General features: G+C 41.9%; 1 protein-coding gene across 1 annotated transcript; it reads left to right on the forward strand.

Moving 5' to 3' along the window:
- Nucleotides 1-20,772: 20,772 nt before the first annotated feature.
- Nucleotides 20,773-97,105, forward strand: LOC140195719 (alpha-2,8-sialyltransferase 8F-like). The gene is made up of 7 exons (XM_072254427.1): nucleotides 20,773-20,828; nucleotides 42,349-42,438; nucleotides 53,270-53,356; nucleotides 57,980-58,121; nucleotides 69,762-69,874; nucleotides 72,332-72,421; nucleotides 96,622-97,105. Exons 1-7 carry the CDS (start codon nucleotides 20,773-20,775, stop codon nucleotides 97,103-97,105), a joined length of 1,062 nt encoding a protein of 353 aa, XP_072110528.1.
- The last annotated feature ends 33,456 nt before the right edge of the window (nucleotides 97,106-130,561 follow it).

A 130,561-nucleotide genomic window follows, 5' to 3' on the forward strand; every position in this document is an offset into this window, starting at 1 on the left:
TAAAGCCATGTCCTCCTGTATTGAGCAGTGGTGTCCTGGGGAAGAGGCACTGTCTATCCACCCTATCTAATCCTCTGATTATCTTGTACACCTCTATTATGTCTTCTCTCATCCTCCTTCCCTACAAAGAGTAAAGCCCTAGCTCCCTTAATCTCTGATCATAATGTATACTCTCTAAGCCAGGCAGCATCCTGGTAAATCTCCTCTGTACCCTTTCTAATGCTTCCACATCCTTCCTATAGTGAGGCAACTAGAACTGGACACAGTACTCCAAGTGTAGCCTAACCAGAGTTTTATAGAGCTGCATCATTACATCGCGACTCCTAAACTCTATCCCTCGACATATGAAAGCTAACACCTCATAAGCTTTCTTAATTACCCTATCCACCTGTGAGGCAACTTTCAGGGATCTGTGGACATATACTCGCAGAGCCCTCTGCTCCTCCACACTACCAAGAATCCTGCTATTTACTTTGTACTCTGCCTTGGAGTTTGTCCTTCCAAAGTGTACCACCTCACACTTCTCCGAGTTGAACTCCATCTGCCACTTCTCAGCCCATTTCTGCATACTATAAATGTCTCTCTGCAATCTTTGACAATCCTTTACACTATCTACAACACCACCAACCTTTGTGTCATCTGCAAACTTGCCAACCCACCCTTCTACCCCAACATCCAGGTTGTTAATAAAAATCATGAAAACTAGAGGTCCCAGAACAGATCCTTGTGGGACACCACTAGTCACAATCCTCCAATCCCTCCACCACCACCTTCTGCCTTCTGCAGGCAAGCCAATTCTGAACCCACCTGGCCAAATGTCCCTGGATCCCATGCCTTCTGACTTTCTGAATAAACCTACTGTGTGGAACCTTGTCAAATGCCTTACTAAAATCCATATAGATCACATCCACTACACTACCCTCATCTATATGCCTGGTCACCTCCTCAAAGAACTCTATCAGGCTTGTTAGACACGATCTGCCCTTCACAAAGCCATGCTGACTGTCCCTGATCCGACCATGATTCTCTAAATGCCCAGAGAGCCTATCTCTAAGAATCTTTTCCAACAGCTTTCCCACCACAGACGTAAGGCTCACTGGTCTATAATTACCCGGACTATCCCTACTACCTTTTTTGAACAAGGGGACAACATTCACCTGCCTCCAAACCTCCGGTACCATTTCCGTGGAGAATGAGGACATAAAGATCCTAGCCAGAGGCTCAGCAATCTCTTCCCTCACCTCGTGGAGCAGCCTGAGGAATATTCCGTCAGGTCCCGGAGACTTATCCGTCCTAATGTATTTTAACAACTCCAACACCTCCTCTCCCTTAATATCAACATGCTCCAGAACATCAACCTCACTCATGTTGTCCTCACCATCATCAAGTTCCCTCCCATTGGTGAATACCGAAGAGAAGTATTTATTGAGGACCTCGCTCACTTCCACGGCCTCCAGGCACATCTTCCCACCTTTATCTCTAATCGGTCCTACATTCACTCCTGTCATCCTTTTTTTCTTCACATAATTGAAGAATGCCTTGGGGTTTTCCTTTACCCTACTGACCAAGGCCTTCTCATGCCCCCTTCTTGTTCTTCTCAGTCCCTTCCTAAGCTCCTTACTTGCTTCCCTATATTCCTCAACAGACCCATCTGATCCCTGCTTCCTAAACCTCATGTATGCTGCCTTCTTCCACCTGACTAGATTTTCCACCTCACTTGTCACCCATGGTTCCTTCACCCTACCATTCTTTATCTTCCTCACCAGGACAAATTTATCCCTAACATCCTGCAAGAGATCTCTAAACATTTACCACATGTCCATAGTACATTTCCCTGCAGAAACATCATCCCAATTCAGACCTGCAAGTTCTAGCCTTATAGCCTTATAATTTGCCCTTCCCAATTAAAAATTTTCCTGTCTTCTCTGATTCTATCCTTTTCCATGATAATGTTAAAGGCCAGGGAGCGGTGGTCACTGTCCCCCAGATGCTCACCCACTGAGAGATCTGTGACCTGACCCGGTTCATTACCTAGTACTAGATCTAGTATGGCATTCCCCCTTGTCGGCCTGTCCACGTACTGTGACAGGAATCCGTCCTGGACACACTTAACAAACTCTGCCCCATCTAAACCCTTGGAACTAATCAGGTGCCAGTCAAGGTCCTAGGGAATACTCTGTCAAGACCCAGACACTTATCCACTTTTATATTCCTTAAAAAAGCCAGTACTTCCTCTTCTTTAATCATTAGCCAGTACTTCCTCTTCTTTAATTATCATAGTTTCCATAACTACCCTACTTGTTTCCCTTACCTTAGACAATTCAATATCCTTCTCCTTAGTGAATACCAAAGAAAACAAATTGTTTAAAATCTCCTCCATCTCTTTTGGCTCCGTACAGAGCTGTCCACTCTAATTCTCTAAGGGACCAATTTTATCCCTCACTCTTGCTTTGTTATTAATATAACTGTAGAAACCCTTTGGATTTATTTTCACCTTATTTGCCAAAGCAACCTCAAATCTTCTTTTAGCTTTTCTAATTTCTTAAGATTCTTTTTACATTCTTTATATTCCTCAAGATCCTCATTTACTCCATGCTGCCTATATTTATTGTAGATATCTCTCTTTTTCCGAACCAAGTTTCCAATATCCCTTGAAAACCATGGCTCTCTCTAACTTTTAACCTTTCCTTTCAACCTAACAGGAACATAAAGATTCTGTACCCTCAAAATTTCACCTTTAAATGACCTCCATTTCTCTATTACATCCTTCCCATAAAACAAGTTGTCCCAATCCACTCCTTCTAAATCCTTTTGCATCTCCTCAAAGTAAGCCTTTCTCCAATCAAAAATCTCAACCCTGGGTCCAGTCTTATCCTTCTCCATAATTATATTGAAATTAATGCCATTTTGATCACTGGAACGGAAGTGCTCCCCAACACATACCTCCGTCACCTGACCTATCTCATTCCCTACAGGAGATCCAACACTGTCCCTTCTTTAGTTGGTTCCTCTATGTATTGCTGAAAAAAACTATCCTGCACACATTTTACAAACTCAAAACCATCCAGCCCTTTTACAGAATGGGCTTCCCAGTCTGTGTGGAAAATTAAAATCTCCCACAATCACAACCTTGTGCTTACTACAAATATCTGCTCTCTCCTTACAAATTTGCTCCTCCAATTCTCGCTCCCCATTAGGTGGTCTATAATACACCCCTCTGAGCATTACTACACCTTTCCCATTCCTCAATTCCACCCATATAGCTTCCCTAGATGAGCGCTCTAATCTACCCTGCCAAAGCACCGCTGTAATATTTTCTCTGACAAGTGTCACGTACCCCGTGACAGGTTAAAGAACCAGCAGAGATGGAAAACACCTTGGAGTCCAGGATTGCTATTAACTAATGGTATTTATTAGTAACTACACAATACAGTAATATAAATGCAGATAAATCAAACAGGTTAGCAATGATTATATATAAGTAAGTATATCAGTAAGTGTGGAAATATATATATGAAAACCAAGCTTCTTCTAGTCTAGGGGTAAATAGATAGTCTTACAACAATGAGTAAAGTTCAGTTCAGTTCATAGTGTTGAACTGAGTAGTGAGAGAGAGAGAGGGAGAGATTTGAATCTTCAGTTGAGCTGATGCCAATCTTCCTGTTGTCCTCCAAAATCCTTTAAAAGTCACCGACTGTGACAATGACAAAGGGGACCGGTTTTCTGTGCTGGAATCATCAACCCAGGCAAAGGGTTGGACACATGGACAACTCCCCACCGGTCAATCCCTTTTCTCACTGCAAGAGCCACTGATCGATCCTCCAAAAAACCCACTTTTTCTGTGGGCACAACAAAGCTCATTCAGTGTCAAAAACATGTGTGTGAGGTCTATCATCTGACCTCCTATTTATCTCACTATACTGAGTACCAACTGTCTCTCAAAAAACTCCTTCCATCTCTGTCTGTGTAAAAATGCACTAGCAAGCAATGTCCTTGGAGAAAGTATAAACGACCTCCAGAGAAACCATAAACTCAATTGTCCATCAAATAACACCACCCTTGATCACCATAGCGACTTAGGAGCTGTTCGGTGCCCTCTCTCTCCAACTCAGCAGAAATCCAGAAGTTCCTTGTGCCTTAAAGTGACAGTCCACAGGAAATATAAACCTTAGGGGTTCATAACACCATCTCAAAGCAGTTTTCGTCTCTCTCTCTCTCGCTTCCTTTCTCTCACTCTTAAAAACAAGATGTTGGTGTTAAATAACTCACTCTCTCTCTCTTTTCAAAAGCACAGTTCATAAGGGTAATTTAGGACCCCGTCACACCCCCTTCCTTCAGCAAAAAAAAATTTGACGAAGGCGAAAAGTTTTTTTTAGTTTAAATGTAAATTACAGAGTTTGAAACAATACATGTATGATCATCAAATGACAGAGCAAAACCGTGTGCAATTTCCAACTTAACATCGGGATAAACAGTCAGCTATAATATTGCAAACAACAGGAATTCTGCAGATGCTGGAAATTCAAGCAACACACATCAAAGTTGCTGGTGAACACAGCATGCCAGGCAGCATCCCTAGGAAGAGGTGCAGTCAACGTTTCAGGCCGAGACCCTTCGTCAGGACTAACTGAAGGAAGAGTGAGTAAGGGATTTGAAAGTTGGAGGGGGAGGGGGAGATCCAAAATGATAGGAGAAGACAGGAGGGGGAGGGATGGAGCCAAGAGCTGGACAGGTGATTGGCAAATGGGGATACGAGAGGATCATGGGACAGGAGGTCCGGGAAGAAAGACGGGGGGGAGGACCCAGAGGATGGGCAAGAGGTATATTCAGAGGGACAGAGGGAGAAAAAGGAGAGTGAGAAAAAGAATGTGTGCATAAAAATAAGTAACAGATGGGGTACGAGGGGGAGGTGGGGCCTAGCGGAAGTTAGAGAAGTCGATGTTCATGCCATCAGGTTGGAGGCTACCCAGACATTAAGGTGTTGTTCCTCCAACCTGAGTGTGGCTTTATCTTTACAGTAGAGGAGGCCGTGGATAGACATGTCAGAATGGGAATGGGATATGGAATTAAAATATGTGGCCACTGGGAGATCCTGCTTTCTCTGGTGGACAGAGTGTAGATGTTCAGCAAAGCGGTCTCCCAGTCTGCGTCGGGTCTCGCCAATATATAAAAGACCACATCAGGAGCACCGGACGCAGTATATCGCCCCAGTCGACTCACAGGTGAAGTGTTGCCTCACCTGGAAGGACTGTTTGGGGCCCTGAATGGTGGTAAGGGAGGAAGTGTAAGGGCATGTGTAGCACTTGTTCCGCTTACACGGATAAGTGCCAGGAGGGAGATCAGTGGGGAGGGATGGGGGAGACGAATGGACAAGGGAGTTGTGTAGGGAGCGATCCCTGCAGAATGCAGGGGGTGGGGGAGGGAAAGATGTGCTTAGTGGTGGGATCCCGTTGGAGGTGGCGGAAGTTACGGAGAATAATATGTTGGACCCGGAGGCTGGTGGGGTGGTAGGTGAGGACCAGGGGAACCCTATTCCTAGTGGGGTGGTGGGAGGATGGAGTGAGAGCAGATGTACGTGAAATGGGGGAGATGCGTTTAACAGCAGAGTTGATAGTGGAGGAAGGGAAGCCCCTTTCTTTAAAAAATGAAGACATCTCCCTCGTCCTAGAATGAAAAGCCTCATCCTGAGAGCAGATGCGGCGGAGACGGAGGAATTGCGAGAAGGGGATGGCGTTTTTGCAAGAGACAGGGTGAGAAGAGGAATAGTCCAGATAGTTGTGAGAGTCAGTAGGCTTATAGTAGACATCAGTGGATAAGCTGTCTCCAGAGACAGAGACAGAGACAGAAAGATCTAGAAAGGGGAGGGAGGTGTCGGAAATGGACCAGGTAAACTTGAGGGCAGGGTGAAAGTTGGAGGCAATGTTAATAAAGTCAACGAGTTCTGCATGTGTGGAGGAAGTAGCGCCAATGCAGTCGTCAATGTAGCGAAGGAAAAGTGGGGGACAGATACCAGAATATGCACGGAACATAGATTGTTCCACAAACCCAACAAAAAGGCAGGCATAGCTAGGACCCATACGGGTGCCCATAGCTACACCTTTAGTTTGGAGGAAGTGGGAGGAGCCAAAGGAGAAATTATTAAGAGTAAGGACTAATTCCGCTAGATGGAGCAGAGTGGTGGTAGAGGGCAACTGATTAGGTCTGGAATCCAAAAAGAAGCGTAGAGCTTTGAGACCTTCCTGATGGGGGATGGAAGTATATAAGGACTGGACATCCATGGTGAAAATAAAGCGGTGAGGGCCAGGGAACTTAAAATCATCGAAAAGTTTAAGAGCGTGAGAAGTGTCACGAACATAGGTCGGAAGGGATTGAACAAGGGGTGATAAAACAGTGTCGAGGTATGCAGAAATGAACTCGGTGGGGCAGGAGCAAGCTGAGACAATAGGTCGGCCAGGACAGGCAGGTTTGTGGATCTTGGGTAGGAGGTAGAAACGGGAAGTGCGGGGTGTGGAAACTATAAGGTTGGTAGCAGTGGATGGGAGATCCCCTGAGCGGATAAAGTCGGTGATGGTGTGGGAGACAATGGCCTGGTGCTCCTTAGTGGGGTCACGATCGAGGGGTAAATAAGAGGAGGTATCCGTGAGTTGTCGCTGTGCCTCGGCAAGGTAGAGGTCAGTACACCAGACTACAACAGCACCCACCTTATCGGCGGGTTTAATAATAAGGTTAGGATTAGTGCGGTGGGAGTGGAGAGCAGAGCATTCGGAAGGAGTGAGGTTGGAATGGGGACAAGGTGCGGTGAAGTCGAGACGGTTGATGTCCCGTCGGCAACTAGCGATAAAGAGATCCAGAGCAGGCAGAAGACCAGAGCGGGGTGTCCATGAAGAAGAGGAGGGTTGAAGACGGGAGAAGGGGTCATCGGTGGGGGTGGAAGAGTCCTTGCCGAAGAAGTAGGCTCGGAGACGGAGACGGCGGAAGAAAAGTTCCGCATCGTGGCGAACACGGAACTCGCTGAGGTGTGGGCGAAGGGGGACAAAGGTGAGGCCCTTACTGAGAACAGAGCGTTCTGCCTCAGACAGTTGAAGGTCGGAGGGAATGGTAAAGACCCGGCACGGATGAGAGCTGGGATCAGAGGGGGGAGGGGGGAGGCTGGGGGTGTAATCTTTTAATCAAACATGGCATCGTGCGTGGAGACTGAAATTCTGCAGTTGTTTGTTGTTGTTCAACAGCTGATTCAGGTTTTCTCCCTGCACACATTACATTTTCTTTATATTAATGGTATGGAATAACTTTTACTGTTAAGTGGTGTGTCTGTACAACTATATATTAATTACATAAAAGCATGCACACGAGAGGTGAGATTACCTCATGTATTTACGTTGTACTGAGAGAGAGAGAGACAGGGAGAGAGATCAGATTAATGAATTTGTGTAGACAACAGTTCAATGCACATAGATAAGTTATCAGACTGTACATAGTGATATGGGAGTTATCACTCCAAAAGAAATAGATCCATCGATTGCACTTCCTCCCCCTTTAGACTAATGTACATAAAACTGTATATTTCCCTTCAACAAACCATATTAAAATAAACATGTTTTCACAATAACAGTCCATAGCTAACTTCACTGTACTAAAGATACAGTCTTTTGGGGGTGCTCTGTTTCTTTCAGAAAAGCACCTTTGGACCTGTGGAGTGTCATCAGGTTTGGCCCATGTCTTGTCAAAGGCAACTTTCTCTGTTGCAGGTGTCACATTGCTGTTAGTGACATGATCACCACTGAGAGGTAAGTCCTGTGACTGTAATGCACCCATCTTGTTGGATGCAGTCGACTCAGGTGTGTTCTTTGGCTGAGCATCCAATATCTGGTCCATGTGACATCTCCATGTATGATCTTCAATATCTACTGTGTACATCAGTGGTCCAATTCTTATTGCTATCAAACTGGATGTCCACTTGTCTTCTCAGTAATCATGTGCTAGGACTTCTTGTCCAACCTCAAAGCTCCTTGCTGATTTACTTGGCAATTAGCTGAACTGTTTATTCTGCATTTCCATCACAGAGGAAGGAGTGCATGTGGAGGGATGAGACCTCAGATTCCTGCTCGTAAACAGCACTGCAGGAGTTTGAACTGTCGTCGCATCAACAGAGCTCCGATACACAGAAAGGAAGTTGTCCACCTTGTGCTGTAGAGAAATAGCTTCCTTGTCCATTGCTTTAATGGACTTCTTGAAGGTTTGGACAAACCTTTCAGCTAACCCTTTTGTTGCTGGGTGGTGAGGAGATGACTTGAAATGCCTAATGCCATTTTTCTTCATGAATAGTCTGAACTCTTCTGATGTATCCATTGTCACTCACAATTTGTTCTGGTCAGCCATTTCTGGTGAAGGTAGTCCTCAGAGTGGAAATAGTCTTTTCTGAGGTGGTTGACTTCATTGGTATGACCTCCAGCCACTTTGAATGAGCATCCACAGCAATCAGAAACATGGAGTGCATGAACGACCCGGTGAAGTCAATATGTACCCTTTGCCATGGTGAAGGTGGCCACTTCCACAAGTGCAATGTTACTTGTGGGGGTCCATTTTGAACTCTGTGGCATCCTGAACAGCTTTTGGTCAAGTCTTTAATATGTCTATCTATTCCTGGCCACTACAAGTAGCTCTGGGCGAGACTCTACATCTTGACTGTACCTTGGTGTCCTTCATGCAGATTCTCTCACAGTCTGGTGTGCAGTTCAGAGGGAACTACAACATGAGATCTATCCGTCAGCGTTCTTTGGTATCGTCTCACTGAAAACTCTGGAAACATGGGATTGCCCTGAGCTGGCCATACCTGCATGGTGATGTCATAGACTTTTGACACTGTTGTATCATCTCTTGTTCCTCTGTATTTCAGAATACGTTAGTGGCAACTAGTCCACCAATGCTCCGTGAAGCACCTTTGCTCGGTCACAGAATGAAGACTTTTCTTCTTCAGTTGCCAACAGTGGAAGATATGACAAGCCACCATCAGCATTGCAATGTTGTTTGCTAACCTTGAACTCTATGTTCGAGGAAATATGCCCAACATTGCAACCAGGTAGCAGAAATCACTGGGATTCCCTTCTTGGAATTGAAAATGGACACAAAGGGCTGGTGATCTGTCACTAGTGTAAATTTTATCCGTAGAGGTAGTGGTGGGATTTCTTTATTCCCCATTCTAGACTAAGAGCCTCTTGGTCGTTCTGTGTGTGCTTGCATTTTGCGCTCTTCAGTGATCTTGAAGCAAATACGATTCAATGTCAGAGCCATTTTCCACAGAGTGTGACAAAACATAATGGAACACATCACATGCCAGTCTGATGGGCCAGGATAGATCTGTCATGGGGGGGGAACGCGCTGGGGGAGTGGACCCAAATGCAAGACACAGACACTGAAGTACTAGGAACGGGACTTGACTAGAGAGCTAGGACAAGAACACAGACTTGGGCTAGGACATTGGCTAGGCAAGCGGGACAAGGACAAGGAACTGGGAACTAGAAGCCTGGGCTTGGACTCTGAGCCGGAGACTGGACAAGGACCCAGAACCTGGGTCTTGACTCGGGCTCAGACTCCTGAACTAGGCGAGGTCATGATGTGGCTACAGTACTGCACATGGCTTGGGTTCTTTGAGGGGTGGACATGACGAGGTTTGGGTTCTTTGAGACAAGGACATGACGAGGCTTGGGTTCTTCGAGGTGAGGACATGACGAGGCTTGGGTTCTGACTCTGAGCTAGACACTGGACAAGGACCCAGAACCTGGGTCTTGACTCAAGCTCGGACTCCGGAACTAGGCGAAGACATGACGTGGTCTTGAGAGACAGGAACCTCAGAACACAAAGCCGAAAGCCTTGACTTGGTCTCGGGGAGGACAGGAACATAGAGCCTTGGTCTAGAGCATGGGAACACGGAGCTTGGACTTGAGATACAGGAACATGGAATACAGAGCCGGGAGCCCTCCTTGGGAACAGGACTTGGGACCGGGACTCATACACAGTAAACAGAGCCAGGACTCCTCCTTGGGAATGGGACTTGGGGCCAGGGCTCTACACAGAATGCCGAACACGATGAGACCGTTCCCAACACTAGGTAGCGGCAAATGGCCAGACCTACCTAGCGAAGGCGTGGACACAGAGACCGTTCAAAACAACAATTGACAGTTCCTTATCTAGACGCAGCAAAGCTGTGGTCTTGCTCCGGTGGTTGAACTTGACAAGGTTGCAGGACAAGGCTCCGGGCACAGGTTGGAGGGCAAGGCTTCAGGAGGAAGGGGAAGGGAAGGGAACAGTCCAGCCTCAGGGTAACAGCAAAGACGGCCTGGCTTACCCAATGGAGGCAAGGACAGGAAGGGACAGATCCAACTGCAGGGTAATGGCAAAGACGGCCTGACTTACCCCACAGAGGCAAGGATGAAATAATGACAAGATGAACCAGCACTCATACTCAAACCCAGGGCCAATTATATTCCCAGCCCCAAGATGAGCATCAGGTGCGTATGATGAAGCCCAACTGAAACAAGGGACAGCCAGAAGACCCGGAGTCCGGAGTCCACAGACCGGACCGTGACAAGATCATAATGGGTGAGCAGCTCATCTGATGTTATTAGCCTCTTTGTTTCCTTGAAAGATCTTTCACATCTTTCTGACCATTCCCACTGTACTCCTGTCTGCAACAGTGCTTTCAATGGATGCAACACATTAGCAATGTTTGGGAGAAACTGGTGGGAGTAGTTTGCAAGGCTCAAGTATGACCTGAGTTGTGACACATTTTCCAGATTGGCTGCCTGAAGCACAGCCTCTATCTTCTCTTTCTTTATTAATCTTTTTATTGATTTAAAAAAAACATAGATACAATCAAATTCAATCAAGAGGAGAATTAGTTCAAATATATATCAGTAACCAAAATTAAAATAGACACTGTCGAAATCATAGATATTGTTAAACTAGTATAAAATATATAATAAAAGCCTCGATCTTCTCTTGCGACGTATGTAAGCCATGCTTGTCTATTACATATTCATAATATAAGATTTCACTCTTGAAAAACTCACATTTCTCTCTCTTTGCACACAGTCCATACTCACTTAGCCTGGGTTCTCGAGGTTCTCTTCATCATTCTTGCTAGTCACAATGATGCCATCAAGGTAACATTATGCGGGAGGAGAAGATGGCGACGCGCCACGCGTGCGCAGCCCTCCAGTGAAAATAATATCTTATCTGTTAAATAGGGACCGTGGACAATTCTGATTTGATGGAGACGGACGTAAAAGCACAGAGGAACATCTGGAAAAATTTCTGAAACACTCGTTCACTGCTGTCGTTACTGCACGGTCGGGAATCTTTCTGAGGGAAGGCCTCAAAATCCCCGGGTTTGCCTGCTGTTGTCGACCGAGATGGAGGTTGAATCGTTCGGATAGAGATGGCACTCAGTACTCGGTGCCGGAGAGCTGATCAGAGCTCAAAGTTTTCGGATGACTCAGGGTCGGACCGTGGTCGGGTATGGCAGGGAGAGTTTTTCTTCCTTCTCCCATCATGCTTGAGATGTGGGACATTTGAGAGACTTTGAACTTTTACTGTGCTCATCGACTTCTTCATCAAGTTATGGTATTGTTGCACTGTTGTAACTATATGTTATAATTATGTGGTTTTGTTAGATTTTCCGTCTTGGTCTGTCCTGTGTTTTGTGATATCACACCGGAGGAAATATTGTATCATTTCTTAATGCATGCATTACTAAATGACAATAAAAGAGGTCTGCATGTCTTCATAATCTAATTACGCTCCTGTGATATCTTGGAGCACTTGGTTCATTGTTCTTTGCCAAATGGCTGGAGCTGATGTGTCGCCAAAGATGAGATGATTACACTGGAACAGTCCCTGGTGAGTGTTGATTGTGAGGAACTTCCTGAATGACTTCTATTTCTTCATTTGCTGATAGGCTTGTGGTAAGTCAATATTTGAAAACCTCTCCCCACCCGTCAAAGATGCAAAAATGTCCTCTACTCATTGCAGGGTATACTGCACAGTACACAGCACAGGACTGGTGCTCACTTTCACAATCCACATATGCAAACAATTATGGTCTTCCCTTTTATGATCACCGGGACAATGGGCATGGCTCAAATTATTGCACTCAGCCTTGGAGAGAATGCCAGGTGTCTCCAAGCTCTGAGATTCAGCATCCACTTTAGGACATAATGTGTAAAGCACTGGACGTACTTTATGAAATCTTGGCGTTGCTGCTTCATCCCGTTCAATTCTGACACTCATAGCTTTGAGTTTACCAACACCCTTCTCAAACACCTTCTCATTATCATTAAGCAGCTGTGACAAAATCTGGTTAGTGCTACCATTTGGGCCGCAGTTGTCTGTTAATGACACATTGAGAGCTTTGATTATGTGCCAGTCTAGTTGGATATTTCTCAACCTTTCTGCTACTTGCCTTTTATGAGTGCTTTGATAATGTATGATATATACAAGCCTGTTCCTTAATGCACCAGAAAGGCCATTTGTAAAGTCACAGTATTGGCTAAGTTTGCAGTTCTGCAATGTATTCAGAGCTGCTTTCATCATTTGACTAGTTCCTATTGCTAAATCTAAATCTCTCAGCTACTACTAGCGGTTTAGGGCTTAAGTGATTTTGTAAAATTGTAAAAAATCATCAAATGTCTTGCTTGCTGGTTTTTCAGGAGTTACTAAGTTGCGTAAGACTCCATATGTTTTAGCACCTATTAAGTTAAGAAACATGGATATTTTCTTTTCCTTATCCACATTACAGTACAGTTCAACCCTTTCAATAAACAATCCTCAGTCCTCATCAGTGCTATCAAATTTATCCACCTTCCTGACTAAGGCTTTGTCATGTTATTTTCGCTTCCATTTTGCTAATTGTGCATCTTTCACTGTGTATTATGCAGTTACTCACATGTCCATTTGTTATTTGTTTGTTCTGGCTCCATACTGTTTCACTCTTTTGTCTCTCTGTCTCTCTCCTTACATTTGAAGTCTGTTGTCCCATAACTGTCAGTGCAGTTGGTGATATTCATTGACATTCAGGTTCATACTCATCACCAATTTGTTGTGCCTGTACAACTGAAGTTATATAAAAGCACGCATACGGGACGTGAGGTTAACCCGTGTATTCACGTTGCAGAGAGAGAGAGAGCAGATCAATGTGCATGCGTAGACAACGGATCAACGCACGTAGGTAAGTTATCAGTCCGTACGTAGTGCTAAGGGGAGCCATTGCTCTAAAAGAAATGGATTCATACATCACATTAAGAATGCATGTTTGATGAGTAAGTGTAATGCAAAGTCTTCTTAATGGGAAAACATAACTTTACAGTTGGAGATGATGGCGATTCCAAGCTAAGAAGAAGAAGAATACCCTTCACTCCTGGTGGAGCCATTGGGGTGCTGTCATGAGAAGCTTTTTGCACCAATCTTTTTGGTGATTGTCATCATGTGGCGTTTCTGTAGCATTCTCCAGTTTTTTTTTACACAAGGTCGAGTTGCTTGCTCAACACTCAACCCAGCATGGATGGAAAGCATACAAGGGAGCCAGCTGGATTCGAACTCAGGACTATTCACTCCAGAATCCAGCGCTGATGCCATTATGCCACCAAGCTATCTCAGTATATATTCCACAATCAGAAAAAAGTCCGAAATCTGAAACACTTCTATCCCAGGGCATTTCGGATAAGGGGTACTCAGCTTGTACTAACCAACCTTGCCAAGTCAAAGGCAGCAGAAGAGAAATTATGTTGACTGTAAGGTAGAGAGCAAAGAATAGGGATAAGTTGTAACTTGCTTTGTGGGTGGAGGTTGCTGAAGTAAGTGGAGGAGTGGGAGGGCTGATGCTTTGTTGCTGCTTGTGCATGGGAGTGATGAGTACGGCGGGGCGCTTTGTGGTTCTAACGTTGTTACTGTCACTCATTCTTTGGGCCACTCTTCTGTTTTTGTGGATGTCTGTGAAGAAAAACAATTTTGGATTGTATATTGTGTACAGGCGTGTAAATAGGGCCCAAAAGATCATTGGGGACCCAAGTCACCCCAACCACAATCTGTTCCTGCTGCTACCATCCGGGAAATGCAGCATAAAAGCCAGCACAACAGGTTCCGGGGCAGCTTCTTCCACTAGGCCATCAGACCGATTAATTCATGCTGATACAATTGTATTTTTATGTTATATTGACTGTCCTCTTGTACATAATATTTATTATAAATTACTATAAATTGCACATTGCACATTTAGACAGAGATGTGACATTAATATTTTTACTCCTCATATATATGAAGGACCTAAGAATTAAAAACAACTTAATTCAATTCAATTCTCTGAAATTAATTGGAACTATGGAACTATTCCACATTTTCTTCATCCATATGTTAGTAATAAAATAAATCAAAGATCAATGTCCAAGGCAGATATATCTGGACCTGGGCTTCAGTGAACAACATGGATATCTTGAGAGCTCCTTGCTAATTTCTTCTCAGAAAAAATGTTATAATGTTGCATGGTCTGGTCTGCAACATTATCATATAATGGAGAAATTTTATCCACCATTCAAAGAAGATATCACTACTAAGAAAATGCTGCTTGTAAAGTGCCGAATTCCTTGGCAATACTATCTGGAGACTGGGGATCAGACATGATGATTGTAGAATGTGAACAAGATTATTTTGATTCTGAAATGGATAATGATTGTCCCATGAATGCAAGGAATAGTTGATCTTTCAGGTTTTCTATATTCTTGTTCAGGAATGTTTTTTTAAGTCTTGCAGCTCTTGCAAACATTACAACCTAATCATCATCAGGAAGGATCACAATAGGGCATTACTGATGATCATGAATGATTATTGTATCTAAATTTGAAGTGATTGATGATCGTTAGCATTGCTCTGTCCTGTTCTCAGCAATATCTGTGGTGTTGTAGTCTGGTGGACTCACCTCCACTGTGCAAAGGCCAGACATCAACTCTTGGCTATATTTTCTTACCAACCCCTGGAACACAAACACCAGGCTATCATCTCCTGCACTGTGACATGCTTCCCCTCTACAGCTTTTAACCTGGCAGTCCTTCAAACCCACACTTTCCACTTTTATCTCTTACCCAAGATCCACAAACAAGAGTGTCCCTGTCTGGTAGACACACTGCTCTTCTGCTCTTGCTTCACAAAGGTTATCTCCTCAGACCTCCAGTACTTTCACACCTATATTTAGGACACTGCACATGGCCTCCACCACTTGGACACCTTCTGATTCCCAGGGCCCCAACACCTCACCTTCACGATGGACATTCAGTCTTCGTACACCTCCACCCACTATCAGGAAGGACTAATAGCTCTGCGGTTCCTTTCCCAACAATGCTCCGACCAGTTCCTCTCCAACAACAATCTGGCTGAACTCAATCTTACCTTAAAACAAAACTTCTCCATTGTTTCATCTCATTTTCTACAAATCAGTGGTGCAGCCATGGGGACCTATATGGTTACAAACCTTCTCCAAAACCACTCTTCAGCTCTGTCACCATTACAATATTAATTACTTTGATCACTATAAAGCCCGAGTGAATCCACACTCAGAATATCCTGCTGCAGGAAGGATACAGATCTAATTAGGCAGCACAATGAAGGTTCACAGGGTAATTGCTGGGTAGGTGAGTTTTCTCATTCGAAGAGAAATTAAACAATCCATACCTATCTACTGGACAGGCAGGTAGGCAGAAGGGGTGGTGTGGCTCAAAAATGCAATCAATTCCTTAGAAAGAGGTGACATAGAATCAAAAGGTATAGAATTGCTGTGAAAAGAGCTAAGACACTGCAAAGGTAAAAAACATCCTGATGGGAGTTATATATCTATATAGACGTCTGAACAGCAGCAAAGATGCGGGCTAAAAATTACAACAGGAGGTAGAAAAGGTATGTCAAAAGTGCAAAGTTAGAATAACCGTGGGACTTTCAATATGCATGGAGATTGGGAAAATCAGGTTGGTGCTGAATCCCATGAGTGGAAATTTGGAGAATGCCTACAGGATAGCTTGCTAGAGCATCTCATGGTAGTTATTCAACCAATCTATTCTGGATAGGGTGTTGTGCAAAGAACTGGAATTGATTTGACAGCTTAAGGTAAAGGAACCCTGAGGAGGCAGTGATCATAAAAAGATAGAACTCACCTTGCAATCTGAGAAGGAGAAGCTAAAGTCAGATGTATCAGTATTACAGTGGAGCAAAATGAATTACATAAGCATGAGAAAGGAGCTGGCCAAAATTTATTGGAAGGGGACCCTAGCAGGGATGATGGCAAAGCAGCAATGGCTGGTTTCTGGGAGAAATTCTGAAGGTGCAAGATAAATACATTCTAATGAAGAAAAGTATTCTACAGCACGATGTTGCAACCATGGCTGACAAGGGAAGTCAAAGCCAACTCAAAAGCCAAAGAGATGGCATATAATAGAAAAAAACTGTGGGAAGTTAGAAGATTGGTAATCTTTCAAAAACCAAGAGAAGGCAACTAAAAAAGTCATAAGGAAGCAAAAGATGAAAAACAAAGATAAGCTAATCAATCATATTAAAGAGGATACAAAAAGTTTCCTCAGATATATAAAGAGTGAAAGAGAGGCAAGAGTAGATATTGAACCATTGAAAAATGATGCTGGAGAGTTAGTAATGGGGTACAAGAAAATGGCAGACAAACTGAATAAGTATTTTGCATCATTCATCATGCTGGAAGACACTAGCAGTATGTCAGAAGTTTGAGAACATCAGGGGGCAGAATTGACTGAAGTTGCTAATACTAGGGAGAAGGAGCTTGGGAAACCAAAAGGTCTGATGATAGATAATTCACCTGGACCAGATGGTCTACACGCCAGGTTTCTGAAAGATGTGGCTGAAGAGATTGTGGAGGCTTTAGTAATAATATTTCAAGAACCAATAGCTTCTGTCATGGTTCTGGAGGACCAGAAAGTTGCAAATGTCATTCCATTCTTCAAGAAGTGAGAGAGGCATAAGAAAGGAAATTATAGGCCAATTAGTCTGACCTCAATGGTTGGGAAGATGTTGGAGTCGATTGTTAAGGTTGTGGTTTCAGGGTACCTGGAGGCACATGATAAAATAGGCCAAAGTCAGTGTGGTTTCCTTAAGAGGAAATCTACCCTGAAAATCTTTTGAAATTCTTTGAAGAAATAACAAACAGGATAAACAAAGGAGAAATGGTGGACGTTGTATACTTGGATTTTCAGAAGGCCTTTGACCAGACATGAGGCTGCTTAACAAGTTAAGAGTCCATGGTATTACAAGAAGGATTCCAGCATGGTTAAAGCATTGGCTGATTGGCAGGAGGCAAAGATTGGGAATAGAAGGAGTCTTTTTTTGTAGGCTGTCAGTGGCTAGTGGTGTTACACAGTGGTCTGTGTTGAGACTGCTTTTTATATGTCATATGTCAATGATTTGGATGACAGAACTAATGGCTTTGTGGACAGGTTTGCAGATAATATGAAGGTAGTTGGAAGGGCAGATAGTGTTGAGGAAGCAGAGATGCTACAGAAGGGTTTAAACAGATTAGGAGAATTGGCAAAAAGAGGCAGATGGAACCGAGTGTTGGGAAGTGCATGGTCATGCAGTTTGGTAGAACTTTGTTAATTGTTCATCAGTGGATCTAGGTTAGGAAACTCACTACGTAACATGTAATTTATTGAAGCTCACACTTTATCGTCTCTGCACAAACAACAACGTATCTATTTTGAGGAACACACATCAAAGTTGCTGGTGAACAGGGTCTCGGCCTGAAACGTTGACTGTACCTCTTCCTAGAGATGCTGCCTGGCCTGCTGTGTTCACCAGCAACTTTGATGTGTGTTGCTTGAATTTCCAGCATCTGCAGAATTCCTGTTGTTTGCGTAACTATTTTAACACTGGGCCAACAACTTAGAACATGAATTCTACTCAACACACAGAAAATGCTGGAGGAACTCAGCAAGCCAGACGGCATCTATGGAAAAAAGTACAGATGACACTTTGGGCCAAAACCCTTCATCATGAATTCTACTGTGCCCTCCGTACCAATACTCACTCAGACCACTTTTCCAATTTATAACACTGAAATAGAGGACCACCGTTAGCCGTATGATCAATCCTTTCTTCTCCAAGCCCTGGTATGGGGGTGCTTCCTTGCAATGGTGGGTCTCTTGCAAGAGTTATCACGGATAACACAATCGAAATGTCCACCTTTATATTAATTCTTTATCAATTCAAATATTGCCATTTAGTTTCATTGGCTACATGTCACCTGATTGACCTTTAACACATTTTTATTGATTCTAATTCAGAAATGACTACTGGTACTTTACGGCTCTTTGTTCTCTGTGTAACCAGGCCGACACAAACCCCACATTCATGACCTGCATGTTTTATTATTTCAAAAACACCTTACAAATAACTTACTTGAAAATTATCTCTAGTTCAGCAGATTACCTGAATTATTGTTGCGTCTATGTCAAAACACAGAAAGCCAGGCAACCTTATCTCACAAAATAGAGCATGTAAATGGCATTTTCCATCTCCAAGCACATGGAAGGAACACAGACAATTGATCTATTTGCTTCCACTGTCCTTGACCCATTCAAGTTTGACATTTTCTTCCAATTTCAAATCCGCCATGCCAACAATAAAAAAGCATAGCCCATTTTCTAAATGGAGAGAAGATTAAAGAATCTGACAGCAAAGGCGCTTCAGAGCCCTCATGCAAGATTCCCTAAAAATTAATATGCAGGTTGAGTTAATGATGAGGAAGGCAAATGCAATGTTAGCATTCACTTTCAGAGGACTAGAATATGAAAACAAGGATGTAATGCTGAGGCTTTATAAGGCATTGGAGTATTGTGACCAGTTTTAGGCACTTTATCTAAGAAAGGGTCTGCTAACATTGGAAAGGGTTCAAAGGAGATTCACAAAAAATCATTCTGGGATTGAAAGCCTTATCATATAAAGAGTGTTTGACAGCTCTTTGGCTGTACTCACTGGAATTTAGAAGAAGGAATGGGCATCTGACTGAAACCTTTTGAATGTTGAAAGCCCTCAATAGAGCATACGTGGAGAGGGTGTTTCTTATGGTGAGGGAGCTTAAGACCAAAAGATAGAGCTTCAGAATAGAGAGATGTTCATTCAGAATGGAGATGAGGAGGTATTTCTATAGCCAGAGAGTGGTGAATCTGTGGAATTAGAGTCTAAGTCGTTTGGTATACTTAGAACAAAAAAACATGGAAAAGTACAGCACAGGATCAGGCTATTTGGCCCCCAATATTGTGCTGATCCAGCCTAAAAAGCAAATCAAAAACACCCAAATTCTAATGCTTCCTTCCTACCTACAATGTCCATATCTCTCCATCTTCTTCACAACCATGTGACCTACTAAATGTCTCTCAGTGACTGGTGGATATTTCTAATGTATTTGCCTCTACCATCATACCGGGCAGTGCAGTCTAGACAACCACCACTCACTGAGTAAAAAACCTATCCTTCATATGCCCTTTGAACCTACGCTCCCCCAACCCAAATGTTCAATGCATGCCCTCTGGTATTAGACATTTCAATCCTGGGAAACAGATACTCCCTGTCTACACTGTCTGTGCCTCACACAATTTTATAAACCTCCATTAGATTCCCCCTCAGCCTCCTCTACTCCAGAGAATATAACCCAAGTTTATCCAGGCTCTCACGAGGCACATGCCCTCTAAAACCAAACAGCATCCTGATAAACCTCTTCTGCATCCTCTCCAAAGCCTCAACTACCTATAGTGAGGGTCCAGCACTGTATGCAATACACCAGATGTGGTCTAACCAGAGTTTTACAAGTTGCAACACAACTTTGTGATTTCTGAACTCAGTGCCTTGACGAATGAAAGCGAGCATTCATAAGCCTTCTTAACCACCTTATCAACCAGTGTAGCCACTTTCAAGGAGCTATGAACATGGATCCAAAGATCTCTCTGCTCAGCAACACTGTTAAGGATTTTGTCTTTAACAGTGTACTGTCTACTAGCATTTGCCCGACCAAGATGCAACACTTCATATTTATCAGGGTTAAATTCCATCTGTCACTTCTCCGTCCATATCTACAACTGATCGATATCGTGCGCTATTCTTTGCTAGTCTTCTACACCAGCCACAACTCCACCAATCTTGATATCATCTGCAAAGTTACTAACCCATCCATCTATATTTTCATCCAGGTCACTGATACACATCACAAACAGCAGAGGACCTAGCACAGATCCCTGCCTAACACCACTAATTACAGACCTCAGCTTGAATGTCTCTTCAAACACTACCCTCTGTCTTCCACAAACAAGCCAGTTCTGAATCCAAATATCCAATATCCAATTTGCCATGGCCTCCATGCATCTTAATCTTCTGGATTAGCCTCTAATAGTGTAAAACACTTTACTAAAACACCTTACAACAGCCACTGCTCTACCTTCATCAACCACTCTCATCACGTTGACAAAATGCTCAATCAAGTTGGCAAGACATGACCTTCATTGCACAAAGCCATGCTGGCTCTCCCTAATTGGGCCATGGATTTCAAATGCTCATATATCCAATCCCTAAGAATTTTCTCCAACAATTTTCCTACAACTGACATGAAACTCAATGGTTTATAGTTTGCAAGATTTTCCCTTTCCCTTCTTAAATAGAGGTACAACATTAGCCACTCTCCAGTCCTCCAGGACCTCAACTGTGCCTAAAGAGGACACAATGATACTGGTCAAGGCTCCAGGAATCTCGTCTCTTGCCTCTTTCAATGACCGAGGGTAAGTCCACCTTAATATTCATTAGGAGTCCCTACACTGCCGCCTCCTTGACCTCTAAACACCCTAATATATTTATACACTCAGCACTGATCTCCTGGCCCTGCACATCCTTTCCTTTGGTAAATAATGAAACAAAGTATTCATTAAGTACTTTACTCACATTCTCCACATCCAAGCAAATGTTCCCCCCCTCCGCCACCCTTTATCCTTGGGTACTCCTATCCTCTCCCTAGTCACCCCCTTGCTCTTCATGTATGTATTGAATGCCTTGAGATTCACTTTAATCCTACTTGCCAAGGACTTTTCATAACCCCTGAAACCTCCCCCCACCCCCTGGTTTTCCCACCTTTTGTTAGTTCTTTCCTGGCTTCTTTATACTCCTCACATGTTTTGTTTGATCGTACCTTCTGAATCTTTTCAGACTTCTCCTTTTCCTTCTTGACTGAATTCATCACTCCTCAGGACAACCTAGGTTCTCTTACCTTTCCAACCCTGTCCTTCCGTCAAAGGTGGCGTTCTCAGGATTGCTGCCAGTGCTACGTGACAGTGATGATAAGAATTGGAGGAGATGGCAGTTGAATGCGTGGCCGAGGAGTTGGTGCAGGGAGCAGGGTTTTAGATTTTTAGATCATTGGGATCTTTTCTGGGGAAGGTGAGACCTGTACAGATTGGATGGGTTGCACCTGAACTTGAGGAGGAGCAATATCCTTGGAGGTAGGTTTACTAGCATGGTTCGGGAGGGTTTAAACTAATTTGCGAGGGGGATGGGACCCAGAGCAATAGAGCAGTGAAAGAAGTGCATGGAGTAAAGCCAGATCTAACATACAGAGAGGCTTTGAGGAAAGAGAAGCAGAATAAACAGTGTAAAGACAGTGAGGTAGAAGGGCTGAAATGTGTGTACCTCAATGCAAGAAGCATCAGGAACAAAGGTGATGAACTGAGAGCTTGGATACATACATGGAATTATGATGTAGTGGCCATTACAGAGACTTGGCTGGCACCAGGGCAGGAATGGATTTTCAATATTCCTGGATTTCAGTGCCTTAAAAGGGATAGAAAGGGGAGGAGGGGTGGCATTACTGGTCAGGGATACTATTACAGCTACAGAAAGGGTGGGTAATGTAGCAGGATCCTCTTTTGAATCAATATGGGTGGAATTCAGGAACAGGAAGGGAGCAGTTACTCTACTGGGGGTATTCTATAGGCCCCCTGGTAGCAGCAGAGATACAGAGGAGCAGATTGGGAGGCAGATTTTGGAAAGGTGTAAAAATAACAGGGTTGTTATCATGGGTGACTTTAACTTCCCTAATATTGATTGGCACCTGATTAGTTCCAAGGGTTTAGATGGGACAGAATTTGTTAAGCGTGTCCAGGATGGATTCCTGTCACAGCATGCGGACAGGCCGACCAGCGGGAATGCCATACTAGATCTAGTACTAGGTAATGAATCGGATCAGGTCACAGATCTCTCAGTGGGTGAGCATCTGGGGGACAGTGACCACCACTCCCTGGCCTTTATAATTACCATGAACAAGGATAGAATCAAAGAGGACAGGAAAATTTTTAATTGGGGAAAGGCAGATTATGAGGCTATAAGGCTAGAACTTGCAGGTGTGAATTGGGATGATGTTTTTGCAGGGAAATTTACTATGGACATGTGGTCGATGTTTAGAGATCTCTTGCGGGATGTAAAGGATAAATTTGTCCCGGTGAGGAAGATAAAGAATGGTAGGGTGAAGGAACCATGGGTGACAAGTGAGGTGGAAAATCTAGTAGGGTGGAAGAAGGCAGCATACATGAGGTTTAGGAAGCAAGGATCAGATGGGTCTATTGAGCAATATAGGGGAGCAAGAAAGGAGCTTAAGAAGGGGCTGAGAAGAGCAAGAAGGGGGCATGAGGAGGCCTTGGCGAGTAGGGTAAAGGAAAACCCCAAGGCATTCTTCAATTATGTGAAGAAAAAAAGGATGACAGGAATGAAGGTAGGACTGATTAGAGATAAAGGTGGGAAGATGTGCCTGGAAGTTGTGGAAGTGAGCGAGGTCCTCAATGAATACTTCTCTTCGGTATTCACCAATGAGAGGGAACTTGATGATGGTGAGGACAATATGAGTGAGGTTGATGTTCTGGAGCATGCTGATATTAAGGGAGAGGAGGTGTTGGAGTTGTTAAAATACATTAGGACAGATAAATCCCCGGGGCCTGACGGAATATTCCCCAGGCTTATCCACGAGGCGAGAGAAGAGATTGCTTAGCCTCTGGCTAGGATCTTTATGTCCTCGTTGTCCATGGGAATGGTACCGGAGGATTGGAGGGAGGCGAATGTTGTTCCCTTGATCAAAAAAGGTAGTAGGGATAGTCCGGGTAATTATAGACCAGTGAGCCTTACATCTGTGGTGGGAAAGCTGTTGGAAAAGATTCTTAGAGATAGGCTCTCTGGGCATTTAGAGAATCATGGTCTGATCAGGGACAGTCGCATGGTTTTGTGAAGGGCAGATCGTGTCTAACAAGCCTGATAGAGTTCTTTGAGGAGGTGACCAGGCATATTGATGAGGGTAGTGCAGTGGATGTGATCTATATGGATTTTAGTAAGGCATTTGACAAGGTTCCACATGGTAGGCTTATTCAGAAAGTTAGAAGGCATGGGATCCAGGGAAGTTTGGCCAGGTGGATTCAGAATTTGCTTGCCTGCAGAAGGCAGAGGGTGGTGGTGGAGGGAGTACATTCAGATTGGAGGATTGTGACTAGTGGTGTCCCACAAGGGTCTGTTCTGGGACCTCTACTTTTCGTGATTTTTATTAAAGACCTGGATGTGGGGGTAGAAGGGTGGGTTGGCAAGTTTGAAGACGACACAAAGGTTGGTGGTGTTGTAGATAGTGTAGAGGATTGTCAAAGATTGCAGAGGGACATTGATAGGATGCAGAGGTGGGCTGAGAAGTGGCAGATGGAGTTCAACCCAGAGAAGTGTGAGGTGGTACACTTTGGAAGGACAAACTCCAAGGCAGAGTACAAAGTAAATAGCAGGATACTTGGTAGTGTGGAGGAGCAGAGGGATTTTGGGGTACATGTCCACAGATCTCTGAAAGTTGCCTCACAGGTGGATAGGGTAGTTAAGAAAGCTTATGGGGTGTTAGCTTTCATAAGTCGAGGGATAGAGTTTAAGAGTCGCGATGTAATGATGCAGCTCTATAAAACTCTGGTTAGGCCACACTTGGAGTATTGTGTCCAGTTCTGGTCACCTCACTGTAGGAAGGATGTGGAAGCATTGGAAAGGGTACAGAGGAGATTTACCAGGATGCTACCTGGTTTAGAAAGTATGCAATATGATCAGAGATTAAGGGAGCTAGGGCTTTACTCTTTGGAGAGAAGGAGGATGAGAGGAGACATAATAGAGGTGTACAAGATAATAAGAGGAATAGATAGAGTGGATAGCCAGCGCCCCTTCCCCAGGGCACCACTGCTCAATACAAGAGGACATGGCTTTAAGGTAAGGTGTGGGAAGTTCAAGGGGGATATTAGGGGAAGGTGTTTTACTCAGAGAGTGGTTGGTGTGTGGAATGCACTGCCTGAGTCAGTGGTGGAGGCAGATACACTAGTGAAGTTTAAGAAACTACTAGACAGGTATATGGAGGAATCTAAGGTGGGGGCTTATATGGGAGGTAGGGTTTGAGGGTCGGCACAACATTGTGGGCCGAAGGGCCTGTACTGTGCTGTACTATTCTATGTTCCTTCCAACAGGAATATAGCTTTTCTTTATTCTGTGCAATTGATCTTTAAGCACCCTCCACATGTCTGGAATGGACTCGCCAGAAAAAAAAGACGTTTCCAATTAACTCTTCTTTGTTTCTGCATAATGCCCTCGTAATTTGCCCTACTCCAATTTAGAACTCTCTCACAAGGACCATACCTATCCACATCTATAGCTATCCTGAAAGTTAAGGAGCATATAGAGGAAGTCCACATGGTCACAAGGAGAACAAACTTATGAATTTAAAAAGGACTATACTCTGTCACAGTGATTCTGCCAGTGACTGACTCACAGTGCCAATGTTCTGGTTCACTCCTGATCTTGGGTACTGTCCAACTGGAGTTTGCATGTTCTCCGTGAAACTATGTGGACTCCCTCTACATACTGCCACATTGGTTCCTCACATATCCAAATGTGGTTGGTAGGGTAACTGGCCATTGTAAAATTCTGCTGGTGTGTAGGTATTTGATGAGAAGGTAAGGGGATGTGGCTTGAAGAGAATATAGGGAGAAGAAAAAATGGGATTAGTGTAGGATCCATGTAAACTTGGTAGCTGATGGTTGATGTGAGATCCATGGCTGAAGGGCTTGTTTCTATGCTACATGGTTCTATGACTCTAAGTCAATATTCCCTTGCTCCTATAATCTACTGTCTCAAATAATTATCCAAAAGAAGTCATGGTTCCTGAATCTGTGACAAAACAGTTCATTCTCCAATAATGCTTAGGGAATCTCATTCATTCCCTTTTCTTTATCAATAATAGACCATTACATTCAATAGAATTTGTGAATGACGATCTACATGTTAGGGAATCACCATGGTGGAACATCCATTTTACAATATTGACTCCATCAACATTAACAATTTAGAAGAACTTTAGAGTTGTCACAACCTCAGGTCATCAATAAAGTATTCCGATGAGTCTATTTTTTTGTTCTTTTTTTGTATTCGCTGCATTTTTTGAATTATAATTAGCTGTATTGTTGCACTTTTGGTTTTGTATGTTATTGTTAGGTATTTTTTAGTTTACATTTAAGTTGCAATTGTCCTTGATTTCCTAATTATGCTTCAAGACTCATTTCAGAGCCAAAAATGTTAATATAACAAAAAATTAATCTGCAAATTATTCAAACAGATTGTGCTAGAGAGAGCATATGCTTATGGTATTACATTCAGAATTGTTCTTCTCAAAAACCAAAACATGAAATGGTTAGCAATGTTCCGTCCCAAGATCACACAACCTTTTCATGCTTTGTTCCTCTTCTTTCGTTCCAGTTGCTCACAGTTTGGTCAATTGGGAACATTCTTCTCTGGGAAAATACTTGCAGTTTTCATCACTCAGGAAATGGGATTGGTATATGTAATAAAACTGCATCAAAGGTTATTGCCAAAATAAAATCTCCTGCTGTAGAAGGTAAGAGACTGGAATGAACAGATTGTTGATTGACAAACTGGATACAGTCATTTAATTATAATCTTTCCTGGTTGACAAAGTATGATGAATTGTGAATAACAACTTTTTACAATCTATGTAAATAGCTTGGATGAAGGGATGGAAGGTACATACATTTGGCAAATTTGCTCTTGATGTAAAAATAGATAGCAGAGTGAATTGTGATAGGGAAAAGGGAGCCAATTAAAATACCAGGTTACTAAGTGAATGTTTGGCAGAATGGTACACATTATGGAACAATGTGAAATTGTCCATTTTGGTAGGGAAAAAAGAGAAAAGCATATATTCTTTATGTCGTAAGATATTGCAGGGTTCCAAAATGTAGAAGGTAATTGACCTCTGACCAGCAACCAATCCACGTTTAGGACTGATTAGCAAGAGCAAATTAAAGGAAGGCGGGGGCAAGTGCAGCAGCCATTGTCTGAGTGGACGAAGTTAGAGTGGTGATCTTGAGGCTTAGCGTGGACAGAGTCAGAGTGGTGATCTTGAGGCTTTAGCTCTTCAAGGCTTCAGTCAGAGAAATCAAATAAAAGAAAATCTCTAGGATGCGTTTTTCTTCCCCCCTTACCTTCTGTATATCTGCACAGTTAGATACAGTAGAGATGCCAGACAGGACAGTGGAATACTCCTCTTGCGGGATGTGGGAAGGCAGTTAAACCTCCAGGGTCCCTGATGATTACAACTGCAAGAAGTACATCCAGCTGCAGCTTCTAATAATCCATATTAAGGTTTTGGAGCTGGAACTGGATAAAGTCTGCATTACTCGGATGATTGATGGGAAATTCAGAGAAGTTGTTACACCCAAGGTGCAGGACAAAGAGAACTGGCTGACAGTCAGAAAGGGGAAAGGGGTTAAGGAGCCAGTGCAGAGTACCCCTTTGGCCATCCACTCAACAATGGGTATATCACTTGGATACTGTTGGGGAGATTACCTAACAGAGGAACATCACAGTGGTCGGGTCCCTGGCACTGAGTCTGGATCTGTGACTCAGAAGGGAAGGCGAGAGGTGATAGGGGATTCATTAGTTACGGGAAGGGACAGGAGGATCTGTGGACAAGAACGAGATTCCCAGATGTATTCTGCCTTCCAAGTGCCAGGGCCAGGACATCTTGTATTGAGTCCTCAGCATTCTTAAATGGGAGGTTGTGGTCTATGTAGGTACCAATGATATGGGTATGATGAGTGACGAGGTTCTGCATAGGGAATTAGGTGCTAGGTTAAAGGGCAGGACCTCCAGGGTTGTGATCTCAGGATTGCTACCCATGCCACATGCTAGTAAGGCCAGAACAAGGAAGATTATACATTTTAATACGTGGCTAAGGAGTTAGTGTAGGAATGAGGGCTTAAGATTTTTGGATCATTGCACTCTCTCCCAGGGAAGGTGGGAACTGTGCAGAAGGGACAGTTTCCACCTGAACTGAAGTTGTCTAATATCCTAGCAGAAACGCTTGTTAATGCTGTACGGTGGGATTTAAAATACAGTTTCAGGGGTATGGGAACCAGAGAGCCAGAACAGTCAGTGGACAGGTTGCAGAGGCAGATGTTGGTAAGACCTCAGACAAAGTCAGGAATCAAAAGGTTGAGTATGGTGTGACAAGTGTCCTGAGCTGCATATATTTCAATACAACAAGCACTACAGGGAGGAAAGGTGAGCTCTGGGCATGGATCAACACCTGGAAATATGACTTAGTCATAGTCATACTTTATTGATCCCACGGGAAACTGGTTTTTGTTACAGTTGCACCATAAATAATAAATAGTAATAAAACCATAAATAGTTAAATAGTAATATGTAAATTATGCCAGTAAATTATGAAATAAATCCAGGACCAGCCTATTGGCTCAAGATGTCTGACCCTCCAAGGGAGGAGTTGTAAAGTTTGATGGCCACAGGCAGGAATGACTTCCTATGACGCTCTGTGTTGCATCTCGGTGGAATGAGTCTCTGGCTGAATGTACTCCTGTGCCCACCCAGTACATTATGTAGTGGATGGGAGACATTTTCCGAGATGGCAAGCAACTTAGACAGCATCCTCTTTTTAGACACCACTGTCAGAGAGTCCAGTTCCATCTCCACTAGATTACTGGCCTTACGAATGAGTTTGTTGATTCTGTTGGTGTCTGCAACCCTCAGCCTGCTGCCCCAGCACACAACAGCAAACATGATAGCACTGGCCACCACAGACTCATAGAACATCCTCAGCATCGTCCGGCAGATGTTAAAGGACCTCAGTCTCCTCAGGAAATAGAGACGGCTCTGACCCTTCTTGTAGATAGCCTCAGTGTTCTTTGACCAGTCCAGTTTATTGTCAATTCGTATCCCCAGGTATTTGTAATCCTCCACCATGTCCACACAGACCCCCTGGATGGAAACAGGGGTCACTGATACCTTAGCTCTCCTCAGGTCTACCACCAGCTCCTTAGCCTTTTCCACATTAAGCTGCAGATAATTCTGCTCACACCATGTGACAAAGTTTCCTACCGTAGCCCTGTACTCAGCCTCATCTCCCTTGCTGATGCATCCAACTATGGCAGAGTCATCCGAAAACTTCTGAAGATGACAAGACTCTGTGCAGTAGTTGAAGTCCGAGGTGTAAATGGTGAAGAGAAAGGGAGACAAGACAGTCCCCTGTGGAGCTCCAGTGCTGCTGATCACTCTGTTGGACACACAGTGTTGCAAGCACACGTACTGTGGTCTGCCAGTCAGGTAATCAATAATCCATGACACCAGGAAAGCATCCACCTGCATCGCTGTCAGCTTTTCCCCCAGCAGAGCAGGGCTGATGGTGTTGAACGCACTGGAGAAGTCAAAAAACATGACCCTCACAGTGCTTGCTAGCTTGTCCAGGTGGGCGTAGACACGGTTCAACAGGTAGACAATGGCATCCTCAACTCCTAGTTGGGGTTGGTAGGTGAACTGGAGGGGACCTAAGTGTGGCCTGACCATAGGCCGGAACAGCTCCAGAACAAGTTCCTCCAGGGTCTTCATGATGTGGGAGGTCAATGCCACCAGTCTGTAGTCATTGAGGCCGCTGGGGCGCAGCGTCTTCGGCACAGGGACGAGGCAGGACCTCTTCCACAGTACAGGAACCCTCCGGAGCCTCAGGCTCAGGTTGAATACATGGCGAAGTACTCCACATAGCTGAGGGGCACAGGCTTTGAGCACCCTGGTACTGACACCATCCGGTTCTGCAGCCTTGCTTGGGTTGAGACGTTTCAGCTGTCTTCTCACCTGTTCAGCTGTGAAGCCCACCGTGGTGGTTTCGTGTGGGGAAGAGGTATAGTCATGAGAGCAGGGTGGGGGACTGTGAGGAGGGGTAGGAGGGGAGAGTGGAATATGTGTTGGTTGGGGGCCGACAACAGATGGCTCATGTGGGGGATGGGCAGGGGCCACAATGTCAAATCTGTTAAAGAACAGGTTAAGTTCATTGGCCTTGTCCACACTGCGTTCAGCTCCTCTGTTGCTAGTTTGCCGGAACCCAGTGATGGTCCTCATCCCCCTCCAGACCTCTGTCATGTTGTTCTGCTGGAGTTGGTTGCAGGAGTGGCAGGAATGCAGCTCAATATTCCAGGGTTCCATTGTTTTAGACTTGACGGAGCGGGAAGGATAACAAGAGGAGGGGTGGTGTTACTACTCGGGGAAAATGTCAGAGGGGTGCTCTGTTGGGACAGACCAGAGAACGTGACTAGTGATCTGCTATGGGGAGAATTGAGAGATAAGAACTGTATGACCACATTAATGGGGCTATATTACAAACCACACGACAATCCTCGGAACTTAGAGGAACATATTTGTAGAGATCATAGACTGTTGCAAGAAACATAAGGTTGTTATAGTAGATGCTTTTAACTTTCCATATATTGACTGGGAATCCCATACTGTAAAAAAAACTAGATGGAATAGAGTTTGTCAAATGTGTTCAGGAAAGTTTCCTTAATCGGTACATTGAAGTCCCAACAAGAGAGTGTGCGATACTGGATCTGCTATTAGAGAATGAGAAGGCAGGTGACAGAAGTTTGTGTAGGAGGCCTTCAAAAATGAAATTATAGGAGTACAAAGCTTGTATGTGCCTATTAGAATAAAAGGTAAAGATAACAAGTGTATAAAATCTTGGTTTTCAAGAGATGTTGCAGTCCTGGTTAAGAGAAAAAGGGAGGTTTATAGCAGGTATAAGAAAATAGGAACAAATGAGATGCCGATGGAGTACAAGAAATACAAGAGAACATGTAGAAAGTAATCAGGAAGGCTAAAAGCAGACATAAAATTGTTCCAACAGACAAAGTAAAGGAAAGCTTTAAGGGATTCTACAGATGCGTTAAGAGCAAAAGGATTGCAAGGGACAAAATTGGTCCTCGGGAAGACTGTAATGTTAATTTATGTAGGCAGCCAAAATTGATGGGGGAGATTCTATGCATCTGTATTTACTCAGAAGGTGTACACAGAGTCTATGGAAATGAGGCTGCAGCAGCATCAGCTTCATGAACCATGTTGTGTCCATGCAATTACAAATCAAGTAATAAAAGCACGCACGTGGGAGATGGATTTAAATGGGGTATTCACGTTGCAGTGAGAGAGAACAGATTAATATGCATGCGTAGACAACAGATCAATGTACATAGGTAAGTTATCAGTCCTTAAGTAGTGACAGAGGAGTTATTGTTCTAAAAGAAATAGATCCATACATTACACTTCCTCCCCCCTTAGATTAATGCAACATAAAGCTGTATATGTACAAGACATTCAATTTCCATTTCACAAACCATATTCAACTAAACATGCTTTCTAAATAACGTTCCATAAGTAACTTCACTATACTAAAGATTCAAACTTTTGGGTGGTGCTCTGTTTCTTTCAGAATATCCCCTCTGGGTCTATGGAGTGGCATCCGGTTTGCCAGGTGTCTTATCAAAGACAATGTTCTCTGTTGCAGGTGTCAGGTTGCTGTTAGTGACATGATCATCACTGAGAAGTAAGTCCAATGACTATAATGTGTCCATCTGGTTGGATGCAGTCGACTCAGGTGTGTTCTTCAGTTGTGCATCCAGTATCTGGTCCACATGACGTATCCATGTATGAGCTCCAGTATCCTTAGTCAACTCTTTGGGCCTAAGTTTCCACTGTACCTTTTTCCATAGATGCTGCCTGGCCTGCTGAGTTCCTCCAGCATTTTGCATGTACTAGGACTTCCTGTCCTACTTCGATGCTGCTTACTGATTCATTTGGCAACTGACTGAACTGTTTATTCTGCACTTCCCTGTGTAGATCTAGATTCAGGATATCTGTGCAAGATCTGAGGTTCCTGCTCATTAACAGCACTGCAGTTATTTGGTTTGTCATTTCATGAACAGAGTTCCAATACATCAATTTGTTCAGATAAGCCATTTTTGGAGAAGATAGTCCTCAGAGTGGAAACAGTCTTTTCTGAGGTGGTTGACTTCATTGGTATGACTTCCAGCATCTTCAATGACCAGCTGCAGCAATCAGAAATATGGAGTCCATGAAATGCCCAGCTAAGTCAATAAGTACTCTTTGCCATGGTGATGATGGCCACTCTCACGTTGGTAATGGTGCCAGTAGGAGTGCACTTTGAACTTTTTGGAATCTGGAACAGTTTTTGGTCAAGTCTTCAATCTGTCTGTCTATTCCCGGCCACCACACGTAACACTGGGCGAGACTCTTCATCTTGACTGTGTACCCAGGTGTCCTTCACGCAGATTCTCTAACACTCTGGCGCACAGTTTTGAGGGAACTAGAACACAAGATCCACACAGCTGTGGTTCTTTGACATACTGACAGTTGGTCTTGTCTCATTGAGAACTCTGGAAATATAGGATTACCATGAGCTAACCATCCTTGCACGGTGATGTCATAGACTTTTAACACTGTCAGGTCATTCCTTGTTTCCCTTTGAATTTCAGAATTTGTTACCAGCAACTAGTCCACCTGTATGGAACACTTCTGCTGGCTCATGGTATAAAGATTTTTCTTTTGCAGTCGCCAGTAGTGGAAGACATGACAAGCCGTCAACATTGCTGTGTTGTTTAAGAGAAGGGCTCCTAGGAACAGTGCCCAACATTGTATCTGGGTAGCAGATATCACTGAAATTCCCTTCCTGGTATTGAGAATGGACACAAGGGGCTGGTGAGGCGTCACTAGTGTAAGCTTTTGTCCATACAGGTACTGATGGAACTTCTTTATTCCCCATACTAGAGTTATGGCCACTCAGTTGATCTGTGTGTAGTTGTGGTGGTAGTAGCTTACAAGGCCCAAGTATAGATAGATATACTTTATTGATCCTGAGGGAAATTGGGTTTCATTACAGCTGCACCAACCAAGAACAGGGCATAAGTATGACCTGAGCTGTGACACAGTTCCGGTCTTGGTGCCTGTAGCACTACCTCAATCTTCTCTTGTGACTTATGTAAGCCATCTTTGCCCATGACATGTCAATAATATGAGATTTCATTCTTGAAAAACGCACATTTCTCTTTCTTTGTGCGCAGACCAGACTCACTCAGACTGAGAAGCACTTTACCAAGGTTCTGGAGATGCTCTTCATCATTCTTGCCAGTCACAATAAAGTGATTAAGGTAACGTTGTGTTCCTGGAATATCTTGGAGCAGTTGGTCCATTGCTCTTTGTCAACTTGCTGATGCGATGCTAAAGACTAGACGATTATACTGGAACAGTCCCTTGTGAGTGTTGATTGTGAGGAACTTCCTGCGTGACTCCTCAATCTCCATTTACAGATGGGCTTGTGACAAGTCAATCCTTGAAGACCTCTCCTTGCCTGCCAAAGATGTAAAAATGTCATCTACTCATGGCAAGGGATACTGCACAGTACACAGTACTGGGTTTGATGCTCACTTTGAAATCCCCAGATATGCGAATGGCTCCAGCTGTCCTTTCCTTGATCACTGGGATAATGACATAGCCCAATCACTGCACTCAACCTTGGAGAGAATTTCAGACACTTCCAAGCTGTGAAGTTCAGCATCCACTTTAGATCATAGTGTGTAAGACACTGGACGCACTTTATGGAATCTTGGTGTTGCTACTTCATTCAATTCAATTCTGGCCTTCATGCCTTTGAGCTTATCAATACCCTTCTCGTGAGCATTAAGTAGCTGTGACAGTCTCTGGTTAGTGCCACCATTTGGGCTGCAGTTGCCTGCTGATGACATATTGAGAGCTTCGATTATATGCCAGTCTAGTTGGATTTTTCTAAACCATTTATGTCCGAAAAGGGCTGCCCCTCCACTTTTCAACATGTAAGGCTCTAACTGTTTTGTTTGGCCTCCATATGTCATACTCACTTTCAGTTTGCCTTTGGGAGACACTTTTTAGCTGTGTAGATCTTTAGCATCACTGAGGTCTTCTCTAATCGTAGCTTGGAAAACAGTCTGTTGTAATTAGTCTCTGAAATTGTAGACGAAGCTGACCGTGTCCAGTTCCATTTTTAGTTTTATACCAGACACATCTATCGTGATCCGTAAGATCTTGTGATCTGCTTCAGTAATACTATGTACTTCCAGACACTCTTTCAACCTTTTTTATATCTTTTCTGCAGTTCGGTGACCAAAACTGCACTCAATGCTCCAAATTAAGCCTCATTAACATCTTATACAACTTCAACATAACATCCCATCTCCTCTAGTCAATACTTTAATTTATGAAGGCCAATGAGTCAAAAGCTTTCTTTAGGACCTTATCTGTAAATTTGCCAATAAGACAACTATTATGGCAGAATTTCAGATGGTGGCAAGGAGGCATACAGAAATGAGGTAGGTAAACTGGACGAGTGGTGTTGCAACAACAATCTTGCACTCAAAGTCAGTAAGACCAAGAAATTGATTTACATAGACATAGAATAGTACAGCATAGTACAGGCCTTTCGGCCCACAATGTTGTGCCAACCCTCAAACCCTGCCTCCCATATAAGCCCCCACCTTAGATTCCTCCATATACCTGTCTAGTGGTCTCTTAAACTTCACTAGTGTATCTGCCTCCACCACTGACTCAGGCAGTGCATTCCACACACCAACCACTCTCTGAGTAAAAAAACCTTCCTCTAATATCCCCCTTGAACTTCCCACCCCTTACCATAAAGCCATGTCCTCTCGTAATGAGCAGTTGTGCCCTGGGGAAGAGGCGCTGGCTATCCACTCTATCTATTCCTCTTATTATCTTGTACACTTCTATCATGTCTCCTCTTATCCTCCTTCTCTCCAAAGAGTAAAGCCCTAGCTCCCTTAATCTCTGATCATAATGCATACTTTCTAAACCAGGCAGCATCCTGGTAAATCTCCTCTGTACCCTTTCCAATGCTTCCACATCTTTCCTATAGTGAGGTGACCAGAACTGGACACAGTACTCCAAGTGTGGCCTAAGCAGAGTTTTATAGAGCTGCATCATTACATCGCGACTCTTAAACTCTATCCCTCGACTTATGAAAGCTAACACCCCATAAGCTTTCTTAACTACCCTATCCACCTGTGAGGCAACTTTCAGGGATCTGTGGACATGTACCCCAAAATCCCTCTGCTCCTCCACACTACCAAGTATCCTGCTATTTACTTTGTACTCTGCCTTGGAGTTTGTCCTTCCAAAGTGTACCACCTCACACTTCTCTGGGTTGAACTCCATCTGCCACTTCTCAGCCCACCTCTGCATCCTATCAATGTCTCTCTGCAATCTTTGACAATCCTCTACACTATCTACAACACCACCAACCTTTGTGTCGTCTGCAAACTTGCCAACCCACCCTTCTACCCCCACATCCAGGTCGTTAACAAAAATCACAAAAAGTAGAGGTCCCAGAACAGATCTTTGTGGGACACCACTAGTCACAATGCTCCAATCTGAATATACTCCCTGCACCACCACCCTCTGCCTTCTGCAGGCAAGCAAATTCTGAATCTACCTGGCCAAACTTCCCTGGATCCCATGCCTTCTAACTTTCTGAATAAGCCTACCATGTGGAACCTTGTCAAATGCCTTACTAAAATCCATGTAGGTCACATCCACTGCACTACCCTCATCTATATGCCTGATCACCTCCTCAAAGAACTCTATCAGGCTTGTTAGACACAATCTACCCTTCACAAAGCCATGCTGACTGTCCTTGATCAGACCATGATTCTCTAAATGCCTATAGATCCTATCTCTAAGAATCTTTTCCAACAGCTTTCCCACCACAGACGTAAGGCTCACTGGTCTATAATTACCCGGACTATCCCTATTACCTTTTTTGAACAAGGAACAACATTCGCCTCCCTCCAATCCTCCGGTATCATTCCCGTGGACAACGAGGACATCATGGTCTCTAGCCTGCGTTGTATCCAGGACATCTTCAAAAAGTGATACCTCAAAAAGGTGTCACCCATCGTTAAGGACCCTCATCACCCAGGTCATGCCTTGTTCTCTTTGCCAACATCAGGAAGGAGTACAGAAGGCTGAAGATACAAACTCAGTGATTCAAGAACAGCTTCTTCCCTTCTGCATCCGATTTCTGAATGGACATTGAACCTATGAATTCCATCTACTTTTTAATTTCTATCTTGCATGACTTATTTAACTATTTAATATACTGTAAATATATTTACTGTTGTAATGCGAGCATTATTAAAAGTAAGTTAATACTAATTAGGATAATGTGGGGAGGGTTTTTACTTCCGTTCTTTTTACTTCCAGTGCTCTGTACATAGTGTCCCTGCTATGCCGTACGGGTTGTGAAACCCTCTGTATATACATAATGGTTTTGACGTTCGAAATAAAGTTGTTTCTTTGGGCATGAAGTTGTCAAGTGTGCTTTTTTCAAAGTAGAAGTTACCACATATTTTTGGCGACGAGGTAAACTGGTTTTGTGGACGTGTCGGCACGTTTCGAACGGGAGCAGCGGCGCCGATAAGGGGCCTCATGTTCAGATGGCTATGTTTGGGACTATCGTTGATTTTGTGGGGGTAACGGAGGACTGGCCAGAGTATGAGGAAAGGTTGGGACACCTTTTCCGTGCTAATGGAATTACTGAGGAGGCTAAGAAGTGCTCTATTCTGAGTGTGTGTGGGGCAAAGACTTACAAGCTAATAAGGAATTTAACCACACCGCGGAAACCAGGGGACATTCCATATGACGAAATGGTCAAGCTCGTAGGGAACCACTACAATCGGAAACCTTCTGTGATAGTCCAACGGTGCAAGTTTCACAGCCGTTTCAGGAAGCCAGGTCAGTCTGTGGCCAATTTTGTGGCCGAGCTTTGGCAGCTGTTGGAGCATTGTGATTTCGGAGCGGTGCTGGAAGACATGCTCCGTGATAGATTGGTATGCGGCATTAATAATGACGGCATACAACGCCGTCTGTTAGGGGAAACCCCACCGTTGACTTTCAAGAAAGCCTTAGAGATTGCCCCAGGCATGAAGATGGCTGCTAATAATGTCAGGGATATCCAGAAAGGACGTGGGGGGGGGGGGGGGGTCGCAGTCGGCGGCAGTGCACCAAGTCAGGAGGGAGACTGGTGAACAGGCAAAGCGGGTGGAATGTTTCCGGTGTGGAGGGACGCACTATGCAAATGATTGCAAATTCAAAGACACTGTCTGCCGTGCTTGTAGCAAAAAGGGACATTTAGCTAAAAAATTCAGAAGTTCAAAGGGTAAGATTAAGCCTGGGCAGGGGAAAGCTCAACAGGCTCAGGCAGCCACACACCATCTAGAAGAAGCAGATGAAGAGTCAGCGTGTGCCTACAACATGTTTGCAGTGGAAACAGATGAAGAACCACCTGAACCATATTATGCCACAGTCACTGTCAGGGGAAAGGAGATTGATTCAGGGGTTACTGCATCGGTCATTAGTGAGGAGACCTACAGGAGGACATGGAGGTCTAACCTGCCTCCCATTAGACCATCAAAGTTCAAACTCAGGACCTATACGGGGCAGCCCATACCTCATTTAGGGGTATTATATGCTGGGGGTCAAAAGGCTGAAGCTAGGCTAGTGATAGCTAAGGGCAGGGGACCCAGTCTTTTGGGTCGCGATTGGCTTCGCAAAATCCGGCGAAACTGGCATGAGATTAAGTACACACACATGACGGAGGACATTCTGCAGTGGTATAGTGACATTTTCAGGGACGAGCTAGGAACACTGAAGGGCATGACAGTGAAACTCCATGTTGACCCTGAGGCTACACCACGTTTTTTGAAGCCCAGGTCGGTGCCCTATGCCATGAAAGGCAAAGTCGAGGAGGAGCTGGAACGTTTACAGAGGCTGGGCATTATTGAGCCCGTCCAGTTTTCAAGGTGGGCAGCTCCCATTGTTCCAGTTTTGAAGGCAGACAAAATGGTGAGGATATGTGGGGATTATAAACATACGGTGAATCAGGTCTCTAAGCTGGAGGAGTGCCCACTGCCACGGGTGGATGACCTGTTTGGACCCTGTCAGGGGGTAAGCTGTTCACAAAGCTGGACATGAGTCACGCCTACCAACAGCTGCTGCTCGATGAGGATTCAAAGGAGTACGTCACAATTAATACGCACAAGGGATTATTCAAGTACAATCGCCTGGTGTCTGGAATGGCGTCCAGCCCTGCCATTTTCCAAAGGACAATGGACACTTTGCTGCAGGGGATTCTGCACATAGCAGTGTACCTTGATGATATTTTGATCACGGGGGCTACAGAGGTGGAGCATCTGGCTAATTCAGAACAGGTGCTGAAGACGCTCTCAGATGCAGGGCTACAGACGAAACACGGAAAATGTGTGTTCCTGGCACTGACTGTGACTTACCTGGGACACAAGATCACAGCTGAGGGGCTTTGCGCTGTGGAGGATAAAGTGAGAGCTATTAAGGAGGCCCCAAGCCCTAAGACTGTCACGGAACACAGATCATTTTGGGTCATGGTGAATTATTATGGCAAGTTTCTTCCTGATATCTCAAGGGTTTTGACCCCGCTGTATAAGCTGCTTCACAATGACACTACGTGACAGTGCGGTGAAGAGCAGGAGAAAGCTTTCAAGGAAGTGAAAGAACTCCTCCACTCAGTGAAGCTGCCTGATCACTATGACCCAGACAAGGAGATCACCCTTGCATGTGATGCCTCGCCCTATGGAGTTGGGGCAGTTCTCTCACATGTAATGGAGGACCACTCAGAGAAGCCTATTGGTTTTGCTTCTCATACCCTGACAGCTGCTGAGAAGGGTTATTCACAGCTAGACAAAGAAGGTCTGGCCATTGTTTTTTGCGGTCAAACGCTTTGATCAGTACCTTTATGGACGCGTATTTACAATTTATACGGACCATAAACCACTGATGAGCCCGTTCAGTGAGACTAGATGTATCCCACCACTAGCCTCAGCCAGGATACAGTGTTGGGCTCTTACATTGTCAGCCTACCAGTATGCTATAGTGTACAGAGCGGGTGGGAATAATGCAAATGCCGACGCACTGAGTTGACTACCTTTACCTGAGACACCAGTTACTACATAGGTGCCTCCAGAGACTGTGTTTTCATTGGAGAGGTTGTCAGAGACACCTATAAAGGTGACCCAGATCAAGCAGTGGACAGAGAGGGAACTAGTCCTGTCCCAAGTCAAGACTTTTCTTTTACAAGGTTGGCCCAGTGTCTTGGAAGGAGAGGAACTGAGGCCTTATGCCAAACGCAAGACAGAACTCAGTCTGCAGGATGGCTGCATTTTCTGGGGGGCGAGGGTCATCGTGTCTCCCGCCGGCCATTCACAGATTGTGGAGGAAATTCATGAGACTCATCCAGGGGTGTCTCGAATGGAAAGCCTTGCAAGATCCTACGTTTGGTGGCCAAGAATGGATCAGGATCTGGAGAACGAGGTAAAATCATGCACGCAATGTCAGACTAATCAGAATATGCCACCACCAACTCCTTTGCACCCATGGGAGTAGTGGCCAAACCACCCCTGGTCTAGGCTACATTCGGACTTTGCTGGCCCTTTTATGGGACAGATGTTTCTTGTAATGGTAGATGTGCATTCTAAATGGATTGAAGCTCACATCATGAGCAACATCACAGCCTCCTCAACCACAGACAAACTCAGGCAAGTGTTTGCAGTCCAGGGGTTGCCTGACACTCTGGTCACTGATAATGGCCCGACGTTCACCGGTGAGTTCATGCAGCAGAATGGCATTCTTCACATTCAGATGGCCCCTTTCCACCCAGCCTCCGGTGGTTTGGCAGAGTGGGCTGTTCACGTTCCATGGAGTTTCCATTTGTGAGAAAGACTACGGGGGAAGCATGTCCACCAATGACTTTGCCGGAGGGAGAGACGCTGGCAGAGGGGTCGGGGTACCCTGAGGAGGATGGACATTCTCACGCAGACACACAGACCCCGCTCACGCCCCCAACACCAGACCCACCTAAAACACCCCCACCAGCGGTGCCTGCTGGGTCACCGGGGGTAGTGCGCAGATCACAGCGCACTCGTAAACCTCCTGACAGACTGAATCTTTGGCGGGACAGTTTTCTTGTTGTTGTTGTTAGATTGAATGTTGAATCTGTCATGCTTTCCAGATGTTCTGTATTGATAAACTGTTGCTGAGATACTAGTATAAGTTTTCAAGGGTACGCAAGTTAATAACACCGCTGTTTTTATTTCCTGTTCTTTTTACGTTTGGGGAATATTGGATTTTAAAGGGGGAGAAGTGTTGTAATGTGAGCATTATTAAAAGAAAGTTAATACTAATTAAGATAATGGGGAGTTACTTCCGGTGTGCTTTGTATATAGTGTGCCTGCCGTGCCGTACGGCTTATGAAAGCCTCTGTATGTACATAACGGTTTTGACATTCGAGATAAAAGTTGTTTCTTCGGGCATGAAGTTGTCAAATGTGCCTTTTTCAAAGTAGAAGTTACCACACTTACTATAATTCATATTTTCCTTATTATTATACATTGATTGTACTGCTGCCGCAGAGATGACAAATTCCATGGAATATGCCGATGATCTTAAACCTGATTCTGATTCTGAAATCTCTTCTGTACCCTCTAGCTTTACAATGTCCTTCCTCCAAAAGAATGACCAACACTGTTCACAATGCTCCGTGTAACCTGTGGTAAACCATGTATATATGTTGTAACCCGGTTACCTGTCTGGACACACCCCTCTGTTGACTGCCCCTGTGGCTCCTCCCACAGAGTCCTGTATAAAGGTGTTCGCCTTGCCCCTCCCCCTCAGTCCAGGGGCAGACACTCACTGTGGAGGTCGTATTGTACAGCGAATAAAAGCCTTTCAGTATTTTACCAAACCTCAGTCTTTTGGAGTAATTGAAGGTGCTTCATAACCTCACCAAGGACTTATAATTTATGATGTCCCTCAATCCTAACCTTGCTGCCTTGATTGATTGAAGCCAGCATGCCATCATGTCTATTTGTGCAGCCACCTTGATTTCCTTTCCTACTCGACACTGCTCTGCCATTTCCTGTCTAGGTTCCACCCGGATTTCACTGTCCAAAATGCATCAGCTCACACTTATTTCGATAAAAATCCATTTGCCATTCCGTAGCCCATCTTGCTATTTGATCAAGATCTCTTTGGACAGTTGTAACCTGCTTACACCATCTATGTACTATTTTCGAATGAACAACTCATTGGCGCGTACAATTGAAGGCTTTGCAGGAGATGGGTGGAGCTACTCGCTGAAACACACTCGGTGAATTTTCTTATTATCAAACTATCACTGTTGTGGAAGGCGAGCGAAATGAAACTGTTACTGGCGTCTAGAAAATCACCAGCGCAAATTTTGGGTTTAGAATCTCTTTCTCAGACATTTGAAAGATTAACCATGCAAAATATATTATATTTCATGATTCTACTAATTTTTCTATTTTGCTTCTGCTGGATTTCCTGGATGGGACGAGAGAAAACTAATTACTTCAGGTACGAATCCCAATATTTGCGAATATTTTATTGTCGTTGAAAGCAATATATAAATGCATTTAAGTGATTTGGCTTGACGGCTCTATGTTTCTCTACAAAGTTCGAGTGACGCTCAGTCATTCTTGTTTTTTCTAATCCCCTCAAATCTTTTAATTCATTCCAATATTGTTTCCAATACACATGGTCCTTTCTGACCGTGGAGTATAAACGAACAGAGCAAAGAGTTACAATACAACCGGAGATCATGGAAAGAGTCAATGCACTTTTTATTATAATGTTACCCTTAGTTTCACATTTAAGCGTTTAGTACTGTGCCAAACTAACATATAAATAAAGTTCCCCAGAATGTAAACAAATGTTTTCTGTATCGATGCTGCACGAAATTGCAAGAAAGCACAGCAATAATAATCGGGGAACATTGGAAAAGGAAGCCGAGTTTCCTTGTTCGTGGGCTGCTTTGGAAGGGTTACTGTGATCGGGTAGAGAAGCACAATACGATAGGATTAATAAATAGCGTCGTACTGAGTAGCAACAATTATAATATTGTTAATTTTTACATTCCCAGTGGGAAAGAAACCAATGGATACAGGAATAGCATTTCAAAGAGGATTAATTATGTAAGCCTATAAGCAGAGCTAGCTAAAATGTGCTGGCAAATTAAGTTGATGAAGAAGAAGAAGAAAGCCCTTAACTCCGAGTGGAGTCATCTGGACGCCGTCATGACGGCATTTTTTTAAGCAGGCTTTCTTATTTTTACGAGGTCGATTTGCGAGCTCGACGCTCAAGGGAGCAGGTTGGACGCCACCAGTCGGCCAAAATTAAGTAGAGCATTGGCAAATTAAAATAAGCGGGAGACATTCAAGATGATTTTTCGGAATACAAAATATAGCTTTCACTGTCGATAAAAAAAATTTGTGGGCATGGTGTTGGACGACCCACATCCGTTTTAAACGTACACAAAGGTGTGTGCAATGTCAGAAGATAGCGAGTTAGTAAAAATTCCTTAATGACTAGCTAAAAGACAGATACGAGACTAAATAAGCTAGAAATATGAATTGAATTGACTTTATTACTTACATCTTACACATACATGAGTAAAATTTTATGTTTCATCTCCGTCTAAATGTGCAATTTATAGTAATTGGTAATAAGTAGTATATACGATTGTATGTTATATGTCAATAAATAATAATATGTTCATTGTCTATTATTCAATGCCTTGGACAACTAAACCAGCAAGCCATGTTTTCACCTGGAAACCTAGTTTCTTTATAAATATTGCAAAACAAATTTAGAGTTTTGCTCAGTATAATTGCATTAAGAGTCAACATTGATGTCCATCATAATGTAAAATATGATCCTCTGCAAGTAGGTTTTTTATTGTTTGACTCTTTATCTCTATTTTTCTTAACCGGATTTTTGTAGAATTGCAAAAGAGACAAGAAAGGACCAACAGAAGCATATTTCACCAGAATGTATGGAACTGAGCAAAATCTTTACTCTAAAACCAAACAGGTAACAGTTCTTATTCTCGCAAACACAAGGAAATCTGCAGATGCTTGAAATTCAAGCAACACACACAAAATGCTGGTGGAATGCAGCAGGTCAGGCAGCATCTCTAGGAAGAGGTACAGTCGATGTTTTGGGCCGAGACCCTTCGTCAAGACTAACTGAAAGAAGAGGTAGTAAGAGATTTGAAAGTGGGAGGGCGAGGGGGAGATCTGAAATGATAGGAGAAGACAGGAGGGGAAGGGATGGAGCTAAAAGCTGGAAAGTTGATTGGCAAAAGGGATACAAGGCTGGAGAAGGGAGAGGATCATAGGACAGGAAGCCTAGGGAGAAAGAAAGGGGGAGAGGAGCACCAGAGGAAGATGGAAAGTAGGCAAGGAGTTACTTTCAATCTTTTTTGTATTGATATAAAAGAATAAGGGTAGATACAAACCAGAGGAGAGGTTATCTCAAATACATAATTCAATAATAATACAAACACAGAAAGAAGTATACGCTGTCAAAATCATGTAGTATTAAGCTAATATAAAGAGAAAAGAGAACCACCTCTCCTCTTAACAGTTCATGAAAAAAAGATTCAAAATTTTCTATTATTAGAGAAAAAAAAACACTAAACTAACCTAAAACAAAAAACAAGGGGACTGGGCAGTCCATTTGGAGGATAAGGTTAAAAAAAAGGGGGGAAATCCTTCTGATCAAATCTAAAAGGAGTTATAGTGAAAAGGGCAGAGGGAGAAAAACTAGAGAGAGAAAGAAAGGGGAAAAATAATAAATAAAATAATACATAAAAAATGATAAATAAACAAATAAATAAATAAATACATACATACATACATATGTATTGGGCCCTGAATGGTAGAGAGAGAGGAAGTGTAAGGGCATGTGTAGCACTTGTTCCGCTTACAAGGATCAGTGCCAGGAGGGAGATCAGTGGGGAGGGATGAGGGGGATGAATGGACAAGGGAGTCGCTTAGGGAGCGATCCCTGCGGAAAGCAGAGATGGGGGGAGGGAGGGATGTGCTTGGTGGTGGGATCCTGTTGGAGGTGGCGGAAGTTACGGAGAATTATATGTTGGACCCGGAGGCTGGTGGGGTGGTAGGTGAGGACAAGGGGAACCCTATTCCTAGTGGGGTGGCGGGAGGATGGAGTGAGAGCAGATGTGCGTGAAATGGGGGAAATGCGTTTGAGAGCAGAGTTGATGGTGGAAGAAGGGAAGCCCCTTTCTTAAAAAAAAGGAGGGCATCTCCTTCATCCTGGAATGAAAAGCCTCATCCCAAGAGCAGATGTGGCGGAGACGGAGGAATTGTGAGAAGGGGCTCGCGTTTTTGCAAGAGAGTGGGTAGGAAGAGGAATAGTCCAGGTAGCTGTGAGTCTATAGGCTTATAGTAGACTTCAGTAGGTAAGCTGTCTCCAGGGATAAAGACAGAAAGATCAGAAAAGGGGAGGGAGGTGTCAGAAATGGACCAGGTAAATTTGAGGGCAGGGTGAAAGTTGGAGGCAAAGTTAATGAAGTCAATGAGCTCAGCATGCGTGCAGGAAGTAGCGCCAATCCAGTCGTCGATGTAGCGAAGGAAAAGTGGGGGACGGATACCAGTATAGGCTTGGAATATGGATTGTTCCACAAAGCTAACAAAAAGGCAGGCATAGCTGGGACCCATACGGGTGCCCATGGCTACACCTTTAGTTTGGAGGAAGTAGGAGGAGCCAAAGGAGAAATTATTAAGGGTAAGGACTAATTCCTCTAGGGATTGAACAAGGGGGGGATAAAACAGTGTCGAGGTATGCAGAAATGAGTTCGGTGGGGCAGGAGCAAGCTGAAATAATGGGAGTACCTGGACAGGCAGGTTTGTGGATCTTGGGTTGGAGGTAGAAATGGAAAGTGCGGAGTGTGGAAAATATAAGGTTGATGGCAGTGGATGGGAGATCCCCAGAGCTGCTAAGGTTGGTGACAATGTGAGTGCTCCTTAGTGGGGTCATGATCGAGGGGTAAATAAGAGGAGGTATCAGCGAGTTGACACTGTGCCTCGGCAAGGTAGAGGTCAGTAATTTTGGATTTATTCCTGGGGAGGTTAACTTTCAAAACTGCTAAGTTCCCCAGAAGAAACAATTCTGGGTCTAGAGGGAAATCTATCCCCAGAATCTTTCCCGGTACCTCCCCTAGATCTATCCAAAAAGATTTCAGTTTTGTGCATAGCCAGGTGGAATGCAAAAAGGTACCAACATCTATGCCACACCTGAAATACTTGTCAGAATTTTCTGGTTTATTTTATGTATTTTTTCAGGTGTGACATACTACTGATGTAAAAAATTAAAATGTATTATTCTGTACCTAGAGTTGATAAGAGTGGTAACACTATCCAAACATAGATGTGACCAAAATTGATGATCAATTACAATGCCGAAATCCGACTTCCATCTCTCCCTCGATCTGTATATACCAAGCTTTCTGCATTAGTCCTGGAATAAAGAATACATATTAGAAATAAATTTAGTTGTATTCCCCTTTCGAATTAGAACCTCCATGTCTGAGCACCTAGGTAGGGCCAGTGATGGACCCAAACAGTCCGTCAAAAAAGATCGTAATTGGAGATAACAGAAGAATGTGTTATTAGATAAATTATGTGTAAGTCCCTCAAAAGACATAAATTGCTTCTGCTGATTATAACAACCTTCAATGCACCTGATACCGTGTTGATGCCAGGTGACTAGAAATTTATGACCCAGAGTCATGGGTATTAATCTGTTCTGAGATAGAGGCATCTTTGAGGATATTCATTTTTTTAGACCCATAAACTGTTTAATTTTTTCCCAGATATAAATTACGTGTCTCAGTAGAGGATTATTTATTTTCTTTTTAATTAATTTAGAGTCCCATTTATATATAAATTCTTCTGCCATCTCTTCTCCTACCATATGTAAGCCAATTGTAACCCAAGGAGGAATAGTTGTTTCATCAAAAAAAGAAGCAATGAAGCATGCTTGTGCAGCTAAATAATATTTTTTATAATCTGGTAATTTTAACCCTCCCAATTTATAGTCCCAGGCCCATTTTTCCATGGAGATTCTAGGTATTTTACCCGACCATGAAAATAAATGAATATGTCCATTGAGAATCTTAAAAAAAATTATTGGGTAATGGGATGGGTAAAGACTGAAAAAAATACTGAAGTCTTGGCATTATCTTCATTTTTATACAGTTTACCCTGCCCATCAGTGTGATGGGAAGCTTTATCCACCTACGTAGGTCCTCCTCGACATTCCACAGCAAGGGGAGATAAATAAGTTTATAAATATCTTCCAAATTACGACTAAACTTAATCCCCAGATATTTCATGTTGAATTTAACCCATCTAAACTGAGTGCCATATTGATATTGGGCATAGTCTTTACCTAAAGGTAAAATTTCACTTTTATTCCAATTTATTTTATATCCCGAGACTATACCATAATTGTCCAGCAAGGCCGTAAGTCTTACCAAAGAGCCGGCCGGGTCAGCCAAATATACTAAAGTGTCATCAGCAAATAAATTAATTTTATATTCTTCCTGGGGCACCTTAAACCCCTTTATGTCCGGATCCTGTCTAACAGCCTCAGCCAATGGCTCTATTACCAGAACAAATAGAGCTGGAGATAGTGGGCAACCTTGTCTACTAGATCTATGTGGAGAGAAAACTGGTGAAATCTGCCCATTCGTAATTATTTTGGCCTTAGACTGATGGTATAGTGCTTTTATCCAATTTATGGATATTTGGCCTAGACCAAATTTTTCCATTGTTTTAAATAAAAAATCCCATTCTAGTCTATCAAAGACCTTTTCAGCATCTAAAGCCACTGCTACAGTTGGGTCCACCTTCGTCCTAGCTAAATGTAATATAGTCAATAGTCTGCCAATATTATCAGATAATAATAGACGAAGCGTCTCGGCCTGAAACGTTGACTGCACCTCTTCCTAGAGATGCTGCCTGGCCTGCTGCGTTCACCAGCAACTTTGATGTGTGTTGCTTGATTATCAGATAATTGTCTATTTTTAATAAATCCTGTTTGACCGGGTTTAATCAATTTTGGCAGATATCGAGCTAGTCTATTAGCCAATGCCTTTGCTGTAATTTTATAGTCCGCATTTAAAAGTGAGATCGGCCTATAAGATGCTGGTTTTAGCGGATCCTTATCCTTCTTGAGAATTAATGTAATAATTGCTGTTGAAAAGGATTCCGGTAGAGTATGGGTCTCCTCAGCCTGAGTCACAACCCTCATAGAAAGGGGCATTAATTGATCCTTAAATTCTCAATAAAGTTAAGGGGGAAAACCATCATCTCCCAGCAATTTATTAGCCTGTAATAAGCCTAGGGCTCTTTCAATTTCATTCCTAGAAAAAGCGGCATTCAATTCTTCCTGATCTTGTTGACTCAATTTGGGAAGCTGTAAATTAGAAAAGAAATCATCAATTTTCAGTGAGTCACCCACTGATTCTGATTTATATAGTTCCGAATAGAACTGCTTAAAAGTATCATTTATTTCTTTTGGCTTATATGAAACCTTACCTTCCCCTGTTTGAATCGCATTTATTGTTCTGGAGGTTTCTTCCACACTCAGTTGCCAAGATAGTATTTTATGGGTTCTCTCCTAATTCATAATATTGTTGTTTTGATTTTAGTATCATTTTTTCTATTCTATAGGTTGTGTTATACTCTATTTTTTATTTATTAAATTTTTATAATTTTCCTCTGTTGTTAAATTCCGACAATCTTTTTCTAATTGTGTTATTTCTTTCTCCAATTCATTTAATTTTGTTACATATTTATTTTTTATACCCTTAAAATATCCAATTATTTGTCCTCTTAAGTATGTTTTTAATATGTCCCATAATAAGAAATTATTGGCAGTAGAGGGTGAGTTTGTCTCACAGAACAATTCCCCAGGAATAAATCCAAATTTATTAAAATTGCATTGTCAGTGGCCAGGAAATGCATAGCAGTAACATGGAAATCTGATTCCCTTGTACATATTGATCATTGGAATAAAGAAATGCAAAATTGTATACCCCTTGAGAAGATTACTTATACCCTTAGGAATGGATACACTATGTTCATGAAGATTTGGCAACCATATTTGGATTACTTAAATGCCCAGATTGTTTAATTTTTTTTTAATTAATATATCCCTTATTATAAGTTAGTTTCTTTAATTTGTATTTTAAACTGACTCTGAGAGCTGGATGCCTACTCTTCCTTTTCTTTTAATCTCTTTTTTTTTCTCTCTCCTTTCTTTCCTGTCTTTTATGGTTTTCTTTCTCCCTCCTTTTTTCTAATGAGGGGAGATGGTGTTGGGATAGGTGTTTTTTTTCCCTTAGAGTTAATGTATTTGAATTATTTTTTTCAATATGTATTAATTGTATTAATTAGGTCCTTATATTTCCTCTCTAAAAATTAAATAAAATATATAAAAAATTTAAAAAATGGTAGAGGTCAGTACACCAGACTACAGCAGCACCCCCCCCCCTATCGGCGGGTTTAATAGTAAGGTTAGGATTAGTGCAGAGGGAGTGGAGAGCAGAGCATTCAGGAGGAATGAGGTTGGAATGGGAACAAGGTGTGGTGAAGTCGAGACAGTTGATGTCCCATCAGCAGTTAGCAATAAAGAGATCCAGAGCAGGCAGAAGACCAGAGTGGGGTGTCCATGAAGAGGAGGAGGGTTGAAGACAGGAGAAGGGAGTCATTGGCGGGGGTGGGAGAGTCCCTGCCGAAGAAGTGGGCTTGAAGACGGAGCCGGGGGAACAAGAGTTCAGTGTCATGGCACACGCGAAACTTGCTGCGTTGTGGGCGAAGGGGGACAAAGGTAAGGTCCTTACTGAGGACAGAGCATTCTGCCACCAGACTCCGGGACCAACATATAATTCTCCGTAACTTCCGCCACCTCCAACGGGATCCCACCACCAAGCACATCTTTCCCTCTCCCCCCCCCCTCTGCTTTCCACAGGGATTGCTCCCTACACGACTCCCTTGTCCATTCGTTCCCCCCCATCCCTTCCCACCGATCTCCCTCCTGGCACATATTCTTGTAAGCGGAGCAAGTGCTACAAATGCCCTTACACTTCCTCCCTCACCACCATTCAGAGCCCCAGACAGTCCTTCCAGGTGAGGCGACACTTCACCTGTGAGTCAGCTATTGTGATATACTGCGTCTGGTGCTTCCAGTGCGGCATTCTATATATTGGCGAGACCTAACGCAGACTGGGAGACCGTTTCACTGAACACCTACGCTCTGTCCACCAGAAAAAGCAGGATCTCCCAGTGGCCACGCATTTTAATTCTACGTCCCTTTCCCATTCTGATATGTCAATCCATGGCCTCCTCTACTGTCAAGATGAAGCCACACTCAGGTTGGAGGAAGAACACCTTATATTCCGTCTGATAGCCTCCAACCTGATGGCATGAACATTGACTTCTTTAACTTCCATTAATGCCCCTCTTCCCCTTCTTACCCCATCCCTTATTTATTATTTTTCACCTTTTCTTTCTCTCTTTTTTCTCCCTCTGTCCTTCTCACAATAACTCCTTGCCTACTCTCCATCTTCCTCTGGTGCTCCCCTCCCCATTTCTTTCTCCCTACGCCTCCCGTTCCTTGATCCTCTCCCTTCTCCAACCTTGTATCCCTTTTGCCAATCAATTTCCAGCTCTTAGCTCCATCCCTGCCCCTCCTGTCTTCTCCTATCATTTCGGATCTCCCCCTCCCACTTTCAAATCTCTTACTATCTCTTCTTTCAGTTAATCCTGATGAAGGGTCTCTGCCCGAAACATCGACTGTACCTCTTCCTATAGATGCTGCCTGGCCTGCTGCATTCCACCAGCATTTTGAGACAGTTCCTATTCTGTAAGATTTGCTATCTTTACTAATTGTTGCAAAGGGGTGAAACAAGCTTTTGGTGTATTGATAGCACTCTCATGTCAGGTGAAGTTTGAGTACTCCTCTGGAATTGAAATAGAATCATCAAGATTGAAATCCAATTAAACACAGAATCTAATATTTTAGGATGATAGGATGACCAGCAGGGAGCTGTAATCTGGGTACGAAAAACCCCAGTGTAATAGCTGAGAGAAGCAGTGGTATGACTCACAATCTGGATAAGAGTGTACAAGTCAGGATGTGGCCGAAGCAAGGCTTTGGATGTTGGGTGAAGGGCAGGGGGCATTAGCTTCAATAACAATTTATCTATTTCACATCACATGGAATTCCCAGAGGAGTTGATTAAAGATAATCAGTATGGCTTTGTGCATGGGAAATCATGTCTCACATATTTGATTTAGTTGTTTGTTTTTGAAGAAGTAAACAAGGAGGAGGATAAGGGCAGTGAAATAAATGTAGTCTACATGGACTTTAGGAAGGGGTTTGATAAAGTTCTGCATGGTAGACTGTTATGCGAATTAGATCACATGGAATCTAAGGACAGCTGGCTAAATGGATACACAGTTGCCTTGATGGGAGGAACCATGGGTGATGGTGGAAGATTGTTTTTGGATTGGAGGCTCGTGCCATTCCACAGGTGTCAGTGCAAGGCCCATTACTAGTTGTTATACAGTAGTTGGTGATTTGGATGAGAACGTACAAGGTATGCAGAATAAGATTTCAGATATCACTAAAACGGATGGTGTTATTGACAGTGAAGATAGTTATTAGGAATACAGAGCTGCTGATCAGCTGGATAAGTGCGCTGAGAAATGGGAGAAGGAGTTTGATTGATGAGCATGAGGATTTGTACCTTGGAAAGATAAATCAAGTTAGGGGATTCACAGTCAACAGTCAGGCCCTGAGGAGCATAATTGCAACAAGGAATACAAGTTTATGGTTTCCTGAAAGTCGTCAATTTAGATACCATTGAAATAAACTCAAAGACATTGCTCAGTGGGACCCCATGTAGGTTTGTTCTCGGTGCTCTTGTTGCCATTGTTCATCACTCATTCTGGAGTAACACCATGATAACTAGTCTATAATGTGGTGTGTACAGAGATGGCTGACTATACCAATATTGGCTTGATAGTTTCTTTCCCACAGATGACCAATGTGTGTGAATGTTGGTAGAACTCAGCATCTATGGAAGGGAAAAATAGTCAACCCTTCATCAGAATTGAAACATTGACTGTTTATTCCTCTCGCTAGATGCTGCCTGACTTGCTGAGTTTTTCCAGCATTTTGTGTGTGTTGCTCAAGATTCTTAGCATCTGCAGAATCTTTTGTCTTGCTGTTCCCAGCATCAGTTTTGAAGCTCTTCAGGGAGTCTTTGAAATACATTTTTCTGTCAACTACTTCTGCCCTCAGTAAGCTCTCCATAAAGTAGCTGCTTTGATATTTTATCATCACGGCATGCTTCTGACATGTCCTCCTCACGTTTCAGCATGTGTAACTGCTTTAGAGATTTATTTGAGAAGGAATCTGTGTGTCTGGAATCTGCCTGGCTAATTAATGTAAACTATTGTGCATGGACAAATGATGTGGAATTGTCTATTCTGTCCGACAAGTTTACTGTACACTGTCCTTGTTTCGCAAACATAAAAGTATGGGTGACAATAGCATAATACATCTCCACTTTGTCATTAGGCTAATTCCTCTTTGCTCTCACATTTCTCGGTCCTCTGAAAGTAAAGCTGACTCTTACTGTCTTGTTGACTTTGTCATCAATATTGACTGATTGAGAGAGAGACCTGCCATGATATGTGAACTAGCCCACTGCAGAAAGACTCACCATTTACAGGAATATTTGGTCTATGTGTGGGGTGTTTGCTGAAGGTAGATGCATAATTTCATTTTTCTTTGAGCTAATTATGAGAGCAAAGTTGCCACAGTCACTGGCAAATTTGCCTGGACTTTTCTGCACATCAGCTTTTGAGCCTGATTCAGTGGACACTCATTTGCAAAGATCAGGTTCCTGGATAAAATCAGGTTTCTTATACTTTGCTTTTGTCTGACTAATCTCTCCAGATTAAAAAGAGTATTATCCATCCTGTATCTAAGCAACACACACAAAACTCTGGCCAAACTCTGCAGGTCAGGGAGCATTTATGGAGTGAAGAAAACAGTTGACGTTTCAGGCTAAGATTGTGAAGGAATTTGACCCGAAACATTGAACGTTTATTTCCCTCCACAGATGCTGCCTGACCTGTTGAGCTCCTCTGTGTGTTACTCAAGATTTCCCAGTATCTGCAGAGTCTCCTGAATCATGTATGTCATGAAGGCCTATGGACAATCATGGCAAAGTGTGGTTGCCTCAAAAGATCTATCATAATTGTCTGACAACTCCACACTGATAGAACGAGGAATATCACAGTTACAATAACTTGACAGCAGTTGTGGCCCACAGCCCTGCATTAATTGGAGACAGTCACCACTTTGAGAGAGTCTCATTATCATCTACATACTGATTAACAGGTTGTTAATTTCCCCCTTCTATAGAACAATACAGCTACCCGACACTGCAGATCTTTAGGACTTTATTCCCTAGAATGTAGAAGATTGAGAGGAGATTTGTTAGAGGTATGCAAAATTATAGATAGAGTAACTTCCACCAGGCTTTATCCACTGGGGTTGGTGACACTACATCTAGTGGCCATGTGTTAAGGGTGAAAGGTGAAATGGTCAAGGGGAACATGAGGGAGAACTTCTTCACTCAGAGGGTGGTGAGAGTGTGGAATGAACTGCCAGCGGAAGTGGTGCATTTCAACATTTAAGAGAAATTTTAACAGGTACACGGATGAGAGGCCTATGCAAGGCTATTGCCCAGGTGCCGGTGAATGGGACTGGGCAGATTGATGGTTTGACATGAACTAAATGGGCGAAAGGCTTGTTTCTGTGGTGTGGAATTTTACAACACTATGTCTCTATAACAATCATGCAAGGTGCTGTTTTCTAGTTTACAAGTTGTAATGCAGTAAATATTGAAGGAGTTCCTGTTCTTCTGTCTACTAAAATCCAGTTGCTCACCAACATGAGGAAGCTCACTTACAACAAAACCAGACTGTAAAAATGAGTGAGGGCTGCAGACCAAGGTATGTTGCTGGAAATCAGAGGAGGACTGGCAGTAGAAAGGAAAATGAGCCCATGTCATGCAGAAATAGTCTTATATAAAACTTTTTTAAAAATAGATTCTATAAAAATAGATACATTAAAACAAAAGGAATGCAAAAAAATGAAGTTAAAGACCACAATGCTACTAAAAATACATTTTTGAATATGAACAGCTTGAATTCTTCTTAGATAGCAACTTAACACAGATAACTCTAATATATTTCAAATGATCTGTCAGTAACTATGCATGGGTTTTTGAGAAGGATGCAATTCAATTAATAGGACCTCTCAGCACACATTCTTGGACTCCACTAGATTGCAGCACTTGATCACGGTCAGCTCTTTCAACTGGAAATCTGGCAGGTTTAAATGGCAGTGCAATTCTAAGGGCTATGTGGCTTACTCCTGCTAATATGTTCCCATGTTTCATGTGTTTTGAGCAGATAATAAGGTGTGTTTGACTGAGTTCAATTGTCTTTTTGGTTTTTGTGATAGTAACATCAAGATGCAATCAAAGCAACACTTTGTAGAGCTGCTAGGTGTGAGCCAGGACAGATACCAATGCACCTGCTCCGCCACTTCTGGGCAAAGGAGTATTCATCAGGAGGTAAACGGCAAGCCTGTCTGTATCACAGACTACATGGCAGCTTGCATTCATGGAAAATGCATGTTAAAATCCATCCTTTGGAATAAACCTGTATTTCACTTGTATACTGAATTTTAAATAATGCATGGGTTTTCCTTCATATTTACCTCTTCATTATTTGATTTATCATCTTAGGTTTACGGAGGATGATTTTATCAAACTATTCAAGAAAGTTCAGAATTGCGGATGGGTGAAAAATTCTACAGAGCACAGAAAGATCCGGTAATTTTCTAGTGTTAAAGATCAGCATTTTTAAAGAATTATAGTATTGCTGATACTTAGAGTTTGATGAAGAAAAAATATTGTAAAGGAACAGTAGCAATATGCTTCAAAACCGTCATGCCAGGAGGCCATTTCCCCTGAGATCAAGGTTTCCATTAGCTGTGCTCTTTGACCGGGTTTTTCACCGTTGGGGCTATCTATAAAAGTGCTGATCTTTTAATTTCTAAACATCAAGGTGTGAAGTGGAAGGTGCCTCTAAGCAGTTTCTTTTTTTATTTTGTAGGGTGCAGTTGGTAGAGTGCCCCAGAAAATAGTTCTTGGCCCTCAGTTATTTATGGTTTAGATGATGAGACAAAACATGAGGTATCCTGGTTGCTGATGATACAAAAATAAGATAGAAAGGCTTGTTGTAATCAGCTTGCCGTGACCCTATAATGGACTACAGATAGAGTGGACAAAAACTTGGCAAACAAAATTCATTTTGGGGAATTGTGAGGTTATGTACTTCAGAAGGATAAACAGAAAGGGAGATTATGATCTGAATGGAAAGTGACGACAAATGAGGAGTTTGGTTTTGCAAAGTTGACTAGACTGGGAGTGACTGTGCCATGTCCAAATTTAGCCCCTAAGCCAACGCAAAATGGTTCATCCAATTTGATTCTTGCTTTTTCCACATAGCATTTTTGGTGGAACTAAATAGCTTACTTGTATGATGCATAAGGTGGCCATTGGGCCCATTGGGTCTGGGCTAGCTCCTTGCACAAAACATCATTGATCACATTTCCTGTCATCTTATAGTAGTAGCATTGTAACTTACTTCCTCACACATGTATAGTGACTCTTCTGATACTGTTTCCCATCAACTTGTGTGAAAGAGAAATGTCTGTTAACATAACAGAATGCATGTGGGATGTGGGGAAAAAGATGGAGCAAGGGCAGAATCAAATCTGTCACCCTAGCACTGTGAGGCAGCAGCACTAACTACTGCCCCGCCATGAAAGCTGTTGCTCAGTCTGCAGGAATTCTTTGGCCAGGTTGGGAAAGGATGGCAGAATTCCTCACCTAAAATGGGTTTCAGTAGGATTTTAACAACAGCCCAACAGTTCTGTGGCTGTCATTATTAACATCTAGTTTTGTTCTTTAATTTCCAGATTATTTAACTGGTTTTGTGTATATTCAACAGCTACCACAAGCTTTTAATAAGAGATTTTTTTGTGCAAGCTTATCAACCTAAACTCTGTACCTTCAAATTATCCATAGAATCCAGGAAGTTTACAAAGGAATCACACTGTGAACAGTAAAGGGATAAATCAGATATTGGGCTGCAAAATTTATTTACTGTACTCCTAATTCTTAAGTAGTATCATTTACATCTGTTGACAACACCAACGGTTATAATGGCCTATTAAATAATCTGTGAAATCTGATCATTTGTTGCAATGTGAGATAAATACCAGCTAGCTGTGTATAGCAATATGGAAGTAACTAAGAAAATGAGATGTGACAACAGATTAGGAAGGTATTTTGTATGTAAGCCTTCTTGGTGAAAAATTTTGAGTACCGATGGATGCAGTTACCCTAATACTGAATAACACTTCCTGAGTACTGAAGGTTTTGAGGGGTGGAATTTGTTAGGTGTGTCCAAGAATTTCTGACACAATATGCAAGCAGGTCAATGAGAGGAGAGGCTATACTGAATCTAGTACTAGGCAGTGAACCTGGTCAGGTGACAGATCTCTTGGTGGGTGAGCATTTTGGAGACAGTGACCACGACTCCCTGACCTCTAACATAGCCTGCGACAGGGATAGGAACGCACGGTATGGGAAAGTACTTAAACGGTGGAGGCGGAATTATGAATCCACTGGGCAGGAACTTGGGACCGTAATTAGGAACAGATATTCTCAGGGAAGTGGACAACAGAAATGCGGTGGTTATTTAAGGAGTGCTTGCATGGGTTCTGGATGGGTTTGTCCCATTGAGGCAGGGAAAGGCTGGGAGGGTGGAGGAACCATGGCTGATAAAACATGCGGAGCCTCTAGTCAGGAGGAAGAAAAAAAAACTTACTTAGGGTTTAGTAAGCAATGGTCAGACAGGCTTTTAGAGAGTCACAAGGTAGACAGGAAGCAAGGGAACCTTTGACAATTATCTTTGTATCCTTACTGGCAACAAGAGTAGTTCCAGATGATTGGAGGGTGGCAAATGTTATTTCTTTATTCAAGAAAAGGGGTAGGGATAACCCTAGGGATAACCAGTGAGACAAATGCTTTCAGAAAGGCAATTGAATATGAAAATGATGTCTTTTTATGTTTTCTTGATTTCATTAAAGCATTTCACAAAGTGCATCATGAAAAATTATTTCAAATTCTCACTAAACTAAACATTGACGGAAGAGACCAACAACTGCTTCAAAATTTATATTGGAATTAAACAGCGGCGGTAAAAATTGATGATAATATAAGCAGTTGGACTAAAATTGAAAGAGGAGTTAGACAGGGATGCGTTGCCTCACCGGAATTGTTTAATATCTATAGCGAAATGATTCTCAGAGAAATAGAAGACCTAGATGGGATAAAAATTGGAGGTGTTAATATCAACAATATAAGATATGCAGATGATACCACCCTAATAGCAAGTGCTGCAGAAGACCTACAAATCCTTCCAGACAAAGTAGTACAAACAAGTGCAGATTTTGGTCTAACTATCAACTGTAAAAAAAAACAAATTTATGGTAATATCAAAAGAGCAGGATACTTCCAACTGCCAATTGTACATCAGTAACCAAGATCTTGAACAAAAGACCAGCTTTATATCACAAGATGCTAGAAGTAAAGTAGAAATAAAAAGAAGAATTGCCATTGCCAAAACCAACTTCCAAAAAAATGAAACCCATTTTTACCAACAGACAGATTTCTATGACAACAAAGCTTAGGCTACTAAAATGTTACATCTGATCAATCTTGCTGTATGCTTCCGAAACATAGTCTATAACACCAGAACTCTAAAGAACCTTAGAAGCAACAGAAATGTGGTTTCTCAGAAGAATGCTGGAAGTAGCATACAGAGATAGGGTAACTAATGAGACAGTACTCCAACGTGCCCATACAAAAAGATCTTTAATGAGAACATTAAATGAGAGGAAACTTAAATTCCTGGGCCATGTCATCAGAAAGGGAGAAGTAGAATGCCTTACATTACAAGGCCGTATGCCTGGGAAACGTGGAAGTGGAAGGCAAAGAAGAAAATATATGGACACTGAAAGAACTAACAGATCTAAGTGTGCGAGATATCATTGACACTGCATGGGATCGTTCGATGTTGAAAGCCATGATCGCCCAAGCGTGTAACACGCAAGGCACATGAAGAAGAAGTAGTCTTACATCAGTAGTGGGCCAATTATGAAGAAGATTCTTGGAGATAGGATTTACGAGCATTTAGAGAAGCATAGTCTGATTTGGGAGAGTCAGCAAGACTTTGAGAGAGGCAGGTTATATCCCATAACCCTGAATGAATTCTTTGAGGGAGTAACAAAATGCATTGATGAAGGCAGAACAGAGGATGTAATGTATTTGACAAGGTTCCTGGTAAGCTCATTCAGAAAATCAGGGAGGAATTGGCTGTGTGGATTCAGAATTGGCTTTCCTATAGAAGCAGATGGTGATTGCATGTGGAGCATATTCTGTATGGAAGTCGATGACCAGTGGTGTTCCACAGCGATCTGCTGTTGGACCTCTGCTCTTTGTGATTCTTAAAATTGACTTGAATAAGGATGTGGAAGGGTGGTTTAGTAACTTTGCAGATGACATGAAGGTTGGTAATGTTGTGGACAGAGTACAATATCGTTGAAAGTTAAAACAGGACATTGATCGGATACAGAGCTGGAAGATAGAGTTTAATGTGGAAAATGTAAAGTGATTCATTTTGGAAGGTCAAGTGTAAAGGCAGAACACACGAAATGCTAAAGGAACACAACAGGTCAGGCAGCATGTATGGAGAGGAATAAACAGTTGACATTTCAGGCCAAGTCTCTTCATCAGGACTTGAAAGGAAGGGGGAAGAACCAGAATAAGAAGGTAGGGGTATGGGAAAGAGTACAAGCTGGCAGATGATAGGTGAAGCTAGGTGTGGGGAAAAGTAGATGGGTCACAGGGGGGTGGGATGAGGGTGAGAAGGTGGAAGGTGATAGGTGGAAATGGTAAAGAGCTGAAGAAGGTATTGGATAAGGGAGGAGAGTGTACCATGGAAGAACAGGAAGGAGGAGGGGCACCAGAGAGAGGTGAGAAGAAGAGAAAGAGTAAGAGGAGAGCTAGAATGGAGAATGGAAAAGAGAGAAGGAGAGAAATTACCAGAAGTTGATGTTCATGTGGTCGGGTTCGAGGCTAGCCAGACAGAATATGAGGACACCTCATTTGTTTAGTATACTGCTGGATGACGGATGATTATGTTGATCAAGACTTTAGGTATATCTAAGGCTGCTGTTCTTCAATAGTGTCACTTGGATCTGAAAATTGCTGTCTTGATCCCTTATTAAGGGAATGCACCTACAGCCTCCTGAATGAGTAGTGATGAATCACCTAAATATATGATACTTAACAGTCATTGTCACAAAATGTTTTGCCTTCCAGATCACAGCTACAGAAATGCTGCAATGCATCAAAAAATTTCATTATTACACAAGTCAATACTCCACTGGGTACAAGCATCAGTTATGCAGCAGAAAACAAAAAAAAATTAGTTACCAAAGACATCTTTGACCTGATTCCAAAGGTAAGTTTTGGTTTGCTCAGTGGTGCATGGAGACTGTAGATAAGTTAAATCTGAGGATGAGGAAAAAAAACATATTCATGGTTCCTAATGTTGTCTAGTCAATGTTCCTAATGTAAAATTTTAATATCCTTTCATTTCTGATCATTTGTGTCAAATTTGGTGACTGCTGCAATTTGAGTTGTTACTTCTGTTGGGATCCATGCCAGCGTCTCTGATAATTCCCCAGCATGATAGATGCAGTTGTTCCATGAAAACCCAGATAAATTGGATCTCCCAAATCTACAGAATGATTTTGGTCTGACATTCTCCAAAACAATTGGGTATATACTTAATATATAATACATCCTTTCAGAATTTGGCCTGGGAAAATGCATTATCTCAATCTCGTTTGGACTTGTTGAGGAAAACAAGGTAGAGTCCAATATGGAACTGCCTCAGCTGGATTAGGATCTACTACTGATCAAGTGTCTCCAGTACAGCAAGGAACCAGAACAATGAAACACTCACTTGTAGCATTACAGGTATGCTAAAACAATACACAAAACATAAATTAGACATAAATTATGCAAGATACTGAAAAGAAAAGGAAAAGGCTATGCAAAAGAAGGCAAGTGTTTCTCTTCTTAACTTACCTAAGTAACTGATCAAATCAAGTTTAATTATCATTTAAACCAGACATAGATACAGCTGAGCAAGAGAGCATTCCTCCAATACCAAGGTGCAAAACATACAAAATAGCAAGTAAAATTAAAAATAGCCAGTAACGTAATTCAAAATAGTGAGCAAAGAAGCACTTTCACTGAAATAAACATGTATATAGTCCACAACACACTGGAGGAACTCAGCGGATCGGGCAGCATCAGTGGAAAAGATCGGTCGACATTTCGGGCTGGAACCCTTTGTCAGGACAGTAGGGGGGGGAAGGGGCAGAGGCCCTATAAAGAAGGTGGGGGGAGGGTGGGAAGGAGAAGGCTGGTAGGTTCCAGGTGAAAAACCAGTAAGGGGAAAGATAAAGGGGTGGGGGAGGGGAGGCAGAGAGGTGATAGGCAGGAAAGGTGAAGAAAGAATAGGGGAAAACACAATGGGTAGTAGAAGGAGGCGGGACCATGAGGGAGGTGATAGGCAGCTGCGGGAGGGGGCAGAGTGACATAGGGATAGGGGAAGGTAGGGGGGAGGGAATTACCTGAAGTTGGAGAATTCTATGTTCATACCAAGGGGCTGGAGACTACCTAGACAGTATATGAGGTGTTGCTCCTCCAGCCTGAGTTTAGCCTCATCATGGCAGTAGAGGAGGCCATGTATGGACATACTAAGCACACCTTTCCCTCTCCACCCCTCTCTGCTTTCCGCAGGGATCGGTCGCTCCGCAACTCTCTGGTCCACACGTCCCTCCCCACGGATCACCCACCTGGCACTTATCCCTGTAAGCACAAGTGCTACACCTGTCCCTACACCTCCTCTCTTGCCACCATTCAGGGCCCCAAACAGTCCTTCCAAGTGAGGCAACACTTCACTTGAGAGTCTGTTGGGGTCATCTATTGCATCCGGTGCTCCCGGTGCGGCCTCCTCTACACCGGTGAAACCCGATGCAGATTGGGGGACTGCTTCGTCGAGCACTTCCGCTCCATCCGCCAGTACAGACAGGATCTCCCAGTAGCCACCCACTTCAACTCTGCTTCCCACTCCCATTCAGATATGTCCATACATGGCCTCCTCTACAGAGTTGTTATCATGGGTGACTTTAACTTCCCTAACATTGATTGGCATCTGATTAGTTCCAATGGTTCAGATGGGGCAGAGTTTGTTAAGTGTGTCCAGGAGGGATTCCTGTCACAGTATGTTGACAGGCCGACTAGGGGGAATACCATACTAGATCTCGTATTAGTTAACGAACCGGGTCAGGTCACAGATCTCTCAGTGGGTGAGCATCTGGGGGACAGTGACCACGGCTCCCTGGCCTTTAACATTATCATGGAAAAGGATAGAATCAGAGACAACAGGGAATTTTTTGTAATTGGGGAAGCGCAAATTATGAGGCAATAAGGCTAGAACTTGTGGGTGTGAATTGGGATGATGTTTTTGCAGGGAAATGTACTATGGACATGTGGTTGATGTTTAGGGATCTCTTTCAGGATGTTAGGGATAAATTTGTCCTGGTGAAGATAAAGAATGGTAGGGTGAAGGAACCATGGGTGACAAGTGAGGTGGAAAATCTAGTCAGGTGGAAGAAGGCAGCATACATGAGGTTTAGGAAGCAAGGATCAGATGACTCTATTGAGGAATATAGGGTAGCAAGAAAAGAGCTTAAGAAGGGGCTGGGAAGAGCAAGAAGGAGGCATGAGAAGGCCTTGGAGAGTAGGGTAAAGGAAAACCCCTAGGCATTCTTCAATTATGTGAAGAAGAAAAGGATGACAGGAGTGAAGGTAGGATCAATTAGAGATAAAAGTGGGAAGATGTGCTTAGAGGCTGTGGAAGTGAGTGAGGTTCTCAATGAATACTTTTCTTCAGTATTCACTAATGAGAAGGAACCTGATGACGATGAGGACAATATGAGTGAGGTTGATGTTCTGGAGCATGTTGATATTAAGGGAGAGGAGGTGTTGGAATTGCTAAAATACATTAGGACAGATAAGTCCCCGGGTGACCAGGCATATAGATGAGGGTATTGCAGTGGATGTGATCCACATGGATTTTAGTAAGGCATTTGACAAAGTTCCACATGGTAGGCTTATTCAGAAAGTCAGAAGGCATGGGATCCAGGGAAGTTTGGCCAGGTGGATTCAGAATTGGCTTGCCTGCAGAAGGCCTTTCCTGATTTCCTTGTCCATTCCTCCCTCCCCACTGATTCCTGCAAGCAGGACAAATACAACACCTACCCCTTCACCTCTTCTCTCAACATTATTCAGGACCCCAAACAGTTTTTCCAGATGAGGCAGGTGGGGTCATCTACTATATCTGATGCTGCTGGCGTGGTCTCCTCTACATTGGTGAGACCTGACATTGATTGAGGGACAGCTTTTTTGAGCATCTTTGCTCCATCTGCCTCAAGGGGCAGAATTTCCTGGTGGACACCTAATTTTATTCTACTTCCCACTCCCATTCTGACATGCTGGGCCATGGCCTCCATTTGTGCCACGATGAAACATGTTTAAGGAGCAACACCTCATATTCTGTTTGAGTAGCCTCCAACCTGACAGTATAAACACTGATTCCTCTACTGTCCGATAATTTCTCCCCCCCCCCTCCCTTTTTTATTCACCATTCTGACTCTTCCCTTCTCTTCTCCTCACTTGTCTATCACCTCCCCCGGTGTACTTCCTCCTTATCTTTCACCCATTGTCCACTCTCCTCTCCTATCAGATTTCTGCTTCTTCAACTTTTACATTTTCACCTTCTCACTTCATTCCCCCGCCACCCACCCAACTTCTGCCTCAGCTGACTTCACCTATCACCTCCAGCCTGTACTCCTTCCGTCCCCCCCCCCATCCACTTATTCTGGCTCCTTTCCCCTCCTTTCCAGTCATAATGAAGGATCTCAGCCCTCAACATTGACTGCTTATTCCTCTCCATTGGAATAATGGACGTGCTGAGCGTCCAGGATTTTGTGTGCATTACATGGGACGTTGACAGGATGCAGAGCTGAACTGAGGTGTGGCAGGTGGAGTTCAATCCAGAAAAGTAAGAAGTGATTCTCTTTGGAAGGTTGACATTGAAAGTCAAATACAAGGGTAAGAGGAGGATTCTTAACAGTGTGGAGGAATACTGGGATCTTGGGGTCCAAGTCCATAGATCACTGAAAGTTGCTGTTTGAGTTAATAGGGTGGCTAAGAAAGAGTACGGTGTGTTGGTCTTCTTTAGCAGGTGACTCAGTTCAAGTGCTGTGAGGCAATGTTGCTGCTCTACAAAACTCTGGCTAGGCCACACTTTCAGTATTGTGTTCAGTTCTGCTCATCTTATTACATAAAGGATATAGAAGCTTTTGAGAGAGCGCAAAGGTGATTTACCAGGATTCTGCCTGGATTCGAGAAAATATGAGAAAGCTGGGGCTTTTCTCTTTGGAATGAAAAATAAGAGGCAGCTTGATGGAGGTGTGTAAGACGTGAAGAGGCATAAATCGAGTGGACATTCAGCACCTTTATCCCAATGGCAACACACTTCTTCGGCAATTGGAAGAAAGCACAGGAGAGACAGTATTTTCTGCACAGGGAGTGGTAAGTGCAACTGTCATAAGGTGGGCGCACTGGGAGAGGGACCCAAATGCAAGACACAGACACTGAAGTACTAGGAACAGGACAGGACTAGAGACTAGAGTTAGGGACATGACTAGCAAGCAAGGGAAGTGGGGAAGAAAGGACGCTGGACATTGACACAGGCCCTGGACGAGACTAGGATGCAGGGCCTGGGCTAGGACATGGACAAGAAACACGGAACCCGGACAAGGAACTAGGAACAAGGAGTCTGGACAAGTGACACGGAATTCCCGAACCAGAGCCTGGACAAGGATCCAAAACCTGGGTCTTGGTTGGGACTCGGAACCTGGATCTTGACTCAGACTCCAGAACTAGACGAAGACATGACATGGCTACAGGACTGGACGTGGCTTGGGTTCTTCATGGCTTGGGCTCCTCGAGGCGAGGACATGATGAGGCTTGGGCTCCTCGAGGCCAGGACATGATGAGGCTTGGGCTCGGACTCCAAGCCAGAGACTGGACAAGGACCCAGAACATGGGTCTTACTCAGGCTCAGACTCCGGAACTAGGTGAAGACATGGCATGGTCCTGGGAGACAGGACAGGAACACAGAACCTTGGTCTAGAGCATGGGAACACAGAGACAGGACCTACCTAGCGAAAGCGTGGACACAGACAATTCCAAACACTAGGTAGCAGCAAACGGCCGGACCTACCTAGTGAAGGTATGGACACAGAGGCAGTTCCAACTCAACGATAGACAGTTCCTCATCTTGACACAGCAAGGCTCTGGTCTTGCTTCGGTGGTTGAACTTCACAAGGTTGCAGGCAAGGCTCCAGGCAGAAGAGGAAGGGAACAGTCCAGCAACTGAAGCTGAACCCAGAAGCTGTTTATGTAGCCAGCCCAAGATGAGAATCATGTGACTCAATTAAGGCACACACAGGACAAGGGAGAACCGGAAAACCTGGAATAAGGATCGATAGACCGGAGCGTGAACCGGAATGCGGACTTCACAGACCAGACTATGACAGCAACTCTGATGTTCTGTAAAGGAAACTAAAAGATAGATAATAAATTTTGGGGGGGGGGGGCAGGATTCCTTACACTCAGAGAATAATGAGTACCCAAAATACAATGCCAGAGAGAGGGGTGGAAGCAGAGTTATTGACAGCATTTGAGATGACATGTAACCATTTGAATTGACGTAACTATCTGAATTGCCCAGGCATTGAACGATACACACCAAATCTTAGAAAATTTGGTTAATGCTGATGGGTGCTTACTGTTTGGCAGCGATCCAATGGGCTGAAAGGCTCCCCACATCAAATATCTCCTTATTTAAAACTGCCATACATATGAATGCCTATTAAGATAACCAATGGGATTTTTAAATTCAGTAGATCCTAAATGCATATTCTCAGCAGGCCAGGTGGCATCTGTTGAAATAGCAATAACCTTCATACTTCCAACTGCTTAGAACTGAGAAAGTGAGAAAACAAGAAAGATTAGAAAGGGCAAAGGGAATATATGAATAGAATTCCAGGTTTGCTACGGTGATTAGCATTGACGAAAGCCATTAACAGTTTAATGACAACAGTAGAAAGAGTACAAGCAAAGTAACATGAAACCTATGAATTTAGATCTGTCATGTGTACACAATACTTTAGCTTTTTTCCACCTTAATGCCCCCATCAATCAGTCAACTGAATGACCTTGTTTACAGTTTATCCCTTTGGTTTTAACCCATCCCATTAATCCCTTGCCTACCATCACTACAACAGAAAACTAAGAATGTTTGTTCTTATAGATGTGACAAACCAGTTTGTAACTTGAAATGTCACCTGTTTCTCCTTCCTCCGATGCTGCCTCACTCACTAATGATACCAATATTTTGAGTCCTAACAGTATTCAGATGCTCCTCCCACTCTTACCCTGTAATTTTTTTTCAATTACCTTTTGAAAACACTAATCAATTGTATTTATTCTTAAAGGAGCTGAGTTCCAGATTGCAACCAATCTCCAGTATAATTTTTTTGAAATCTCTTCCTCCATGTTTCTATTGTCCTTTATAAATCTGTTCTCTCCTCACACTTATAGCAAATGGAAATATGTTCCCCTTCCTATCAGTCCATTCCATCCTACCTGCACATATCTTGTACACCCTTAAGAAACCTCCTCTCCCTTTTCATTGCTTTGACTTCTCTGATGCAATCCTGTAACTGACATCCTTCAATTGTGTCATCATTCTTGTAAATCTCTACTGTGCTCCCTTCAGACCCTACACTTTCTACCTAAAGCCACACAGTCAGAAGGGACAGAAACAGGCCCCTCGGCCCACTATGTCTGTGCCAGCCCTTGGTTCGATTCACTCCATATCTTGGTGATTCATAGAATATAGGACAGTACAGGACATAGCCAGGTCCTTCAGCCCATGTTGTCACTGCTGGCCATGATGACAAGTTAAGTTGCGTATTTTCCTTGACATGGTCAATATGCCATTCGGATGTTGTGAGAGTACTTTCCTCCACCTCCCTCCAAGCAGTGCATTTCAGATTCCAACTGCACTCCTGCACTCCAGGTATGAAAATTCCAATTAATTCAGCATCAGAACCAGAATCAGGTTTATTATCACCGGCATGTGTCGTGAAGTTTGTTAACTTAACAGCAGCCTTTTGTACCTGCCTTAAGATATACTTGATGTTTCTTCCTCTTTTCCAGATTGCACCATCATCTGCACACAATGATTTGCCAAATCCTGTCGCTACCTGATCCATATGCTATATTTCCATAATCCAATACAGATCTTACTGAAGCCACATACATTCTCTTCAAAGCTGAACAATCTAGGAGATTGCTCCTATTCCCTACCAGTCAAACAGCTCATCACATTTATTACTTTTTTACATTTCTCCTCAACTTTCCTGATATGGTCTGCCCATGTTAATCGTGAATCAAATATAACTCCCAGAAATTTAAATGATGCAACCCTTTCTAATTCAACCTCATACCTCCTTAACTTCTTCCCTACCTCAACCCTTTTCCTGGTAAAAAATACAGTTTGAGTTTTATCTACTGAAAATCTACATCCCCAATCATAACCCCACTCCACCACTTCATCAATTGCTTCTTGTAGTTTCCTGATTATATAGTCCATGTTCCTGCCTCTTTTCCACAAAGCCCCATCATCCACAAACAGTGACCTACCTATATCCACTGGTACCTTTGTGAAGACATCATTGATAATGATGAAAAGTAACGGGCTAATCACACTACCTTGAGGTGTGCCATTTTCCACTATGTACTGTTTTGATAATTCTGATCCAATCCGAACTTGAATTTTTCTACCAAACAAAAAATCTTTAATACAATTAAAAACTCTCCCACCAACCCCCATCTTGTGCAGTTCAATTAATAATCCTTCCTTCCACATCATATCATAGGCTTTTTCAATATCAAAGAACACTGCCACTACTGACTCTCTATTTGCCTGGGCCTTCCTTATTTCAGTCTCTAACATTATCACTGAGTCCATGGAATTCCTTCCCTTTCTAAAACCACTCTGATAACTTGCCAGCATTCCCCTTTTCTCAAGCTCATATGATAACCTTTCTGTTATCATCCTTTCCATTATCTTACATATACTTGATGTTAATGCAATTGGTCTGTAGCTAGTGGGTTTTGACAGATCCTTGCCAGGCTTCCTTATTGGAATTACTACTGCTTCTTTCCATGCACTTGGTAATCTTCCCTCCTCCCACACTCTGTTATAAAAATGCAGCAACTTCCTTCTCCTAGATTTTTTAGCATCACAGAGCATATCAGATCTTTCCCTGGGGAGGTTGGTCTTGATCTCTCTATTGCTCTCACCATTTCTGCTAATGTAAGTGGATTCTCAATTATATCATCTGTTCCTTCCCTCCTGCTTAACACACCTGGGTGTTGGCTCATTATTCTTTCCCTTCTTCAGACAAATTTTCTGAACTGTATATCAGTACAAATGACTTGGCCATGACCTCAGCCTTATCCCTACTGGAGACTGTAGTTTCCTCCTCAGATATCATTACTGGATATTCCCATTCCCTTCTATCTCCTCCCATCCTCTTAATCATTCCCCATATCTGTCCCACAGGTTTTATTCTTCCTACCTTGTCGCAAAAACTCCTCCAAATTGCCCTTTTAGCTTGACGTATAGTTCTTCTCACCACTGCCTGTGCTTTCTTATATTGAACCAAATGCTGCATATTATGGGTTCTTTTAACTAGCCTGAATGCTCTATTTGTTTTTTACAGCCTGACAACATTCCTCTGACCACCATGATACCAGTTTTCTATTCATCCTATTTTTACTCCTAGGTATAGATCCTTCTGCTGCCATGATAATTGCTGAAGTCACCTGACTGTTTAATTCATCTACATTTCCAGAAATATCAATCTTTGTCAACCCTTCTTCACTCAATTTCTGGAACTTACCCCAATCAGCTTTTTCAAACACCCACTTTGGGGTAGCAACTGAAGCTGTCTGTCTGTATCTTGTTTTACGGCGGTTGGCATCCAGCTTAATGGTGCATTACCGCCACCCTCTGCTCCAGAATGTGCACTAGACATACATTCTAAATCCCTTCACCCAATCACACACACACAAACATACACTTCACCCTCCCATCTTTGACCATCCTAGCATCCTATTCCTGTTTATTCATCATATTCTATAAAAACCCTGTACCCCTTAAAAATGCTAAAAATACCCAGACTTGTGCTCTCACCCATGCCCAGCAACCCTTTGAATGTGAATTCCTGCATCCCCAACTCCCTTAATTTATTTCTCATCATCTCTCTCTGTATCCCATACTTCCTGCAACTCAGAACTACATGTTCTACTGACTCCTCTTCCTGACATTCCTCACACAATCCTGTCTGGTGTTTCCCTATTATTTTCAATGTTTTACTTAATGCACAATGCCCCAGCCTTAACCTAGTCCACACAATTTCCTCTCTTTTGTTTCCATTACCTACCCTAGTAACCGCAACACTCTTTTGTATTTGATATAAATGCCTCCCTTTCCCCTCCCTGTCCCATCTTTCTTGCCACATTCGGTTGACTTTTTCCCAGATTAAACACTTAACCTCTGCTTTACTGATACTAATGTGCATTTCCACATTTTCTTTCTTTAACACCCTCTTTGCCAACTCATCCACTCTCTCATTCCCCTTCACCCCTACATGTGCTGGAACCCATAGAAATTTTACTTGACCTCCCTGATTTGCAATTCTTGTAACTAACTGAAGGACTTCATAAAGTACATCTTGTCAACTGAGCAACTGAAACTGAACTAAGGAGCTATTTATATAGCCAGCCCGAAATGTGAATCAGCTGTCTCAATTAGAGCACCCAACAGCAAAAAGGTAAACCAGAAAACCTGGAATAACGAACGATGGACTGGACTGTGAACCGGAAACCGGACTTCACAGACCGGACCATGACACTGTGCTCCCTTCAGACCCCACACTTTCTTCCTATAGCCACACAGTCAGAAGGTACAGAAACAGGCCCCTCAGCCCACTGTGTCTGTGCCAGCCCTTGGTTCAATTCACTCCATATCTTGGTGATTCATAGAATATAGGACAGTACAGTACATAGGCAGGTCCTTCAGCCCATGTTGTCACTGCTGGCCATGATGACAAGTTAAATTGCATATTTTCCTTGATATGGTCAATATGCCATTCAGATGTTGTGAGAGTACTTTCTTGCACCTCCCTCCAAGCAGTGCATTTCAGATCCCAACTACACTCCTGCACTCCAGGTATGAAAATTCCAATTAATTCAGCACCAGAATCAGAATCAGGTTTATTATCACCGGCATGTGTCGTGAAATTTGTTAACTTAGCAGCAGCAGTTCAATGCAATATATAATATAGAAGAAGAAAAATAATAATAATAATAAATAAGTAAATCAATTACAGTAAATGTATATTGAATAGATTAAAAATCGTGCAAAGAACAGAAATAATATGTTGAACGGCATTTGTGTGAGGAAGCAAATTGTTGACATTTTGGCTGACACTGGTTAATCTGATCTCGCTCTACCTTACAATATTAAATTTATGCACCGTACTTTGTTTATGTGTAATTCATTTCTCAATTTTATCCTTTTGTAACCCACTATCCAAACTTGGCTCGTTAGCTAAATCGGCAAACAGCCACGTGAGTCAGCAGTGAGAGGGCCACTTTTCATAAGCAAAACGTCTAGGGTTGGTATGATTTGGGTTTAACAAAGCAGGAAAGTAAAGATGTTCTGATTAAGGAACACTGATAGTAGCAAATGCTGTGTAAATACTGTTCCATACACAATCATCATTTGCCAGGAAATGACAGATTGGAGATTGGCATAAAATTACAAACAAAGTATATTTACCAAATTTTTAATGTTAGCAAACAGTTACAGAAAAAGAAAAGAAAATTAAAAGGGCCCATTAGGGTTAAACCAATCCAATGTCACATAAACGTTGGAGCTCATTTTTGGAGTAGTTGGGTATTGCTTTACTCACGTGCTGAACCCACATTCTGTGTGAAGGACTCCTCCCACAGTTTGAACTTACCTCGAAGACAATCTCGAATGAACTGGCTAACTCAGGAGCATTGGCTTTTCCTCATTTAAACCATTCGTCTGCACAACACACTTCTACGAGTGGGATCCTCCGAGCAACCTCGCTTGTGCTCTCTTCTGCACCTCCTCAGAAAAGACCCCAAACCAGACTACTGTCCTTCAGAAATCTGACCCATCCAACTCTCTGGAATGACCCATAGCAAATGCTCTGGTTTAGCCGAAGCCAAAGCAATGGTCTATGAAGCTCACTAACAGGACACACTGCGTTTGCAGAAAATTACTAAAATAAAAAAATACCTCACAGCATAGCAGTAGAAATCTTAACCAGGGCTTTACACTTACTTTCCTTAGTTATTGTGTGTTATATGTGTGTTATGTGTACTACCGTGCTTTACACCCTGGTTTGTAGAAACTTTGCCTCGGTTGACAGTATACATGTATATAGTTCAATGACAATAAACCTGATTTGACCTGAAATTGTGCGTCAGGACTGAGAATGAGGAGGGCAAGATGGCCAGAATGGATGCGGTGAGAAAGGAGTCTGGGACTGATTGTCTGAAGAGAAATGTAAATTGACAGGCACATTTGCCATGCAGGGGAGGAGAGAAGGGTAGAGTTGGGAAATATGGCATGTGAATGATAGACTGAGGCAGAGGGAGAGGGAGAGTGGGGGGAGAAGGGGGGGAATGAAAAGCAGATAGAACAAGGCAGTGAGAGGGAAGAGAGATTGAATGTGGTTACTGGAGAGAGATTTGCATAAACAGAGATGACTCCAAGCACTAGACTCCAATAAATAGCTCTGAATGTAGCTTAATTTTCTAATTTAATAATGTTTATTTTGTTCAGACAGATCCGTTTCAATGTCACAAACTTAAACATTGCTCAGTTGTTGGAAATGCTGGAATTCTAATTAACAGCAGCTGTGGAGCTGAGATCAATGAGGCTGACTTTGTATTCAGGTAAGAAAAGAAAGAATGAAAAGAAGTATCTGGTCCAAGGTATCTCAAAGGGTTCCACAGCCAAAGAAATATATTTAGCCATTCTCAATGTAGGAGCCACTTTGATAACAATACACACCCACAGGCTATTATTATGTGATAATTCTTTCATAATCTGGTTTGCCAGAGTCAGATTCATCCATCTTGGAATCAGACCCTTTGGCCCAAAGGGTCCATGATGACCATCAAGCACCTATTTACACTAACCATACCTCACTCTCCCAAACTTTCCCCTACATTGTACCACTTGTGACTGCCAGAATCTGGATCAGAGATAAAGGGTCAAGATGAAGATTCTCCACCGGAAACATCAACTGTCCATTCCCCTGCACAGATGCTGCCTGACCCACCCAACTTGACCAGCAATTTGTTTCTTCTTCATTTGTCTTGTTGAAGGGATAAGTTTTGACCTGGGATCTTCAGAAAAGATTGAACTAGATCACCTAAACTTCTCCTCCTTGGTTCACCTATGTTGTTAGGCATGTTGGTGGTTTAAAGAGTTGTTGTTATTTTCACCTTAAAGAACACATAATGGTTTATTCAAAAGAATGTACCTCTTGCTTGGTCCTGTACCAGTTTTTTTTTGCATTGAAGTTTCCAGAATAGGACTTCAATCCAAAACCTTCCAATCCAAATCATATCAATGTGGCTATAAAGAAGGCAAGACAGTGGCTATATTTCATTAGGAGCTTGGGGAGATTTGGTATGTCACCAAAAACACTCATAGTTTCTACAGGGGTACTGCGGAGAGCATTCTAACTGGCTGCATCACCTTCTGGTGTGGGTGGGGGTCTGTTACTTCGAAGTAAGCTGCAGACAGTTGTAACATTAGTCAGCTCCATCATGGACACTAGCCTCCATAATATTCAGGTCATCTTCAAGGAGCAGGAGCAGTGGCTCAGAAAGGTGGCGTCCATTATTAAGGACCTCCACCACTCAGGACAAGCCCTCTTCTCACTGCTACCATCAGAGAGGAGATACAGAAGTCTTAAGGCACACTCTCAACAATTCAGAACTAGCTTCTTCCCCTCTGCCATATGATTTCTGAATGGACATTGAGCCCATGAACACTCCCTCACACCTTTTTTATTTCCTATTTTTGCACTATTTATTTAATTTAATTATTTAATATGTTTACTGTAATTTACAGTTTACTTTTTTCTCTCTCTGTCGTCAAGTATTACATTGGACCGTTGCCAAAAAGCTAACAAATTTCACAACAAATGCCAAGGATAGTAAACCTGATTCTGATTCTGATTAATAAGGGTAATAGAGGAATCCCTCAGAAATTCTTAGTCGAGCAAAAAAATGTTCACATCAATGGACGAGTGGTAATTATAGGCAGAGCCTCATTCCTAGACTTTAATCTGGAAAAGACATCAGGTTTAAGTGATTTTCTAGAACTGACCATTTCTGATAAATAGGTAGAAATTAATAAGCAGATGCCTTCTGACCAACTGAGCACTGAATAGAAAGCTTTATGTAATGTAATGAATCCTAGAGATTCATTGACCTAGTGACAGGATAACCATGTTCCTGCATCTCAATAGGTACAATTCTGGACTAATCCCATTTTCCATCGCTTAGCTTGTAGCTTTCTGTGTCCTGGCATTGTGTTTTATTCCTTTACACAGTGTGTTCCAGATTCCCACATCCTCTAGGTGAAAACAGTCTCCGTTACTGCCCTTCTTAACCTCTTAACACTTACTTTAAACTTATAACCTCCAGTTTTACACATCTCTGCTCTGGGGAATTATTTGTGAACATATTCCATCTATGCTCCCCAATCATGTCCTCTCTCATTCTCCTCTATTCCAAGGAATATAAACCCAGCCTATACCCTGGTGAGTCTCTTTGCACACTATGATTCTGTGCTTCATTTATACACTTTGTTAATTAGGTATTGATGTTACTTTGCAATTAATACAGAAAGTAATATATTATAGACCAGCAACTGGTTCACAATATTGTAAATGTATTCTAAGCAGTGTAACAGCATAATTGCATATATGAAGCTTTATAGTTTGTGTCACTGCCAAGGCCACAGATGCTTTACAAAGCAGCTATAATGATGCACACTCACCATGTGCAGAATGTACTGGTGATTGGCAAATTAATTTCCTAAACATACTGCAGATCATAAGGAGGTATGTCTTTGGCAGGGAATATATCATTGAGAGAATAATCCTGCAATATTGAAACAATGAACAAGAACATCCAGGAATTTATATAATGCAGAATTATAGATCTGTAGGAAATGACACTACGAATTATAAATGACCACTTTTTAAGCTGATAAGTAGTAATGCTATGTTTTGTTCATTTGCTGCTTTTCATTAGTGCTTATCATTAGGGTAATGATTATGTTTTTATTGTGCTCTACTAAATGGAATAATATTTCTATAAATGTATTTGCAGATGCAATATTCCACCAATCAAGGATTATAATGATGATGTGGGAACGAAAACAGACATGGTGACATTAAACCCAAGTATTCTTAGACTCAGGTGATTGTGTATAAATATTTAAAATTAAACCAAAAGTAGATATAGAGAGAAAGACAATGTTAAGAATATTGAATGAGAAAAGGAGGTTTAGGAAATAAGTATATGATGTATTTTTCAACAATGCATTTTCAGCAATCTTACCAATTTTCTTTCACTCTTTGCCAGCTGTGATTTTCCTCTTTCTATTTGAGTGCCAGAACTTCCATCCATTGCCTAATCACCCCTCTGATCTCGATTTAGTTGAGTTCTGCCTCATTCACAGGCTGCTTTACATCGGGTGACCCATCTTTCAGAAAAGGTCACCTGTGACAGGGTGAACCATGACGTGTTGCTGCTGGGGATTGCTGATATGTGGAAAGATTCTCCAAGGGGACCTGAGAATTGGAAATTATTTGAATTTAATCTTCTCACCACCAAACATTTCCTGAACTAATAATCTATTTGAGCAAAGGATCAATCTTAAAAGTGCTTAAGTGTACCCAGCTGCTTTATCAGTATCCATCATCACTAGCAGGTAACAGAAGCTGGTGTAACATGGCTGACCTCAGTCCATCAGAATGCAACTCCTGTTTCTGCATTGCTGAGCTCTGCCTAAGTCCAGCCTTTGATCAACTTGAGACAATCTGAAATCTTCGCTTCAAATGAAAGAATTTATTATATGATGCAAGATCCTGGTTTAATTATTAAATTCAAAGTTCAGAAGTTCAAAGTACATTTATTATCAAAGTATATATACATTTTATATCCTTGGGATTTGTGTCTGAACAGGCAGCCATGAAACATAAAGGAACCCATTAATGAAAAGAATTAGCAAGAACTGGTGAGCATGTAAAGCACAAACTGTATTTGCATGGTGTCATGAATTGAAATTACAAGGTTAGTTAATGTAGTTTGAGACTTGTCAAGTACTGTGAAGATGTCATCGGTGTGGGACAGAACATGTGAGGGAGCATGGAATTGAGAATGAGAAATAAAGACATATTCAGGGCTTGAAGCATCGAACCATGTTGTATGCAGTATCTAATTAAATATTAAGATAGGTAATAAATACACAACAGTGGCATCAAGGATACAGACATTTCAAGTAAGGTTAACGTTAATGGATGAGAATGGAGAAATCTAGGTTGCAAAACTTCCATTGATTTATGAGCCAGCTACGCTAGGTCTGACATGGAAATGGTGGCTCTCCTCATTTGAACTTTAAACTGAGAGTAAAACACAGTCTCTATGAAAAAGAGGTACCGTCTTGCGGAGCGGTCCTTGTGGGAGTGATCGTCATCTGAGTCAGAGTAGGAAGGCTTTGGCTGAAACAGGGCTTCGGCGAGAACAGGCGGAGTCCAGGTAAGTTTGTTTCTTATTTCTTATTCAACTCTAGAATGAATTGGGGGGGTATTCCTGCTGTCAGTGTAGTATTCTGGGTATCAGATCTGGGATTTCCAGGAGACTCCCAGCATCCCTGATGGTCACATCTGTGCCAGGTGCATCAAGATGCAGCTCCTTAGAGACTGTGTTAGGGAATTGGAGTTGCAGCTCAGTGACCTTCAGCTTGTTAGGGAAAGTGAGGCAGTGATAGACAGGAGTTACAGGGAGGTAGCCACCCCAAGGATACAGGAGAGAGATAAATAGGTGACCATCAGGAGAGGAAAGGGGGAACATCAGATAGTGGAGAGCATCCCTGTGGCAGTCCTCCTCAACAATAAGTACTTCATTTTGAGTACGACTGGGGAGGGGGGGACAATCTACCTGGGGGAGGCAACAGTGGCCGTGCCTCTGGTATTGAATCTGGCCCTGTGGCTCAGAAGGCAGGGAACTGAAGAGTATGGCAGCAGCTTTGGGAGAATCTATAGTCGGGGGATAGATAGGCAATTCTGTGGACGCAAAAAGGAAACACAGTTGGTAGTTTGCCTCCCAGGTGCCAGGATCCGTGATGTTTCTGAACACGTCCACGATATCCAGAAAAGGAAGGGTGAGCAGCCAGAAGTCATTGTACATGTTGGTACCAATGACACAGGAAGAAGAAGGGAGGAGGTCCTGATAAAAGAATATAGGGAATTAGGAAGGAAGTTGAGAACCAGGACCTCAAAAGTAATAATCTCAGGTTTGCTGCCTGTGCCACGCGACAGTGAGGATAGAAATAGAATGAGGTGGCAGATAAATGCTTGGCTGCAGTATTGTAGCAGGGGACAGGGATTCAGATTTTTGGATAATTGGGATCTCTTCAGGGGCAGGTGGAACCTGTACAAAAGGGACCGTTTGCACTTGATTCCAAGGGCGACCAATATTCTTTTGGGTAGATTGACTAGAGCTGTTGGGACTGGTTTAAATTAATACGGCAGCAGGATGGCAGCCAAGATGATAGAGCTGAGGATGAGCCAGCAGGTTTACAAGTAGATGGTGGGTGTAACATGAATGTAACAAAGGACAAGTCAATGAGTGGGTACAAATTCAGACAGAGCAAAGAGTTAAATTGTACCATAGAGGCAAATTAAAAAGGATGAAAAATGCAGGACTGAATGTGCTGTATTTATATGTACGTAGCATTTGGAATAAGGTGAACAAACCCATGGTGCGATTAGAGATCGGTTGGTATGACATTGTGGGCATCACTGAATCGTGGCTGAAAGAAGATGATAGTTGGGAGCTTAACATCAAAGGATATACTTTGTATCAATAGGACAGGCATGAAGGCATAGGCAGTGGTGTGGCTCTGTTGGTAAGAGATGGAATTATATCTTTAGAAAGAGGTAACACAGGGTCAGAGAATGTTGAATCTTTGTGGGTGGAGTTAAGAAATTGCAAGGGTAAAAACATTATGGGAATCATATATAACCCTCCAGATAGTAGCTAAGATGTGGGTTTGAGATTTCAAAGGGAGTTGGGAAAGGCATGTAGTAAAGGTAATGACACAATTGTAATGGGGAACTTCAATATGCAAGGGGATTGAGAAAAGCAGATTGGTTTCAGATCACAAGAGAGAGAATTTGTTGAATGGCTATGAGATAGCTTTTTAGAGCAGCTTGTGCTTGAGCCTACTTTGGGGAAAGGCTATCTTAGATTGGGTATTGTATAATAACCCATATCTCTTAAGGGAGCTTAACATAAAGAAACCCTTATGAGACAGTGAACATAATTGAATTTGTACTGCAGTTTGAGAGAGAGAAGCATAACTCACGTATCAGTATCACAAAGGAATAAAGGAAATTACAGAGGCCTGAGAGAAGAGCTTGTTCAGGTGGATTGGAGGAAGATACTGCCCAGGGATGACGGCAGAGCAGAGATAGCTGAAGTATCTGGGAATAGTTCACAAGGTGCAGGGTAGATATGTGCTACAGAGGAAAAAGTTCTCAAATTTTTGTCAGTGGTAGGCACCGTGGCTGACAAAGGAAGTTAAAGACTGCATAAAAGCCATGGAAAGGGCACATAAGGTATCAAAAGTGAGTGGGAAGTTGGATGATTGGGAAGCTTTTAGAATGCAACAAAAGGCAACAGAAAAGCTATAAGCAGGGAAAAGATGAAATAAGAGGGCAGACTAGCCAATAATATAAAGCAGGATACCAAAAGTTTTTTCAGTTATATAAAGAGTAGAAGGGAAGTGAGACTTGATATTGGACCACTGGAAAATGATGCTGGTGAGATAGTAATGGGGGACAAAAAATGGCGGATGAACTTAATGGGTATTTTGCATCAACCTTCACTGTGGAAAACATTAGCAATGTGCCAATGGTCCATGAATGTCAGGGAGCAGGAGCGAATGCTGTTGCAATTACAAAGGATAAAGTGCTTAGCAAACTCAAAGTTCATAAGGTGGATAGATCACCTGGGCCAGATGGATTACATCCCAGAGTCCTGAGAGAGGTTTCTGAAGAGATAACTGATGCACTGGTCATGATATTTCAAGGATCACTTGATTCTACCATTGTCCCAGAGGACTGGAAGATTACAAATGTCACTCCACTCTTTAAGAAGGGAGGAAGGCCAAAGAAAGGAAATGACCAAAACCCGACAAGGACATCAGAATGCGTCTAGACATGAGAAGGGAAAATGAAGCAATTGTGAGGGAGAGACATCCCATTCCAACTGTAGATGAGATGCTACAGGGTATGAATGGAACTGCAGTGTTTAGCAAACGAGACTTGAAATGGGGCTATCACCAGCTAGAACTAACTCCAGGATCTAGAAGGATAACCACATTTACTGTGCATAATGGCATGTATAGGTAGAAGAGACAGGTATTTGGTGTGTCATCAGCCAGTGAACAGTACCAGCATGAGACAGCAAATGCTTTAGTTGGAGTTGAAGGAGTTGAGAACATCTCAGATGATGTGATTTTACATGCACCTAACCAGAACTGCATGATGAAAGACTGCATGCTGTCTTAAAGAGACTTGTTGAGTGTGCACTGATCTGAACCTGGAGAAATGTCAATTCAATATGGACAGACTAATTTTCTTTCTTTTTAAATCTTTTTATTGAATAAGTATACAAAAAGGTAAGCCATAAAGGCACTAATACACTGTTAGAATATAATAAAATTACAGGAGATATTAATACAAAAAAAATGATACAAACAATGTCATTTAAACATAACATAATAAGGTAACATAATAGTACACTAATTTTTATATATATATATATCAATAGAGAAAAGGAAAAAAAAAACCCAAAAACCCACCGTGCAACTAACTAAAGGCAAAGCAAAGCAATGGGCTAACTTGGAACCAAGCAGAGTTAAAAAACTTAAAATCACGTCCTCAATCCCGACCTCCATTAAAAACAGTAAAAAAAACAAGAAGGGTATATAAATATGGAGCAAAAAAAGAGGAGAAAAAAAATAACATTAAATGAAAATATTGAATAAAAGATCTCCAGGTCTGTTCAAATTTAAGTGAGGAATCATAAAGATTGCTTCTAATTTTCTCCAAATTCAAGCATAATATCGTCTGAGAAAACCAAAAAATGGTAGTTGGAGCATTAAGCTCTTTCCAATGTTATAAGATACATCTTTTCGCCATTAAAGTAAGAAATGCAATCATTCTACGGGCTGAAGGGGAAAGATTACTGGAAATTTTAGGTAGTCCAAAGATAGCAGTAATAGGGTGAGGAGAGATATCTATATTCAATACCTTGGAGATAATATTAAAAATGTCTCTCCAAAAAGTTTCCAGAGTAGGACAAGACCAAAACATATGAGTTAAAGAGGCTATCTGCCCCGGACATCTATCACAAAAAGGATTAATATGAGAATAAAAGCGAGCTAATTTATCTTTGGACATATGTGCTCTATGAACAACTTTAAATTGAATTAGAGAATGTTTAGCACAAATAGAGGAAGTATTGACTAATTGTAAAATCTGCCCCCAGTCATCCACAGAAATGATAGACCCCAATTCCTGTTCCCAATCTACCCTAATCTTATCAAATGGAGCTTTCCTAAGTTTCATAATAATATTATAAATCATAGCCGATGCACCTTTCTGACATGGATTAAGGTTAATTATAGTATCTAAAATGTATGTAGGAGGAAGCATTGGAAAAGAAGAAAGTATAGTACTTAGGAAATTTCTAACTTGTAGATATCTAAAAAAATGTATTCTTGATAAATTATATTTATTAGATAATTGTTCAAAAGACATAAGGTAACCATCTAAAAATAAATCCAAAAACCGTGAAATACCTTTAGTCTTCCAAATTTGAAAAGCACGATCCGTAAAAGAGGGAGGAAAAAGTATGTTACCTAAAATAGGAATCGCTAGCCCAAATTGGTTAAGATCAAAAAATTTTCTGAATTGAAACCAAATACGTAAGGTATATTTAACTATCGGGTTAGATACCTGTTTGAGGCGTTTCAAATCAAAAGGAAGAGAGGAACCTAAAATAGAGCCAAGTGTATAGCCCTGAACAGATTGTAATTCCAATGCTACCCATTTAGGAATGGATAGTATATCCTGGTCAAGTAACCAAAATTTCATATGTCGAATATTAATTGCCCAATAATAAAATCTAAAGTTGGGTAATGCTAAACCTCCATCTCTCTTAGCTTTCTGAAAATGTATTTTACCCAGTCTCGGGTTTTTATTTTGCCAAATAAATGAAGAAATTTTTGAGTCAACTTTATCAAAAAAAGATTTTGGAACAAAGATTGGTAATGCCTGAAATATATATAGAAATTTTGGCAAAAAAAACATCTTAACTGCATTAATACAACCAATCAAAGTTAAATATAAAGGAAACCATTTAGATGAAAGTTGAGTAATATGGTCAATTAAGGGTAAAAAGTTAATCCAAATAAATCTTTGTATTTACAAGTAATTTTAATCCCAAGATATGAAAAATAATTATTAATCAATTTAAATGGAAAGTTATGATATAAGGGAAGTTGTTTATTAATCGGGAAAAGTTCACTCTTACTAAGATTTAATTTATAACCTGAAAAGAGACTAAATTATGCTAATAACTCTAAAACAGCAGGGATGGATTTTTGAGGATTAGAAATATATAAAAGTAAGTCATCAGCATAGAGTGATATTTTATGGGACTTTAAGCCCCGAGTTATCCCAGTAATATTTGGAGATTCTCGAATGGCAATTGCAAGAGGTTCTAATGCAATATCAAATAATAAAGGACTAAGAGGACAACCTTGTTGAGTGCCTCGAAAAAGAGGGAAAAAAGGTGAGCTTAGAGAGTTAGTACGGACCGAAGCCACAGGAGAATGATATAACAGTTTGATCCAGGATATAAATTTTGAGCTAAAATTAAACATTTCAAGCACCTTAAATAAGTAGACAGACTAATTTTCATAGGAATTCTCTTGTCACAGAAAGGCATCGGTCCAACTGAGGAGAATGCGAGCAGTAATGGATGCTCGTGAACCACAACACGCCACAGAAGTGACACACAGTCAAGTTCAGAGAGAACAGAAACAAGCATTCAAAGACCAAAAAGAGGAGCTAGCCAGAGCAAGTACAGTGGCCTATTTTGATAAAGATGCGCCAACTAAATTAATAGCAGATGCCAGCCCAGTCAGACTGGGGACAGTACTCATACAAAAACAAAATGAAGAACTGGTGCCTGTCTGCTATGTGTGCTGTGGTCTCACAGACTGTGAACGAAAAAACTCACAAACAGAGCGAGAAGTATTAGCACTAGTATGGGTCTATGAAAAACTTCATCCTTATTTGTATGAGTGAGAACTTAACCTGATCACAGATCATAAACCTCTGGAGATGACTTACAGCTCAAGATCTAAACCATGTGCACGTATAGAGCAGTGGGTTTTGAGACTGCAACCATATGATGACAGAGTCATACACAGGCCAGGAAAGCAGAGCATTGCAGGCGCACTGTTGAGACTACTGGGAGAGACTGCTCAAAGAGAGAGACACAAGCATGATTCAGAGGGATATGTCAGGTTCACAGCTGTGAGTGCTCTGCCTACAGCCCTGACAACACGAGAGGTAGAGAGAGTGTCAGACACAGATCCCGAGATGCAGGAGGTGTGTAAAGCCATCATGAATAGACACCTTGAGAACTGTGAGGCAGATACACCCATTGCAAGTAAGCTGTGTGTTGTGGGTCATAGAAGCATAGAAAACTGCAGCACAATACAGGCCCTTCGGCCCACAAAGCTGTGCCGAACATGTCCTTACCCTAGAACTACCTAGGCTTAACCATAGCCCTCTATTTTTCTAAGCTCCATGTACCTATCCAGGAGTCTCTTAAAAGACCCTATCTTTTCCGCCTCCACCACCGCCGCCGGCAGCCCATTCCACGCACTCACCACTCTCTGAGGTCATCTTATCCTCAGAGGCACAGATTGTGTTACCCAAAGTCTTGCACACACGGGCGCTTGCCCTAGCTCATGAAGGACACTTGGGAATAGTGAATACAAAACAACATCTCAGAACTGAAGTTTGGATAAAGCAGCTGAAAAATACTGCATAATTTGTCACGGCTGTCAAACTGTATCAAGACCCAACCCTCCAAAACCACTAAAACTGACACTTACTGGATAGTCCTTGGTGGGAGGTTTTGATTTGCTTGGACTATTACCAACACACCATTCCATTCTAGTCATTGTTGATTACAACAGCTGATTTAATTAATATGACATTTTGACCTCTACAACTGCAGAGAGAGTTAATCTGGAGTACATTTTCAGTAGACGTGGACTGCCTGTCTCTGTCAATTCAGATCATGGATCTCAATTCAGATCTGAACAGTTCAAAGAATATTGTGAAAGTAATGGAATCAAGCACCTGAAAACAACACCAAAGTGGGCTCAAGCAAAATGGTGAAGTGGAGCACCAAAATGCGTCACTGATGCAAAGGATTAGGAATGCTCAAGCAGAAGGACTTGACTGGAAACGTAAGCCATGGATGTATGTGACTGCGTACAGATGTGTGAAACATGCTTCTACAGGGAAAAGTCCTGCTGGACTTCTCTGCAACCACAAAATGAGGGGAGGTTACCAAAATCGACTGTAAAAGTTGGGGACACTGTGCTTATCCAGCAAGAGAAAGTGGACAAATTCACCACACCTTTCAACACAAAACTACACAGGGTGAGGAAAACAGGAAATCAAGTGGCAGTTGAATCTCCATCGTGAGTGCCCTAGGCAAGGAACACAACCAACACAAGAGAGACTTTTGACAAACAGGAGGAAATTCAAAGATTTAAGATTAAGTTACCAGTTCTGGAGGACAATATAATGGATAGTTATGGACAAACTCAGGTTCACAGTGAGCAAAAGCCATTCCCAGACGTTGAAAGCAAAGAGAAACCAGTAGAGAGACCTTAAAAGGTTAGAGAACAACCTCTGAAGTTTAATGACTGTATATTGAAGTAGAGCTTTAAGTTGTGGGTTTTGAAACAATGAAAACTGTAAGTTAAAAATAAAGTTTTCAGTTCCACTTGAAACAGAAAATGTGTTAGTTATAGTCATGCATATCAGGCAATATGTGTTGAATTCAAATGGTTAAATAGGTGAGTTGAATGTATTCCAAAACATCGAAGATCATTTCTCAGGAAAGGAGGGATGTCATGTATTGAAATAGTAAGATCAGTTAATGTAGTTTGACACTTGTCAATACAGTGATGATGTCATAATTCCGAGACAGAACAACACATGATGTGAGGGAGCATAGAAGTGAGAATGAGAAATAAAGACACATTCTGCCAGCCTTCGTATCTGCATCACACTTGACAGCCAGGACCTGGACTTAGCTGTCAGAGGCTACTTCAGGAGCTCTCCATTGGGAGCATTTAATAGGTAGTGGAGTCTGACCCCACTACCACCCCGAGCTTTAACAACATAAAGAAACCTAAATATGAGAATGCAAGAAATACCAGAATTAGGCCGTTTGGTACATTAGTCTATCATATGATAAAATAATGGCTGATGGAATCTTAGCCTCAACTCCACTTCCTGTCTGTTCTTTGTAACACACAACTCCTCAAAATCTGTCCAATTCAGTCTCCACTGCTTCTTGGGACAGAGAATTCAAAAGAATTATGACTTTCTGAGAGAATATTTTTTTTCTTCATCTATGATAGCTAACCAGATAAACAGTTGAAAATATTGAAAGAATTTGATGGAGTGGATGCAGAGAAAACGTTTCCAGTTGTGAGGAAGAACATAGTCAAAGAATATCAATAGTGGACATCTTTAATTCAAATCAAGAATTTATAAGAAGCTTCTTTACCCATAACTGGAACTTGTTATCACAGCGATCAATAAGAATGAATAGAATAAAGGCCGAATGGATAAGTGGATGGGGCCTATCCCAGGTTTGTGAGAATGGCAAAAGAGTGCTGGTGCTGGTGAGGTCCCAGAACACTGGAGAGTGGTTGATATTGTACCTTTATTTAAAAAGGGCAATAGGGGCAAACAAAGAAAATTGTTGACCAATGAGCCTTAAATCAGTCAGTAGTAGATAAATATTACAGAACATTAGGCACAGAATTTACACACATCTGGAAAAGCATGTATTTATTGGGGATAGTCAATATGGCTTAATTTGAATGGGGGAGGAGAAGTCATGCATGTGCATAATAAAGAACTTCAGTTCCCAATGAGCAATGCGGGCGGTTCCCCCAGAACCGGAAGCTACGATGGTGAGAGGTTGCACATGCTCACTGTTGATCAGCAGTTCAGTAATAAAGTGTTCTAATGTGAACCCACACCAAGATTGTCTTTAATAAAAACAAACATAACATGCTGTCAGAGGATGGCATGAGGTCTAAAGATGGAGAGTAAATAAATGCCATGCGTGACTGTGAAAGAAACTCCATGAGTATAAAAGGTGCTAGAAGCAAGTAAGGGTGGGTGCTAGTTACATTGGAGAGAAGCTGCCTGGCAAGGTGAGAGAGCATGTTGTTCCCAAAGTTTAGCAGCCACCAGATTCACCAAGAGGGATTCAGATGAGAGGCCAAGAGTTCCCCTCATGGTTAAGCTAAGTCCTCCCGCACTTACACAGTTTCCCAGCAATATAACTGATAACTGGAAACACTTCAAACAGCCATTCAATACATATTGAGCTGCTAGCAGAGCAGGAGGGACCAATGGAATATTGAGAGCATCTATTTTTTGCATGTGTCTGGTGAAGTTGCTTTGGACATCGATAACAGCTTTCAAACTGATGAGACATCTTTTATGTTGGACACCCTGATGACAAAATCTGCGGAGCGTTTTGTCCCAGTTAAAAGCATCATGTTTGAGAGGTATCAGGTCTTTATCCCTCTGTGACCAGAAACAATGTGTTAGCTTTAGCCAATACTTAGCTGAGCTTCACACACTGAGCAAGTCCTGAGAATTTGGAAATTTGAGAAACTCACTAGTTAGAGACAGAATGGTTTGTGGAATTCCAGAAAAAGGTCTCAGAGAAAGACTGCTGCATGAAAAAGTTTTGACACTGGAAAAGTCTGTGAATACGTGTAGGGCAGCGGAGACCACACGAGCACAAGTTAAGGAGCTGCACAGGGCAGACACAGCAGTACATGTTGCGAAAACAGAGAAGCAGTGCACAAGGCATTTCCCAAAGCAACCTCAAAGCAAAGAGCAGGGCTCAAACTGCAAATGCAACAAATGTGGAGGTAGTCACCTTCCAAATGTGTGTCCTGCTTCTGGAAAGTCCTGCAATAATTGTAGGAAGAAGAAACGTTTTGCAAATTGCTTCAAAGCTGGGGCTACCAAGAGAAAGCTGCACATGGTTGATGAGGAAATGGAGGGATTGTTTGTCAATTCTCTAGGGACAGCTGGTGCTGGTAAATCAGAATGGGCCATTCCAGTGAATGAGACAGTAATTCCTTTCAAGCTTGATACCAGACCCAGGTGAATCTGTTATCTATGGATCATTACAAGACTTTCACAAGATTTACCCAATTAACTTATATGTGACAGGCTACACTGGAGAGAACATTCCAGTAAAAGCGGGGTGTATAGTGACCTTCAAGCACAAGGCGCAGCAGCTGAAGTCATGGCTACTCATTGTAGAAAGAGAGTTGAGCCCATGAGCATGTGAAAAGCTCAACCTGTTGAAAAGTGTTTCAACAGTGGCGTCACAGACCAACGATGACCGCACAATATTCACAGAACAGTATGCAGATGTCTTTGAGGGGCCTGAATGCTTACCTGGTGTACACAAAGTTCATATAAATGAGACAGTAGTTCCTGTTGTCCATGCATACAGGAAAGTTCTGCTTCCACTTAGAGACAAAGTTAAACAAGAACTAGCATGCATGGAACATATAAATGTCATACAGAAATCTGAAGAACCAGCAGATTAGGTGAGCTGAGTGGTCTTTGTGCAAAAGAAAAATGGTCCATTGTGGATATGTCTAGATCAAGAGATCTAAATAAAGCCACCAAGAGAAAGCATTTTAAATTACCAACAGAGGCAGAAATCAATGTCTCGGTCTCCAGGCGCCAAGTGGTTTAGCAAGCTCAACGCATCATCTGGGTTTTGCCAGATAAAGCCTGATGAGGCAAGTTTGAGACTGTGGACTTTTAGCACACCATAGGGAAGATCTCACTTTCTTTGCCTACTGTGTGGAATCCTGTCTGCACCAGAAGTCTACTACAAAATGATCTCTGAGATCTTTGAGGGCTTATCTGGTGTTGAGACCATGATGGATGACATCATCGTCTGTAGGTCCGTCAAGGATGAACATGATGTATGACTGAGACAAATGCTTGACGCGACATGGAATGTCAATTTGAAAATAAATAAAGAAAAATGTGAGTTTGGAGTACATTTGTTTGATTGTAATGGGAAAAGTCATATTTTTTTGTAACAGATTATGTTTTCAATTACCCAGAGTTGCTACATTGCAATCAACATCCAGCAAAGTGGTCATCACCTTCCTGAAAGCTGTGTTTGTGAGGCATGGAGTTCTATGTGGAATGGTATCAGATAATGGTCCACAATTTTCAAGCTGTGAATTTGAGTCCTTTGTCAATGTTTTGGGGGCTTTCAACATAGAACTTCAAGCGCACGTCATCCAAAATCTAATGGCCGATCAGAGAGTTTGGTCAAGGCAGTGAAGGGCCTCTTGAAGAAAGTGCAAGATGGAAGAGAGGATTTCCACAAAAATCTAATGATCTACAGAAGTGCACTACTGAAGAATGGCCTTTCACCAGCCCAAATGCTGATTAGTCGATACATATGCACTAGGCTTCAGGGGTCGAAAACCTGTTGACACCTAAAGGAGCACAGAAGGTCAAATGGGCAAAAGTGAAAGGGAAAGAAAAACAGAAACAGTATCACAACAAGACTCGAAAGCCTACCAGTCCTGACGCCTGGAGATCAAATGCAAATCTGTGATCATGGTTCTGATACATGGTTCATGCAAGGACATCTGCAAGAGGAAGTTCCTCTACTAATCCAGACAGAGCGATGAACACCTCTGAGAAGGAACCACATGGATCTAGAGCCACAAACTCCAACCTATTACTGTGACACCTCACCTGTCAGTAAACCAAAGGAGCCAGCAGACGTAAAAAATGAACATGTTGATCAGAGTTCTCAGAAAGTCACAGATATTAACACAACAAATGAAAGCAACGTACCGGTAGAAACAAATAGCAGACCAAAAAGGACCATTAAACCATCTCAGGGACTGATTGAAAGTTGCTGAGTGGTAAAGGACTTCAATACAATTGAAGTTCAAAATTTGATAAGGAAAGACCCCAGCTACAGAATGTAGATATGGTTGTAGAAAAGAATTATTATTCCTTGCAGGTTTATGAAGTCATGATCTTGTGTTTATTTTTCTTTAAAGAAGTAAGATGTGTTATTATGTGTGTACATAATAAAGAACTTCAGTTTCCAGTAGGCAATGGGATTCACCTGGAATCAGAAGCTACAATGCTGGGGGGGGGGGTGTCACACGTGCTCACTATTGAGCATTAGTTTAGTTATAAAGTTCTCTAACGCACACCCATGCCAAGTTCGTCTTTATTAAGAATAAACATACCAATGCCTTACAGGATTGAATGCTTGGAACAGATGACAAAGATGATTGATGAGGGTAGGGCAGTGTACATTGCCTACACTGACACTAATAAAACATTTGAAAAGGTCCCTCATGGTAGGCCAAAACAGAAGTTTAAGACACGTGAGATCTATGTAGAGTGGATAGATTAGTTATAGTGGTGGAGGGATGTTATTCTGGTTGGAGTTCTGTGACCAGAGCTGTTCAGTATAGATCGGTGCTGAGACATCTGTTTGAGATAGAGCCATACAGCATGGAGGTCAGTGACCAGTGGTGTTCAACAGGGATCCGTTCTGGGACCCCTCCTCTTTGTGATTTTTATAAATTACGTGTATGAGGAAGTAGAAAGGATGGGTTAGTAAGTTTCCTGATGACACAAAGGTTGGAGGTGTTGTGGATAGTCTGGAAGTTTGTCAGAGGTTACAGTGGGACATCGATAGGATGCAGAACTGGGCTGAGAAGTGGCAGATGGACTTCAACCCAGATAAGTGTGAAGTGGATCATTTTGGTAGGTCTAATTTGAGGATAGAATATAATATTAATGGTAAGACCCTTGGCAGTGTGGAGGATCTAAGAGATCTTGGGGTTCATGTCCATAGGGCAGACAAAGCTGCTGCGCAGGTTGACAATGTTGTTAAGAAGGTGTATGGTGTGTTAGCATTCATCAACTGTGGGATTGATTTCAAGAGCTGTGAGGTAATGTTACAGCTATATAAGACCTTGATCAGACCCCACTTGGAGTATTGTGTTCCGTTCTGGTCACCTCACTGCAGGAAGGATATGGAAACCATAGAAAGGGTGCAGAGGAGATTTACAAGGATGTTACCTGGATTGGAGTGTGCATCTTATGAGAATAGGTAGAGTGTACTTGGCCTCTTCTCCTTGGAGCATCAGAGGATGAGTGGTGACCTTATAGAGGTGTATAAAATAATGAGGGATATTGATCGTGTAGATAGCCAGAGGCTTTCTCCCAGGGTTGAAATGGTTCACACAAGGGGTATAGTTTTAAGGTGCTTGGAAATAAGTAGCAAGGGGATGTCAGAGGTAAGTTTTTCACACAGAGAGAGGTGGATGCATGGAATGCACTGTTAGCAGTGGTGGTGGAAGCGGATACAACAGGGTTTTTTAAGAGCCTCTTAGATTAGATTAGATTAGATTCAACTTTATTGTCATTGTGCGGAGTACAAATACAAAGCCAATGAAATGCAGTTAGCATCTGACCAGAAATGCAAAGAATAGTGTTATTAACAAAATAACTGCGAATAAAAAGTAAGTGCTACAGCACACAAATATAAAAGTACTGAGACAGTACAATATGCGTGTAATACTGCTTAGCGCTGTGATGTAAAGTTCAGCAGGGTCACAACCTCAGGGAAGAAGCTCTTCCTGTGCCTGCTGGTGTGGGAGCGGAGGCTCCTGTAGCGCCTACCAGATGGGAGGAGAGTAAAAAGTCCATGGTTAGGGTGAGATGCATCCTTGATAATGCTTTTCACCCTGCCCAGGCAGCGTTTATGGTAGATGTTCTCAATGGTGGGCAATTGGGTACCGATAATCTGCTAGGGTGCTTTGCGGTCCAATACGGGACAATTGCCATACCACACTGAGATGCAGCTGGTGATTATGCTCTCAATGGTACAGCTGTTGCACCTTTTTAATCAGGATGGAGGAGTTCAGGGACCAGGTGAGATCCTCGGAAATGTGGACACCAAGAAATTTGAAGCTTGATTCACGCTCTACTACAGCTCCGTTGATGTAGATAGGGAAGTGAGTGTGGCTCCTAGTGTGCCTGAAGTCCACAATGATCTCCTTGGTCTTCTGGGTGTTAAGGGCCAGGTTGTTGTCGACACACCACGTGGCCAGTTACTGGACCTTGTCCCTGTAGGCCGTCTCATCATCCCCTCTGATCAGGCCAACCACCGTGGCGTCTTCTGCGAACTTGATTATGGAGTTAGAACCATGTACAGGAATGCAATCACAGGTGAAAAGGGAGTACAGAAGTGGACTCAGCACACAGCCTTGAGGCACGTCGGTGTTCAGGGTGAGAGTGGAGGATGTGAGGTTGTCTAACTTAACAGATTGGGGTCTGTTAGTCAGAAAGTCCAAGGTCCAATTGCAGAGGGATGAGCTGATACCAAGCTGGCGAAGTTTGGCGATTAGCTTGGAGGGGATCACAGTATTGAATGCCGAACTAAAGTCAATGAACAGCATTCTGATGTAAGAGTTGGGGCTGTCCAGGTGGGTCAGGGCAGAGTAAGGTGCCGTGGAGATGGCGTCCTCTGTTGACCTGTTGGTGTGATAGGCAAATTGATGGGGATCCAGGGTAGTGGGCAGACAGGATTTCAGAAGCGATAGAACCAGTCTCGCCAAGCACTTTGCAATGATAATGGTGAGTGCAACTGGACAGAAGTCATTCAGGCAGGTACATGGAGCTTAGAAAAATAGAGAGCTATGCGCTAGGGAATATCTAAGCAGTCTCTAGAGTAGGTTACATGGTCGGCACAACATTGTGGGCAGAAGGGCCTGTAATGTGCTGTAAATTTCTATGCACTGTTAAAACGCATGGTTATTTAACAGTTTGAACCAGTCTGGCCATTCTCCTCTGACTTCTCTCATTAACAAGGCATTTTCACCTGCAAAGCTGCCACTCACTCTGTGTTTTCTCTTGTTTTTCACACTATTCTCTTTCAAATCTGCAGACTGTAGTGTGAATATCCCAAGAGATCAGCAATTTGGGAAAATTGTGGATAGTGAAGAAGGTAGTCAAGGAATATAGATCAGTTGGAAAAATAGACAGAAAAATGGCAGATGGAGTTCAATTCAGGCAAGTTGAAGATTCAGAGGTCAAACACAAGTGGAAAATGTTCAGTAAATGCTCCTGTAGGAGCAGTGGGATAGACAGTGATCTTGGCTTAGACCATACCTCCCTGCAAGTAGGTGGGGGGGGGGGGGAGGTGTGTGATTAAAAAAAAAGATAGGGAATACTTGTTTTCATCAGTCGGGGCATTGAATATAAAAGGTGGGAAATCATATTACAGTTGTATAAAACTTTGCTTTGAAACTACTGTATGTTCAGAACTTCTAGACAAACTACTGGAGGAACTCAATGGGTTAAGCAGCATCTGTGGAAGCAAAGGGATAATTGACCATCCCTACAAATTGATATTTGCCATACGAGGCAAGTTACCATATCATGGAATGCTGTGAAGAACTTTTACATAAAACTACTATGTTGGGCACTGGGGTCAGAACTCAGAGAGAGGTATGGAGCATATTGACAGATGGATGTTGCTGGGGTTGGTCTGGGATAGTGGTGAGAAGATGCAAGAGTTTCAGACTTGTGTCAAGCTGGGAGTTTGGGGATTGATGGATGGGAAGATGTCATTAGTATAGAGGGTGAACCCAAATGCAGGTGGCTTTGTAATGAGATTTAGTCAATGGGGTGTAACCCAGAACAATTACTAAAATCATTTTTTTCCTGAGAGTGACTGAAAGGAGTGTCCAACTTTCAAGATTATGATATTTGTGGAATTGGTTAATGCCCTTAGAAGGTAAAAGCTCAATGGCAAAAACAAACAAGATTATCCAGTGAGGTGAGTGACTAAAGCAGTTTCTTAAAAGTACAAAATTTGAAATGAGCTTCTGGCAGAAATAGAGCTGTACAGATCTTTGGTTAGATTATGCTTGTAGTAATATGTGTAATTATGGTTTCCACACTATAAGACAGGTGTGATTAAAGGAAGAGGAGGTGAAGGAGAAAATTCACAAGGATATTGCTGGACTGGAGGGCTTGACTTTGAGGAGTTGGGAAGACTAGGACTGTTTTCCCTGGAGTACACAAAGCTGAGGAGTGTCTTTTCAAAGATTATAGAATTATAAGTGGCATAGATAGGGTAGAGAGTCACAGTCTTTTCCCAGGAAAGAGGAATTGAAAACTAGACGACGTATGTTTAAGGGAAGAAGGGAAGGATTTACGAAGGACCTGAGGGGCATGCCTCTCACACTGAAGCATCATGGGAGAAGGAACATCAGGATTTTGTGGCAGCGGATGGTGTGGATGGAGGTCTCTTCTCACACAATCACTTTCACTTTCTCTCAGTGGTGGGGACAGTTTGCTGCTAATTCTTGAGTCAGATAATCTCGGAATAAAAAATGATGAGGCAGGCTGTAACACCATAACAGCGACTGTTTGTTGGTCTCCCCTTTTGCTGTGAAATGGATGACACCTCTCTTTCCCTTGTTAATGATAGAGATTGTTTCAAACTGTGTGGTAAACAATAGTTTGTTGTTGACTGCAGATCATGGTCTCTCTCTGGAGGCTTTGCTATTTTTTGGTGGGTGGTGGGCACTAACTCTACTGAACCAAGTGGGGGCTAGGGGGAAGTTGATGCTTTGCTGTTGCTTGTGCAGGGAGGAGACAGGGGGGCTTTGGGGTTCTAACATTTTTCTGTCATGCATTCTTTTTGGGTTCTGTTTTTCATGGCTGTCTGCACAAAGCAAAAATTTCAGGTTGTATACTGCATACGTTCACTGATAATAAATAGAACCATCTGAACACTTTATTAGTGGGTATATGAAATAAAGTACCAGCTAAGGTGATAGAAGTAGGTACAATTAGAACATTAAAAACAAATGTTTTGACAGTTTTGTGGACTGAAAGGGAACATGAGCCAAATGCAGGCAAATTGGACGAGCTTAGTTAGATATCTTGGTTGGCATGGATAAATTGAGCAAGGGGTCTGTTTTTGTGTTGTGTGATCCTATGAATCTTTGAAAATGCAAATAACAACATAACTTGATTGAACAAGTAATAATACTTATGAAAGGAAAGCTAATAGAAAATGTCAATAAATGCCATTAAGAGTACATTAGTCAAAAGAGAGTTACTTGAACCAATGTGGGTCACCTGAAAAATTAATGAATAGTTACTTTATGCCAACATTTACAGTAGGGAAAGAGAATGGCATCCCTAACTCTCAAATAAAACTGATGTTAAAACTGGATCAGCCCATTCTGATGGATTTCAAATCGTTGTTGAGAATTTCAACAATTGGCCAAATCAGCATATAACCTGTGGTACTAGAAGTCCATCAGACTAGCCTACAGATATACTAAGATAAGGAATGCCTACTATTCCATGCTGAACTGTATTTTGGTAAATCTGATCACTTGGCTGTCCTCCTACCTGTGTACAAGCAGAGAGCTCCAGAGATGAGGACAAGAGGTGGTCATTGGGACAGAGGAACAGCTATGGGATTGCTTTGAGTCAGTGGACTGGGCTCTGATCAAGGACTCATCTGTGGATCTGAATGAATACACCATAGTTGTCAGGGACATTATTAAAACAGCTGGAGATGAGTGTGTCCCCACAAAAACTTTCAGAGTCATCCCCAACTAGAAGCCCCGGATGAACTATGAGATTCACAATCTGCTGAGCACCAGATCAGATGCATTCAAGTTTTATGACCAATGAAGTTACAAGAGGTCCAGGTACAATCTTCAGAAAGCCATTGCATGGGCAAAGTAGCATTCCTGGACCAAACTTTAATCAATGACAGAAACAAGACAGTTGTGGTAGAGCTTGAATGCTCTCACCTCTTATAAAGTAAAATCAAGCAACATAAGTGACAGCAGGGCTCCACTTCCAAATGAGCTCAATGCCTGTGCTCGCTATGACCGTAAAAACATATCAGAAACTCACACGGCCCCAATAATTCTGTTGTTTCAGTCTCTGAGGCTGACATGTGAGTATTCTTCAACAGGATGAACCTACAAAGAGTATCCGGTCCAGATGGTATACCTGGCCAAGGAACCTGTGCTGATCAACTGGCTGGAGTGTTCACTAAGATCCTTAACCTCTCGCTTCGGCATTCTTGAGTACCCACCTGCTTCAAGCAAACTTCACTTATACTGGTGGCTAAGAAAAGCTTGGTGCCCTGCCTCAATGACTATTGTCCACTGGCATTTACATCCACAGTGATGATGAGTTTTGAGGTTGGTGATGAAGCATATCAATGCTTGCCTGAGAAGCATCTTGGATCCACTCCAATTTGCCTGTCGGCACAACAGCTACACAACAGATGCCATCTCATTTGCTCTTCATTCAACCCGAGAACACCTGGACAACGAAAGTGCATATGTCAGGATGTTCTTTATCAACTATAGCTCGGCATTCAACACCATCATCCCTCAAAACCAATCCATAAGCTTCAAGATCTTGGCCTCAATACCTCCTTGTATGGTTGGATCCTCAGTTTCCTCACTAGCAGGCCCTAGTCAGTTTGAATTGACAAGGACATCTCCTCCATAATCTCCATCGGCAAAGGTGCACCACAAGGCTATTTGTTTAGTCCGCTGCTCGACTCAGTTTACACTTATGACTGTGTGGCCAAGCACAGCTCTAATGACATGTTCAAGTTTGATAATGACACCACTGTTGTCCAGGCTGAATCAAAGGTGCTGATGAATCAGCATATAGGAGGGAGATTGAAAATCTGGCTGAGTGGTGCCACAACAACAACCTCTTACTCAATGTCAGCAAAACCAGGAGCTGATTATTAACTTAAGGAGGAGGAAACCAGAAGCTCCGTGAGCCAGTCCTCATCAGAGGATCAGAGATGGAAAGGATCATCAGCAAATTTAAATTTCTCAGTGTTAACATTTCAGACGATCTGTCCTGGGCCCAGCACCTCTACTTACTTAGGAGTTTGCAAAGATTTGGTATGACATCTAAAACTTTGGCAAACTTCTATAGATGTGTGGTGGGTAATATACTGACTGGCTGCATTACAGTCTGGTATGAAACAGCAATGCCCCTGAATGAAAAATCCTACAAAATGTCATGGATATGGCCCAGTCCATGATGGGTGAAGCCCTCCTCACCATTGAGCACATCTACATGAAATGTTGTCACAGGAAGCAACATCCATCATCAGGGACCCCCATCACCCACGTTATGCTCTTGTCTCACTGCTGCCATCAGGAAGAAGGTACAGAAGCCTCAGGACTGACACAACCAGGTTCAGGAATAGTTAATATCTCTCAACCATCAGGCTCTTGAACCAAAGGAGATAACTTCACTCAACTTCACTTGCCCCATCACTGAAATATTCACACAACCTATGGACTCACTTTCAAGGACTTTTCATCTCTTCTCGATTTTTGTTTATTTATTTATGATTGTTATTAATTTATTTTTGTATTTGCACAGTTTGTTACTTTTTATACACTGGTTGAATGCCCAAGTTGCTGCCATCCTTCGTTGATTCTATTATGGTTATTATTCCAGTATGGATTTGATAATGCCCGCAAGTACCTGAATCTCGAGTTGAATATGGTAACATATTATATATGTACTTTGATAATCAATTTACTTTGAACTTTGGGGTCTAGCCAGCACTAGTAGAGCAAAATAAGCATTAAGAAGTAAATACCATTTGTGCAGTGACAAATGCTGGTGTCAGAGATATTCCATTCCTTTTACTAAAACAATGCCTAAGAGGCATTGAGAACAGCACATGAATAGGCAAAAATGAAGTGATTTAGACCATGGTCAGCTCATGATACAATGGTCCAAAAGACCTGTTCTTATTCTGTGCTGTTCTATTTTTTAAAGGAAGTTGTTAAGAAAACAAAGACCACCGCGCCCCCCCCCCCCATCACTCAGGACATACCCTCTTCTCATTGCTGCCATCAAGGTGGATGTACATAAGCCTCCTTGATGTGAAGGTACACACGCAGAGTTTCAGGAACAGTATCTTCTCCTCTGCTATCAGATTTCTGAATGGAAAATGAACCCAGGAACACTACCTTAGTATTCTTTCCTCTCTTTTGCACCACTTATTTAATTTTCTTTTCTATATATACTTACTGTAATCTATATTTTTATTGTTGTGTGTTGCAATGTACCGCTGCCACGCAATAACTAATTTCACAAAATATGCCAGTGATATGATACCTGATTCTGATTCTGAAATTGCAGCTTCTCTAATTATTATTATCTCTTAAATTGGGAATCATTACTTTAGATTGCAAAATGTGCAAGAGGAAAATCAGGGTGTTTTATATGAGTTAATACAATTTAGCAAATTAAAGACAAAGTGACTGCCCACTATGATAGTCTTCAAATGATATCTTAAATAAGGAAAGAGTCCTTCATGTCTGATGAGGTGAGGCTAGAGTAATGGACAGGGCAATATCTATAGTCTTCCAGAGAGCACTCAGTGAAATTCTTCATAAGAGATCATCAGCTGAATTTGGCACTCTTGAAATTGAAGGCATGTTATTCACTTCACTAGGAAATTCGCTGAACATCAGGAGACAGAGGGTAAGGAAATGAAGAAATACTCAAGTTGACTTTGGTATCCGGCAGAGAGCTATGCTGGGGCCACAAATACTGTAGTTACAACTGATTATGGAATGTATCCAAGTCTGGTGATGTCTTGAATATTGGAATCATGGAAACATTAAATTATGAAGCGATACTGAGATAGGGAAAATTGAAAAATGCAGGCAAATTTGTAAAGGATTTAATCATGTTTCCAATTTAGGTAAGGAAGCAATTTTGCTGCTGCTAACAGAATGATAGTACCACACATTCCAACAAAGTATGTGTTTGCTTTGAGAATGTAATTTTGTGTCCACTGGGGCTGTGAAGTGGTCACTCTTTGATATCGTAAACAGCAGAAGACCACTTCAAAGAGGAGACAGAGTAGATGGGAATGGGTCACATTGCTGTGGATGTGTGATCATTCTGGGTGAGGATGGTAGATATCTTTCTTTAATGGGCATTAGTAAACTAATGTTTTTATCAATACCATGTCTGCTGACACTGGTTAAAAAGCAAAACGGTTAATGCATGAAACACTCAACAAGTCAAGCCACTGCTGTGGAGGAAGAAACAATATTAACATATCAGGTCAAACATCCTTTATCAGAACTAGAAAAGTGAGGAAATAGTCTCTCTCTCCAGTGTGCTATCTTGTCTGTTGAATATTTACAATGCTTTCTGTTTTTGTTCCAGATATCCATCATCTTCAGTCTTACCTGATCTTTGAATGTCAATGTTAACTTTGCATTTGTGTCAATTAACTAAATTTAATATTTATTTTGTAGGCTGGGGAAAAGTACACACTCAGGACAACAAATACTTTTTCGGGTTTTAATTCCTTTATCTGTTTTAGATGTTTTAGTGCCGGAAGAGGGTCTCAAAACAAATGAATGAATTTACAACCAGTTCCTGCCATTACAATCTCAGTTTAACTTTCGATACACCCTTGTGTACTGACAAATTGCGTATGCAGTATAAAAATACATAAAGCAAACCGCACAAAACTAATACAAAACTAACACGGTAGTGGCAATACTGAAGGAACACAATACAAACAACATTCGAATCCCACCCGAAGGGAACAGTGGTCCTGTTTTCACCACTGCCTTATGAGGGATTGTATATTATATTGCATACAACAATCAAACACTCTAAACTGGCTTGGAATTAACCCCACTCCTGGTATCAAGTTGTGTAGCCTGGGGAAAAAGGACATACTCAGGACAACAAATACTTTTGAGGGTTTTAATTCCTTTATCTGTTTTAGATGCTTTAGTGCCGGAAGAGGGTCTCAAAACAAAACGAATGAATTTACGACCAGTTTCTGCCATTACAATCTCAGTTTAACTTTCGATCCACACCCTTGTATGTCGACGAATTGCGTATGCTGTATAAAAATACAAAACTTATACAGTAGTGGTAATTCTGAAGGAACACAATACAAACAACATTAGAATCTCACTAACCCTGTACCTTATATATAGCAGCAAAAATGTAAGCAAAGACATCTCATCTAAGACGTCGACTCCCTTTTAGTACACACGTGCTGAACTTCCAGAGAGTAAACATTCACGTTACGCTGTTATTCACAATCAGTCCTGATACAATAAAGTTAGACAAAAGGTACACTTTAACACAACTTTTACAAGCTATTGCCTAGTAGTTAAATTACAGGAAGACTGACCTACTTGGCCGGTAAGGAACTTTGCACAAGCCACACTATCCAGCGCCGATGCCTTCACCTGTGAAAATCTAAAGCATCCACATGTAAAACATGTCAAATTAGCGATATTCTTGATTCGCCAACAAGCACATACGAATTCACATGAATATCGTCAATTAATACTCACCTTTCCTCACGATGCCCAGTATCTCTGGGAGGAACTTAATCCCAAAGCCCCACCAGCTTCTTCTGCAGAAAACAAAAATGGTCTCTCCACTATCCCGCACATGCGTAATGACATCACTGTCTCCACTAAAGGCACAGACAACTATTCTAACATTACCCGGATGGATGCCTAAGTACAATTTTAACGATAATGAATAAGATTCGATGGTCACCCGGTTACATTTAAATTTAAATTTGGCTGATATGGGGATCCCAGTTAATATTCTGGATTCATTATTCCAGAACCCCGGATTCACACGTCCAGTAACAAGAAGTCATGCAAGTTAATAGATTCCAAAATTATTTTTACCAAGATGGAATTGCATTCTGAAACTGTGGATGGTATTATCAACAGCTGTTTCATGGCCAGTATTGAGATCACCCAGTTTATTTAGCCCCAGACTGCCTCTGCAATTCCTTTAGGTTGTGTTGACTATTAAAGTTACTCTGACAGACTGATAGTATTCCTATAAACAATACTATTTATATTACAGATTTCAAAGTCTGGATTCAAGGCGAAAGCCAATTATGGACTACGTATCCATCTATGAAAAAGCATTGGTTCTGCTGCCTGCATTTTCTTATTCATCTGATACTTCAATTTCATTTAAAGTGGCCTTCACACTGCAAGATTTTGGAGCAAAACAACAGACGATATTTTTAAATCCATCATACCCAAAATCACTTACTCAATTCTGGAAAGATCAAGGTATAAGAGAAATGTCTCTTTCTACTGGTCTCATAATATTAAGTGCAGCATTGGAAATGTGTGAAGAGGTCTGGGTATATGGGTTCTGGCCCTTCTCTAAAGATGTACATGGAAACCGGTTGCTCCATCATTACTTTGATAATAAAATGCCAAAGGCAGTTCACTCATTTCCTAATGAATTTTACAAACTACTACTGCTTCACATGAAAGGGGTTGTGAAATTACAAGTTGGTCAATGTGAAAAATCCTCTGTGGAAGTCACTTCTTAGGATTTATTTTTTGAAAGGGGTTATAATTGACAAGTACTTTGGTAAATCTTCCCTAATGGTGAGTGATGTAAAGGCAAAATCACTAGATGTTTCGACAAGTGGTATGATAGCTTCGCAATCAAACACCAAGTCGTCTGCATCCAGCACCAAGAACAGTAGGACATCGGTAATTGTGGCTGCCTTCGCAAAAGCTAAGGCAGAAGCCCCCAAGGTGCAAGTGTCATATGCTAACCAAGAGGTTAAACTGAAGATGAAAAAGGCTGCCAGAGAAGCAGAAAGTATCACAAGAGATGTGCAAAACAAGTTAGAAAAGGCAAGGATAGATACAGAGTTAGAAGTGCTGACGCTACAACGAGAAGCTGATGCGGTGGCGGTGGAAGCACAAGTGTTGGAAAACGCTGAAGAAATGCACGTTCTAGATGAAGCAGGAAAATCTATGTCAGGAAGGGCCAAATTGGAACGCACCAGCGAATATGTCCAATCTCAAATTGACCTGCAGAATCATTCTCCCTCTCTATAATTGCCTGTTGGCGTCCCATCTCGTGTGAAATCGCAGGGGAGCTTCGTTGCATCGCATCCACCTGGGGAAGACAACTCACAATTGCAACCTTGCAACAAACTCAAGTATGAAAGGGCTGACTACAAATACTTCCCGACACCAAACTTACCAGATCCAGCGACAGCAGAGACAAAGGCTGAAGTCAGAACATCAAATCCCATCATAAACAAACACGCTCAGTCATGAATTAATGAAATTACACAGTGGTAAAAGGAGCTTGTGTACTTCAAGTACGAGGGGTGATTGATAAGTTGTAACAAGAGCTGTATAACTCATCTCCATCTACCTAAGGCCACGAATTTATCAATCACCCCTGCTGTGGACCACCTGGAGGTCCAAGACACTCTCATTATATGCATGTGCAGTTCAACTCTGAGTGATAATGCAAAAAGTTTGAAGTTAATAGTTCATCTCCTTCTACCTTAGGCCACAAACTTATCAATCACCCCTGCTGTGGACTGCTTCTACAAAGGGGTCCGTGTGCTCCACGACCGCTGGACTAAGTGTGTACATGTAGAAGGGGACTATGTTGAAAAATAAATGTGCTAGGTTTTCTAAAATTAACTCGTGACCTTAGGCCATGAACTTATCAATCACCCCTCATATGCTTTAGCACTGTGTAAATCTGTTTTTACCTCTATGTGCTGTACTAATAAATATAGCATTTTTATTACATTTGTATTGGCAAAACCAATTATTCAACAATTTTATTTGCCCATTGACCATTTCTTTTATAGATTCTTATATTATTTCTTTAACTAATAATCAGTTACATATTCATTTTTCTCATTCCAGACTGTGCTTTGACATGTTTATAATACAGTGCAAAATAGCAAGTTGACTTTAATTAAACACTGGAAAAACAAATAAAAAACAATTTTCCACATTCTTTGCCATAAATTTTGTCAGTCCTTCTTTACCCTGTTCATTGCCTGATGCGGAAAATTTATAGTTCAATATCTAAAATATTATGTATTGATCTAACACCAAGAGCACCTCCTTGCACCTATACTGTATAGAACAACCAGACACCCTCCCTTTTTAAATATATCTGCTGTTTCATGGATGCTTGCATACTCCAGAACCATGTATTCCAACGTCTTCCACACTTTGTGGTGGACAAAAGTATAAGAACAAGGTACCTAAAGTGAGGACCCCTTTTTGTAATTGTGATCTTTTCACTTGAAGTCAATTAAAATCAGTTGGCTGAGTTGGAGCCGATGAGTGGACAAAAATGGGGAAGAGGATTTGCACTGGATTTTAAAGTACGAGTGCTAGGAAAAATAATCGATGAATATTCATACCTTAGAGACACAAGAGATTGCAGATGTTAGAATCTGCACTCCAGGGAAGGAGAGAAGACCCCGAGTGCCATTGTGGACAGATTAAGAGGAACAGCTAGGTGTTTCCGGCAACGGTCCTTTATCCTCCCCACTAACATCAACCAGTCACCAACCAGCTCTTACTTCCATCCACTTTTTTTATACATCTCCTCTCTTTCTTTCCTGTCCAGATGAAAGGTCACCACCCAAGATGCTGATTGCTCATTTTCCTCCATAGCTGCAGCTCAACCTGCTGAACTTCCCCAGTGCTTTGCGCATTGCTTCAGTTTCTGACACCTGCAGTCTCTTGTCCCTCTTCAATAGTATGTTCCTTCCCTGGTGCTAGGTCAGGGTGGCTCAGAGCTGCAGCAGGAATTCTAAAAAGGGATAAATATCCAGAGGTTATAGTTCAGATTGGAACATGACATAGGTCTTAAAATAAAATAATGAGGTCCAACAATAAGTATTTAAAGGGTTAGACTATAGATCAAAGTGCAAACATATCCATTACTGTATTATCATCTCTGGATTGCTTGTGTTTCTATGTGCTCATAAATAAAGAAGTAGGTGGTTAACCCAAATGGAGACACAAGAGACCTCAGGTGCTGGAATCTGGAGCAAAATAAAACAAACTGCTGGAAGAAATTACCGAGTGGAACATCTTCTGTCGGGGCGGAGGGATGAGGGCTAGTGATGCTTCCAATCAAGATCTGCATCAGAGTTTGGATGTCTGGAGAGGGTGGATATGGGAAAGGGACAGAGAGGGAATACAGGAGATAAAGGTTACTTGAAATTGGAAAACTCATTGCTCATTCCATTGAGTTGTAGACCAACTAGGCAGAATATGAGGTGTTGTTCTAGTTAGTTGGATCTCACTCTGGCAATGGAGAAGGCTGAGAACAGACAGGTGGAAATGAGAGCGGAGTTGAAATGACAAGAAGTTGGGCAGATGGGATGGCCAATGCAGAGGGAGAGTAAGCTGTCTGTGAATAAGTGTCCAATTCTGTGCTTCATATTGCCAAGGAGACCACAAAACTTTACCTTACCTGAAAGATCTGTTTGGGTTTTTGGATCACGATGACAGTGCAAGGGCAAGTGTTGCACCTCCTGTGATTACAGGCAAATTTTCCAGGAGTTAGGGTGGGTTGAGTGGAGAGGGATGAGTGGGCAAGGGAACACAAGAGGGAATGAACCTGCAAAAGGCAGAAAGTGGTAAGAAGAGGAAGATATGGCTCATGGTAGAATCCCATTGTAATAAGCAAAAATGACAAAGGATGATATGTTAGATTGCAGGATGGGGAGTGAAACGTGATGAGTAAGGGAATTCTATCTCAGTTCTGTTTGGAAGGAGGAGTGAGAGCAGGTCTGAGAAATGGATTAATCATAAGAGAACTTGTTCAGGATAAGAACATGTTCATCCAGATACTTGAGAATACTGGTCGTGGGAAACTGATTCGATCTACATTACAGAAAGAAGCAGAGTGATTTAGGATATTCCTAATTGAGGATTGGAGTGTACAAAAGCAGATGCAATGGGTGGGAAGAAAAGTATTGTCTATGGAGCCTGAGATGACTACCTACCTGGCGCAGCAAGACGGCTGAGTTAAAAAAAAACACACCACATTTCTGTTTGGAAAGAGGACAGAGATAATTGACCATAAGATATAGGAGCAGTGTTGTGTTCTCGTGCAGTGTGTGAAACTCTGACTAAACACCAAGTTAAACCGGAGCCAATGAAGACAGAGTCGTAGTAAGGTTAACCATTTACTGTTCACTCTTCCACATTAACATCGCATGGTGAAAACTGTTGATAAGATAATACAAAACATATTCTGTGTCTGTTTCATTCTCAACACCACATTTGCATTGTAAATACTTGTAAATAAAACCTCATCAACGCCGTTTCTTTTAACAGAATCCGCGTTAATATATTTACTTCAACATGCCTACTGTCATATAAACTTATTGCATTGCCTCTATAATGTTTCTTTGGGGATAGAAATTGAGTCTTTCACAATCATGCTGCATGCATAAGCCTTGCTTCTGTTGCTTTCTACAAATTGGAAGTTACTGACAAGATGTGGCGAAACCGGAAGTGACATCATCACATGCCGTGATATATCATAAACAATAAATTTTACCTTCTGTTAAACTGTAACTTAGTTATCAACCTTTGACTTTAACTAGACAATAGTTACAAACAAATTATTTAAAGTGGAAATTTAATAAATTAAATAAATGCCTTAAGGGCAAAACAAGCAGAATTAGGCCATTTGGCCCATCGAGTCTGTTGCTCCATTTCATCATGGTTGACCCATTTCTCTGTCAGCCCCAAAATCCTGCCTTGTCCCTGAATCCTTTCATGCCCTGTCTAATCAAGGATCTATCAATCTCTACCTTAAATATACTCAATGACTTGGCCTACACAACCACATGTTGCAATTAATTCCACAGATTCACCACTATCTGTCTAAAGAAATTCCTCCTCATCTCCATTCTAAAGGGACGTACCTCTATTTTGAGGTATTATGCTCCTCAGGTATTACGCTCCTGCACCACAGAAAACATCTTCTCCACATCCACTCTATCGAGGAATTCCAACATTCGATAGGACTCAATGAGATCCTCCCTCATTCTGCTAAATTCCAGTGAGTACAGACCCAGAGCCATGAAACACTCATCATTTCCATCAGAACCTGAGCCATCAGTGCCTTTCAATCCTCTCACACCTCTGTAAATCAACTTACACCACTGTAACACCGATCCATCTGACTTTAGATTCTCCTTCTTAAATTGCAGGATGAATGCCTCCATGTAATGATCACTGTTCTCTCAGGGTTCTGTTATTTTAAGCTCTCTAATCAATTCCAATTCACAACCCCCAATCCAGAATAGCTGTTCCCCAAGTGAGCTCAACCACAAGCTGCTCTAAATAGCTATATCGCAAGCATTCTACACACTCTCCCTTTTGTGACGCAGCACGAACCTGATTTTCCCGATCTACCTGAATATTGAAATCCACCATCACTATCCTAACTTTGCCCTTTTGACATGCATTTTCTATCTCTTTTGTAATTGCTAATGTTAGTTACTGTTCTGAGGTTTATATATAACCCCCATCAGACTTTTTTTAACCTTGCATTTTCTTAGCTCTACCTACAACAATTCATCACCTTCCGATCCTATATCATCTCTTTCTAAAAGATTTGATTTCATTTTTTACCAATAGAGCCACTCCACCACTTCCAACCCACCCCACTCCTGCCTACCTGCCTGTACTTTCAATACAAAATGTATTCTTGGCAGGGCCGGATTAACCTAGTAGCAAAAGTAGCATATGCTACGGGCCCCGAATTTTCTAGGGCTCCACCCACACTAAATGCTTGCAAGCTGCAGTCTGGTGAAATCGGCATTTCACCGTATTCTCACAACTGTTTGAGTGAGCTTTGGGTAGACAATTAATTTACACTTAAATAAATGACTTCAGCCATCAGTCTTCTGTTCTTTGACAAAGTACTGTGGATTGAGTTCATAACAATGAATTTCCTAAAAGCTGTGAACCCAGTTTCATTTGTAACAATGCATCTCTGGCACCTCTGAGGCAAGAATGCTAAGTTTACAGGTAGTTGTGAAGACACCATATCTATGCTTTTTGAATATGAATTCTCCTCTATGTTAGCATGTAACATACCAAATAATGTATTATGGATTTTAACTTGCATTCCTAAAGGCCATGAATGCCAGCTTAGACATACTGGCACCGGTAGAATGAATTTAATCAAAAGATGTGAAAACTTCAAAGAATTGCTATACTTGTAACTATGAACTGTCCTTTGCGTTTAGCAAATAAATATTGAACCTCAATCACAAGGCAGTTAGACCTGTTCTGCCAGGGGTTTCTGCCTGCTGCAACCTTGTTTTGTCGAATAAAGAAACTGCCTTGTTCCTACCAGTAATGCAATGCTCTGTGATTTCATCCACACCACAACAACGACGATCTGGCAACGCTGTTGTTTTCATGTCAGGGTAGCTGCATGCTGCATGGTACAGTATGTGTGGGCAGGCGTGTGTTGGCTCCTTGCTGTGTCGTGGTATAAATGCTCATGCAAACCAAGGAAGGGGACATAAATCATACCTATCTAAAACAACATGTGAGGAATTCATCAATCTGATTGGATCCAGCACACTGGATCACATTATCGGTGAAGTGAAGAAATACAAGTATTATTCTGTTTTATTGGATTCTATTCCAGATATATCTAATGTGGACCAGCCAACTTTGACTGTGTGCTATGTTTTGCCGTCTGGACCAGTTGAAAGATTTGTGAAGTTTTTGGATATGGAAGGTCATAGTGCTGAACAGGTTGCTCAAAGTTTACTTGACTTTTTAAAGGAAAATGACTTTGTTATAAAAGACTGCCGTGGTCAAAGTTATGACAATGCTAGCAACATAAGTGGCAAGTATAGTGGATTACAAGCATGAATTAAAGAGCTGAATGAGATTCCGGATTACATTCCATGTTTTGCACATTCACTAAATTTAGTTGGAAAATGTGCTGCTGAATGTTGTCAAGAAGCATTAATTTTCTTTCAATTTGTAGAAAGCCTGTACACATATTTTTCTGCCTCTACTTATCGGTGGGATCTCCTTTCTGCTGCATTATCTGATGGTGGTGCTTGTTTGCCCATTGTGAAAAGAATGTCAGATACCAGGTGGTCAGCTTGTGCAGATGCAACAAAAACATTTTTACACAGCTTTTCTGCAATAAAATAAGTCTTGGATGACATTTCAAATAACAGTGATCAGAAGGCAGAGTGTCGACAACAGGCTCGTGGACTACTTTCAACCATGATGAAGTTGGAAACAGGAATAATGGTCATATTGTGGGATCAAGTATTACAGCATTTTCAAATGACCAGTGCTTCTTTGCAATCTTCTGGCCAAGACTTGAACACAGTTTGTACACTCTGTGAATCCTTGGAGGGATATGTTCAAGCTATGGGGTCTACATTTTCAGACATTGAGCAAAAAGCCAAGGATCTGACTAAATGTGAAGATCATCAACAGCAAGCTCGAAGAAAATACAAGCAAAATCGCACGTATGATGATTTCAGTGGTTCCAGCACTCTTGGTCCACTTGTTGAATCTCAAACACCTTCTCAGAATTTTAAAAGCCGAACGTTTCTTGCCATTATTGACAGCTTGCTTTCTGCCCTGTCAAAAAGGCAGAAAGCTTATCTAAAGGTGAATGGTGTTTTTGGATTCCTTCATCAGTTACAGTCGTTTACACCTGAAGAGATGTAAAGAGGTCATTAAATCTTATTAAATCATATCTGGAAGAAAGTCTGAATGAAGAGTTTGTGCAGTTTACTGAACTGTTGAAAACTGATCTTGCTTCTCATATGGGCACCAAACAAGACCTTGTAGAGTTACAGTTGTACCACTTGATAACAGACAATTCTTTGGTGTCATGTTTTCCAAATGTAGAAAATGCCTTGCGCATCTATTTGTCACTCATGGTTACCAACTGCAGTGGAGAACGCTCATTTTCAAAACTAAAAAGGATTAAAAATGAACTAAGGAGCACCATGGGTCAAAACAGATTGAACAACCTCACTCCAATTGAACATGAACTTCTGTGCGAACTAGACATTTCCAGTATCATCAACAAATTTGCTCATGCTAAGTCTAGAAAATCTAACTTTTAAATTGCAGTTTTGTTACTTTTGACATTTGAAATTGATACCTACATGTAAGTAATACTATTACTGAAGTGTCAGACATTTGTCGTATTATCTGGCTGTATAGCAAATGAAAAACTTGAATTACTTTACTATGCAAGTAAATAATTTATGTTTTAATACTTATGTGCATTTTTTAAATTTAGGGCCACTTTATAACATATGCTACAGGCCCTGCACTAGCTTAATCCAGCCCTGATTCTTGGATGTTAAGCTCCCAGCAATAATCTTCTTTCAGCCGCAATTCAATGATGCCAATCTGTAACTGTTCTACATGTTAATCTGCCTTATTCTGTATACTGTGTGCATTCAAATATAACATTTCAGTTTGGTATTTATTGTCCTTTTTGATTTTGTCCCCCTTTTAATTGGAACTCATCCCATTGACTGCTATTTTGCCTATTATCAGCCTCTCCTTGCTAGCAGTCTCATTATAAACTGCCTCTGTTTGTAAACAAACTACCCCATCCTCAGTCCTTCCACTCCAGTTCCCATCCCCGCCCAAATTAGTTTAATGCCCTGAACAGTTCTATCAAACCTGCTCGCAGGGATATTGGTCTCCCTCAGGTTCAGGAGTAACCCCTCCCTTTTGTTCAGGTCGTACCTTCCCCAGAAGAGATTCAAATGAATTCTGAGCCCCTGTCCTCTGCACTAGTTCCTCAGACACACATTCATCTGCCAAATCATCCTATTTTTACCTTCATTGGCACGTGGCACAGGCCGCAATCCAGAGGTTACTACCCTGGAAGTCCTGCTGTTCAGCTTTCTACCTAGCTCCCTAAAATATCTCTTCAGGACCACCTCACCTTTTCTACCTACTGCATGTCATTGATGTCAATATGTAACAAGACTTCTGGCTGCTCACCTTCCTGCTTTAGAATACCATGAACCCAATATGAGACATCCCTGACCCTGGCACCTAGGAGGCACATACCACCCGGGTGTCTCTCTCACATCCACAGAATCTCATCTCTGTTCCTCTTAATATGGAATCTCCTCACACTACTGCAGTCCTCTTCACCTCTCTTCTCTTCTGAGTCTCAGCACCAGACTCGGTTTCAGAGACCTGGTCACTGTGGCTCTTCCCCTGCCACCAACCCCCCCCCCCCCCCCCCCCACCGCTGTAGGTCGACCCTCTCAACAGAACTGAAGGGAACGGCTACAGGAGTACACTGCACTGGCTGCTGTTTTCCTTCCTTCTCCTGACAGTCACTCAGTTACCTGCCTCCTTCAACCCTGATGCTGCCATCTATCACTTCCTTAGTCTTCTGTATGACCTGAAGATCATTGAACTGCAGCTTCAGTTCCTGAACACGTTCTCTGAGAAGCTGCAGCTCAGTGCACCTAACCCTGCCTTATTTTTATTCACCCTTTGGAATGAATCCAATTCGCTGATTGGGACCTAAGTGAAACAATCGCTTCATCTTGTGCTCCCATTCATTGAATGGGCTTAGTTTGAGTTTCAAAAAAAGCACAGCATTTTTTTTTATCATCAGAAAGGTAGAAAGATGGTTGAGTTAAAAAAAAGGCAGAAAATGAATGAAATTCATAGGTTCAGAACAGTGAGTACCGAGTGGTAATAATAATATCTTTTTTGAAGAGCAGAAATTGCTGGCCACATGAAAGGATAGACTCATTCAATTGCACAAAAGATAACTGGTGTTATATAATGAACGCATTAAGCAGTATTTCAAAGCAAATGAAATAACCAATGAAAAGTGAGTGAGTGTTACTGAGTGTAATAGCTGCAAAAATATACTGTTTGCTTTGAAGTTTAACTGCTCTGACCAAACCAGCTGAAATGAGTTTTGCTGATATCATGAATGTAATGCAGGAATATTTAGAACCAAAACCATTGCTGATTGCAGAATACTTTAGGTTTCATACAGAGAATCAAAGGGAAAGGGAGCCCACTGCAGCACACGTGGCTGAATTGAAGAAATAGTCTGAGCATTGTCCGTTCAGTGACAGTTTTAATAATGCTCTGAGAGATTATTTAGTTTGTGGAATCTTTCAAGAAAGCATTCAAAAATGGCTCTTAACTGAACCACAACTCACATTCAAAAGAACAGTTGAAATCACTGTATCAAAGAAAACAGCAGACAGATACACTTGAGTTGACATCATGAATGTAAGTGAGCATGAACAAAATTGCAGCAGCTAAACAGAAACCCACCTGGCTGAAGAAATTATGCTTCCGCTGTGGCAAGGACTCACGTACACCAGACCAACGTGGGCTAAAGGGCATCACTTGCAGAAAATGCAACAAATTAGGATATGTACCATCAACGTGTCAGGCTGACAACAATAAATGGATTGTATAGGGAAGAGAAAAAGATATAAAAAAAAGTCAAAGTGCTGTTTCAAAAAAAAAAGAACTAAACTGCATACTGTTGATGAAAAATCTGATAATGATGAGAGTCAAACAAGACTGAGTAGCCTTAAGATTTACATTGTGAAAACTAACAGGAAACAATTAATATGGCTCAAACCGGAAGTGAACAGTAAATTAATTCAAATAGAATTGGACAATGGCTCAGGTGTTTCAACATTCCAGAAAATGAGTTTGAACGGCCTTTTAAATATATTGAACTAGAGCCTGCTGATATCCAACTAAGAAATTATACTGAAAAGATCATTCCTGTTGAAATGACATTCATAACAATGAAAGGCAACATTAACAAGCCAAAGAGGGCTGCAATAGATTCAACAGAAAGCAAATTTTAAAAAAAGTACTGGATTGTTCAAGGATGACACTGGAAAACTCAGACATATCAAAAATAGTGGTAAATGAAAATACCACACCCAACTTTATACAAAGCCTAACTTGGCCTCACCTTGCCATATCAAATTGCCTCCAAGTCCAAAGGGAAACTATAGACTATTACTTGCGATGATTGTTTGCCAGAAAGAATATGGTTAAAAAAGTAGTTAATTGCTCCCCTTGTTTTGTTAGCCAACTGCCAGAAGTTGCAGAGGTTCTTGGGGCTTAAATTGGCGGACATTTCTTTGTAATAGTTCTAACTACCAGAACAAAGTGGTTAGATGTGTTCACAATAGCCTCTACTACAATAGTGAAACTTCTTCTCCAGGACTGGTGTTCCAGAACACTTATTCAGTGATAATGAACCACATTTTGTTGCAGAACAGTTTAGTCACTCTTGAAAATGAATGGAATGAGGCTTATTACATCTGCACCGTATCACCCAGCTACAATTGGCTTGGCAGAAAGGTTTGTACAGAGTCTAAAGAATGCACTGTGAGCAATGTTAGCAAATACATTACGCTAACTCTGAATCACAGGCTCGCCAATTTCCTCCTTGCATATCACAATGCAGCACACCCTACAACCGATAACTTACCAGCTATGTTGTATTGGGTCATGCCTTGTGCTCATGCTTGCATGTCCTCAAACCCAATCTCAGAAGGGGTATGCAAGGCAAACAGCTGAAGTAAATTGAGGGCTCCTCAAACAAGGAGGTTTGATGTTTCACTCATCCTGGCAAGGAATAACAGAGGCAATCAAATATGGGTGCATAGAAAGATTAAGGACAGAGCTGGACCTTTCTCTTACACAGTGGAGATTATGTCTGATGTCCTCTGCAGAAGACGTATCAATCAGTTTAGGAGAATAGAGTCAATTGTTCGAGAAGAAAGATGCCCAGAGCTGTTAGAACTACTTTGGGCAGTCCCAGAGTCAACTTCTATAACCACCCTGGCGAAAGCTCCAGAACCTGAGATCACAGCCACATGTCTCACCTGCCAAGCAGAGTGACCCCATTTGTCAGGAAGGATGTTATCCCACAAGAGTAAGAAATCCTTCACAGTGATTAAACATTTAGGCTTGAACAGGACAATGTAAAATTTACTATGCTGTGGATGTCTATATAGTTATATTATATAGAATACTGTTTATATATGCAAAGTACTGTGCAAATAGTATAGCTGGGGTGCCCAAGACATTTGCACACTACTCCAGTAATTTTATGTATTGCACTGTACTGCTGAAACCGCCCCCCCCCCGGATAAATTTCATGACATGTGTGAGTGATGATAAATCTGATTCTGATATGGATCTCTATTGTGGACTGACAATAGGAACGGGACAGGGAGAGGTGAATCATGGTTGGGAAAAAGAGGTGGGGAGCAGGAGGCACCAGAGAGACATTTTGTAATGATCAATAAACAAACTGTTTGGAATGAAATAATCAAATGACCTTGCCTACTGTCTCAGGGCCAAGTGTGTCTGCACCACCACCCCCAACCCATACTCCTTTTCTCGCACCTGTCCCACATCCCTCCACTTTGGGATCTCTACCCTCGCTATTCCCTATCTAATAGTTCAGGATTATTTGCGTAACATTGTAAATATATTGTTTGATTAAGCATTTACATAATTCATTACAGGTTATACGTAAAAGTCAATGAATGGCATAGGCCATCACACCACCACTTCATAAGTGCATGACTCACTTAAAGTAAAACATGTAGAGTATATATTTATCCCAAGCTCCCGTGTTTTTATTTTGATTAATTCCTGGAATAAAAAAGCATAACATTGGATGCTATCACTGCTGCATTCCATGTCTCTGCTTAATCCAGTTATCTAGTACAATAGGTGGATGCTAAACACAATTGGTGAAGTTCCTGAAACTTGAGTGTCGTCATATTTCTCTTTCTCTGCAGTTTCCTGTTACTGCATTAGCACAATCCACATCCCTATTTACTAATTAATAGTCCTCAGAATTCAGGTTTATTATTATCACTGGCACGTGACGTGAAATTTGTTAACTCAGCAGCAGCAGTTCAATGCAATACATAATATAGAAAAAAATCAAATAAAAATAATAATAAATAAATAATTAAACCAATTACAGTATACATATATTGAATAGATTAAAAAATGTGCAAAATGATAGAAATACTGTGTATTAAAAAAGTGAAGTTATGTCCAAGGGTCAATGTCCATTTAGGAATCGGATGGCAGAGGGGAAGAAGCTGTTCCTGAATCGCTGAGTGTCTGCCTTCAGGCTTCTGTACCTCCTACCTGATGGTAACAGTGAGAAAAGGGCATGCCCTGGGTGCTGGAGGTCCTTAATAATGGACGCTGCCTTTCTGAGACAACGCTCCCTGAAGATGTCCTGGGTGCTTTGTAGGCTAGTATCCAAGATGAAGCCGACTAGATTTACAACCCTCTGCAGCTTCTTTCGGTCCTGTGCAGTAGCAACCCCCCCCACCATACCAGACAGCCTGTCAGAATGCTCTCCGCAGCACATCTAGAGAAGTCTTAGCCCTCACTATCTTTCCCCTGCAACAGTTCCACCCCCCCACCCCCCCACCGAGATGCCTGGCCTATAATGTCTGATAGGGTCTAAAGTTTAGATCCAACTAAATGGCCATTTCCCCAACTCCAATGCTTTACCTGTACTAAAATAATAACTGTCATTACAACAATCATCTGTATAACAACAAGAGATAAGTTAAATCCAGGGAAGGATTTCTGCATTCATACCCCAATTCAAATACTGTTCCAAACAGAGGGGTTCTCCAGAGCCATTTCTGCCCTATTCTAATGATATATTACCCTTTTCTTAATGACCTCCTTATCCTCCTGGATGATTTTTCCCAGTCAGCTGTAAAGTGTGGAACTAGTGCTAGTTTTGTTGCTACATACACATGCAATCCTTTTGTGTCACTACCATAAATGGTAAGCTCAGCTGCAGTTTGAGCATCTCTTCTGTGGATGATCTAGACAAGCTCTGCACTCCCCCCAATTATTCATTCAGTTCAGGTTCACTGACTGCCACATTACAGCAGGTCATATTGCATTGTAACTGCACTTCCTGCTGCTGCAAAGTAGTGGATGTTGTTCACCAAAGTATACTTCAGAAAGGTTTGTTATTATCAGGCAACATGGACAGGGGATAGTTGTCATACCTACCAAAACTACAATCAGTCTGGCCTCCTTGTATAATGTCCTCTGGACATGCCTAGTGATTATCCTTTTGGTGAGATTGCATCAAATCCATCCCGCCTCTTGGAACTGTGTAACTCGGTAGCGTAGGCCAGGGGGTTGCATTGAGAGATCCAGGTTTCCTCGTGATATTTTCCAATATTATGCACTCTCATTAAGAGGGGTCATCTGATTGCCACCATGTCAGGGCACATGGAGGACTACTGCAACATTTGGTGGACTCTATTCATTTTTTAGCTTCCATAGTTATGATTAAAGTAAGATCTCGAATCAGATTCAGATTCACATCTATTTATCACATGTATGTCTAAACACAGTGAAATATGTCATTTGCGTTCACAACCAACACACCAAGGACACAGTGGGGGCAGTCCTCAAAATGTCTTCACACTTTTTGGTGCCAACATATAGTAGCACGCCTAAAATGCACAGAAAAACACCACATAACACAACGAAACAGAACATGCCAAGCAACAAACCACCAAGAGCAAAACAAGCCCCATTCCTCCCTCCATCCCACACACATACGTGCATACACAGTACTCTAGCCCCAGGACATAGCATCGCTTTCAGCTCTAGCAGACTTGTGGATTCACAGACAATGGGTCCCAACTTCCTCAGTGGACTTGGAAAGATTTGCAGATTTGGGATTCGGCCATCGGGTCTCGACCAGGTGCTTTCCTCCTGCCATTAGGTTTTCGTCTTTATCCACAATTGTCCATCCCATTCATGGAGTACTGTCATGGTCCTTCCTGGTCCAGGCTTTCTCTAGCAGCTGTACATGGGGAAGACCCCGGCAGTAAATTCTGAGGAAAAGTCTATGGCGGGAATCCCTAACGCAGTCCTACGTTGAGTTCAACGCTGACTGGCAACTCCAGAGATGCTGGTGGTGCCAAACTGTATTGATCTCTAACATTCATTCAGCTGCGTGGAGAGGGGAGCCTGCTTCATGGGCAGCAGCTTGTTTTCCATATCTTACAAACAGGTTTACGTATCAGACATAGCTAGGAGGCAACATCCATCGGTTGGCCTTGACCAACAGCGAAGGGCATTCACAAGACTCTCTCCTGTTTCGTTTGCCCACTGTCGTGGTTTCCCTGTCACCAGGAGAGCAACGATGCTTTGTGATTTTCGCAAGACTATCTGGCCCATTAGAGTTATAAACTTGAATGCTTCAACAAGTCACACAACCAATTACTTGCAAACACCGATGCATCTCTGTCACTACAGTGTCCCGTTTTATAGAGTAATATGCTACATGCTGCAACTCATCACTGCATTTTTGACACACATCAGCAGTATAAAACTTCCTCCCATTATGATAAAAATAGATGAAATGGTTTGTTCATGTCTGACAAACCCAAAGCTGGCACTGCAGCTAGGGTTTGCTTCAGATACGAAAAGGCTTGAAATACCTCTGGTGTCCTTTCCATCATCTCCTTGCCCTGCTAACCTGCTTACAAGAACTTGCAGAGGTTTCGTGAGCTCAGCGTAATCTTTCACAAAACAGCACCAGTAATTTAGGAGCCTCAAAATCTGATATATTCCCTTCATTTGAACGATAGGCTTTCTCAGCATGGTACGGCCAGACTGACCTAGGAACTGATTTTGATGGCCTTTGTTCACCTCAGAAAGGAAGCTGGTACTTGTACTGTTATTGGTGAAAAATGCTGCACCTACATTCCTGGCTGGTTGGGTAACATCACTCACCTGGTTGATCACATCTAAACAGACAGTGTACAAGATTAAGTGGGGAACCAGCTCATTAGCTATTACACTCTGGGGTGGGACCGGTGGCCTTTTGGGGTGAAGGGAGGCTGGTGGGCTACTGTACTATACTGGCAGGTGACTTGGGTTTATGGTACTGGGTATTGTATTCTTGTGTTGTGTGCATAAATTAGTTGGGAGTTTGTGAGAGGCATATGACTCTGAATATTGGATCATCACTTTGGCAACTTTCAAAGGGTGGCATGCGCAGTGGGGGTGTGCATTATTCTGATTGTCAAGAGTCGCTTCCATTGTGTTTGGTTAGCTTAGAAACAGCAGCTGTTTTTCCCATTGGGTAACTGCCTAGTATCTAGTTTCGAATATCCTGAGTATATAAAATAGCACGTGGAAGGGGCTTGCTTCCTTCTTGATTTGTTTTAGGCAATAATGCACACGATAATTGGGAAGATACACTCTACATGCACTCTTAACTAAATACGTTTGTTAAATATTCCACTTTGTATTGTCTGTAACTGGTTGAATTTTTACTGTTTGTGAATAAATAATTAATATACTTATTTGAATTCAGTGCATTTCCTGTCTCACTTGCCAGACTCACGAAGCTGATTCAACATTACATCCATCCATCCACCTTTTTTTATATACTGGCTATCTCCCTGCTTTCTTTCCAGCCCAGATGAAAGGTCATGACCCAATTTGTTGTTTGTCCATTTCCTTCCATAGATGCTGCTCGATCTGCTGAGTTTCTCCAGCGCTTTGGGTATTGCTTCAGTTTCTGGCACCTCAGGTCAATTGTGCCTCTTCAATAGAATAAAAGAGAGGGGAGAGAACCTGCAGTGGATTTTAAAGTAAGAGTGTTTGGAAAAAATAAGAGATGAATATTTATACCTTGGAGACACAAGAGACTGCAGTTGTTAGAGTCTGGACTCCAGGGAAGGAGAGAAGACGCTGAGTGCCATTGTGCGCAGATTAAGAGGAACAGGTAGACAGAGCAGGAATTCTAAAAAAACAGGTAAATATCCAGAGGTCACAGACAACATTGGAACACATGACAACCATTTTAAAATAGAATGATGAGGCCCTACAACAAGTATTTAAAGGGTTAGGCTATACATTAGAGAACAAAATATCCGTTATTATCATCGGATTACTTGCGTTTCTATGTGCTCATAAATAAAGAAATAGGTGGTTAACCCAGATGGAGACACAACGGACCTCAGGTGCTGGAATCCAGAGCAAAATAAAACAAGCTGCTGGAAGAAATTACCGAGTGGAACATCTTCTGTCGGGGCGGAGGGATGAGGGATAGTGATGCTTCAAATCAAGATCTGCATCAGAGTTTGGATGTCTGGAGAGAGTGGATACGGGAAAGGGACAGAGAGGGAATACAGGAGATAAGGGTGACTTAAAATTGGAAAACTCATTGCTCATTCCATTGAGTTGTAGACCAACTAGGCAGAATATGAGGTGTTGTTCTAGTTAGTTGGATCTCACTCTGGCAATGGAGAAGGCTGAGAACAGACAGGTGGAAATGGGAGCGGAGTTGAAATGACAAGAAGCTGGGCAGATGGGATAGCCATGGTGGAGAGAGCATAGGTGCTCTGCAAATCGGTGTTCATTTCTGTGCCTGATATTGCCAATGTAGAGGAAGTCATACTGGCAGCAGTGAATGTAGATGGCATTGGAGGAGATGCAGTTAAACTTTACTTCAGCTGGAAGGTCTGTTTTGGTGCGTAGATGTTTATCTTGTAAGAGCAAGTTTTGCACCTCCTGTGATTGCAGGCAAATTTTCCGAGAGCCAAGGAGGAGTGAATGGAGAGGGATGAGTGGACTAGAGAATCATCGAGGGAGAGCCCTTGCATAAGGCAGAAGGTGGCAGGAAGGAGAAGATATGGCTCTTGTGGTATTCAATTGCAATGAGCAGAAATGACAAAGGATGAAGTGATAGATTGGTAGGATAGGTGAGTGAAACATGATGACTAAGGGATCTATCTCCGTTCTGTTTGGAGGGATGGGTGAGAGCAGGTTTGAGAAACAGATGAAAAGGGAGAAAGGGTTCTACCAAACACAATGGAAGGGGAGCAATGTTTCCTGAAAGGGGAAGACTTTCAGAGGTTTGAAAAGAACCTGGAATAGAAGTCCTCATCCTGAAAATTGATATGATAGAGATGGAGGATTCAAGTAAAAGACCATAAGACAATAAGACCATAAGATAGAGGAGCAGAATTAGGTCATTTGCCCCTTTGAGTCTGCTCTTTCATTTCATCATGGCTGATCCAACTTTCCTCTCAGCCCCAGTTTCCTGCCTTCTCCCCACATCTCTTCATGCCCTGACCAATCAAGAATCTAAAAGAAATGGCATCCTCACAGGAGGCAGGGTGGGAAGGTAAGTATTCTCAGTAGTACAAGCGAGGAAGTATTTTGTCTTCTGAGGTGGAGGCTGGGAGATTCGGAAAATGGAGAGAAGTGTCAGAAATCCAGGTCAACTTGAAGGTGCGGTGAAATTTAATAGTGAGTTATACTGTAAATTTGACAAGTTCTGGATGGGTACAAGAAGCAACACCAATATAGTCATTGAAGTAAAAGGGAAAAAATGGCGAGTGCTACCATGGAAGGTTTGGAACAAACACTGTTTTATGTAGCCATTGAAAAACAGGCAAATTGAGCACCCATCCCTCTCGACATACCCTCTCCTGACTCTTGGAAGCCACGCCTGCAATCACAGGAGTTGCAGCACTTGTTCTTGTGCTGTCATCATCAGCCAGAGACCTGAACAGATCTCTCAGGTGAGGCCACCTCCCCAAATGTCATCTGCATTCCGTGCCACCAGTGTGGCCTCATGTCTTTACCTCTTATTTGTTTCAGGTAAGAACAAGCTCTTCCAGGCACTTGAGAATGTTGGTAGTAGGGAATTGGTTAGATCTTCATTGTAGAAAGAAGCAGAGGGCTTTAAACATATTCCTCATGGAGGATGTGAGTGTGCAGAGGCAGATACAGTGGGTGTATTTTTTAATATTAGATTTTTTGTTACTATGTTATCCTGCTATCATAATTATACTACATGTGTTGTGTGCTGTGTGACTGTTGGTTCTGTGTTTTGCACCTTAGCCCCAGAATGCTTTTTCGTTTGGCTGTACTCATGTGTATGGTTGAATGACAATTCAACTTGAACTTAGAGACAACAGCTAGATAATGTGGTGAAGAAGCCATACAATATGTTTGACTTTATTAGCTGGGAAATAGAATAAATTCCGATTGCCCACAATAGAAATGACTTGACTACACTAAAGAGAATGCAAAGGAGGATGTTGCTCCAGGTTAGCACTTCATGAAGACAGACTGGATAGACTAGTGTAACACCCTGGGAAAGGTTTCACTGCTAATGTAATAGTTTCTCTGTCACTGCAGTGTTTGGGTTATGACTAGAGATAACAGGGCTTTGGAATGTGTAGTGTCTAATGAGGGGAGTGTCTTACTTTCTTGTGTGTCTGAGAGCGAGAGATTTGTAGGATTTTGTTCAGTGGAAGATGGAGAGAGAAGATGCCAGAAGGGAGAGGTCATAGACTGCAGGACAGAGTGGACTTGGAATGGGGCCAGGAGTTGATGATGCCCGGGGGAGGGGGGTGGATTCGATGGGGAACTAACGGATGGGAAAACTGTGAGCACCAATGTGCACATTAGACTGTTTCATTAAAATGGGCCCTTTTCTTTCTGTTTGTCAAATTATGAATTATAAAGCTAAATCATTGAATTGCATATGGTATACTGTTTGTTATTTCGTGGTACTGATTTGTAATGGGGAAAACATCATACAGCATCTACACAAGCGAGATTTTACAAGTTTGGCGGAGCCAGAGACAGTCTTTCCCTAGACTAACGCCGCCGGCTGAACCTGAGGTTTATTTTTCCTGGTGTGAAGAAAACTGAGGGGATATCATATAGGAATGGCCATCAGTTTTGTATACTTTGAATAAATAATGAAAAAACTTTCTCTACAAGATACCTAAACCCCAATAACACAGATTTATAGTAAAAGGGAATCAGATAAGAAATGTTTTCAGAAGATGGTTGCAATCTAAGATACACCGCCTGGGAAGATATATATCAATATATAGAGATCCCAATTAGAGAGAATGCAATATTGGATCGCTTTGATGTTCCTTTGTGTGCCACTGCCATCATTCCATATCTGTCAAATGACTACTGTTGTCAACATCCAATAGGCATTCCCAGTTTGTGTAAATTTATTTTAATTTAGCCCTGTTAATAATAGAGAAATATGTATGGCCCATCTCTACGAGTCTGAAGGCAGTGAAGTCTTGAATTCTAACCCTGCTAAGAAACAGAAACTACAGAAATTGCATCATTACAATGTTACATACCTGGAGTATGGTTTTATTCTGTTCCTGTCAGATCTCATTGCTTCTAATAACATTTCCAAAATGATAACAAAGTGTGGAAAATCTCATACAATTGTTGAAAGATTAATAATACCTGCTGTATCAGAAGTGCTCACCACTGTTTACCAAAATAGAGATCAGTATTTTCAAATTAATTCCTCTGTGTAATAACTCTGTACCTCATCATATTGACGAAATGAGTAAAGACACTGAGCATCAACTATGCACAGGGCTACAAAAAAAAAGAATTTGGGGTACTGTACAACTGGATAAGTGAGCTGTGCGAGACAATGAGGCATTGCTATTGGCATATGTACAGTTAATCAAAAATGGAAAAGTTTATGAAGAGAATCTCTTCCATAAAATGTTAAAAATAAATATCAATGGAGAATCAATCTATAATGAGCTTAAAATATATATTAAGGATAAAAATATTTCAATTGGGAACATGATTTCTTGTGCAACAGATGAAGCACCATATATGACAGGTTACCATGCTGGTTTAGTAGCATTTATGAAAAAAGAAATTCCGAATCAGTTTGGAAGCCATTGTGTCATTCATCGTCAGTATCTCACAACCAAATCTCTTAGCCAATTACTTTTTTGTCCCATGGCTCTTGTAATTTCTACTATCAACAGAAGTAAAGCTTATCTATTAAATAGCAGAATATTTCGCCAATTATGCCAAGATAACGATGAAGAGTTTGAACGCTTGCTTCTTCACACTGAAGTGCACTGGCTCTCAAAAGGCTGCTGCTTAAAACGCTTAGGGTGATCAGGGTGATCATCCATGCAAGGAGTTGAAAGCAATGGGGGAGATATTAAATGTTTTTCTCATCTATATTTATTTGGCAGATGAACACAGAGTTTATAAGGACTCAGGCAAAAGAGCAGTGAGGTCATGGACCATTTATGGATTACAGAAGAAGAGATGCTGGCTGCTGAAGCAAATTAGAGTGGATATCCCCAGGGGCTGACAAGGTGTCCTTTCAGATGTGGGAAGCCAGTGTAGAAAATGCAGGGACCCAGGTATTTAAAACATCCTTAGCTGTGGGTAAGGTGTCGGAGGATTGGAGCATAGCTAATGTTGTTCCATTGTTCAGGAAAGGCACTGAGAATAAGCAGGGAAATTATAGGTTGTGAGCCTGACATCAGTAGTGGGGAAGTTATTGGAAGCTATTCTAAGGGACCAGATACATGGTGCAATTATTTGCATAGACAGTGCCCGATTAAGGATAGTCAGCATGACCTTGTGCGTGGTAGGTCGTGTCTAATATATCTCAGAGTTTTTCTGAGGAGGTTACTAGCAAAGAGGATGAAGGAAATACAGTCAATGTTGTCTCCATGGACTACAGCAGAGCCTTTGACTAAGTCCTGCACGCAAGGCTAGTTCAGTAGGTTCAGAGGCTTGGCATTTGGGATGATGTAATCTAAAAGCAAACTGGAAGGCCATATGGGTGCAGGAGATTTTTTTTTTAATTCTGGGGTGCACCAGGACACCAATCAAACCGATCTACCGAGCAAGAACTTGGTACAGCTTTATATTCTCAACTGACACATTAACAATAAAATGAAATTTTGTAACAGAATGGTGGCTACATAAGACTTGATTAAGGTTGTGATTACAGAATAAAATGATTATCCACAGGTATAACATCAAATCTAATTTTCTGTTACAGCAATAGCTGTAGGCTATAAAATAGGTAGTGAAATTTCTGAAACCTGGACGTCTATTTAATATTTCAGTAATATTGTAAATATATTGAAAAGATTATGATCGACATTTCGAGCTGAGACCCTGAATCAGGACTGGAGAAAAAAGGATGAGGAGTCAGAGCAAGAAGGTAGGTGCAGGAAAGGAATAAATACATGGTGATAGGTAAAACCGGGAGGGGGAGGGATGAAATAAAGAGCTGGGTAGTTGATTGGTGAAGGAGATACAGGGCTGGAGAAGGGGAAATCTAATAGCAGAGGACAGAAGGCCATGGAAGAAAGAATAGGGGAAGGAGCAGCAGAGGGAGATGATGGGAAGGTAAGGGGATAAGATGATAGAAGGGAAGGGGAATGGGGAATGGTGAAGATGGGAGGGAGAGGGAGAAATTCTGAAAGTTCGAGAAGTCGACGTTCATGCCATCAGAGGCTACCCAGACAGAATATAAGGTGTCGGAATGGGAATAGGAAGTCGAATTAAAATGAGTAGCCACTGAGAGACCCTGCTTTTAAAAGAGAATCTCCCAGTGGCCATCCATTTTAATTCCATTTCCCGTTCCCTTTCCTACATATCAGTCCATGGCCTCCTCTACTGTCGTGATGAGGCCATACTCAGGTAAAAGGAGCAACACCTTATATTCCGTCTGGGTAGCCTCAAACCTGTTGGTATGAACATCGATTTCTCGAATTTCTGGCAATGCCCACCCTCCACCTGTTTTCACCATTCCCCATTTCCTTTTCCCTCTCTCACCTAATCTCCTTACCTGCCCACCACTTTCCTCTGGCGCTTCTCCCCTTTTTCTTTCTTCCATGGCCTTCTGTTCTTTTCCATCAGATTCTCCCTTCTCCAGCCCTGTATCTCTTTCTCCAGACAACTTCCCAGCTCTTTACTTCACCCCTCCCCTCCACCCCCAGTTTCACCTATCAGCTTGTGTTTCTTCCTTCCCTCTCCCACTTTCTTACTCAGACCCCTCATCTTTTTTTCTCCAGTCCTGATGAAGGGTCTTGGCCCGATACATCGACTGTACTCTTTTCCATAGATGCTGCCTGGCCTGCTGAGTTCCTCCAGCATTATGTGTGTGCTTCTCGGATTTACAGCATCTGCAGATTTTCACTTATTTGTAAATATATATATTGATTAAGCATTCTTTGCTGCTTACATAACTCATTATATGTAAAATTATGTCATCGTGCCACAACATCGTAAGTGCGTGCCTCACTTAAAGTAAAAATGATGAGTACACATTTACTCCAACACCCTTGTTATATTTTCAATTAACGTCTGGAGTTACTAAACATAACAGTGGTGACAGTGGTTCTAAAATGAACCCAAGGCGATTACCTACCTGTTAAAGAGCAGCAAAATGGTCAAGTTAAAAAAAAAAGCACAGAACATTTCTCTTCAAGAAGGGAAGAGAAATACAATTGACCATTAGACCAAAAGATCATGAGACATATTTGTGCAGTATGAGACCATTTGGCCAATCAAGTCTGCTCCACCATTTCATCATGGCTGAACCATTTATCTCTCATCCCCAATCTCCTGCCTTCTCTGGAGAAATAATGGTGGACAAGGAGATGGCAGATGAACTAAATGAATATTTTGCATCAGTCTTCACTGTGTAAGACACTAGCAGTGCGCCAGATGTTGAAGGGTGTGAGGGAAGAAAAGTGAGTGCAGCTGCTATTACAGGGGAGAAGGTGCTCAAAAAGCTGAAAGACCTAAAGGTGCAAAAGTCACCCAGAGCAGAGGAACTGCATCTTAGGATTCTTAAAGAGAAACTGGTAGAGATCATGGAGGCATTAGTAATGATCTTTCAAGAATCATTGGATTCTGGAATGTTTCTGGAGGTCAAGAAAATTGCAAATGTCACTCCACTTTTGAGGTTATGAGGTACTTGATAACACATGACAAGATAGGACAAGGTCAGCATGGTTTTCTTAAGGGAAAATATTACCTGTCAAACTTGTTGGAATTCTTTGAAGAGATTACAAGTAGGATAGATAAAGGGGATGCAGTGGATGTCATATATTTGAACTTTCAGAAGGCCTTTGACAAGATGCCACAAATGAGGCTGCTTAGCAAGTTAAGAGTCTGTGGTATAACAGGAAACTTACTGGCATGGTTAGAGCATTGGCTGATTGGTAGGAGGCAGTGAGTGGGAATAAACGGACCCTTTTCTGGTTGCCTGCCAGTGACCAGTAGTGTTCTACAAGGGTTGGTTTTGACCCGTTTTTTTTTATGCTGTACGTCAGTGATTTAGATGATGGAATAGATGGCATTGTTGCCAAGTTTGTAAATGATACAATGATTGGTGGAGTGGTAGGTGGTGTTGAAGAAAAAGGAAGGTTGCAGAAGGACTTAGACAGATTAAGAGACTAGGCAAGAAAGTGACAAATTAAATATAATGTTGAAAAAAGGTATGGTTATGCATTTTGGTGGCAGAAATAAATATGCAGACTATTTTCTAAACAGGGAGAAAATTCAAAGATCTGAGATGTGGAGAGACTTGGGGGCCCTTGTGCAGAACACCCTAAAGTTAACTTGCAGATTGAGTTGATGGTGAGAATGGCAAATGCAATTTTAGCAACCGTTTCAAGAGGTCTAGAATATAAGAGCAGTGATGTGATGCCGAGTCTTTATAAGGAATTTGTGAGACCTCACCTTGAGTATTGTGAACAGTTTGAGGCCCCTTAGCTAAGAAATGATGTGTTGGCACTGGATAGGGTTCAGAAGAGTTTCACAAGCACGATTCCGGTAATGAAAGATTATCTTATAAGGAACATTTGATGGCCTTGGGCCTGAAATTACTGGAATTTAGGAGGATGAGGGGGGACCTCATTGAAATCTTTCGAATGTTGAAAGACTGAGACAGAGTAGATGTAGAAAGGATGTTTCCCATGATGGGAGAGTCTAGGACAAGAAGGTACAGCCTCAGGATAGAGGGGTATCCATTTAAAACAGAGATGCAGAGAAATTTCTTTGGCCAGAGGGTGGTGAATTTCTGGAATTTGTTAGCACAGGCAGCTGTGGAGGCCAGGTTGTTGGGTGTATTTAATGCGGAGATTGATAGCTTTAATTAGCCACAGCACCAAAGGTTATGGGGAGAAGGCCAGGAGTGGGGCCAAGGAGGGGAAGAAAAGGATCAATCACGATTGAATGGCAGAGAAGTCTTGATGGGCAAGATAACCTGATTCTGCTCCTATGGTCTTATGGTGTAAATGAAGAAGAATACTTAATCAACCAATACATGTACAAGATTACTCAAAGATTACTGAAATATTCAATACACAACAGTGGGGATTGATAGTCTCACAAGATTTAAGCATCAGGATGAGCACTTAAATTGCCAAAGATCAGCAGAGGATGAACCTACTGCTAGTGAACAGAATCAGCATACAGGGATACCTCATGGTCACCCCTGTACCATGGTTTTTCCTCTATGGCTCTGACTGAAAAGTAATTCCATAAGAGTTGTGCTCCAAGCTTTTAAAAGATTAACCTTTCCTCATCATTGACCCAAGTGGGAAAAATTGCTGACAGTAGATGGTTGGTTAAATATTTACATCTGAACTTAAACTCAGACAAGTGAGATAATGCACTTTGAGAATTCAGATTATGGTGGGGCATAATGCAAGACTATATATAATAGGGGCTCTAGCAGCCAGCTTGTACAAAGAGGTTCTTGGGTGCAGGTACATAGTCCCCTGAAAGTGGTGATAAAAATGAGTTCAGTTCTGGTCGTCTCATGGTAGGAATGATGTGGAAGCTTCAGACTGTGGAGGGGAGATTTACCGGGATGTTGCCTGGATTAGAGATCATGTCTTAAGAGGACAGATTGAGCAAACTAGGGAGTGAAGGAGGATGAGATCTGACTCGATCAAGACATATAAGGTGATAAGAAGCACAGGCAGAGTAGACAGCCAGCACCTTTTCCCAGGGTTAATACAAGGGGGCATAATTTTCAAGTGATTTGACAAAATTATAGTGGGGGGGGGCGTCAGTGGTAGATTCTACACCCCCTCCCCCCCACCACAGACAGTGATAGTGCTGGAATGCTCTGTCAGAGATAGTGGTAGAAGTAAACATAGAAACATAGAAAATAGGTGCAGGAGTAGGCCATTCGGCCCTTCGAGCCTGCACCGCCATTTATTATGATCATGGCTGATCATCCAACTCAGAACCCCGCCCCAGCCTTCCCTCCATACCCCCTGACCCCCGTAGCCACAAGGGCCACATCTAACTCCCTCTTAAATATAGCCAATGAACTGGCCTCAACTGTTTCCTGTGGCAGAGAATTCCACAGATTCACCACTCTCTGTGTGAAGAAGTTTTTCCTAATCTCGGTCCTAAAAGGCTTCCCCTCTATCCTCAAACTGTGGCCCCTCGTTCTGGACTTCCCCAACATCGGGAACAATCTTCCTGCATCTAGCCTGTCCAATCCCTTTAGGATCTTATATGTTTCAATCAGATCCCCCCTCAATCTTCTAAATTCCAATGAGTACAAGCCCAGTTCATCCAGTCTTTCTTCATATGAAAGTCCTGCCATCCCAGGAATCAATCTGGTGAACCTTCTTTGTACTCCCTCTATGGCAAGGATGTCTTTCCTCAGATTAGGGAACCAAAACTGCACACAATACTCCAGGTGTGGTCTCACCAAGGCCTTGTACAACTGCGGTAGTACCTCCCTGTTCCTGTACTCGAATCCCCTCGCTATAAATGCCAGCATACCATTCGCCTTTTTCACCGCCTGCTGTACCTGCATGCCCACTTTCAATGACTGGTGTATAATGACACCCAGGTCTCGTTGCACCTCCCCTTTTCCTAATCGGCCACCATTCAGATAATAATCTGTTTTCTTATTTTTGCCACCAAGGTGGATAACTTCACATTTACCCACATTAAATTGCATCTGCCATGAATTTGCCCACTCACCCAACCTATCCAAGTCACCCTGCATCCTCTTAGCATCCTCCTCACAGCTAACACTGCCACCCAGCTTCGTGTCATCCGCAAACTTGGAGATGCTGCATTTAATTCCCTCATCCAAGTCATTAATATATATTGTAAACAACTGGGGTCCCAGCACTGAGCCTTGCGGTACCCCACTAGTCACCGCCTGCCATTCTGAAAAGGTCCCGTTTATTCCCACTCTTTGCTTCCTGTCTGCTAACCAACTCTCCACCCACACCAATACCTTACCCCCAATACCGTGTGCTTTAAGTTTGCACACTAATCTCCTGTGTGGGACCTTGTCAAAAGCCTTCTGAAAATCCAAATATACCACATCCACTGGTTCTCCCCTATCCACTCTACTAGTTACATCCTCAAAAAATTCTATGAGATTCGTCAGACATGATTTTCCTTTCACAAATCCATGCTGACTTTGTCCAATCATTTCACCACTTTCTGAATGTGCTGTTATCACATCCTTGATAACTGACTCCAGTAGTTTCCCCACCACCGACGTTAGGCTAACCAGTCTATAATTCCCCGGTTTCTCTCTCCCTCCTTTTTTAAAAAGTGGAGTTACATTAGCCACCCTCCAATCCTCAGGAACTAGTCCAGAATCTAACGAGTTTTGAAAAATTATCTCTAATGCATCCACTATTTCTTGGGCTACTTCCTTAAGCACTCTGGGATGCAGACCATCTGGCCCTGGGGATTTATCTGCCTTCAATCCCTTCAATTTACCTAACACCACTTCCCTACTAACATGTATTTCGCTCAGTTCCTCCATCTCACTGGACCCCCTGTCCCCTACTACTTCTGGAAGATTATTTATGTCCTCCTTAGTGAAGACAGAACCAAAGTAATTATTCAATTGGTCTGCCATGTCCTTGCTCCCCATAATCAATTCACCTGTTTCTGTCTGCAGGGGACCTACATTTGTCTTTACCAGTCTTTTCCTTTTTACATATCTATAAAAGCTTTTACAGTCCGTTTTTATGTTCCCTGCCAGTTTTCTCTCATAATCTTTTTTCCCCTTCCTAATTAAGCCCTTTGTCCTCCTCTGCTGAACTCTGAATTTCTCTGAATTTCTGTATAAGTAGATACATTAGGAACATTTAAAAGACTCTTAAATAGGCACATGAATGAAAGAAAGTTGGAGGGCTATGTGTGAAGAAAGGATTACATTAATATTGCAGTAGGTTTAATAGTTGGAGCATCATGGGCCAAAGGTCCTATTCTGTACTGTACTTACCTATGTTCTATATGTTACGTAAAGCACAAGATATAAAAGATTGAAAGCACATACCACCATGCTCAATCAACGCTGTTCAGAGGTGAAGAAGGAGGGAACTGGAGATGCAGAGTCCCTGAAGCAACTTTGGAGAAAGCTAAGCCTCTGAAAATGGCCATGCAATCTAACTGTAGTCAATGAAGAAACTGAGAATTTAGAAATAAATGAATTGCATACAACTGAGAAGAAACTTAGTTGGAGTGCAGTGATTATGTAGGCTATACATCTACACCTTAGAGTTGAGAAGAATGAAATGTAGCTTCATTGAAACCTATAAAATACTTAGAGAATCATTTTAATGAACTCAGAGTTCAACTAGAAAGGTGTGACGTGATTCATTTTGGAAATTGAAATTTGAAAGCAGAATACAGGGCTAATGGCAGCATCCACACAAAATGCTGGAGGAACTGAGCAGGCCAGGCAGCTTCTTTCTTTATCAATCTTTTTATAAATTTTAAAAAAGTACATATATACAAACAAGAGGAGGATTATCTCAGATACGATCATGCATTGTATTAATCTAATAATATATAATGAAAAATAAGATAATCAATTCTCCTCTTGTCATTTTATAAAAAGAAAAAGAAAGGATAAAGAAACTTTTATGACATATATATATATATAAAACCACTATTCTCTAGAAACAAAAACAAGAAATAATAATAAAAAAAGATTAAAAGAGGGACTGGGCAGCCCATATTGTGAGTAAAAGCAAGAAAAAAAGGGAAACTTTCTGATCAAATCCAAAGTTTCGAGAAAGTAACGGGAAGAGCAATAAATCAAACCATATGAAAATATTGAATAAAAGGTCACCAGGTTTCTTCAAATTTAAAGGATGTATCAAATGTCTGATTTCTTATTTTCTCTAAACTTAGACAGGACATAATGGAGGAAAGCCAATTAAAAACAGTAGGTGGGTTAGAGACCTTCCATTTAAGCAAAATGACTCTCCACCAATAAAAGTGTAAAAGCTATCATCCATTGAGCAGAAACAGGAACATATCCTGCTTCCAGTGGAATCATCCCAAAAATTGCTGTAAATAAATTCAGTTGTAGGTCCAAATTCAAAACTTTTGATAAAGTTTTAAAGACATCTTTCCAAAAATTATCTATCTTGATACAAGACCAAAACAAATGAGTTAAAGTAACCACCTCAATATTACATCTGTCACAAATAGGATTAATATTGGGAAAAATACGGGCTAATTTATCCTCTGACTTATGTGCCCGATGTACTACCTTGAACTGTATCAAGGAATGATGGGCACAAATAGATGAGGTATTTACCAAATGAAAAATTTTATCCCGTTGATTATCTGAAAGTGACTCTCAAAATTCCAATTCCCAGAAAGCATTTGCTGCGTGTATTCCATTAATGGAAGTTATATTTATACAGGTCCTTAAAATTTTTGGTAATTTTAATACCAAGAGAAGTAAAGTTATTTTTAGCAATGCTAAAAGGAATTTTTTAATATACTTTATACTTTATTGTCACCAAACAATTGGTACTAGAACGTACAATCATCACAGCGATATTTGATTCTGCGCTTCACACTCCCTGGATTACAAATATTAAATATTAAAAATATTTAAAGTTAGTAAATATTAAAAACTTAAATTCTAAATCATAAATAGAAAATAGAAAAATGGGAAGTAAGGTAGTGCAAGAAAAACCAAGAGGCAGGTCCGGATATTTGGAGGGTACGGCCCAGATCTGAGTCAGGATCCGTTCAGCAGTCTTATCACAGTTGGAAAGAAGCTGTTCCCAAATCTGGCCGCACGAGTCTTCAAGCTCCTGAACCTTCTTCCGGAGGGAAGAGGGACGAAAAGTGCGTTGGCTGGGTGGGCCGTGTCCTTGATTATCCTGGCAGCACTGCTCCGACAGCGTACGGTGTAAAGTGAGTCCACGGACGGAAGATTGGTTTGTGTGATGTGCTGCGCCGTGTTCATGATCTTCTGCAGCTTCTTTCGGTCTTGGACAGGACAACTTCCATACCAGTTTGTGATGCACCCTAGAAGAGCGCTTTCTATGGTGCATCTATAAAAATTAGTGAGGGTTTTAGGGGACAGGCCAAATTTCTTTAGTTTTCTCAGGAAGAAAAGGTGCTGGTGGGCCTTCTTAGCAGTGAACTCTGCTTGGTTGGACCAAGTCAGGTCATTTGTGATATTGACCCCGAGGAACTTAAAGCTTTTGACCTGTTCCACTTGCGCACCACCGATGTAAATTGGGTCGTGCGGTCCGCTACTCCTTCTGAAGTGAACAACCAATTCCTTCGTCTTACTGACGTTGAGGGATTGGTTACTGTCTTCGCACCATACCACCAGGTTCTTAATTTCCTCTCTGTACTCACACTCATCATTACCCGAGATACGGCCTACAATTGTCGTGTCATCAGCAAACTTATATATTGAGTTTGATGGAAACTTAGCTACACAATCATGGGTGTACAGTGAGTACAGCAGGGGGCTGAGTACACAGCTTTGTGGGGCACCGGTGCTCAGAGTGATTGTAGAGGAGAGCTTGTCCCCTATTTTTACAGCCTGGGTCCTGTCTGTGAGGAAGTTGAAGATCCAGCTGCAGATCTGAGTGCTAAGGCCCAGGTTCGAGAGCTTAGGAATCAGTTTATTTGGAATGATGAATTTGGTTGCTGCTTGAAATAGAGGACTTTAACTATAAGAGTTTGGATAGACTAATTTTATTCCCAACTGGAATATAGGAGTATGAAGGTGTGATCTTAGAGAGGCTTGTAAAATTATATGGGGCATTGGTAGGTCAGGTTTTTCTTCCAGGGCAGGGGAGTCTGGAACAACAAGGCACAGATTTATGGCACAAGGAAAGAAACGTGAGCGTCAAGGTCTTCCACACAGGGTGGCTAATATCTGGAATGAGCTTTCGGAAGCAGGTATAACATTCAAACAAAAGCACTTGGTAGGAGTTTGGATAGGAAAATTGCTTAAGTACAGTGCCTTGTAAAAGTATTCAGTTCCAACCCTTTGTTCACATAAAAGTTATTACAACCTGGGATTTTGATTCAATTAACTGAGAATTTTTATTTGTAAATCACATGCTTCATTTTTCACAGTAGAGCCCAAAAAGCAGGAAAAGTTGTAAAAAAAAGAAAAAAACTAAAACTTCAAAAACTGAAATGTCAGCAGTTTAAAAATATTCATTCTCCCTTTGCTCAGTACTTAGTTGATCTCACTCAATGTCAGCAAGAACAAGGAAATAATTGTAAACTTTAGGACTGGGAAACCAGAGGTCCATGAGCCAGTCCTCATCCAAAGATTAGAGGTGGAGTGAGTGAGTAACTTTAAATTCCTGGGTGTCACTATCTCAGAAGACCTGTCCTGGACCCATCATATAAATATAATCATGAAGAAAGCACAACAGTGCCTCTATTTCCTCAGGAAACTGCAGAAATTCAGGATGTCATCAAAAACCTTGGCAAACTTCTGGAGATGTGCGGTGGAAGTTGTACTGACTGGGTGCATCACGGCTGGTTTGGGAACACCAATGCCCCGAACAGAAAATCCTACAAAAGGCAGTGGATTCAGCTCACTACATAACATGTAAAATACTCCCAACCATTGAACAAGAAATGGTGCCATAGAAAAGCAGCCTCCATCATCACAGATCCTCACCACCCAGGCCATGCCCTTTTCTCACTGCTTCCATCAGGTAGAAAGCACATGTACCACAGGACTCATACCACAGGTTCAAGAACAGTTACTACCCCTCAATCTTGAACAAAATAGGGATAACTACACTCACTTATGACTCTTTTATCTTGTTATTTCATGCCTGTTATTTATTATTTATTTATATCCGCATTTGCACAATTTGTTGTCCATTGATCCTGTTTAGTTACTGTTCAATAGATTTAAGTATGCTTGTAAAAAAAGAATCTCAGGGTTGTATGTGGTGATATGTACCTACTCTGATAAATTTTACTTTGAACTACCTCTCACAGCTGTTACAGCCTTACACAATGGGATGGAACAAGATTTGCTCATTTGCCTTTGCAAAATTGCTCAAACTGTGCCAGGTTACTTATGGAGCCGCAGTGGACAGCAATCTTGAGGTCTTGGAGAGATGTTCAATTGGGTTAAGGTCAGGACTCTGACTGGGCTACTCGAGGACGTCAGTTTTCTTTATTTGAAGCCACTCCATGGTTGCTCTGACAGTGTGCTTTGCATCATTTTCCTGCTGAAGGATGAACTTCTTCCACAGTTACGTTTTTCTGACAGAGGCTAGCAGGTTTTTATCCAGGATCTCTCTGTATTTAGCAGCATTTATCTTCCCATCAATGCTGAACAGATTTCCAGTTCCTGATGCTGAAAAGCATCCTCTTAGCATGATTCTACTCCCACCAAACTTTACAGTAGGGATGATGTTACCCAGCTGATACTCAGTTTTAGATACACACCACACATACTGCGTAGCATTGAGGCAATAAGAGCCTCTTCAGTTACATCCGACCAAAAGACCTTCCTCATTTTACAGTCATCTTCTAAGTGAAGCTTTGCAAAGTCTTTATTGGCAAGTATATGCTTTTTTTTTAGCCAGGGCTTCTTCCTTCCCACTCTTCCATAAATACTTTTTTTGTGCAAGGCCATAGAGATTGTAGAGCCACGAACTTCATCTCCAGTTGCAGCCACTGGCATCTGCAGCTCATTCAGTGTGACTGGTGGCATCACAGTAGCTTCTTTTACAAATGCCATTCAGCTTTGGTGACCAAGTTTAGAGGGGCCGCCTAACCTAAGCAGCAAGGCTGTGAATTCATATTTTTTCCCGCTTTTTCATGATGGGCTGCACTGAGCTCTGAGGTATGTTCAGTGCCTTTGAGATGGTCTTGTACCTTTCCTCAGATTTGTGCTTCTCTATGATCATTTCCCTGACTTGTCTTGAATGCTCACATTTTGATATGGTCTACTGAAAATCCATCATAGTTAGATCTTATAGAGATCTTTATTCTTATAAATTCTTATGAATTTGTTGAAAGTAGGTGAGTCCTCCAATCTCGTACATCAACAAACTGAGTGATCTGTTAAGGTAATACACAAACTGCACCTGAGGAAAGTTAGCATTGTAATTACAAAGGGAATGGGTACTTCTTCAATCTCACAATGACTTTCATAAATTTGTATTTTACTTCTTGGCAATGATAGCATTCAACTTTATAATTACTACTTGGTAGTTATTTGATATGTTCATGACAAAGTTCTAGCTACTTTATCCATGGAAATTCAATATTTAAGAATACCTTTTTCTTTCCCTTGCAAATCGGTATTAAATTTATTATACCATAATTTTGACCACATGAATATTTTCTCCCTCATTTTGTGGCCCTGGATTAAAACAAAATATCTTCAATGTTTTGCATTGTATTTCTAAATGTAGACTTCCGGTATAGAACAAGGACTTTTCCAAGCCACCAGCGAGAGTTCCGTTATGGGCAGATATCCAGTAGATATGCCAAAGCTGTGCGCTCCTAGGTTTTGACAGCTTCAGATGGGTTCCCTAAGATGGTCTTAGGTACCAGAATCTGAATAATTGAATGGAGATACTCCAAAATAAGTAAAGCTAATGTAACGATCAATTAATGCATGCCTTAAATGCCAAATTCATTAATATACTGTTGAAAACACATAGGAGGAAATGTTTCTTTCCTACAAAATTATGAAATCTGCACAAAAGGACTAAACATCCCACAGAGGGAAGGCAGTTGATTGAACACCTTGGCCTTACCCAAATGAGAATGAATAAAATTCAACA

The sequence above is a fragment of the Mobula birostris genome, chromosome 3 (assembly GCF_030028105.1).
Source record: "Mobula birostris isolate sMobBir1 chromosome 3, sMobBir1.hap1, whole genome shotgun sequence".
Classification (NCBI taxonomy): domain Eukaryota; kingdom Metazoa; phylum Chordata; class Chondrichthyes; order Myliobatiformes; family Myliobatidae; genus Mobula; species Mobula birostris.

Bases quoted from the DNA above. Each gene is read 5' to 3' on its own strand.
- LOC140195719 (XM_072254427.1), top strand. From the start codon at position 20,773: ATGATACTGGTCAAGGCTCCAGGAATCTCGTCTCTTGCCTCTTTCAAT. The intron at 42,439-53,269 runs GTAACAGTTCTT...TTATCATCTTAG, and splicing joins TTTACTCTAAAACCAAACAG to GTTTACGGAGGATGATTTTA. The intron at 72,422-96,621 runs GTGATTGTGTAT...TTTATATTACAG, and splicing joins CCAAGTATTCTTAGACTCAG to ATTTCAAAGTCTGGATTCAA.